A 137,974-nucleotide genomic window follows, 5' to 3' on the forward strand; every position below is an offset into this window, starting at 1 on the left:
TTTTAAGATTTTCTTTATGCATACAAGAACTGGGGTACAGGCCAGAGGTGCGGGGGGTGAGAGATTCACCAGAGACAGAGTGGGGAGCAGAACAGGAGGATTGACTGAAATATATGCTGAGGGGAACGGCGGGCGAGACAGGAGAGGTCTGCTGCGCCATGTGGGTCAGCTCCCTGGCTGGGGATCGAATGTGCTACAGTGGCTGCGAATAGTTTTACAGGTTGCATCTTAACCCCTTGAGCCACCAGGGAGGCCCTAACACTTGTTATTTTCTTTATTATTATAGTCATCCAAAATGGGTGTGCCATCGTAGCCTGTTGTGCTTTTGATTTGTATTTCCTGATTGCTAGTCAGGTCAAACATCTTTACATATGCTCATTGGCTATTTGTCTATCTTTTTGAGAAAAAGATCAACTCAAATCCTTGGCCTTTTTTTAAATTCAGTGGTATTTTTATTTTTTTTTAAAGATTTATTTATTTATGCATCCAAGAACTGGGGTACAGGCCAGAGGTGTGGGGAGAGGGGGTGAGAAGATTCACCAGAGACAGTGAGGAACAGAACAGGCAGACTGACTGAAATACACTGCTGAGGGGAGCAGCAGGCAAGTCAGGAGAGGTCTGCTGTGCCATGTGGGTCAGCTCCCTGGCTAGCCGGGGATCGAACTCATGCTGCGGATTGCTTCATAGTGCAGTGCTTAACCCCTTGCGCCACCAGGGAAACCCTGGTCTTTTTATTAGTGAGTTGTAAGGGCTCTTTATATATTTTAGGTACACATTCTTAGATACATGACTTAAAACTATTTCTCACATTAGTGGGAGGGTCCTTTGAAGTACAAGTCTTTGAGGAACTGGAAAAGAATCCTCTTTGTGCTTTCTGAGCCTGTATTAGAATCACAGTCCATCTCAGAGCCCCAGCTCCTCTCCTCGCTCGCTCCATGCTGAGAAGCAGTTACCATTTAGTCTCTTAAGGGCATGGATGCTGGAACTAGACAGTGGGTACTCAAATCCCAGCTGACTTAGCTGTGACCTTGGGCCAGTTAAACGTTCTGTTCCTCCCTTTTCTCATCCATCAAATGGGGATCATGTCTACAAGTTGCAGGTTATGATATTCAAATATATAAATTCATGTAAAGTGCTCACTACAGCGCCTGGCACTGTGTGAATGGTGGCGTGATCATGGTGCTCACTGTAAGTAATACTGTATGGCCACATGTTGCCATGTACTGTCACGGCTGACACAGTTTAACTGTTTTGACTTTCAAGGGGAGTATCATCCTACCCACCTGCCCTATATAGTGCCTAAGTCCCAAGGAGCATGCCCAGTGAAGGAGTCCACCCCTTCCTGGTACCCCCTGACCTTGCTGCCCGCTTCTTGTCCCTGCAGGTTTGGGGCGCCTGCCCCCCACTAGGCCAAGTGGAAGGGGTGGCCCCGCCCAATGGGCCTGGCCAGGGCCCTGCGCCGCCTTAGTGGCGCCCCGGAATCAGGGAATGGACAGGCTTGCGATGAGGAGGAAGCCGGGCCGGGGCTGTGCGGCAACGGGTGGGCCCCTGCACCCTTGCCAGTGGGGCGGCGGCGCAGGCGCTTTGTCAAGAAGGATGGCCACTGCAACGTGCGCTTCGTGAACCTGGGTGGCCACGGTGCGCGCTACCTGAGTGACCTATTCACCACCTGCGTAGACGTGCGCTGGCGCTGGATGTGCCTGCTCTTCTCCTGCTCCTTCCTCGCCTCCTGGCTCCTCTTCGGCTTGGCCTTCTGGCTCATTGCCTCACTGCACGGCGACCTGGCCGCCCCACCGCCGCCTGCGCCCTGCTTCTCCCAGGTGGCCAGCTTCCTAGCCGCCTTCCTTTTCGCGCTGGAGACACAGACGTCCATCGGCTACGGTGTCCGCAGCGTCACCGAGGAGTGCCCAGCCGCCGTGGCCGCAGTGGTGCTGCAGTGCATTGCGGGATGCGTGCTCGATGCCTTTGTCGTGGGTGCTGTCATGGCCAAGATGGCCAAGCCCAAGAAGCGCAACGAGACACTGGTTTTCAGCGAGAACGCAGTCGTGGCGCTGCGCGACCACCGCCTCTGCCTCATGTGGCGCGTGGGCAACCTACGCCGCAGCCACCTCGTGGAGGCCCACGTCCGGGCCCAGCTGCTGCAGGTGCTGGGCTGATCTGGGGCAGGGCCACGCCCCCTAGAGGGAGGCTGGAGTTAGAACCCTGGGGGATTGTGGGAGATATAGGTCGAAGGGTGGGATGTCCTTGCACCTGGAGGGTCCACAGACTACAGTTTGCAGCAGTCTCCCGGGCACCGGCCCTCCCTCTGCCCCTTTTGGACAGAGCTGTATTTCTGGAGTTGTGGGAGATGTATACCCAAGAGGGAGGTCTGTGACTAGTTCTTACTGGAGGCATGGACTTGAATTGCTGACTATGGCTTGAGGCCAAGCTCCAATGGGATTGCCCGTGATGTAGGCCTGAAGATGGTGTGCTGCTCACACCTGCAGAGCAGTGGAACCCAGTTCTTCATGGCCTCTGAGCCTGGGGTCCCTGTGCATTTGTGGGAGAATTCATTCCCCTCCTCCAGAGGCCAGTCTCTTCCACCAGCCTCCTTTTTTAGAGGAGTACAGGGTGGGGGTTGGGAAACACTCTTCAACTGTACCTACTTAGCAAAAAACTACAACTCTCATTGGTCCCTTGGGTGCCCTGAGAAAGGTGCCTTAGTGTTTCTAGAATCATGGTCAAACTGCCCAAACATCTCCACAGCCACAGAACTTCAGGACATAGCTTCCCTAGCCCAAATGTTGACATTTAACAACCCTGGGCTGAGGCTGGACTTGGGTGAAGAGACCAGTGGTAGTGGAAACTTTAAGTCCAAGGAACATCTAAGGTCTCCCTGAGACAGTTACAAGAAGTCCATCTCCTGCACTGAGACACCAGGATTCATGGTCAGGAGGGACACTGTCTCTCCCAGAAAGCTGTGGGTGCTGCTACAGGCTGGGAGGTGGGGATGGAGTTAGTGGGGGTGATGTAGGAACTATCGATACTTAGCCTAGGGAGGGCATATCACCCCCCATACAAACAAACACATGTACACACAATGGGATGGAGGAGTTTGTAGTTGGTTTGGGGGTGTGGATAACCCAGGGGCTAGCCTGAGACATTGGAGAATGCAGGGTATTGGGCCTAGATTGCCATCGTGGTTTATCTTACTCTAGCAACAGACTGAAAGGCATTTTTCTCTGCCTCTGTTCCTTCTCCAATTGCCTTTTGTCCTTCTGTTGCCTCTTGAATTCTGCCTCTGCCTTACTTTCTGGGGCCCTATGCCATTATTACCTGGTCCCGCTTTCTTCCCCTCTGGTATCTATCCCCAAATCCTATTTGTATCTCTTGGCCTCCATCCCACTCTCCCTAATTGTCTGTCCCCCTCTCTCTGGAGTCACCATCATCCTCTCCCTGGGCCCATGTTTTTGCACCATGCCCATTCTTGCTCGCTTTTGCTGTATTTCCTTCCCTTTTACTCTCTACCTCTGTTTCCATTCATCTCTGTACACTGCTGCCTGTCTTTGGTCCCCCACCTTTTCCTGCAGCCTCGAGTGACCCCAGAGGGTGAGTACATACCGCTGGACCACCAAGACGTAGACGTGGGCTTTGATGGTGGCACCGATCGCATCTTCCTCGTGTCTCCCATCACCATTGTGCATGAAATTGACTCTGCCAGTCCTCTGTATGAACTAGGACGTGCTGAGCTGGCTCAGGCTGACTTTGAGCTAGTGGTCATTCTCGAAGGTATGGTTGAGGCTACGGCTATGACTACCCAGTGTCGCTCCTCCTATCTCCCTGGTGAGCTGCTCTGGGGCCATCGGTTTGAACCAGTCCTCTTCCAACGTGGCTCCCAGTATGAGGTCGATTATCGCCACTTCCATCGCACTTATGAGGTCCCAGGAACACCTGTCTGCAGCGCCAAGGAGCTGGATGAACGGGCAGAACAGGCTTCCCACAGCCCCAAGTCTAGCTTCCCTGGCCCTCTGGCTGCATTTTGTTACGAGAATGAACTTGCTCTGAGCTGCTGCCAGGAGGAAGAGGAGGAAGAAGAGGCCAATGAGGGAGATGAGGCAGAGGCAGAAGATGGCGCTGCCAGCCCCCGAATGCTCACACCAACGCTGGCACTGACTGCCCCCATGATGTGAGGTGGTGCCTGCCATTTGACCCTTTTCCCAGCTGTAGCAAGATGGAGAGACTAGGCTCACTCCTGGGATCCGGGCAGGTGTTTTCTACAACTGACAGCCCTGATGGGTAGGTGATTAGCTGGTGAGGTTCTGCCATTGCCTGATGGACCCACCAGGGAAATACGAAACCGTGATTCCTCTGCGTACTATGCTGTCTCCTGAGATCTCTTTATCACCTCGATTCCTGAGTCTCACCAGAACTGAAGGACCCAGAATTCTGGACCACCCAAGAGGCAGAGACTGTGGTTCTGGATTCTCCTGTATGACTGGTTTGGGTAGTTGAGCAGGGTTGGGAATCGATGATATAGATTACCTCCAAGAGAGGAAGTCAGTAATGCTTGAGCAGCAACAGAGATCAATAGTTTATAGGTGTGGAGCCAAGGGACTAGTGCTACTAGACTCAGCCAATCAAGTAGTAAAATTTTTTTTTGACCACCTAAGAAGAAAAGTTATGAAACGCCCCAAGTATTCAAGACTATCATGGTTGACCAATGACAAGGAACGTTAATTACAAGTGAAGAAAAGAACTTGTGGTTCCAGAAAGCCCAGGAGTTTTGATTCAGTGACTGTAGATAGACCATTGAAGCAAGCACTGGTGATTTTAGAACAGTTTGACCTAGAGAGTCAAACTGTTCAGAAACTAAACTACTTTAGAAACTAAAGAATTACGCTTTCGAATGCACAAAACAATGATCCTGTGGGTCTAGAAGGACCGAAGTAAGAGATTGGGAATTCTTGATATTAGACCATTAGCTGTAGACTACCCAGCCAAGTAGATAATCAATACTTCTAAATGATCCAAGGGTTTTTTTTTTTTTTTCTTTTAAGTGCCATTCCAGAAAATCCAAAGGAATCAAGATTCTGTGGCTCTGTCTGGATTGCATGGAAGGAGTAGCAATTCTAGAGGTCTGAGATTTGCTGATTAAAGTTTACCCAATGGAGTTGAGATGATGTTGTGGTTGTGTAATGCCAAAAGGAATCAAGTCCCCAGGGATCCAGAGTTGTCTGTAATCAAAGTCTTTAAGTTCTAAGAAGTGGATTCAGGACTTGAGAAACAGCATTTCTGGGCTGACCTATAAGGTGAGGGCCCAGGGAAGACTCTGGGTAACAGGGCCAGTTGGTGGGCAAAGACTGGTAAGTCTCCAGTACTCTGGAATCCTATGCCTAGTCATGTGTGTCTATGTGTCTATTTCTTAAAGATATCATATGTGTGTGTGTGTGTATTGTATATATATAAATACAGACATCTATTTATTCCCCTAGTTTCTGCACAAGGGTCCAATGTTAAACTTGAGCTAACTGTCATAGAATCCTTTACAAGGATCCCTGAAGCTTTGCTCTGAATCCCAACTTTCTGCTTGACTTTGGGCAAGTTACTGCATTCTCCTGCCTCGGTTTCCCCATCTGTAAAAATGAGGCATTGGAACTTGAAATTTTCCAAGGACTTTTCCGCCAGGATGATTCCTCCATTCACTGAGGGTGGCCGGAGGGGGGAGGGAGGTGAGGCACCTGGGGATTCCCCATCTCTCCCTGGTGCTGGAACATGTGGCTTTCCATGGACAGCTGGGGTGTGGGAAATGCCCTTGAAGCTCAGAATCTGGCAGGTAAGGGATTGTGTGGGCTGTGGTTAAGGGCCAGAATCACCTCCCCATTCAATTTGGTGGGGGGGTCGTAGGGGAAAGAGGAGGTAGCTTTGAATGCCAAAGGCGAGTACATGTCTGGGGGACACCTCGCCCCAGATTAAATCATTGGGAGCCATGGTGGTGTGTCTGTGAGTGTTTCTGGGGCATGGTCCCTGGGTCTGTCCCCTGCCCATGCTGCTATCTACCTAAGTGCCCAACAGGCTGGGAGCCAGCCGCAGAAAGAGACTGTGCCAGGAGGAGGACACGTTCCCACCATGTCCCAGGACCGAGAGCAGCACTGTCATTGCTCATCAGTCTGCCCCAGTGCTGCATCAACCCAGATCCCCTCTTCTGGCTTTCCCACCTCCCTTTATCCTTCAGAATCCCCTTGTAATACAGGATGGGATTAATTAGCTACTCTCCCTGCCCAGGGTGTCTGGGATAGAGAGGGGGGCAATGGAAGTGCAGATATGGATGTGGGGCAAAGGAACAGGAAAAGTGTTTGGAAGGGAGGAGGCATGACAGCCCAGATTTCTACTGGGGAGAGCAGAGCCTTGGCTGCTCATAAAGGTCAGTGAGGGAATTAGGAAACTCCATGTCTAATACATCAGTTTAACCAGGTCCTGGCCTTGAATCCATCCCCAAACTGCCTAGCCAGGGACAGCCAACGAGGACAAGGACCAGACGCCACTTCAGACCCGATTAGGAACCTACCCATGACAGGGGTGCCCAGGTTCTCAATTCCAGCCAGGCCCTTGCACTAGCTGTGACTAAGAGGAGAGGGAGTGGGGGGAAACAACCTGATATGAGAGGATTCTGAGATGAGGGAGGAATTTAAGAAGAGTATGGGAGGAGGGGACAATATGAAGTGAGGTGAGCTGGAGAAGAGGGGAAAAGCTTTGAGAAGGGAGAAGACTCAGTGGGAGAAAGCTGAGGAAAGGGACGTTGTCTTAGGGGGCAGATGCTAAGCTAAGGGGAGTTTTGGGAAGAGAGAGAGGAGCCTGGGAAGCACAAGGCTCTAGGAAGGCCAAGCCTTGCTCTCACTATATTTGACCTTCCCCGGTCCCATTCCCCATGACAGATAACAAATAGGGAAGTATTTGTGAGGAGTAAGTCTTTTGTTTCACCACTACTTGACTCGGTAGAGGCCGAGGTGTTTGGAGACTTGTGGGGGCATAAGAAAAGGGTCTTGTGATTGAAGGGGCCAGGAAGAAAGGCCCCAGAAAGTTGAACCCAAACCGCTCCCAGTTGCCTGGCAACTGCTACAGTCAAAAGCTCGGAGGTGTGGCTCACAGAAACAACTGGCAGCTGTGGCCCCGCCCCTTGCCAACAAGACGAACAGAGCACCGCCCCCCAGCAACGCCTTACAAGAGGCGGGGCTCAGTTGTAATGGTATCCAAAAGCCCAGAGCCTTTGCGCAGGCGCAGTCCTCTCTACTTCCGCACCGTCCCCACTTACAGGCAACTCCTTGCCGAGGCTTCTCATTGGCGGGCCAGGCAACAAAATGCCCTCTTTTGTTTCGGAGGCGGGGCTCGAATCCCCACCCGCACCCGATTGGCCCTACAGACCGTCTACCTCCCACCGGACAGGGTTACGTTTGCTCCTTGTGCGCCTATTGGCCCTTGAGAGCGAACCTTCGGTGTCGGGGGCGGAGCAAGCGAGAGAGCCTGTCATGGATTGGACGGTGTCAAAACGGGGGGCGGGCCCTACTGGCGGGGCGGTTGGGCGGCGCAGGGAGAGTCTTTTCAGCGCTGAGGACTGGCGCTGAGGAGGCGGCGGTGGCTCCCGGGGCGTTTGAGCGGGCTCATCCGAGCCCGCGGGCCAACGCGGATCCAGGCCCGACCGGCGGGACTGCCCCGGACTCGCCGCGGGCCTTCCTGGCCGCCATGGAGGACGGTGTCTATGGTAGGTCGGCGGGGGCGGGGCTGGCTGGGAGCGGGCGCTTTGGCCCGGAACGTTCCGCGGCGCACGTTCCCCGCGGCGCGCCGCGCGCAGCCTGTCGGGCCCCGTTGTCTCTTAGCTTTTGTGGGGCGCGGGGCCGGCTTCCGGCGGCGCCGGAATCGGGGCGTTCCAGGCCATTGTTTGGGCCGAGTCTGTTTCCGGTGGCGGTGGGAGGGGGCGGGAGGGAGCGATGGAGACGAGGCCGGGACGGAACCATTCCCGCTGGGGGGGCCGGGCGAGCCCAGTGCCTGCTGCTGGCTGCGGGCCGGGGGCTGCTGGGACCGCTGGGGTCGTGGGGAGCAATCTTGGGGCCACGGAAACTCGGCTGAGGCGGGGGCGGAATCCTTCGATGCCCCGCCCCCTTGTCATCAGCTTCCCCTCTTACAGTTCCATTTCATGAACCCGAGAGTCCCGGACACCCAGACCCGTCTTTACTCAGTGCCCACGAGCCCACGCCCCCAGCTACTTCACCGGGAATGGAGGCAGAACAGCAAGATTTCATACCTCGTCCAAGTAATGGACCTAGAAGTTCAGACTCCCAGTCCTTTCTTTCAGGCCTGAGTTCAGGCTCTCAGCTCCTTGCTCCCTTAGTCTCAAGAGTCCAGACTCTGACTCCCCTCTTGCTCAAGATTCAGGAGTCTAGATACTTGGCCCTCCCACGAGTAAGGGATCCCAGCCCAACCCTCATATTCACCTCCCCAATCTAGGGGTCCTGCCCACCCCCAGCCCCGTGCTCCCCCAGATTGCAGGAATTCAGATTCTCAGTCCCCAGAACTGAACTCCAATCTTTGATCCCGGCCCCCAGAGCCCCCAGACCTGACTCCGGAGGAGCGGATGGAGCTGGAGAACATCAGGCGGCGGAAACAGGAGCTGCTGGTGGAGATCCAGCGCCTCCGGGAGGAGCTCAGTGAAGCTATGAGCGAGGTGGAGGGTCTGGAGGCCAATGAGGGCAGGTGAGGGCTGGGGCAGAGAACTTTGGGGTGATGAGGCCAGGCCAGGGCCACAGAGGGCTCAGGCATTGACCATCCATTCCCCGCTCTCTGCCACTGTAGTAAGACCTTGCAACGGAATCGGAAGATGGCAATGGGCAGAAAGAAGTTCAACATGGACCCCAAGAAGGTACTTGAAGCCACAGGGCTGGGTTCAGTCAGGCAGATATCCAGGCAGGGGGTCTTGGCTCTTCCAGGTTCCAGAAGTATGTATGTTGGTTAAAGGCCTACCTTAGGTGGACAAACTTGGTCCTAATCCCAGCATCCAGGTACTGGTTTTTTTGTTCTCTGAACATTAACCAAGATTTCCAGCCTCCTGAACTTTGCTTGTACTGTATGCTTTGTCTTGGAGTTCCTCTTCCTCTTTCTGCTCATACTTCTGGACCCACTTCCCAGTGTCACCTACAGTCCCAGGAGGAGCTTGAGTCTGGTGGAGAACAAAGAAGGGTTTACCGGTGCCAGGATAGAAAGATGGTATCAGGGCCTCGACATTCAGAGGAGGGAGCTTGATGGCATCAGGGTGGATTTCCTTGAGGAGGGAACATTCAGCTGAGGTTTGAAGGATGAGTCTATTCACCAGGTGGAGGGAAGATGTTTGTTCATTCAGATAGTCATTTATACCCATTTCCTCAGGCCTTCTTGGTGCCTGTCCCTGTGCTGGGCAACACTGGGGACCCAGAGAAGAGTTTGGCCCTTGGACAGAACACCACAATCCAGAGTGATCTATAACTGCAGTGAAGGTCCCTACTGCATAGGGAAACCTGAGAAGCCCTAGTCCAGCCTGAGACTTGATCCTCACAGCCCTTGATGGACTGCAGTCTACCAAAGTTATTCACTTTATTCTCACCCAGAGCAGTTGTAGTTTGTTTAGTCATTCAGCAAACATCAGTTCCTGTTCCTTGCTAAACCCTGTTCTTGGTGCTGGAACTATCTAGACAAAGACAGAGGGAATAGTAGGTACAAAGGCTATGAGGAGGGAGGGATGGAAGTTTAGGACCTGGGAGGAGACTGAAAATGCAGGCTGGCCCTCCTCTATTAAGGGTATGGGCCTCCCTGGTAGTGCAAGGGGTTAGGTCTTAGCACTATCAAGGTAGCCACTGCAACATGAGTTTGATCCCCGGGCAGGGAGCTGACCCAATCGCGCAGCAGACCTCCCCTGTCTCACCTTCCGCTCCCCTTAGCATTGTATTTCAGTCAGTCAGCCTGTTCTTTTCCCCACTCCTCACTTTGTCTCTAGTGGATCCTCTCACCCCCCGCATCTCTGGCCTACGCCCCAGTTCTTGTGTGCATAAATAAATTTTTTTTTAAGTGTTTAAAAAAAAGGGTATGGGTGGGTTTGATGCTAAGGTTGCCAGGGAGGTGGGGGGAGTGATTTTCTGGCCCTCGGCACTGACACCTGTCCCTACCCACCAGGGGATCCAGTTCTTGGTGGAGAATGAACTTCTGCAGAACACACCCGAAGAAATTGCTCGCTTCCTGTACAAGGGTGAGGGCCTGAACAAGACAGCCATCGGGGACTATCTGGGGGAAAGGTGAGACCCCTTCTCATGGCCCTGTGTCCACTTCTGCTCTCACACCCCCAGCTCCTCTCCTTTCAAGACAAGACCTTGACAGATCAGTCTCCTGACTGGATTCAGAAGAAAGGATTGACCCAGGGGTCTGGGGGAGTGTGGGGCATCTGGGGATGTGGGGACTATCTGGGAGCATCTGGGAGCCCTGAGGACCTTCTTGTGGCCATTTGGGAAGTATGGGAATTGTCCATTTATGTGTGGAAACAGTGGAGAACATCTGAGTGTTTTGGGATTGTCAGAATCATGTCTGGTCACCTGGCCTGCATGGGAGCTGTGTGGACAGCTTAGAAGTATGGGGACCGTCAGTGGATAACTGGGGAGTATGGGGACCCTGTGAACATTTTGGGGTTTGAGGACCATCAAAAAACTAGGGTACATGACACCTGGACATCAGGAGTGTGTGGGGACCATCAGTGGATGTCAGGGGTCCCAAAGGGTTTATGGACATCTGGGGTGCTTGGAGACCCCCTGTGGATGTCAGGCACGTGGAGGCTGTCTAAACATTAAGGTGATGGGGACCTTCTGTGAAGTCTAGGAAACTAGGGGCCCATCTGAAAGTGTCTGGGGTGTGTAGAAACTGGATGTCTGGGCCACTTTGGGACTTTGTGGCCCTGTGGGGTGTGTGGAACTTTCTGGATATCTGAGGTGCCTGGGGACCATCCGTGGAGATCTGTGATGTATGGGGACTGTCTGTTGATGTCTAAGAACTGTCTCTTCGTTCAGGTATTTGAGGACCATCTGTACATATCTGGGGTATTTGGGGACTGTTAGTGGATATCAAGGGGGTGTGGGGCTTGTGCAGATATCTGGAAACCATCTGTAGACGTCTGGGATTTGTGGGTACTGTCCGTGGGAATCTGGGAGCCATTTTGACATTTGCGGAACCTGGGATCATGTGAGAGAGCTGAGGGTAGGCAGAGGCCACATTTGCTGCATTTTCCCCAACTGTACAAACCAGGGTTCTTGCAGCAGATGGCCCTCCCAAGAGTGAGTCTCAGTGTCCTTGCCTCAATGCCAGGCTTGTGATGGGGACTGGGCCAAAGTTTTACCTGCAGCAGAGGCAGCTGCTGTGCTGACAAAGTGGACAGTCTCCCCAGTACTTTGCCTCCTGCCAACTCCTGCCTCCTCATACTCTTTCCTGTATGTGACTTTGTCCCTGTCCCCCCAGGGAAGAGCTTAACCTGGCAGTGCTTCATGCCTTTGTGGATCTGCATGAGTTCACAGACCTCAACCTGGTGCAGGCCCTCAGGTAAGAAGGGTGAGTGTGGCTGAAAGGGCAGGCAGGAGTGTACCTTCACGTTTGCCTTACAAGTGATGAATCCTACAAAAGAGAAACAAAAATTAGGGAACTGATTGCTTCTGCAACATATAAGTTCACCATAGGGCCTCCTTCAGGCATAGCTATGTCCAGGTGTTCAAATGGTATCAGAAAGTGAACTTTTTCCAGCTCCTGGTTGTGCTTGTTACTGTGCTGGCATCACAGAAGCCCCAATTACCTTTGAGTTTCCTTTGCTTGAAGAAGGAAGCTATTTCCATGTAAATCTACCAAAGTCTCATGGCCAGTGCTCATGGATCAGATTGGATCACATGCCTCTTTCTCAGCCAGCAACTAATGGCCTGTTCATTCCTAACACCGGAACTGAGAGTGGGGAGGGCTCTACCAGCATGGCCATCCTCACTGGCCCCTCTTTAACCCAGGCAGTTCCTCTGGAGTTTCCGCCTCCCGGGAGAGGCGCAAAAGATTGACCGGATGATGGAAGCCTTCGCCCAGCGATATTGCCTGTGCAACCCTGGGGTTTTCCAGTCTACCGGTAGGGGCTTGAAATCCTGGGGTCTGGGCAGGAGGGTGCTGGGGCCCACAGGCTGACACCGTTATCTGACGTCACTGTCTGGTGCAGACACGTGCTATGTGCTGTCCTTCGCTGTGATCATGCTGAATACGAGCCTCCACAACCCCAATGTCCGTGATAAGCCTGGCCTGGAGCGCTTTGTGGCCATGAACCGGGGCATCAACGAGGGTGGAGACCTGCCTGAAGAGCTGCTCAGGGTCAGTCCCCTTCTCTGCACAGCCCCTCATTTGTCCTTCTGCCTGCCTACCCATGGGTGTCCCAGAACCAGAGCCTTCCCCCTGGGATTCTTACCCAAGCACAGAGGGTGTGGCTATGCCAACTTGTGTCAACTGTGTGTCCTCCATCCTGCTGTCTCTCGGGTCCTCTCACTTTGAGTGTCTTGGTGGGTCTGTCTCCTTCTTCACCTGTCTGGCTGTTTCTCTGAAAACTGAACTAGCTTTTCAGCTGTTTGTCCCTGTCTCTTTTCTTTTTTCCCTCCTGTGTCCTCCCTGGGACTCCCTCCCTCTTGTCTTCTGCTTTCCTTTCCTCCCCAGTCTCTTTTTCCGCCCTCCCTCCCTGGTCTCCTTGCTTCCCTGGCTGCTGGAGCATCCTCATCTCCCCTGGCAGCCCTGGGCGGGTCCAAGTGCCTTGAGGTTGCTGATGGTGCCTTTGCCCCTCAGAATCTCTATGATAGCATCCGGAATGAGCCCTTCAAGATTCCAGAAGATGACGGGAATGATCTGACCCACACCTTCTTCAACCCAGACCGGGAAGGCTGGCTCCTTAAGCTGGGTACGTTCCCTCATGACTCCATGGGCTATCTCTGGAGGGAACTTAGTGGGCCCAGGCTCAGTACTTGGCTTCCACATATCTGCTGTGTGACCTTAGGCAAGTGACTGGACTTCTCTGAACCTCAGTTTCCACATCTACAAAATGGGGCTGAGAACATTTTGGACCTAAGCACAGGACCTGGCCCAGAGAAGGGGCTCCATAAACCTTTGTGCGTGAAGGGCCCAGCTAGGGTGCATCCCAGGGATGGGATGGGTGAGTGACGCCAGTGCACCTTGAAACCCATGACACCTGTAAGTTCAGGTCAGTTAGCAGGTTTCCCTTTCATGGGTTTATTTGAAGATGAGAGTGGTCCTCGGCCCTGTCTATGGCACCATCACCTGGAAGCTTTGCAAACCCCACTGGTAAGGCCAGACTCTGGAAGTCAGGATTGGTGGATCAGCATCGGCCATCACCATCAGTCCTGTTAAGAGCTCCCCAGCTGCCTCCCGTGCACAGCCAAGGTCTAAAGCCACTGACTTGGCACCATGCCTGATAATGGCAGATGTGGTAGAAATGTTAGTCTCTTAATGAATGACCACTCCAAGGGGACAGTGGAGGCGGCCAGGGTAGCAGGAGGGAGCTTCCAGCTCCAGGTATGACTTTATTTCCTTCAGGTCTCCCCCCCTTCCATGTAGAATTGGTCTTAAGCGAAGACCTGGTTTCCCTGGCCAAAGATGTCCTGGTATCCTAATCCCCCCAAGCAAGTTATACTTTCTTGCCAATACACTAGGGAGCATGCATTCTGCATCAGCTTCAGAAGGTAGTAGGTTTGGGGTGGGGGTTAGATTTTCTGAGGCCTAACGGTGCCCCTGGCTGTGAGAAGGCAGGAAGAACTTCAAATCCCAACCCTGCCCAGTAGTAGGCATCCTGCACCATGAGAATGTTGGGGCTCAGTAGCAGTCCAGCAGCCACAAGGCAGAGGTGGCCTTGGACCCCGAGCTCTAACCAGAGTGCATCTTTGTACTTGGTGGCAGCCAGAAAAGGTGCCTTGCCTTAAAGGACTAATTCCACAAAGGGAACTGGTGACTGTAATATTGGCAAAGCCATTATTACCATTATTACTGATGTTATTTAATCCTTCTGGAACCAAAAGGAACCCAGAAGAGGTTCTCTTGAAGCAGGAAGCTGTGGTCTCCAGACTGGAGAAACCAGGTCTCCAGACTGGAGCCCAGAAAGGGCAGGAGGTGGTCTTGAGGTCACACAGGCAGATTGTACTGGGCGGAGCTAGATCCCACTCCAAGAACATCAGGGGGGGTTTGTCCTCCCATTTGTGGGGAGAGACCTCTTCACTGTGGCAATGAAGGGCTCTCCTGGCCTAGAGGCCTCTAAGTCCTGGGGCCGGGGCAGGGGCAGTGGACTGAGGGGGGGCCAGAGCCCAGCACTGCCTCGAGGTGTTTGGAGGCCACTGCCGTGGGACTCAGGACCCTGGACCTCCCCAAGAGGGAGAGGGTCTGGCCCTTTCCCCCTCATGTGGATGTAACTGGTTTTCTTCCCTTTCTCTCCCTCCCTCCCTCCCTCCTCCTCCATGTCTCTCTGTCCCACCCCCACTCTTTCCTTCCCTCATCCACCCTATTTCTGTTGCCTGTGGCTCTTGGGGGCACCCCATTCTTCTGCCTTCTCTTCCTCGCCTGGTCCTGCCTGCTTTCTCGCTGTCTGCCCCAGGAGGTAGGTTCACGGCCCATCTTCTCTCCCCAACACTATACCAGAGGAGGGGCCTCTAGGAGGAGGGGGTTGGGGCTGAGACAGGCTTAGAAAGCCTAGGGCGCTGCACTGGGGGTGGACCAGTTCCCGAGCCCAAACACGCCTGTCCCTGCTTGTCTGTCTCTTCCCACGCGTTGCTTTGTCCTGGGTCCCAGAGCCCAGCCTCCCTGCTATTCTACCGCTCACTCCCCTCCCCGCCCCCCCCCAGAGGCCCTGTCCCCCCTGTTGAGCCCAGGCCCCCTCCCACCCCTTCCCTTTCAGGGGGCCGGGTGAAGACCTGGAAGCGGCGCTGGTTTATCCTCACTGACAACTGCCTCTACTATTTTGAGTACACAACGGTGAGGGCTGGGCTGCCTGTGATCTAGAGTGCTGGGAGGAGGGGCTGGGTGTCTGTACTCCTGCATCTGGAGGAGGAGGGAGGCTGGGGGCTAGACTTCTGGGTCTGAGGGAGGAGGGGCTGGGGTGAGCATTTGAAAATTGAGTTCTGTCCTACTTGATCCTCCAGGACAAGGAACCTCGAGGAATCATCCCCCTGGAGAATCTGAGCATCCGAGAGGTGGATGATCCCCGGAAACCGGTAAGACCCTCTGTCCCCCTTTCTGTCGTGGGATGGGCCCTCTGATCCTGGGACTTGGCTCTCACTTGTCATTCTTCCTCTCCCATGTCCTCCAGAACTGCTTTGAGCTTTACATCCCCAACAACAAGGGGCAGCTCATCAAAGCCTGCAAAACGGAGGCTGACGGCCGAGTAGTTGAGGGGAACCACATGGTGTACCGGATCTCCGCCCCCACGCAGGAGGAGAAGGATGAGTGGATCAAGTCTATCCAGTGAGCCTGGGCTCCAGGGGTCCTTGGAAGGAGGGGGTCAAGACTCCTTGGTCCTCACCATTTTGTCCCTCCCCTTCTGCAGGGCAGCTGTGAGTGTGGACCCCTTCTACGAGATGCTGGCAGCAAGGAAGAAGCGAATTTCTGTCAAGAAGAAGCAGGAGCAGCCCTGACCCTCTGCCCCCACCCCATTATTTATTAGGGAGCTGCCCCGCCCGGGTGGCCGGACCCCTGGGCTCTGGGGCTACAGATCCTGGTTTCCCCATTTGGAAAAACCACCACCTTTCGCTCCTCTCTCCTTTGTAATTAACATGCTGTTGGTAATCTTATTAATTATTTAACCACTGGCGGCCTGCGTACCCTCTTATTTTTTGAGGTTGACAGCTGAGGTGCTTGGTAGAGTTGGCCCATCAGCCCTGTCAGTGACCAAGCCAGGGGAGCTGTGGCCTGTTCCTGCCCCCTCTGTTGCTGGATTTCACAAGAAGGAGCAGGTGCTGGCAACCCCCAGAGCCAGCACAGAGGTTAAAGGGAGTTGCTGAAGGCAGCTCCAGGAAGTGACGAGCGTGGAGTTAGAATTGTGCAATGATTTATACAGGTATAGGAGGCCAGGGGTGAGGGCTGTCCCTTGACCACCAGGAGCCAGATGCCCACCCCCTCCATTGCTTTCAGGGGGTTTATAGTCTTTGAGTGGTGACAAATGCTGGGAGCTGTGCTCATTGCTTAGAGGGACAATGGGAGCTAGAAGAGCTCTGGTTGAGGAGAATGAATTGGAAGTGAAGGAAGAAGGCCTGGGGACTGTTGAAATGGTTGGGAAGGTCTTGTTGCTGTGTGAGCCAGGGGGTTGCTAGTGTCTTGAGTGAGCTGGAAGTGGCTTGGGACCAGGTAGCAGTGGCAGTGGTGGGTGTTTGGGGCCAATATGGTAGGTCTGCAGCAGGTGGAGTAATTGAGAGTTTCTCAGCCACCAGAGGGTCATCCTTTGGGGGAGATTTTTCACCAACCGTAAACAACCCTGAGAACTTGCCTTTTTCTAACACCACCTTTGCCAGGAGTCCGACAGCCTCTGAAGTATGAAGACAGCAAACTTTGTGGTGGGGGTGTCTCTATGCCCCAGTCTGGGCCCATTTCTCCCCCCTCCCCCATTTATCCTCCACCTTGTACAGGCAGAGTGTCCCCCAGAGAAGAGCGGTTCCAGGACCCTGGGGTGGCTTGGTAGGTTGGGAGACTCCCGTGTCGCCTGCGCCCAGCTCTGCTGCTGAGGGCTCTGTCAGCAAGGGAAACCACACTTCCGACACGCCAGATTCAGACCCTGCTGAAAGAATGAGCCGGTCGCCCTAGGCTTGCCCGGAGCTGCAGTTGCTCCCACACACTGCGAGCCCTGGGATCGTTGAGTGCACCCGGTGGGAAGCGTCCTGAATGTCCAGCATTGGTCCGGGCCCCATTCTTGGCTGGTGGCGTTCAGTGCGAAGGAGCGGAGATCGCCAAAATACAGCCATCCGCAAAGGTGGCGTGTCCCTCCTTGCAAGAAACCTTTGGACTATAATTCCCAGGAAGCACTGCGGCGCTGACCGTTCCACGTGGGGGGCGGAGATCTAGTTTCGAGGTCTTCTGGGAGTTGTAGTTTATCAAGACTTGACTGTCGGGTTTGCAGTAGCTTGGTCTAGCCCATTGGGAAAGCGATCCTGCTCTCTCTTCAACTCCAGAGGCTGATGGGAAATGGACTTTCCAACTCCTCCCATGGTTCAGGAGAATGGAGTCATCAACCCAAAAAGGTCATGGAAAAGGAGGCCCCTGAATAAATACTAGGGTCCCACGACTAACCTTACCCTGCCCTCCTCCATGGAGTGAACCCATAGGTGAGTCTGGGCTGGATTTTCTGGTCTTAAAGTGACCCAGTTCCCATAGCATCCTTACCCATTACCTTATCTGTTCAAGCCTCCCAAACTTGCCTCCTGGGCAAGGAGTAGGGGCTTAGTTTTTAACTTTATTAAACGATAACCCTGACAATAGGTACTGAGCGACAGCTAGTAGGGGAAACAGTGGCTTGGTGAAGGTGTACGGAAATGCATTGGCTGTGGAGGAAATGGGTGTGTGAAAGGTGGGTGTGGTATGCTGTGTTAGTCACTGGGTACAGCAGGCTGGTGTGTCCCTGTGGCCACGACTGGGGGAGGTAGGGGGATGGGAAATGAAAGGTACTTGAATGGAAGTTGGGGGCGGGACCTCTGGCTGCTTTTTAAGGAGAGTAATTTGGAACTGAGCAGGGGTGGAAGCAGGTGCCCTTCACCTTCACGTCCCTCAAATATGCAAATGAAGTTGGCAGCAGGTAATGGTAGTCATCCTTAGAGGTAAAGACAGAGCCCAAGACCAGATTAGTCAAGAGCTGAGGAGACAGGAAGGCGATAGGGGGAGACAGGGGGGAAAAAAAAAAGAGGGAAGAGAAATAGATAGGAAGAAGGCTGAGAGAAGAGGCTGGCAGGAGAAACTGGGAACACCCAGCCAGGTGGAGTGGGGAAGTGGGTCAAGATGGAGCAGGAACCGAAGGGACAAAAGCAGGGATATGTAGTAATGGAAGAGACCAGAATATCACGGAGGTGGGCCCTGACTTGGGGAAGCAGGTAAAGGGAGGCAGAGCAGCAGGGGCAGCCCCTGGAGGGATAGGCAGGTTGTCCTGAGGTGTGGAGGATGTGGTCAAGAGCCCCTGTACCCAGGCAGGTCATTTCTGGGTGCTCTATCACGAGACCATAACCTGCCACCTTCCCAATCTCTGCTGACTCCATGTAGCCTCTTGGAACTGTCTCTCAAGGACACAGATGAAGCTGGGTTGGCAGTACCAGACCCAGAGATGGATTACAGAGAAGCCGGCCATTTCTGCCACTTTGAGACTTGCTTTCCATCCATCAGACGGGGTGCTGAGGTTGGCAATTCTTTCTGCAAAGCCTCCCCTCTCTGCCCCCCCCCAAACACACTGAGGCCCCAGGTTCCTCCAAAAAGTTGTTTTTGTCTTTTTTAAATAATGTGAAAATGCCACGCGAAGGTTTGAACTGGAGGCCCCTCCAGGGGCTGGGCTGGGCTAGGGAAGGAAAGGGGAGTCGCGAGATGGGGGGTCCAGGTCCCCGAAGCTTGCAGCCCCTGCCTGGGGCCAGAAGTGGGTGAGGAGGGGCCTCCACTGTGCCGAGGGGCTCCAGGCCCGAAAGTTCAGTTCAGTTCCAGGAAAGGAGGCTCTCCAGGAAAGAGTGAGGGGCTTCCTGCCTCATTTGGCACCAAGGGGATCAGGGGGGTCAGGGGAGCCATCCGGGGGGCTGGGGGATGGGGGGCCAGGGCCTCCCATTTGGCACATGGTGGGGGAGGGGGAGGGCCCAGCCTCAGGGGCCTCCCCGGAGGCGGTGTCGGTGGGGGTGGCAGTGGCTCCGTTGTCCACAGAGGATTCTACTCTCAATCCCTCTTCTGGGGGTGCAGGGGGGTAGCGACTTTGGGGAGTCAGTTCTCCACGGGGCCTGAGGACAGAGGGAGTGGAGAAACGGAATTAAAGAACAAACAGGTGCATGGTTTCTGGCCCAGTCAAAATGAAGCAAAGCCCTCCCTCACAAGGCTCTGTGAGAGCTGTTCCCGCTCTGCTTCAGCCATAGGCGCCAAGCACAGTCCTGCCTCAGGGCCTTTGCACTTGCTGTTCCCACAATCTGGTTCACCCTTTCCTATCCCTTCCCATGTAATTCAGGACCCCACTGCCATATCCGTCCACAGTGGCCTTCCTGGGCCATTTCCCAACCCCCTCCAGACTCTCCTTCCCGGCCCCCCCACCCCCCACCCCCATCATTCCATCTAATTGTACTGTTTTCTTTCTCTGGGTCATTGGGGTAGAGCTTGTCCCCCTAGGACGGGACTGTGTGGGCAATAATGCATCCCCAGCATCTAGCACAGGGCCTGGCACAAAGGGCATTGCCCCCCCTGTGGACACATTTCTGTCACAGAGCTTCCCACCAACTATTCCCATGCCGCCTCCTCTCCCAGTGGAAGGAAAACTGCCACCCTTTTCATGGATCCAGAGAACCCAAATGGGGAAGGGGGGGAAGTTTTCGTTGAGGGACACATTTCATATACCCTCACTCCCTGTTCCCAAGACTGTTTCCCTCTTTCAATGGGAAGCAGGATGCTGGTCTCCTTTTCAAAGAAGGGGCCTCTGGGCACCCAGCGAACATTGGGGCAGAGCCATGTCAAGCATGCACAGGGATCTGAGGAAGGGGTGGCCCTCTCCTGGACCTCCACGCCTAGGTCTTTAGAAACCGACGGATTCACCAGTTTCCCCACATAGCTGCTGTGAGGATATCTGCCTGCTGAGTGAAGGGATTTGGGGTTTTGTGTGATTGGATCCTCCTCTGTCCCCAGTGATTAAAGGTGAAGTCATCTGTACTTGCTGGCCCTGCTGGCCTGGGCCTGACTCATCACTTGGCTGGTGTCCTGTCTTGTGCTCAGCAGGGAGTGGTGGGGGCATCGTGGAGGAAATGGCACTTGGGGTGAAACCTGATGTAGCCCAGCCTCTCAGTCTCCTATTGGCTCACCACTTAACCCCAAGGGGTCTCTCTATAATCAGGACTGACAAGGGACCCCTACAGCCTTCTCACAGCTCCCTAGCACTGCCGGTACAAGTCCTTACCCCTCAGTCCATCCTCAAGCTCTAAGGAGTCTGCCTTGCCTGCTCTTGCTTCACCCCCTGCATCCATTCTACTCTCTACCGAACACCTCCAAAGACCTCCACTTCCCTTCTGTTAGGTGAACCAGCCAAACTCTCTCCTGCCTCAGGCACTTCATGCAAGATGTTCCATCTGCACGTCTGCATGCGGTCCTTCTCCTTCACCTACTTCACCAAGTTAGTGGCAACGAACTCTTCCCAATTCTGGGTAAATGACACTTCTGCTGGGGCAACAAAGCACTTTCCCCTGACGGCTGCTTTCCCAGCAACTCCATTTTGGCAGTTATCCATTTACTACCGGTGGGGTCAGTATGTGGGAATGGGCGGGCAGGCCCAGTCTTGCTCCCCACATGCCCTCATCAAACATAGTAGCAAGTAGTCCTCATAGTAGACCAAGTCCTCACTGTGTGCATGGGCTTAAGTCATTTAATCCCCTCAAAATAATATGAGTTATCCTGTTATCCCCATTCTACAGATGAAGACACTGAGGCTCAGAGGAAAAGGTACGTGCCTGAGGTCACACGGCCGAACGTGGCAGCAACAACACCTGGACTCAGGCACGATGTGGTGAGGGGGGGAAGAAATTGAATACTCCCTGAAAAGGTCCAGTTGCATCCTCTATTTTTCAGCTCAGTCTTCCCCAGCACACCTGCAATCTGCAAGTCTCAGGGCAACCCTTAAACGCAGTAGTGTTCTCTGGAGCAGCAGCAGCAGGGGGCAGCAGTGCACCCGAGGAAGCTTTCTCCAGCCCCAGTCCCACAATGTGAGACCTGGCAGGGGCCTCTCCTTGGAGAGGGAGTGGCCTTAGCTTAGGGATTGAGAGGAAACTAAGGGTGACTTGACCTTCTCCCAGAGTTGTAGTGAGGGTTAGCTACAAAGCTGTGTGTGAAACACCAGGAAGGAAGCTGGCAAATACGACTGGAGAAGGCCTGGACTCAGAGGCCAGGCAGCGGGGGTTGAAATGCTAGCTCCTCCTCCCTCTCTGTGCCTCAGTTTTCTCTTTTGCAAAATGGGGGTGACACTAGAACCCACCCCCATGACATTGTAGTGAGGATTAAATGGATTAAGATGCAGCACGCACACTGTGGGGGTCTGGCTATTGTAAGTAATAGTAATGCTCTTGTTATTGCTACAGGCTCAACTCTGTTCCGGCTCATACTAACCAAATGAGCACGCTGGCAGGACTCGGAGGAGACCCTGCCAGAAGGGGAAACTGAAGCTGTGGGAGGGGTTGTGACTACCTGAGTCTCTCTGATGGACACCCTGGTCTGAGTTCATTGCAAAGCTGGATGGGGTCCCAGTGGTGAGCAGGAAGAGCTGACTGAGAGCGAGGGAGGAGTTGGAGGGAGGGGAATGCCAAGAGGGGGAAAAGAAAGGGATACAGGCAAACGGGGAGCGATGGGCAGAAGTGGTGGGGGCAGAGCTGAAGGTCTGAAGCACCATACCTGCGGGCCGGGCGTCGGGGCCCGGGCGGGGGGCCCCGGGGTCTCCAGAGCAGGCGAGACGGAGAAGCGGGAGAAGCACAGGGGGGGGCCTGGCGGGGGGAGGAGGGGGAAATCCTCCGCCCATTCGAAACTGCCTCCTAGTGGGGGGGGGTGAGGGAAGAGGGGTACAATCAGATTCTCACTTTGGCAGGCGCCCCGCCCCTCCTCGTGCCCCGCCCCCGGAGCCCGCCCCCGCTCCGCCCCGCCGCTCACCAAAGCCGCTGTCGTTGCTGGGAAACCCATCTCCGGTGGTGGCGGGGTGGGGAGGCGTCGGGGGCGCTGGGGGCGTTGACGGGTCCGTGTCCCCCTCGGGAGGACCCTGGACGCTCAGCTCGTTGGTTGGCGTCTCCTGTGAAGGCCAATTAGGGGAGACCAGGGGGGCGAACCGTCATAGCTCGCTAACTGCATTCCCAAGGAGCAACACCAATCTGCTCACATTTCTGGGGCTTCAGGCATCCTAATTTCCAATTGCTCTAGCAGGAGTGGTGGCGGGAGCCCTCATCAAGTGTCTCCCTATAGCCTGTCCCCTCTCCGTGACCTCTGTGACCCCCTACCCACCTCCGAGATCTTGGTCGCAGAGGTCCAGGTTCCGGCCCTAGAACTGTCTGCCCCTATGGTCCTCAAAACCCTTACCCCCATCTTACGCACCTCCCGACCTCTGAAGAAGCCCCCTTCAAGCCCCCAAACCCCACTCCTTTGTTGTAGTGACTCCAGGCCCTGCTCATAACCCAGTTCTTACCCGTCTCGGACCTCACGCCCAGCCGCCACCGGCTCTCCCTTTACTCTTCAACCCATCTCTCTAAACGCCCCCAGTTCATGAGCTCTGCTCATCCCCGAACCCACTCCCGATTATGCTAACACTGCAAACCGCATCTCTGCGCTGTCTGCAGCCTCTCCAAGGCCCCGCCCGAGGTCGCTGAGACCTGCTCCACCAAGCGCGCCCCTGAGCCCGCATCACCGGAGCGCGGGGTGCCAAGTCCCAACCCCAGAGCCACAGTCTCCGTCCCGCACCCCAGACCATGCCCCAGTTCTCTCGGCCCTTTCTCCCTTCTCTCCAGACTCCGCCCCCAAATACCAGGTATTACCACCCACCCCCCTTTTCTTCCAGATCTGCTCAGGAAGACCTCGCCCTCGCCCTCCAACTGCCTCCCCCGTCCCGGGCCCCGCCCCTCGCCCGGCCCCGCCCCTCGCCCGGCCCCGCCCCCACCGGGCCCCGCCCCTCGCCGGGCCCCGCACCTGGTCGAAGAGGTAGACGGTCACGTCCCCGTGGAAGGAGACCATCTTGCGTTTCCTCTCCAGTTCGCTGTCCTCGGACTCGTCGGCCCCGCGCGGAGACTTGAGCAGCCCCCGCAACGGGCGGGCCGCGTCCGCGTCGGCGCTGCTCACCACGACGGGCACCGGGGCTGCCCGCGCCCTCCCGGGGCCCCGCGGCCCCGCCGCGCCCGCCGCCTCCTCGTCCTCCTCCTCGTCCTCGTCCTCGTCCTCCCCGTCCTCCTCCGACGGCCCCAGCGATCCCGCCCTGCCGGCCTCCCCGCCAGCCGCCCCGGCGTCCACGCCCTCCCACGGGGGCCGCCGTGGGCCCGGCCCCGGGAACGGCGTGAGCGTGAGAGGCGGCAGCGCCAGCGAGAGCCGCGACAGCTTGGCTGCGGGGGGAGAGACCCGGTGAGCGCCCGGCCCGGGGAGCTGCAGCCGCCCTTGCGCTTAGCTGTGTGTGCTCAGGTAAGCGCCGGCAGTCTGGACTGCAGTTTCCCGCCCTCTGGACAGAAGCGCTGCACTGGGCCGTCCACAAACAGGGTAAAAAGGGTCTTCCTCTCACTCCGGTGCTGAACCCTCCCCGTGGTCCCCCCACGCCCACAGCACACGACCCCAACTTTCCTGGTGTCCCAGGAGGCCCCAGTGCCCTGACTCTGTGGCTTCTCCAGGCTCCATCCCCATCTCTTTCTGGCCTGACTTCCTCGGGGCAAATGGGCTGCCTCTCCATTCCGCTCACCTCTGAGCCTTTGCCTATGCTGTTCCCTTCTGCCTCGAACTTCCGTTTCTAAATCAAGTCCTATCCAATACTCCAGCCCTGGGCTCTTAAGAACTCTGCCAGGAGGTGAGGTCAGGGCACCAGTTCTGCACCCCAGAGCATCAGAGCACTTTTCCTTCCAAGCAGATGGTAGGGTCACACGCTGCATAACCATGTTTTGATCAACAGAGACCTGCGGTGGTCCCTAGATGACAACCTAGGTGTGTAGGAGGGTGTACCATCTAGGTGTGTGTGATTACACTCTATGACCTTCGCACACTGCTGAAGAACACATTTCTTAGAATGCATCCTTGCAGTTAAGCAACATGTGACAGTATTCAACTATGTTTCTGTGGCGATGGGATTGTTTGCCTTGCCACAGAACGGAGACTGAGTCTGTCTACTTCATGGCTGCATCCCCAAGGCCCAAGCTCCTGGAAGTATTCAGTCAGTATTTGTGGGATTCATCAAGGAATGCTCCCTGCTTGGTAATGTTAACCATGGTACTCTGGCCTCTCTATCACCAGGCAAAACCGGGGTGTTTAGCCTTCTCCAGTCCCCTTTCCATGCCCTAAGACTTCTATCTCAGCCTGCTGGGTGGGAAGGACTTCAGGTCTCTGGAGGAGGAAACCTGGCTTTGAATCCCAAGCCTACCCTGTTCTGTTTCCTTACTGGTAAATGGACAGTGGCCACTCAGTTCTCCTAGGGAGTAAGTGAACTGTATGCCAGACCCTGTGGAGGGTGATGGGAGGATGCCCTAAGTGGTGGGTCAGAGCACAGTCACTCTCATTCACTTTTCTCCAGCTTGTCTGGCCTTTTGTTTTTCCCAGAACGTGCCAAGCTGTACATCTCATTTTTCTCTAGCTAGAACATTCTTTTCTCCCAGGTGGCTCACTTCCTTCACTTCTGTTCAAAAGTCACCTCCTCAATGAAGCCTTTCCTGATTACCCATCTCAGGGAGGGTTGAGGGGTAAGTGTGTAGAGGGAACTACCAGAGGCTATGCTTAAAGGAAGGATAAGGAGACTGCCCTTAGAAATCAGTAAAGTTTCCCTGGGGAAGGGGAATTTGAGTGTGGTCTTGACGAACGAGTAGTTAACTGGGTTTAAAAAGAAAAGGCAGGTTAATACCAGTCTCTTCTCATCCAGCAACACCAACCTCAACTGCCTCAGATCCTCTGAGGCCTGTTAGCTGTTCACCCCCTGACATCTTCATGCTGCCCAGGGTCTTTCCTGACTCAGCTGATTGCAAACTCCCCACAACAACCTCAAACAGGTGATAAGTGTTCTAATACCATGGGCTTTGGGAAAGAAAAGTTCTGTGTCAAGGCCCCCTCCCGATGTTTGCCCCCTGAGCCACAGGCTCTTTGGGTAATAGAGTGGGTAGCCCTTCCCTCAAATGTAGCTATGGGATTGCCAGTGGTACTTTCGTACCAGTATTTAAGGTAGTCAAGCCTCTGGGCAATTCCAGTGGAACAACTGTGCCCACATCAAAACAGCGGCCATCAACCTTTTACCCTCCATTTTTCCTCTCTCCAATCATCCTATCTCTGGGACAAGTTTTCAGAGAAGGCATTTCTATAGCTTTCAGGTCACCATGCAAGGGGGGGGTAGGGGCAGGGCCTGAGGCAGCCCTGGATCCCAGCCTTGGTACACAGGAGGGCTCCCACACTGGCTTGGCACCTTAGCTTGTTGGAAAGTTTAAACCAGTGATCATACACTGGCAGCTTGGCCCACAGATCAGCTTTGCTTGAATTGGCTTCCACCCGGAAAACATATGCAACTCTGCTTTTGAAGAGAAAAGTAGAAGCCAGGGCCACCCTAGGGGGCTGAGAAGCCCATTTAGACAAGGCAATTCCTGTCCAACTCTGTCCCGCCCCAGCCTACTTCATTCATTTCCCTATACCATCAGCCCTTGTGCATCTGAGTGATGACCCTGATCTCAGTAACTGCAGTAATACAAGTACCCACCAACGGCTAACAGCTGACAGACTGAGCTAAAGGCTTCAGAAACCCTAATTCATTCAGCCCTAGTAGGTAGGTGCTATCCTTGTCATCCATTTTTGGCAGATGGGGAAACTGAGGCACAGAGTAGGTAGGTCACTTGTCCCAGGTCACAGAACTTGGGAGGGGCGGAGCCAGGAATGGAGCTCAGGTAGGGAGGCTCCAGAATTGACATTTGTCATCACCCGCCTGACCTGCCTGCTACCCTGATCCTCAACTGCCCTAAACCTCCCGGGAGAGGCCAGACCTCAGCTTCCAACCGTACCCCTGCTCCCCATGGCCTCCTCACCTTTGATCTGCTCGCTGTTCCCCTGAGGGGGTCCCAAGTCCAAGAACAGTCGTGGCATCTCGGGGCCCTTCCTCTCGGGCTTGAGGGGGTCCCCTTCTCCGCTGGGTGCCATGTCTCCGCCGGCCCTGCTGTCTGGGGCCCCGGGCTCTCCCTCGGGGGCCACCTCCGGTCTCTGGGGCACTGGCTCCGGCCTCCTCGGCTGTACTTCCGCCGGCGGTGGTGGCGGCGGCTGCGGCCTCGTGCTGTCTACCCATCCTGCCTTTGCGTCCACGCCGCTTCCGAGGCCGCCGCCGGGGGCCATCCCCTTGCCCACTAGGGCTCGGCCCCCACTCCCGAGGTCCAGCCTCCCAGCCCCGGGGGCTTTCAACGCCCCCCCAGTCTCGGGGGCTCTCCTCTCGGTCCCGGGTTCCAGTACTCCGCTCCTGGGAGCTGGGCAAATGGGGCCAGGGGCTGTCTCCCCGCCGTTCCGGGGCAAGGCCACTGCGCCGGGCCCCGGGGCTCTCTCCAGCAAGGTCTCTGGGGCTGGATCCCCGAGTGTGGGGGCTGGACCCCCATTCTCGGGCGTCTTCTCCAAGGGCCCTGGGGCTCTCCAAGGCCCAGTCTCTGGTGGCCTCTCTGTGTTCCTGGGGAGTCTCGGGCCCCCATTCTCTGATACCATCTTCTCGATCTTTGGGGGTGTCAGTCCCCCATTCGCCAGCACTTTCTCTTCTCTCTCTGGGGACCTCAGTTCCCCATTCTCCAGTACTTTCTCCTCCCTCCTTGGGGGTGTCAGCTCCCCATTCTCCAGCACTTTCTCTTCTCTCTCTGGGGATCCCAGGCCCCCATTCTCTGCCATCTTCTCCTCGATGCCCAGGGCTCTCTGTCCCCCGTTCTCCAGCACTGTCACCCCGTTCACAGGGAGGCTCAGGTCCTCGTTCAGAGTTGGGACTTTCTTCCCGCTGCCCAGGACTATGGGGTCCCGGCTCAGACCTGGGGCTTTCTCTCTGTTCCCGGAGCCTCTCCCCGCCTTCCTGGGCCCCGTCTCGCGGGGGTTTGCCCCCTTGTCCCCCAGGAGGTTCCGTGTCACATCCTCCCGCAGGGATATCAGCAGCTGCTCGGTGCTCACTTGAACTACGAAGGTCGGCTTCTCCCGGGCCCCCAGGAGTGGGAGGGGACCCGGGTCTGGGGGTGGCCGGGGCGCTCCTGGGTCGGGGGGCTCGGGGGGAGCCCGCGGTCGAGGGACCCCTTCCTCCTCGGCTGCCCCCCCGCCTGGGAAGACTCCCTCGGGGGAAAAAGGGGTCTCGGTCTCGTAGCCGCTGTCCCCCGGCTTGGGGCCTGGAGACCACAGGCCTGAGCCGGGACTGGCCACAGCCGAGGGGGGGTCGGGTGACACGGCTGGGTCCACGGGGGCCCGGGGAGGTGGCGGCGGGGGGGGGGAGCTGGAGGTGGCCCCCGCCCGGGGTACTGGGGCGCCGCCGCCCCCATGAGGGGGTCCAGAAACTCGGGGGGGCCGGGGCGGGGGGGCCAGGGGCAGGTCGGCCAGGGAGCCCCGCTCTGCCCTCAGGGATGAGTCGTCCTCTGGAGGATGGGGACAGCCAAGAGCAGGGTGGCCACCCCAGCCAGCGACGGCATCCCCCCGCTCCAGGGGCAGACAGGAGCAGGCCCCCTCGCGACTGCACAGGGGACAGGGGAGGGGGCCCCGGCGGCTGGGGCCACCCCCAAGGCTGCTGCTGTCTTCCCCGGGAGAGCTGCCTTCCTCTTCCTCCTCCTCTTCTTCTGCCCATGGGGCGGTCCCTCTTTCCCCCAGCACCTCGGCCGGGTCTCCCGCCAGAGTCTCCCCGGCACCCCGGCCCTCGGGGTCCCAGCCACTCAGGAGGAAGCTGCCTGAAGCCGAGGCCTGGGCCGGGAAGGGCCGGGGTGCTGGGAAGAGGGGGGAGGCCCAGGTCTCGGACACCAGCTGGGGGACCTCGGAGGGGGCCTGGGGCGGCTGGGGAGCAGGCACACCTGGGTCCAGGGGGTCCCAGTCACTGGGGAAGAGGGGCTCGGGTGGGGAGCCATGCTCCTCCAGGCGGATGTAGTACTCGCTGCTGACAGAGGGGCTGCGGGCGCTGATGACCGGCAGCACGCTGGGTGTGGACAGCGCCTCATAGAAAGGGTTGGAAGGGTTAGTGTGGGGGGCCGGGGGCGCCGATGCTGGCTGCCAGGGGGGTGCCCCTCCACCCCGGCCGGCCCCCCGCCGCGCCTTCTCCCACAGGCACTCAAGGTTGAGGCCGCGGCTGCTCTCAGTGACTGTGAGCACGTCGTCGGGGTCGGCCCCAGGGAAGCCATCCAGAAGGGGGAAGGGAGAGGATAGGGTGCCGGGACGGGGCGCGCTGTGCTGCGGGGGCCAGGGCCAGGGGAAGGGACCATCCCTGGGTGGGGGTGGGGGTGGGGGGGGTCTAGGGGGCCGCTCAGAGAGCAAGTAAGTGAGCTGCAGTTGGAGATCAGAGGCCGACGGGCGCTGGGCAGGTGGCCGCCAGCAGGACTGCAGAATGTCATACCTGGGGGAGAGGGAGGAGTCAAGCATGAGGGAGGTAGAGTGGGGTGGGCCACTGGGTCAGAGCAGAGACCCAGAGAGGGTGGGGCAGAGATCCAGACAGAGGAGGGAGACAGAGCTAGAGGGAGCCAGGCTGACATGAGGAGATGATGGTGAAGAGGGTGTGCCTGTTCTGAGTTCTGGAATTCGAGACAAGCAAGCAATGGTCTTTTAGGGTTCAAAAAAAGAGGGTTCAGACACCAGTTCTGCCCCTCCATGCCTCAGTTTCGCCCTGCAAGTGGTACATGCTGGCAGAAGCAGTTAGGAGGTCTCCTTGGTTCTAGAGGTGCCATGGAGCAGTGAGTTATCACTGATTTTTGAAAGGAGGTGGGGGTTTTGGGACCTTCCTGGGAGAGGGGTGGGAGGTCAGGTATCGGGGTCAGACCCCCCCTCACCAGTAGTCTGCATAGGGCAGCTTGAGCCTGGGCCGCGCCAGCTTGACGTGCTGCTGGCGGACAACGAAGGCGAGGACCTCCTCATCTGACAGGTGGCGGTAGGGTTGTGCCCCAAACTCAAACAGCTCCCACAGGGTCACCCCCAGGGACCTGGGGGTCGCAAAGAGGGAATGAGAGGTCAGCGCCCCATCCTAGCCCTCTTGGGGGCCTCCCCACCCACCCACGGGGTCTCAGTAGAACCAGGTGACATCCCGTGACCTCCCACCCTCTGGGCCCCCACGGCCAGGCCCCTCACCAGATGTTGCTCTCCCGACTCTGGTCCACCACCATGAAGGTCCCATGCAGCTCTCCAAGGAGCTCGGGCGCTGCCCAGCGCAGGGGGATCCACAGGCGCTCCGGGGTCAGGTAGTAGTCCTCCTGTGAGGCAGACAGACAGGATCAAGCATCCCCCCTGGCACTACCTACCCCATCCCTGTCCCCAAGGAGGGTAGCCCCACCTTGTAGTTGCTATGAGCGAGCCCATAGTCTCCAATACGCACGGTGAGGTCGGAGGTCAGCAGGCAGTTACGCAGTGCCAGGTCGCTGGGGTGTGCCAGGGTGAGGTGAGACAGGGGCTTTGCAGGCCCAGACTCCACCCGCTTTGCTCTGATTTCTCCTCCTGTCCCCTGATTCCATGGCCTTCTCTGGAAACCTCCTCTTCTGGCCCCTCCCCTTGTAACCCCTTCCCCCTCCCACTGCTCCCCGACCCCTCCCCTCCTGACTCCTCCCTTTCTAATTCTGCCCCCCCCCCACCACTCCTGGCCCCTCCCCCTTTAACAACTCCTCCTCCTCTGGTCCCTCCCTCCCCAGGCCTCTCCCTCTCACCGCCTCCTCTTCTTCCGGACCCTCCCCTTCTTAGTTACCACAACCCATCTCCTGACTCCCCCCACGAGCCCCCACTCCTCTTTCTCCCTGACTCTCATTTTCCCCTTTCGGATCTGCCACTCATACCTCCGCTCCGCCTTTCTTAACTGCCCCGCAGCCTTCCTCCCATCCCCTGAGGCGCGCCTGCTTCCCTAAGTGGTTCTCCGGGTCCTCCCACCTCCCCCATCCCCCCGTGGCTCCTCCCCTGTGGTTCCCTGGGCGCCACCTGTGCACGTAGTTGTGGGAGTGGAGGTGCGCCAGCCCGCGGGCGATCTCCAGGCCCATCCTCTGCAGTGTCCGCAGGTCTCGAGGGGGCAGCTCTGGAGACAGGCCCTCCGGAGGTCGCTGGGCCCGCAAGTAACGCTTCAGGTCCCCCTGTGAGGAAGGACAGGGAAAGGTCAGCACCACCACTTCTCTCCCAGGTCCTCACACATGCAGTCACTCTGAGCGGAGGGCGGGGCAGGCCCTGCACTTGGTGGCAACTCCTCCGAGCCTCAGTTTCCCCTGCTACACACCCTAGTTCAGTGCACTCAATGGGGGCCAGGGCCCATCCATAGTAAGCACTTGAGAAATGGTGGCACCTGTCACCCGGGTCTCTAGGGTGATGACAAAGTAATTGCCAAAGAGTCTTAAGACCCTACCTTGCCTGACACCTACCCCATCCAGGCCCCCACTCTGCCCTCCCCCTGCAAAGCCTCACCAGTTGACAGAACTCCATAATCAGCAGGAAGGGCAGGGTCTCCACACAGACGCCCAGGCACTGGAGGACGTTGGGATGCTGCAGGCTCCTGGTAGGGAGGACAGGGTCAGGAAACAGACCCTCCCATCCCGCCCCAGCCCTGTCCACCCCTACTTCCCAGGGAAACAAACTATTCTTTGGTATCAGTTTCCTCACCTCAGGGTTTCTCCCACCACATACACACTCCTTCCCCACATCCCCATCTCGGTCCCCCAGTTTCCAGGCCAGACCTCTCTGGGTACTTCTCTGCCCCTCCTTCCTCCTCACCCGCCTGCCAGCCTTCCTCCCCGCCCCTGCCCACAGCCCAGATGCAAGCCTCCTCCTCACCTCCTGGACCCTATTCTCAGCCTTCCGGGCCTTCCTGCCTCCAGTCTCTCCCTTTCAGTCTGTCCCTGATCTGCTGCTTGCCTGCTCACAGCCTGGCTTGCTACTCAATCCTCCCGCCCCTCTGGCTGGCCCCGCCACCTTCCACAACATCGCTTCGCACTGGTGTACATCTCCACAAACACAGGAGCCCGAGTGCGTGCCAGCCCTTCGCACTCACTGCTCTCTCTGTGGACAACACCCCCGCCCCTTATTACAGTCCTTCTTATCCCTCAAGCCTCAGCTTTCACATTATCCCCTCAAGAACCTTCATCCACCACCCCTGTCAACAACGGGGGTGCCCTTCCGTATCCTCAGATTGTGGGTAAGAGTCCAGCTAGGGGGATTGAACTGACTCCACCTTTCCCCAATGCGTAACTCCAGAGAAGCAGTCCTCTCTCTGCCTTGGTTTTCCTGCACGATAAGATGTGACAGAAACAGTAATGCCCTCGTGAGGTGGGGGAGAGGGATTTCATGACATCAGAGAGGAGCTAGCAATTGGAGCACAGTCAGAGCTACTACTATTGCTTTGATTTTGCCATTTTAACATTCTGTTGGATGTTAATACCGCCCGCATTTAAACTGCACTTTCCTACCTCACAACCTTTGCACCTGCTGTTCCCTCTCCCTGGAACACACTTCCCACAATGCTTCCCATCAGTCAGCTCCCCCCCGCCATGCCTTCCAAAGCCCCCCTGTTTCTGTCACATACTGCCTGATTCCCTCATGGCTCGTCATTCTCTGGTAGTTTCTTTTTCTTGCTTCATTTATTTAACTCATCCCTAGGTGATGAGTTTGGCTAGGACAAGGCTCTGGGGCTTTTGTTCATGCCTATATCCCCCTACTATATGCCCCTACTATAGCCAGTAGGTGTCCAACAGAGAGGAAAGATTTTACCCTGAACCAAGGGTAGCCACATCCTAGTTTCTTTTCTTTGTAGACTTGTTTATCTTTGAAAGTTTTATTTCTAGATGATTTTCCTAGATACTCCTGGGCCAAAGAGTGAGCCAATGTAAACTTTAATATGCCCGTGGGTCTGGGAGCAGATGAAAGCACCCAGACTTGCAGCCCAGAGCCTGGCTTGGGAAGGTGAGTATTAAGTTATTTCCCTTTGGCAAGAGGCAGGGGTTTGGGGGAGCTGTGGGTGCCAGTGCCCAGACTCCAGTTCTAACCACAGCTCTGCCCCTTGCTCTGGGTGGCCTTTTCCACCTGAAACTGCCTCCTGCTCCCGCTGGGCAGAAGAATCATTAGACAAAGCAGTGACAGAGCACCCAGGGGGCCGGGTACTGGGGCTTGAAAATGGCTGGGACTCCCAAAGTGGGGGACCGAGGGTGGCAGATGTGGAAGGAAGCTTGGCTTCACTGCACACCTACTCAGCCGAGCCAAGGTGGAACTTTTGTTTTCAAATCCTTCCAACGACCCTGCTAGGCAGGAGGATGGTTCCTATTTTGATCCAGAGGATATGGAGGCTCAGAGAGGTAAAGTGACCTCCCCAGGGTCACACAGCTGATGGCAGCTGCCCAGCTGGGATCTGATCTCAGGCCTTTGGCTCTCAGGGCTGATGGCACTAGTACTCAGGTTATAAGGAGGACCCCTCTCCCACAGGATTTTCTAGAAGTTCTATGAAGGGGGGAGCATTCTAGATATAAGCTGGCTAACAGGGGAGCCACCAGCCTGAGGTGGCAGTTGAGCATTTGAAATGTGTTGAGTGTGGCTGAGGAAATGAATTTTTAATTTGATTTCATTGTATTTAACATAAATTTAAATAGCCGTGTGTGGCTAGTAGTTGCCAGCACGGATCTAGGGAGAGACAGGCACATGAACAGACAAACTAGGTTACATGTCAGGAAGAAAAGTCACGAGTTGATGTGCTGGAGCATCCCAGCAGCACCCCTCCTTAGATGGGATGTGTGTGTAAGGGAGGGGAGACCTGGGCTCAGCTCTGAACTGAACAACCGAAGGGTCAGGGTGAGCCAGGGGCAACAGTCTCCGCTGAGGAGCAGCAAGCACAAACACCCTGACTCAGAAAAGAGGTTGATGGGTCAGTGAGGGGGGCCAGTGAAGGTGGTTGGGTTGCAGGGACAGAGGCAGGCAGGGAACAGTATCAGGCCTAGTAAGGCCTGTGGGCTGTAGAGAGGAGTAGGGCTTTGTCATGCAGGCAACAGTGAGCCGCGGGAGGTTTTAGGGTAAGGGCATGGCAAAGTCCAATGTCTGTGTCTCTAGAGGTAAACACTCCTATGACTGTCTACTAAGAGGTCTCTGCACACCCTTCTGTGACAGAGCACTCGCTACCTCACAAGGCATTTGTCTAGCAAATGTTCATCTAGTCTCGGAAGCCCTTAGAGAAGACAGAGACTGAGCAGAGGAGAGACAGTGTCCTCCTTTCCCAGACCTCCCAGTGGGGGCAGGGGTGAAGGGACAGAGCTCCTCAGTGGCTTTTTTGGGTGCCAGTGTGGGGCCCTGGTCTGTCATTCTATTTCCTAACTTCCTCACCCATAAGTAGGGCCTGAAGAGGGAAGCATGACAATTCATGAGGATGCTGGGGCTACCTGCCCTTGATTTCTTGATGAAGATAGATCCTGAGATTCAAATTGAAGAACTGCAGGCCTCCAGCTCAGTTTCTGTGCTTCTCTCCCCTATTGCCTCTCCCTTCCAACCCCTGGCTTTGTCTGAAGAAGAAACCTGAGGCTCAGACGGAAATTCTCTCCACTGGTTGGCACAGCCTGGGAGAAGCAGATTCAGGATTCAAGCCCTGGTTCGACCGCATCCTGTAGTCCTTTCACTCCCAAAGGTTACCTTCATGGAACACACATCTGGATATGTGGACCCCTGGAGCCCACATTCACCCAGAAGTCCCCCGATACCTGTACGGCTGTGCTTCCGCAATGAACTTGCGCTGCTCCAGGGGCCCTGCACTGGCCCGGAGCTCCTTCACCACCACCTGGGCCGGGGTGTAATCGGAGAAAATCTCTCCCAGAATCACCTGGTCAAGGGGGACCGGGAAGTCAGCCTGTGCAGTCATCCCTGTCCCCTGGGTCCACCTCCACCCCACTACACGGACCCCAGCTTTCTCCTCCTTTCCAGCCTCTCCCTTCATATCCCACCACCCTCACCCCCCACCAAGTACAGGGTGAGAGACTCACAGGCCCAGAGTCCGATGGACGTAGGGATGGATGGAAAGATGGACAGACGGACGCGTGGAGAGTCGGGTGGCCAGGCGGAGTGGTCAATGGAGTGAGGAGGGAGGCGCTGACCGACAAATGGGGGGGGATGGCAAGGGTGGGAGCAGGTGAGAGATGGACAGAGGTAAGGGCGATGGGTTGGCTGAATGGGGCAGGGGAGGAGGTGGGCATCAGATGAGCAGTAGATGGACACAGAACAGAAGCCCAGGTCCAGATCCTATGGGTCCCCCCTGCCTCCTACCCCGGCCCCACTCACCTTCCCAAACCAGCCGCTCCCAATCTCTTGTAGGTAGCTGAGGTGCTGGCGGCTCAGACCCAGTGGGGTAGTCATGTCTGGGGCGGGGGGTGGAAAGAAAGGGGGTGGGTGCAAAGAGGGAGGGCCCTGGGCCTTTTTCTCTTCCCAAATACCACCGACACCCCCCAACTCAGTGGGGATTGGGCTAAGAGCATACGCCAATCTCTTTCCATTGGCTGCCCACAAGATCCCACCAACCAACACATCCTTCCCTTTGGTGTCCCAGGATCCTCTGACATAGCGTCAGCCTGCCATTGGATGTCTCTGAGATACAGATCTAGACTGATCTCACCAATAATGACCACACAAGAAACCCCAAATCTGGTTTTACTTTAGGCAGTAGCTTCCACTAAAGACTCTACCCTCCGTAGGCTGCTTGCAAGACGGCGGGCTTCCAGCCTCTGCCTTTCCCCTTGGCTGCCCAGAGACTTAACTTCTTGGCCACTGAGGGGAGATGCTCAAGGCCTTTCGCTCTGTCCCCTGGGACCAGGAGATGACAGTCAGGGTATGGGCGGTACCTGAGTGTGAAGGCTGTGGGGCAGGCATGGGCAGGGAGACCTCGGCCAGTGGGAGAATGTAGACATCAGGCAGCGACTGAGAGGAGGAGGTCTCCTCTGCTGGGGGGGTGTATTCCCCGGAGCAATCCTCCCCTTCAGGGTTCTCAAACTCCTGGGGTCCAGAGCGGTAAGAGATAGAACACATGGTAAAGATATACCATCCTTCTTGTATGTCTCCCCATCTTCCTCAGATCTGTCCCCCACTCCCAGCCTAGCTTCCATTCTAAACCTCCAGATTCCTTCCCCACCAACCACCTGGGCTAGAGGAGGTCTTGCTGGAATCTTCCTCCCCACCTTGAATCTCCACATGCTTCTCACCTTGAAACCCACATCGCCCCGCTTGCAGCACAGACAGGTGAGGAGGAGGAAGATGAAGGCCAGCAGGCCGGAGCAGGAAATGAGAACCACAGCATAGGGAGGAGCCAGAGGGGCCCGACCCAGGGCGAATCCATCTGTGGGTACAGGACTGGGCTGGGGTCCCGGCTTCAAGCCCCTGGCTTCCGGACTCCATGCCCCTCCCAGCCTGCCCAGACAAGGACTACAAGTTCCATGACGCTCCGCAACCTGGAGCCCCTTGGCCGGAGAGTCGGTTGGCCCAAGGCATTGTGGGAGTTGTAGTTTGAGGCCTTCTCAGGTGGTTGGGTTGGGGGTGGGGTCCCTCCTCTCCCCCCAAGCTGGGACCCTCCTCCCCATCACCTCACCCCCGGCTTGGATGAATTCCATTGAGGACCGAGGGAAAGAGGAGTGATAGTGCAGCCTGAAGCTCTCAGAATTTAAAATGCGCTCCCACGAACAGCCTCATTGCCCCCTATTTGGAGAAGAGGATGAACCCCCAACTGCAGGCTGGGAAAGGATTCTTGCCCCGTGCAGGAACCCTCTAGTTAGGGGGGTTGAGACCTGTCTCTCAGGGACGCTCGGGGCATACTGATGTCCTCTATCCCTATCCTAAGCTCCTGAGAAGGGAACTCCGCAAGCCCCAAGTCTCCCCAAAGCTCAACCCAGCCTCCGGTGCTGTGTCCCCCTTAGAAATAGTATTCCGCCCCCAGTTCTCCCAGAGGCCCTGGCCTTCGCCGGCTACCTGCACACACACGCGCGTGTGCACACACACATGTTGCCTGGCCGGACCCCCTCCCCACCCAGCCCCCAGCCTCCCTCCCACAGGCCCTGTGACAGAGGAACGGCCCCCGCCGCTCCCCAGGCCCCGGCGCCGCTGCGGGGAAACGCGCACCCAGGTGCCAGGGCCCGGGCCCCGCACGCCGACCCCCGGGCAGGCCAGACTGGGGGCGGGGGGCCCCTGGACAGCCGGATGGAGGGCCAGGCCGACTCACCGGGGTGGGCCGGGGACGCCAGGCAGCCGGAGGCGGAGACGGCCGCGAGGAGGATGAAGGCGCCGGGGGCAGGCATCTTGTCGAGGATGGGAGGTGGAGGTGGTGGCGGCTGGGGAGGAGGGGGGGGCGGGCCCTCAGCCCCCAGCCATGGGGACCCGCGCGACCCTGGCCTCCCCCCGGCCCAGGAGAGGGGCAGGAGACGCAGGACAGGGGGAGGGAGGGGTGCTTACTGGCTCAGGTAGCCCCCTCCCCCTCTTTGAAGGGACGGACAGATGAAGGGATGGAGAGGCGGACAGAGGAGAGGAGCTGGGGAGCCGGGGTTGCTGGGGTGGGGGGGAGAGGGTAGGATGGGGGGGAGAATGAGGGCCCCGCCCCCGAGGGCAGCGGGGATTGGGGGAGCAGAAAGCCTGTCAGAAGAAGGGTGGGAGGAGGGAGGATGGAGGGAGGATGGAGCGTTGTCATGGTAACTGGCTCCCCAGTAGCATTGGCTGCCAGGAGGGAGGGGCGGGGGAGGGACAGACGGACCGGGAGACCCTTAAGGAGGGGAGCACAGGGCCCACAGTGCCTGGCCCCAGCACTGCTGTGACATGCCACCAGTATGGACACGTGTGCTACACGCCAAGATGCAGATGTCAGGCAGGCACACGCAGCCCACACATGGCTGACACGTCGCAGGGACCCTCACAGACAAGCACATCACATACAAAGGTGGACAGCCATCGGCAGACGGGGACACGTACACGTCACACACAAAGACGCAGGGATGATGGGCTGCACTGGGAAGGCACAGGCAGCCCCTGGCACAGATGCACCAGCCACGCACGAAGGGCCATCATCACAAAGACCTACACATGCCACTGACATGTACGCCACAGAGATCCATGCAGATACCACAGTGACATGCTGAGGTGCACAGACATTCCACAGGCAAATGGGCAACAAAGACCACCCATAAACACTAGCATCACATCATCAGATACACACCACCTCACAAACACATCACTTGCACACAAACACACATGACATACACTAGTACAGACCTATCACATGCATGAATATATGGAGACACTTGCACAGGACATACACAATTACACACCAAACACACAAAACACATATATAAATACGGGTCCATAAAAGATACACATATCATTTACCCAGGCTCATTTTACTCACGTGGACACACATAGACATGCCACATACACAGGTTCACATGGATAGGCACAACTCACACATGGATGCAGGTGCACAACACATTCAACAAATCACATGCATAGAAAGCTACACAAATCACATACAAAAACACAAATATATCACATAACCATATAGACACCATTACATACAAATATACACAATCACAGAGAAACATGGAGGCACGCACAACACACAAAGCTACCCACAGCACATAACTAAACACACAGGGACTCATCACCCACAAGCACATTTCATACAAGGGGACAAAGACACCTTACCCCACCATAGTCAGACATCACCACGAGCACACACAGCACATACCAGGATGCAAAGGTGCCCTATACAAACATAAACGTAGACACATGCCTCACGAATACACACATATCCTAGGAGGTTATGCAAACATTAACCAGCATAGGCACTTGCTTCATACAAGATACTTGATGATAGTTTATTTGATTCATTTATTCTTTTAAGCATTTACTCTGCACTAAGGCATTGTTCTGAAAGCTTTACACATATCATCTGTTAATCTTCACAACAGCCCACTGAGACATGTACTTTTATCATCCCCATAGTACAGATGAGGAAACTGAGGCACAGCGAGGTGCAGTCACCTGCCCCAAGGCACACAGCCTGAATTGGCAGAGTGGGGACTGGAACTCGGTCCGTCAGGGACACAGACAAAACAGACAAGGACGCACACATCACGTGCCCGGCCGCCGCCGTCTAGGGGTAACACCCCACCCCACAACACCCCGAGCTGCAGACACACCGGAAGCACCGACTCCCACCCTGCGAGCGGACGTCTCCGTGGTCCCCAAGCACCTGCGACGCGTCCCTCCCGGGTGAGGCTGGGCGGGAGCAGCGCATCCCAGACGCAGCCTCACAGCACCGGGCGGAGGCGACCCAAACACCCCCGCCCCAGCACAGCCGGCCCCGCCCCGAGCCCGGCAGGGGTCCAACACCCCCTAAGGGTCCAAAACGCGCAGCCGTGGCCTCGTGGCGCAATAGGCGCAGACGGCTCACAACCCCGCAGCTTAGGAGCCCCAGGGGAGGGGAGAAGGGCGCTGTCTCTTGGGGTCTCATTTGGAGAAACTGAGGCACGTTCGTCGCGGAAAAGAGGAGGTAGGGGGTTGCATGGGTCTTGGACTGATAATTACACATGTATACGGAACGGAATTGGAGGAGGGGGCGTGAGAAGAGATGCAATTACCAGCCTGAAGGGCAAAGAACCGGGCAGAAGCAGAGGCACATGGGAGGTGTAGTCCCAGCCCTGAGGCTTGCGGGAAATGTAGTTCTGGTTTATCCAGCGGGGAGGCTCGGGTTAAGGATCTCCCGGAGAGGAAGTGCTTGAGGGTAGCCAGGGCCTGGAGGCTTGCTACCTGGGTCTTTGGAAAGCCCTCTGGAGTCCTGGGGAGCGGCAGAGGGTGGTTGCTGTTCTAACTCTGTCCCCGGCTCGCTGTGTGTTCCCTTATTCATTCAACAAACATTGTTAAATGCCACCTGTGTGTTTAACCAGGCTTTATGCCCGACCTGGGGGTGAAGCAGGGAACATGTCAAACCTGCTCCCTGCCCTTTGGGAGGGGGCTGTCCCAGGGGATGAATGGTTTTTTCAAGCCATTGAACAGTGAGCCCTTACAGGCCTGTGACATCAAGCTGTGGGTCTTGACCAGAAGTTTTTTTTTTGTTTTTGTTTAAGTGAGATGGAATTAACCAGGACATAACATTCATGATTGATGCAGGAGGGTCACCATTAGGAAGTTTTGTTTCTAACAGGTCCTTCATCTGAAATCCTGGAGGCTACATGTGTTTTGGATTTGGAAATTTTCAGATTCTCAAAGGCCATAGAAAGATACACTGTATATTTTTATAACTATAAATTATTTTTTACATTTAATTTTTTATTTAAAAATTTTTAATTGGGCCTCCCCTGGTGGCGCGGCGGTTGAGCGCCGGGTTGCGAGGCTGCCCGCAGCCTCTGCAGCGCCGGTTCGATCCCAGGCCACCGGCGAGGGTCTCCCCACCCCCCCAAAAAAAATAATTAATTAATTAAAGATTTAAATTTTATGATTAACTATTTTTACATTAAATGTGACATATTGTGACATAATTACATGTATAATTATAAATTCTTAAAAATTTTTAATTGAAGCAATGTATTATAACATATACATTACAGGAGTAAATCACTGCATAAGCTGACTATATTCAACAGCCGCTGTGTGGTCTGGGGCCACCTGGCTGGCACTTTAATATTTCTGTGGTGAAACCTATGACTAGCTGTATCCCCTCCATTTTGTAACAGAAAGCCCCCTAAACTACAACCTAGGAAGAAAGGGCATTAAACTCTAACCCACCTTGTGTTCCTCTCTTCCCCTCACCTCCTCTTTGTGATTAATCTTTAACTTGCAAAGAATGAATTTTCTTTAACTGAATTCCCAGAAATTTGGAAAGTTGATTGCTACACACCTAACAAAATTTCTCTGTTTTCCTTCGAGGCTGATAGTAACATCAAAACAAACATGTACACGTGGTTACCAGATGATGGCCTTGTTTGCCAGATGATGGCTTGGAAGAGACAGTTCCTTCTAGAAAGTCAAATACCCTGATTCACAGAAGCCTAGATTGCCCAGCAGGTCCCCAGGACCTGACAATTCAAAGACCCCCATTTCTTTCACATCCTGCACTCCCCACATACACTTTCCTCCTTCCTCTTATACAATCCCAGCACTCCTGCCATTTGGGGAGTCTGTTTCTAGGGTACCAACTCTGCTGGCTCCCTTGATGGCTACCTGGAATAAACTTCTCTGTGAAAAGACTTGCTTGAGGTTCAGAGTTTAGCTTTCTAGGCAGCAAGTGAAAGGACCGATTTGGTATCTTACATGGCCAGTTCCACTAAGGAGGATAAATACTTTTAAGGAAGTATGTCTGTTTAGGTCTAGTTCAACTTCCAAACTTACTGTGAAACTTTCATTTTCTAAAGTTTCAAGATGTAGTCAGGGGACCTGAAAAGTCAACATTATTTTCATACTAACACTGAAAGGTTACCTGCCTTTTTCACTCTTAACACTGTATCCTGGAGGGGACCTCCCTGGTGGCACGGGGGTTAGAGTCAGCGCTGGTAAGCTATCACCAGCCACTGCAGCATGAGTTCGATCCCCAGCCAGGGAGATAACCCACATGGTGCAGGAGATCTCTCTTATCTGGCCCCCTGTTCCCCTCTGTGGATCCACCTGTTCTGCTCCCCACTCTGTCTCTGGTGAATCCTCACACCCACCCCACCTCCCCACCTCTGCCTCCCCACCTCCCCTGCACCTCTGACCTATACCCCAGTTCTTGTAGGTATACATAAACTTAAAAAAAAAAAAAAAAGAATGTATCCTGCAGTTTTCCAGAAGCTACAGAGTCTGCAATGTGTGTAGTAAATAGAGAAGCAGCTACAAGTGTCTGGTCACTTCTTGCTGAGTCAGACATTAAAGAGATTTGCAAAAATGGTAAAAACAATGTCGCTCTTCTCACTACATTTTTTGGCTCGAACAGATTTTTGTTAAAAATGGGTTTATATGTTAATGTGCAGTGGGCTGATTTTTAAATGTACTAAGAAATATTTTTAAAAGTTATCAACATTAATTTCTTTCTTTTTTATTTAAAAAAGATTTATTTATTTATGCATTCAAGAACTGGGGTACAGGCCAGAGGTATGGGAGGTGAGAGGATTCACCAGAGACAGAGTGGGGATCAGAATAGGCAGAGTGACTGAAATACACTGCTGAGGGGAGCAGGGGGCGAGTCAGGAGAGGTCTGCTGCACCATGTGGGTAACTCTCTTGGCGGGCCTCGCTTAACCCCCTGCGCCACCAGGGAGGCCCCAACATTAATTTGTAATATGGTAGGTAGCCATTAGACATAACCCACAGAAATAATTACTCTTGCAGTCCTTAGTATTTTATAAGAATGTAAATACTTGAGAACTGCTACTCATGTACGTCCATGTGTGTCTGCACACACACACACACACACACACACACACACACACGGTCCAATGAGAGGTGGTGATGCCTCCGTGAAGGCTGAGAGGAGCAAATTGACTCAGGGAGCTGTTACATGTCCGCGAAGATGTGGAGAAATCGGAGCCCTCATACACTGCCATAGGAACTCTGCAGCCACTTTAGGAAACCAACAGTTGCTCCAACTGTGCCCAGCAATTCCACTCCCTTGTGTTTCCCAGGAGAGCTGAAAACGTGGGGTCCAAGGACACACTTGGGCAAGAGTGTTCACAACAGTGTTCTTCACAATCACCCCAATGTGGGAGCAACCCAGATGTCCATCCACTGATGATCCATCCACTGGATGGCAATGTCAGAAACAGACAAATCAGACACAAAGTAGATTCATGGATCTGCTGGATCCTGCAGCCAAGCTGGGTAGTGGGAGCTAAGGCATGTCTTACTGGGTTGATGAAAATGTTTTAAAATTGGACCTCCCTGGTGGTGCAAGGGGTTAAGCAACGCACTATGAAGCAATCTGCTGCCTCTGCAGCATGAGATCGATCCCTGGCTGGCCAGGGTGCAACCCACATGGCGAAGCAGACCTCTCCTGTCTCGCCCTCTGCTCCCCTCAGCCCTTAGCAGTGTATTTCGTCATTCTGCCTGTTCTGTTGCCCATTCTGTCTCTGGTGAGTCCTCTTGCCCCCACCCCCATCCCCGCATCTCTGGCCTGTATCCCAGCTCTTGTATGCATAAATAAATAAATCTTTAAAAAAAATTGATTGTGGTGACAGTTACATAATTTGGTAAATATACTAGAACATCATTTCAATGGGCAAACTGTAGGCAGTGTGAAATCTACCTCAGTATGCTGTTGAAACATTACTTCAGGCCATGTTCTGGTAGAAGACCACCAATCTCGATGATAGTTTAGGACCGGGGCTGAAGTAGATGGAGAGACTTGGGCTAACACATTTGCAAAGTACATCTAATATTTCCAGGTTAGTAGGAAGTGCTGGGAAAATGTCAATTATTATTACTATTATTTACTTGCTGCCAGATTAAAACCATGGTGCTTCCTGCAGCCCCTTACATGTCACCCACTTAACACAAGCTACTAGCAGATGCACTCCAACCAACCCCCTGGGGGAGGAGGAAGAACAGAGTGTGTATGGATATAGGATGATATTCCACACTGAGCTGGGCTCACTTGAAGAGAAGCTTCCAGAGAGGGTGACATTTGGATTTGATTGTGATGGGAGCTGAGGTTGGGGTGGGACATAGAGAAGGGAGGGCATTCCAGGTCAGGGGGAGAATGGAGTGTACAGAGGCCCAGAGGCATGAAACAACTGAGGCCATTTAGGAAACTTCCACCTACCCCACCCACTGCCTTCCCAGCTCAGTGGCACAGGGCCCAAAACCTCCCTGTCATGGCTGACTCCTATCTTTTTCTCACACCCCCACATCTGATTTGTCAGATGGTTTTTCTTCCCAGAACCTGACCACCTCTTGCTACCTCTGCTCCTAATATTGTTGTTTGCTTGGACCATTTCAGCAGCCTCTTGGATGGTCTCCTGACTTTGGCCCTGTCAATCCACATCTCACTGTCTATTGCCAGAATAACCTGATTTATATATGTTAGCTCACACACCTCCTCTGCTCCCAACCCTCCCATTGTTCCCATCTCACTCAAAGTAAAAGCCGAATCACTTCTCATGCCCTACAAGACCCCTAATGGTCTGCTTCTCATTATTTTTCTGGCCCCATTTTCAGCCCTCACCCCTTCCTTCACTCATGTAGCTTCTCCCAGTTCCTTGAACACACTGTATAAGCAGGAAAATGGCCCGGGGCTTTTGCAGTGATTGCTTTCTCTTGGGAAAACCCTTCTCCCAGTTTTCCACTTGACTGACTGACATCCTGGCTTCTTCAGTTAGGTTTCATTCATGCGTGGCCTCCCTGGGCCACCAGAGCTGCAATTCCAACCCTTGCTTTCTCCAGGTGCTGGAGGAATGACCTCCAAGTCAATCCAGTGGGGTCACAGTGACTGCCGCCCCTCGCCACAGCTGGTGTGTTCTAGAGCTTCTGGATCTTCAGATAAAGGATGGCTATGATGAACAACCTCTGAGGCAGTGCATGATGTTCCAAGTTGGAAGGTGGGACTTTCCAGATTCCAACCCACCTGACTGAATGGGAGTTGTTGAGAGTGAGGGGAGGAGCGGAGGGGCCGTGAAGGCTTTAAAAGCTGGAGCAGCAGACTCTTGTGTTCTCTTGGAGGGTGGTGTTAGCTTGATCTGTGGTCCCTGCCTTAGGATCTGCCTAAGGATCTGTCTGGTCCTGGTGCTCCTGATCAACCACCAGCTGCATCCATATGTTTGGCCTCTGGGCTCAGGCTTCTGATCAGTGGGCCACCCCCTCTTCTATGTGTGCTGTTGGCTCCAGGTTCTCATTGGGGGACTGGCTGCCATGTTCCAGGTGTGACGGGGCTTCCCTTGCCCTCTCGGCATCTGCTCAGTGTACGAGGCTTCTGGCTTGGACTCTGCAACACAGACATTATCCGAGGTGGGACAGACTGCATCAGCCTTGTGCTGGCCAATAATTCTTCTCTTTCTCTCCCTCTCTTAACTCTCCCTTTTCTTACTCCCTGTTAACGATCTCTATATTATTGTTTCTGCTTGTGTGTCTGTTTTTGAGTCAAGTCTTACAGTTCTAAGCACTTGGGTGAGGACCCATCCCTTTCCCTGGGGTCTCACGGGCACAGAAGGGGCTCAGGAGTTGTGTCTAGTGGCTGGAGGGTGGCAGACTGGTTTGAGCTGGGGGCAGTGGTGAGGTTGCTGGGTTGGGGAGGTCCCCTTGACCAGGGAGACCAGGCTTGGGGGTGCTCAGCCTCCTTCCTCCTTTATAAAATTGAAGGAGCACTGGAGTTCTTCACCAAAATTGCTTGCTAATTAGCACAATAATCAGTTTTAGTAAACTAGAGCAAGAATTTTATTGCTTAACAAGCCAGGGGTGGGAAGGGTAAACTCAGGAGTACAGTGTGTTCCAAAGCACCTTTTCGCTGGAGGCTGGGAGAGGGAGTTCCTTTGAAAGCAACTGGGAGGCAAGGTTTCCTTCAGAGTTGAGCCATGCATGTGCTTTTTTGTTACATATTTGCACTGCTGGCTTGGCTGCTTCTGTAGAGTGACCTTTAAACAGTAGCAGCTCCTGCAAAAGATCCCACCTAGAAAAGAACAGTAACTGGAAGAATATGCACTCAGTGAAATCTTAAAGGTTTCAAAGGAGTTCAGGGAAGCCACAATGCTGCTTCAGTCCTTCATGTGCTGATTCATTCATTCATTCAGAAAGAAGCCTGGCCTCCATCCTAGTCTGCTGGCCCCAAAGAAGGAAGCAGCAAGGATAGCAATATCAACCATGCTCTTTTATTTTGCTTTCAGTTTGGGGTATAATTTACATATGGTCACATGCACAGATCTTACAAGTACAGTCTGATGAGTTTTGACAAATCCATACACCGTTGCAAGCATCACCCCAATTAAGACAGAGAACATTTCCATTCTCCAGAAAACTCCCTTGGGACCCTTCCCAGTCAATCCTCCACCCCCAGGCAACCATCAATCTGCTTTCCTTCACTATATCTTCGTTTTGCCTGTTCTAGAACTTTCTGTGAATGGAATATTGCAGTTTGTATCTTTAGAGTTTTCCATTTGCTCGGAATGACGGTACTGAGGTGCATTAAGTGAGGTGAAGTACTGTAGAATGTATCAGTGCCTTGTTCCTTTTTTATTACTAGGTGTATTCTTGGTGTGGATGGACCACAGTTTGTTCATCCATTTCCTATGTTTTTTGTTTTTACAGACCTGTGTACAGATAACAATATGGATCTAAGTTTTCTTTCTATTTATTTATTTATTTATTTATACAAGCACTGGGTACAGTCAGAAGCGCGGGAGGGTGAGAGAATTCACCAGAGCCAGAGCAGGGAGCAGAGCAGGCGGAAGGACCCCAGGAGAGGTCTGCGCGCCATGTGGGACCCTCCTCTGGTGGCCGGGGAGCAGCCCGGGATTGAACCTGTGCTGCAGAGGCTGCAGGCAGCTTCGCAACCCAGCGCTCAACCGCTGCGCCACCGGAGAGGCCCTGGATCTAAGTTTTCACAACTCTTGGGTAATTACCTAGGACAGGATTGATGGATGTGGTGGGGAGAGTGGGGGTGTGGGGCGGGTAAGTTTAATTTTCTGCTCTACCATCTTATGCATGTGGCTGCCATCATTGAGGTTACCTACTGGTCCAAAATGGCTGCTGCAGTGGCAGATATTACCTGTATATTCTGGGAAGAAAGAAGAAGGAGGTTGTGTTGGGGACATGCCACCTCTCTGTGCCCTTCTTAAGGAAATTTCCTTGATGTTCCACCTTACAACTTCCACCTATATATCTCATTGCTCCCTAGTTACAGGATAAACTGAGTAACTCAGTCAGAAATTAAGGAAGTAGAGAATTAATGTTGGGTAACAATAAAAGGTCTTTGGGCCCTGCCTGGTGGTGCAGGGGTTAAATATAGTGCTCTCAAGCTATGTCGAGCCACCGCACCCTGCCAGCTGTCCCACACGGTGCAGCAGACCTCTCCTGTCTCCCTGCTGCTCCCCTTAGTGTATTTCAATAGATCTGCCTGTTCTGCTCCCCAATCTCTCTGGTGAATCCTCTCACACACACTCCCCACTTCTGGCTTACACCCCAGTTCTTGTATGTATAAATAAATAAATATTTATTAAAAAACAATAAAAGTCTTTGTATTCAAATTAAGTCCTATCATGAAAGATCTTTACTATTCAGTTTCTTGGACTCTATCCTCAGGGCAGTAGGGAGCCATGGGAGGGTATGGAGCAAGGGAGGATATATAGATTCTAGCTCAGCAATCGCTTTTTTTTTTTAAAGATTTATTTATTTATGCATACAAGAACTGGGATACAGGCCAGAGGTGCAGGGGGTGAGAGGATTCACCAGAGACAGTGGGGAACAGAACAGGGAGATTGACTGAAGTACACTGCTGAAGGGAGTAGCGGGCGAGACAGGAGCGGTCTGCTGCGCCATGTAGACAGCTCCATGGCCAGGGATTGAACTCATGCTACAATGGCTGCTGACAACTTCACAGTGCTGTGCTCAACCCCTCGCCCCACTAGGGAGGCCCCAGCAATCACTTTAAAAAAAAAAAATATTTATTTATTTATTTATTTATACAAGTACCAGGGTATAGGCCAGATTCGTGGGAGGGTGAGAGGATTCACCAGAGACAGAGTGGGGAACAGAACAGGCAGACTGTCGAAATACACTGCTGAGGGGAGCAGCGGGTGAGACAGGAGCTCTCTGCCTCGCCATGTGGGACCCTCGCCAGCCAGCCGGGATGGTACTGGCGCTGCAGAGGCTGCGGACAGCTTCACAGGGCTGCGCTCAACCACCTGCGCCACCAGGGGAGGCCCACCCAGCAATCACTTTTAACAGATGCCTTTCTTGACCCCTTTATTATATGTTCTCATAGAAGCTGGTAAGTTTCTTTCAAAGCACTTAGTTTCAGTTTGCCATTCTATTAAGTAGTGTGATTGTCAATCTCTCCTCCTCCACTACACTGTATATATCATGCAGTCAGGGTCTGTGTTAGCTTTGTCTAGTATTGTGTTCCAAGAAGCTAGTTTAATATTCATCGAAAAAATGAATGCCATACACTAGAATCTTTGTGTAAGAGACAACTTATGCTTTCTTTCCCATTTGGGCCCAAAAGAATGGCTCCCACAAAGAAGGGTGATGAGAAGGGTCATTCTGCCAACAACAAATGAACACACAATACACCCATCAACATTCACAAGTGCATCCGTGGAGTAGGTTTCAAAAACATGCACTCAGAGAGATCCAGAAACTTTCCATAAAGGAGATGGGCCTCCAGATGTGCGCATTGACTCCAGATGTGCAATTCACAGCAGGAAACTCCCATACCATATCCATGTACAGTTGTCCAGAAAACGTAATGAGCTTGAAGATTCAACAAACAAGCTGTATATGTTGGTTACCTGTGTACCTGTCATCAATTTCAAATATCTACAAATAGTCAATGTGGATGAGAACTAACAACTAGTTGTCGAAAAAGATACATAACCACACACTCAAAAAAAAGGTAAAAAGAAAACTCCATTTTTTTTTAAGATTTATTTATTTATTTATACAAGCACTGGGTACAGTCAGAAGCGTGGGAGGGTGAGAGAATTCACCAGAGCCAAAGGGGAGAGCAGAGCAGGCAGACTGATGAAGTACACTGCCAAGGGGAGCAGCGGGCGTCAGGAGAGGTCTGCGCGCCATGTGGGACCCTCGCCTGGCAACCGGGGATTGAACTGGCTCTGTGGAAGCTGCGGGCAGTTTTGCAGTCCAGTGCTCAACCGCTGTGCCACCGGGGAGGCCCAAAAACTCCATCTTAACTCATATCTTAACTCGCCTAACTCTCTTGCAGGGGCTCTTGCTCAAGGCTTCCAGGAACTGTCAAAAGGTTTGTCGATAGAATTTATGGGTTCCATGAACTGGGATAAGAAAAAAAATATGTGGGCCTCCCTCATGGTGCAAGAGGTTAAGCACTGCACTATGAATCAATCCACAGCCTCTGCAGCACAAGTTCGATCGCAGGCCGGCCAGGGAGCAACCCACATGGCGCAGTAGACCTCTCCTGTCTCATCCGCTGCTCCCCTCAGCAGTGTGTCTCAGTCAGCCTGTCTGTTCTGTTCCCACTTTGTCTCTGGTAAATTCTCTCACTCTCTGCATCTCGGACCTGTAACCAAGCCGTTGTATGCATAAATAAATAAAACTTTAAATAAGAAAAAAAAGAAATCCTTTGTTTGAATAATCTCCAAATGAAATCTAGCATTTCTTTCCATTTGTGCAATAGAAATTGTGCCGGGGACCAGCCTCTGGCAAAATGTCGTGTCAGGGGTTCCTGGAAGGATGAGACGGTGTCGGTGAAAACGAAAGGGCTGAGGGGAAGGGGATGAGGTAGAATGAGGAGACACTGACACTTGGTGAGGTGCTAGTATCTCCTGCTGAGAGACTCAGCAGGTCTTTATTTATTCATTTTTAGTAAGCAGAAAAAAAAATACATTGTCATGTGTAAAGCAGAAACAATTAGTGTATTTTATTCCCATGGACTACTGACTCCCTATCAGCTAAAGCCTCAGCATCCAAAGACTATTTTATTCACCTGGCCTTCAGCTGGAGACCAGCTGCTGCTCAGCTATCAGAACTTTTTCTACCTACAAACTTCTTAATACAGTCAACTTCATTTAAAAACTTTCCTAAGAAACTTCTAAATAAAAAGGAACTTCTAAAAAAGCAAAAGAAGGATATACTATAATAGTTGTGCTGTTTTGCTTGTCAGATATGTACAATAAATCATCTCCCATTGTCAAGTGGGCCAAATTGTTTAATAACTAATATCTAAACAGGTAATTTTCCGTGCCAATTGCTTGCAGTCTACTGATACATATAATTTATTGCCTAATGTACTTTTCTGATAAATTTTTCTCTTTTTATGACCAAGAACAAAAAATGAAGGAATGTTAGATCTTCAGCCCCATGGTGTGAGGCACAAGGAATCTTCAGCCCCACGGTGTGAGGCCCTTTACTTTCAGTGCTTGCCAGTGTCTTATCTGGCTGGGGCATCAGCCTCCTGCAGCAAAATTGTTTTTCAAAGATGATGCCAATAACAGCTCCCATTTCACCTGCTCTTTCAGGCCTTGCCACTCCCCATTAGGAGATGAAACCCTAGAAACCAGATGATTACCTCGACAATAGAGTTCAATGCTATGTGACCTCTGAGACTAGGTCCTCAAAGTGTCATGCACTTCCACCTTGTTCTCTTGGGACTAACTCATCGAGAACTCAGCCTCCATTCTGTGAGGAAGCCCAAGTGCCCATGGGGAAGCCCACAGAGAAAGGACCTCCTGCCCTAGGCAAGCACTTAGCCAAAGCCAACACCAACTTGTCAGGCATGTGAGTGAGTCATCTGAGGAACTGTCCAGTGTTGCTTCATGAATCAAGGATGAGCTGTTTCCACTGAGCCACACCCATGTTTCAGATTTGAGAAGAAAATAAATGATTGCTATTGTTTTAAGTCACTACGTTTTGTTGTAGTTCATTACATAGCAAAAGTTAACTCATACGATTATGAATGTAGGTTAACAAACCACAGCAGCAATACTTGTGACTGTTTATTCTGGAATTTATTATTCTAGTGATAGAAATCACAGATATTACCTAATCACATCATAGATATTGTTAGAGATACTTGAAATATTGTTTACCCTTCCTGCCATTTTGAAATCAGTTACTAGACCTGTTAGTAGTTCTTGTTATTAATATGTTAATAATAAATTAATAAAGAATTATATAACATCAAAAATGTACCTTTTAGGGCCTCCCTGGTGGTGCAAGGGGTTAAGATGCAACCTATGAAACTATCTGCAGCCACTGCAGCACAAGTTTGATCCCCAGCCAGGGAGCAACCCACATAGCGCAGCAGACCTCTCCTGACTTACTCGCTGCTCCTCTCAGCAGTGTATTTCAGTACATCTGCCTGTTCTGTTCCCTACTCTGTCTCTGGTGAATCCTCTCACCCCCCCACACCTCTGGCCTGTACTCCAGTTCTTTTTTTTAAAGATTTATTTATTTTATTTATACAAGCCCTGGGTATAGTCAGAAGTGCGGGAGGGTGAAAGAATTCACCAGGGCCAGAGAGGGGACCAGAACAGGCAGACTGACGAAATACACTGCTGAGGGGAGCTGCACAGGAGAAGTCCGCGCCATGTGGGACCCTTGCCGGCGGACAGGGATTGAACCGGCGCTGCAGAGGCTGCGGGCAGCTTCACAGCCCATTGCTCAACCGCTGCACCACCAGGGGAGGCCCTGTACCCCAGTTCTTGTATGCATAAATAAATAAATCTTTAAAAAAATGTACCTATTTTGAAAACTGTGTTTTAGTTGGCTCATTTTGTACTACTACAGATTTTCTTTTATGCATCTAAACATTATTTCAGAAGGTATTGTCCAAAATTTCAAAAACACTTAAAAACATGATCCATATAAAAAATAATAAACCCATATAAAAGATTTATGTAACACATTAAAGAGTGGACCAAAAAAAAAGACAGACCTTGTTCAAGGGAAGATATGAGAGACAAATGGATAGATATATAGGTAGTGAAACAGAATTCTAGCACAGAATTGATAGAGTTGGAGACAAAAACAGCGAATAACCTTCAGGACAAAAACAGTCATTTCACTGTACGGCTTTTAAACAAATTAACATCTAACTTTAGAGAGTGGGGGCCCTTAATGAATAAAACAGGAAGTCAAAGTATAAAGTAGTAATTAAACATACCCCTAGTATAAGAGTTGGCAACTTGGGACCTCCCTGGTGGCGCCAGGTGTTAAGTCTCAGCATTGTGACGTTATCAACAGTTCAATCCCCCTAGCCAGGGAGCTGACCCACATGGCACAGCAGACCTCTCCTGCCTCACCAGCTGCTCCCCTCAACAGTGTATTTCAGTAGATCTGCCTGTTCTGCTCCCCACTCTGTCTCTGTGAATTCTCTCACCACCCTTTCCCCGCCCCCACACACACACCTCTGGCCTGCACCCCAGGTCTTGTATGCATATATAAATCTTAAAAAAATAAATAAATCTTAAAATAAATCTTAAAATAAAATAAATTTGGGCCTCCCCGGTGGCGCAGCAGTTGAGCGCTGGGTTGTGAAGCTGCCCGCAGCCTCTGCAGCGACGGTTCGATCCCCAGCTGCTCCCTGGCCACGGGAGGAGGGTCCCACATGGCGCGCAGACCTCTCCTGCCTCGCTCGCTGCTCTCCTCAGCAGTGTACTTCGGTCCTTCTGCCTGCTCTGCTCCCTGCTCTGGCTCTGGTGAATTCTCTCACCCTCCCGCGCTTCTGACTGTACCCAGCACTTGTATGTATAAATAAATAAATAAACAAACAAACAAACAAATAAATAAACCTTAAAAATAAAATAAAATAAATTTATTTTAAATAAATCTTAAAATAAATCTTTAAAAAAAGGAAAAGATTTGGCAAATTATGGCCCACTGGCAGTATCTAGCCCACTGCCTGTTTTGCAAATAAAGTTGTTTTTTTTTAGATTTTTATTTATTTATTTATACAAGCACTGGGTACAGTCAGAAGCGCGGGAGGGTGAGAGAATTCACCAGAGCCAGAGCGGGGAACAGAACAGGCAGACCAACGAAATACACTGCTGAGGGGAGCAGCGAGAGAGGCAGGAGAGGTCTGCGTGCCATGTGGGACTCTTGCCGGTGGCTGGGGATCGAACCGGCGCTGCAGAGGCTGCGGGCAGTTTCTCAGCCCATTGCTCAACCGCTGCACCACCAGGGGAGGCCCGCAAATAAAGTTTTGTTGGCACAAAGTCACGCCCATTTGTTCATATATTGTCTATAGCCCTTTCTGCACACCAGCAGAGGTGAGCCATTATGACAAAGACCATATGACTGCAAAGCTTATATTTATCTGGACCCCCCAGAAAAGAAAATTGCTAACTCACGAGAGTGTTAAGTGACCCTTAGGTGGGCTTATTATTGCTCTTGAGCTGCACCGTCCATATGATGGCCTCCAACTACTTAGCTATTTAAATTTATGTAGAAGGGGGGGCCTCCCCGGTGGCGCAGCGGTTGAGCACTGGGTTGCGACCTCTGCGGCGCCGGTTCGATCCCCGGCTGCTCCCCGGCCACCGGAGGAGGGTCCCACATGGCGCGCAGACCTCCCCTGCCGCCCGCTGCGACCGCACCCAGTGCATGCATAAACAAAACAAATAAATAAATAAATAAAACATGCCTCTTAAAAAAAATAATAAAATATCTTCATCTAAAAATAAATAAATAAATAAATTTATGTAGAAGGAAATGAAATGGAAAAAAAGAATTTCCTGAATTGTACTCTTCATATTTCAAGAGTTCAATAGCCCCATGTGACTACTGGCTTTTGAAGAACTCAGATCAAGAATATTTGGAGGGTGGGGAGGGGAAAGGAGGGATTGGGGTCAAAATCAGAGGGTTGCAATTGTACGGGGAATATAAAAATTAAAAAAAAAATAAGAAGAATATTTGGGACCTCGCCTGGTGGCTCAGCGGTTGAGCGCTGGGCTGTGAAGCTGCCTGCAGCCTCTGAAGCGTGGGTTCGATCCCTGGCTGCCGGCGAGGGTCCCACATGGCACGCAGACCTCTCCTGCTGCGCTCGCTGCTCCCCTGAACAGTATATTTTGTCAGTCTGCCTGTTCTGCTCCCTGCTCTGGCTCTGGTGAATTCTCTCACCCTCCCGCGCTTCTGACTGTACCCAGTGCTTGTATAAATAAATAAATAAATCTTAGGGAAAAAAGAATATTTGCCTCTGGCTTCCCTGGTGGCACGGGGTGAAGGACAGCGCTATCGAGCTGTTGACAGTCACTGTAGCACGAGTTGGATCCTTAGCTGGCCAGGGAGAAACCCACATGACGCAGGAGAGAAACCCACTTGATGCAGTAGACCTCTCCTGTCTCGCCCACTGCTTCCCTCAGGAGTGTATTTTAGTAGATCTGCCTGTTCTGCTCCCCACTCTGGTGAATCTTTTCATCCCTTGCACCTTTGGACTGTACCCCAATTCTTGTATGCATAAATAAATCTTTTTTTTTAAAAAAAGAATATTTGCCTGCTTGCAACAAATTTTATGGGAAAGCACTGATGTATGATATAACAATGAAAACACACACTCTTGCCTCAACTCCCTTTCTTAACCAGCCCACCAAAGAAGTGTGTTTTAGTTACTCATCACTGTGTAACAAACCAATCCAAACTTAACGGGTTAAATAACCTTGATTTACTATGACACTACAGTTACGTGTCCTTTTAACCACATTTGGGTCAGCAGTGAATCACGTATATGACAGTGTTCCTAGACTCTACCATCTAGCCAGCGTGTGTAGCAAGCTCTACCATTTTGGTAAGTTTGTATAATTACACTCCATGATGTTTATACAATGATTAAATTGACTAATGATGCTTTCCATTGTTAAATGATGCCTGACTCTATGTGTTGACTGCAGCTCTCCGAGGCGGTTATTCTACTGGTCTCATTTCACTTTGAGTGGCTCATGTTGGAACCTGGTGGCTGGGACTGGAATGTCCAAGATGGCTTTACTTGCATGTCAGCATCTTGGTGGTGTGACTACAAGACAATGGTCTCTTACCATCTGGTCTCTTTATGTGACTGCTTGGATTCCAAGGGGAGGTGTCCCAAGAGGACAAATTCCAATGTGCTAGGGGCAATGAAAAATGTTCGAAATTTCTGGAAAAGTCCTATGGTCAATTCAGTGACCCCATGGAGGTGACTGACTCTGGCACTGAATTTCCATCTGTTGTGTGAACAAAATTGCTCCCATTGAATCTATATTGCGTTGATCTAGGTAATGTCTTTTTTTTTTTTAAACTTTTTTTTTTTTAATAGAGGCATGTTTTATTTATTTATTTGTTTGTTTGTTTGTTTTGTTTATACAAGCACTGGGTACAGTCAGAAGCGCGGGAGGGTGAGAGAATTCACCAGAGCCAGAGCGGGGAGCAGAACAGGCAGAAGGACCAAAGTACACTGCTGAGGGGAGCAGCGGGCGGCAGGAGAGGTCTGCGCGCCATGTGGGACCCTCCTCTGGTGGCCGGGGAGCAGCCGGGGATCGAACCGGCACTGCAGAGGCTGCGGGCAGCTTCGCAACCCAGCGCTCAACCGCTGTGCCACCAGGGAGGCCCGATCTAGGTAATGTCTTGTGCTTGTGCAGCTGGAGCTGGATGGGTCCTGGGGTGGCTCCCATAAGCTTCCTACCTGGGTGACAGGCCAGCTCCTCACTAGTAAGGTTTTGGAGGGGAGGGATTTACAGATGACTCCCTTGTCATCTGAGGAGTCTCTCCAGATATGAGCTTCTTGCTCCAGCATCACAGGCTCGCCCATTCTTTATGTCCCCGCAGTCTCCCTGGAATCTCTTCTTAGAAATCTATGGTGTATGCCCTGGTCCAGGCTTTAGAAATTCAGAAGTCAAAACTGGACTCCTTCTTTGTCTGCATTCTATCATACATCTATTCCCTGAGTCATCGCTCCAGAAAGCCCTAGTTGTTGCCCAAGTGGGTGGGTAAACAGCAGGGAACATTTGTGTAACAGTCACCCGTGGCTTCATAACAAATCACCCTCAAGTTCCAAACAGTCACCCATTATTATCTCATGATTTTTGGACCCAGGGACTTGGGGGCAATCAGTTGGTTGCACACATCTGGCTCAAGCTCTTTCATGTGGTTGTATTCTGATGTCAGCTGCAGCTGCACTCATCCAAAGATCTGGCTGGAGCTAAATGCTCTGCATCCAAGCTCACTCATTCACATGGTTGTCATGTTGTAGCTGGTAAAGTGATCCTCTCCACAAAAGCTTTTCTGCACAGCTGCTTCAGGGTCCTCCCAACATGGCGCTGGCTTCCCTTATAGCAAGTGCTTCAAGACAGCCCAGGGGAAACCCAGCCTTGGAAGTCATCCACCATTACTTCTGCCATAGTCTTCTGGTCCCATTTGCCAGCTTTGATTCAAGAGGGAGGTTCCTACACAAAGACATGACAACTAGGCAATTGGGGACCGTCTTGGAAGCTGCCTGATGCAATCTGGAATCAATATTAAATGATCATTCAGCCTTGTTTTTCTGTGACACCAGACTTAGCTTTCAAAGCTGTGGTTGAAATGCTCCCCACTGGCTGATGATATACTTGACAGTCCCTGGGACACTTACCAGAAGGGACTAGAAAAAACAGAAAACATCCAAAGAGCTTTACTAAAGTGATTTAACTAGTGAATTTAAAATGTATCTAGGGAAAAATATACAAAATACAGATAATAATTCCTAACACATTCAAGGAAAACCTCATAGCTGAGACAAACTTTCCCAGGGAATGCTAAGGAACAGATATTTCCAAGCTCCAGTATTTATCATGTTATATATCAAGCAAACTCATCCACCTTTGCACAATTTTTAAGGGCAAGATAAAGAAAGATGGCTTGCTAAAGGATAAATACAGGCCCATTTTATTTATTTTTTAAAGATTTATTTTTATTTATTTGTGCCTATAAGAACTGGGGTGTAGGCCAGAGGTGTGGAGGGTGAGAGAATTCACAGGAGACAAAGTGGGGGGCAGAACAGGCAGATTTATTGAAATACATTGCTGAGGGAAGCAGCAGGGAGACAGGAGAGGTCTGTTGTGCCATGTGGGTCAGCTTCCTGGTCGGGGATCGAACTCGTGCTGCAGCTGGCTATAGCTTGATAGCGCTGAGATTTTAACCCCTGCGCCACCTGGGAGGCCCCCCATTTTATTTTTAGATATAGAAAAACATCCTCAACAAATGTTACTTAAGCCAAATCCAGGAAAAAAATGGAACAAAAAATAAAAACTAATGGAAGTTAATGAACATCCCAAGGATGCTGAGGTTAAGGGGTTCAGGGGAGAAGGGGAAGAAGGTCAAGGAGACACGAGGGATATTGGTGGGGAGAAAAATAAAATTAATAAGAAGAGTCTACAGCCCTAGAATGAAGAGAATGAAGAGTGGTGGGTTTTGTTATAGACCTTTAGCATAAAAAGAAAAAAGGAGCATGTTGATGACCATCTGCTGGTTTGCCAGAGGCATCCCATAAGGATACTGTTCAGAGCTGGCAGTGAAAATGTGATTACCAGATAGCAGAAATTATGGTCATGATTACCGCAAAGGAGGGGCAGGCTGAAGGGATGGACTCTTGTTTGTTTTGTTCCTAAATATTAGCACTGGTAATCCACATGTCTATTCAGAATTAATCCATTAAGCTGTAAGGTTCTGAAATGTGTGCTCTTTTACATGTACATTGTAGTCTAATAAAAACTAAAAACATCATGCCAGGGAAGCAAATCATCAAACAGTCACCTAAGTAGCATCTCGGCCTCAGGTTTTTTGGAAGTGGAATTTCCTGATGGTTAAGTACCTGAGTAACTGCATTTGAATCTCAACTGTGCTACCAAGGCTGTGTGGCTTTGGGCAAGTTGCTTAACCTCTCTGATACTCCATGGTACAGCAATGACATGAAGATAACACCTAGCAGGTAACACCTAGCAGGCAAAAATGCTTTCGATGAAGAGAATGAAACGTTTAGTAGATGAATGTCACAGAGCAGACGTTCAGTACATGGTATTACTATTCCTTTTGCCCCAGATGTGACAAATGAGTAAAAAATTAATAAAAAATGGGCAAAAGAGGGCCTCCCCGGTGGCGCAGTGGTTGAGCGCTGGGTTGCAAAGCTGCCCGCAGCCTCTGCAGCACCGGTTCGATCCCCGGCTGCTCCCCGGCCACCGGAGGAGGGTCCCACATGGCGCGCAGACCTCTCCTGCCGCCCGCTGCTCCCCTCAGCAGTGTACTTCGGTCCTTCTGCCTGCTCTGCTCCCCGCTCTGGCTCTGGTGAATTCTCTCACCGTCCCGCGCTTCTGACTGTACCCAGTGCTTGTATAAATAAATAAATAATAAATCTTTAAAAAAAAAAAAATGGGCAAAGGACAGGAACAGATAAGTAACAGGCAGAATGACAGCAGATCACAAACTTGTAGCGAGGCATCTATTCTCATGATTAACTACCTTATTAGTACACATCACTCTTGGAAATAACCTATGGTCTATTGTATTTATTTTTTTGTTTACTGTCCATCTTTCCTTCCCTCCCCACGAGAGCATGTATTTTTTTTTGTAGGTTGCTGCATTTCTAGCACCTTGCACAGTGGTAGTCATGTAGCTGTTACTTAACAAGTTAATAATATATTGATAAAGGACAGGCCTATCATATCTTAGGTGCTCAGTGCATACTATTGACCAGGAAGGAATATATAAATGAAAATGAGATTCAACCTTTCACTTATCCATTAGCCAAGCTCTAAGAAAATGATTACATTCAAGGATCGCAAGGCTGCTGCTGGATTGTGTTTATGGTGAATGAGAAGAAATTGCTTCAATCTTTCTAGAACCTGACTTGGCTTCTAGAATAACTCTTACCCAGTCATTCCATTTTGGGGACTCTTGTACTAAGGAAATAACATACAAGTTGTTCACAAGTCTAAACACAAAGATTTTCTCTATTGCATTGTTGGAATCAAAATTGGATGTAGGGCCTTCCTGGTGGCACAAGGGGTTAAGATGCAACCTATGAAGCTAACCGCAGCCATTGCAGCATGAGTTAGATCCCCTGCTGGCCAGGGAGAAACACACATGGCACAGCAAACCTCTCCTGACTCGTCTGCTGCTCCCCTCAGCAGTATATTTCCGTCGATCTGCCTGTTCTGTTTCCCACTCTGTCTCTGGTGAATCCTCTCACTCCCCACATCACTGGCCTGTACCTCAGTTCTTGTATGCATAAATAAATCTTTTAAAAAATGGATATAATAAATATCTATCATAAACTTTGTATATTTATCATAAGCTTTAGGGGAGAGGCTCTGTCAATTGTGGAATAACAATGTTATGAGATATTATGCAATCACTGCCAAAGAAACTGGAAAATGTTTTCAGGACTTAATAAGCAAAAATAAATAGGAAGCGAAAATGCCGTGTCATATCCTCTCTCAAGAAATGAGGAAAACTCCCTAATTTTTCACTGATTGGAAGGATCTGCAGCAAGCAGAGTTTTCATTTTCCATTTTTGACTTATCTGTAGTTCCAAACTCTCTACACAAACATGGATGTGATTTATTTGGGTGAACACAAGGAAAGAAAATAATTTGCATTGCAAAGAGTTTACTTCCTTGGACAGGTCAGGGGTTGGGTTTTGGAGGAGGTGAAACTCTTCCAAAATGCAGACAGAAAAAAAGAACACAACAACAACAAAACAAAATGCAGACAAGGCGCTAGACACAGCCCCAACTATCCCAGTGGAAATTTGGAAATGAACCAAATGTCCAACCAACCTTGGGGATTAGGAAATCAGTTATAACGCACCTGCAGCATCTCAGGCTGGTGTGAAAAGTTATGTTCCAGAAGAGCTCAAAGCCCTATGGGAAATGTTTATCTCTGTTTAAATCACATGTGAGACAACAAGGTCTAAAATGATGTAGGCAGTATCATCCTCTTTGTTTATATCCCAATGTCAAGGACCCCACGCAAATGAACTCTGGAATCTTCAGACCTTGCCCTGTGTGCCTCTTCATGTGGCTTTTTGTCTCTGTCTTTTGTAATAATATTTGTAATAAACTGATAAGCATAAAAGGATTTCCTTGAGTTCTGTGAGCCATTTAGCAAATACTTGAACCTGAAGAGGGGTCCCAGAGCCCTCTGTCTGTAATTGGACAGTCAGAAATCCAGGTGACAATCTGGGATTTGGAGCTGGTGTCTGAGTGGGGGTCAGTCTAGTGGGACTGAGTTCTTAAACTGAGGTGTTACGTTCAGGCCTTCGGCATTCAAAGGGTATCAGCTTGATTTCTAATAGTGTTGTGCATGGGTCAATGTGTGTGTGGAGAAATCCACACATTTCGTGTCAGAAGCATTGAGCAGGGCAAGTTTTCTTTTAGCTCTTCTTCTTTTTTTTTTTTTTTTTTTTAAGATTTATTTATTTGTGCTATCAAGAGCTGGGGTACAGGCCAGAGATGTGGGAGGTGAGAGGATCCACCAGAGACAGAGTGGGGAACAGAACAGGCAGACTGACGAAATACCCTGCTGAGGGGAGCAGTGGGTGAGATAGGAGAGGTCTCCCTCGCCATATGGGTTTCTCTCTGGCTGGGGGGATCGAACTCGTGCTGCAGAAACTGTGGATTGCTTCATAGTGCGGTGCTTAACCCCTTGCGCCACCCAGGAGGCCCTACCTCTTCTTTTACCCACATTTTAATATAAAATACTTTACACATACAGAAAAATCAAAAGTATTATACAGTGACTATCACATACCCAGCCATCTAGGCTCATGGCTTTATTCTATTTGCTCAAGGGCCTAACTCATCCATCCATTTATTTTAATTGGGATTTAACTGACAGGTAACTTTGCCCTTAAGGAATACAATATGTTGAGTTGATGCATTTATATATTGCAATATGATTAGCATGTGGACACCTCCATCATACCACATGATTACCAGTTATTTTTAGTGGTGGGAACAATTAAGAACTTTAAAGTTTATGATAGAGTATTATTACTTATCATCACTATGCTGTGCATTAGCTGTCTGGAGAACTTATTTATCCAGAGATTGCAAGATTGTATCCATACTACTTTTACAGGTCAGAATTAAGGAGGATTAATGTAGGTACAGTCATACAATTCCATATAACGAAACTGGTTTTCTTAAAGTACAAAGCTCCATTTTTAAATTTAATGAGCTTATTGCCTTTTTTAAAAAAAGACTTTTTTTTAATCTATGCATACAAGAACTGGGGTGTAGGCCAGAGGTGCGAGGCTGGGGGAGCGAGAAGATTCACCAGAGACAGAGTAGGGAGCAGAACAGGTGGAACTACTGAAATACACTGCTGAGGGGAGCAGCAGGTAAGACAGCAGAGGTCTGCTATGCCATGTAGGTAGCTCCCTGGCTGACAGCTTGATAGTGCTGACTTTAACCCCTGTGCCACCAGGGAGGTCCAAGTTTGTGGCCTTTTTTAAAAAAAACTCTTTGTTGGGCCTCCCTGGTGGCGCAAGGGTTTAAGCACAGCACTATGAAGCAATCCACAGCCATTGCAGCACAAGTTCAATTCCCCTGGCCAGGGAGAAACACACATGGCACAACAGGCCTCTCCTGACTCACCCGCTGCTCCTCTCAGCAGTGTACTTCGGTCAATCTGCCTGTTCTGTTCCTTACTCTGTCTCTGGTGAATCCTCTCACCCCCCACACCTCTGGCCTGTGCCCCAGCTATTGTATGCATAAAATAAAATAAATATTAAAAAAAAAAACCTCTTTGTGCTCTTTGTGGAGTCACGACGGACATACCACAAACTGTATATATTTGAAAGTGTACAATATGGTGGATCTTGATATATGTGTAACCTTGCACACTGATCACCACTGTAAAAATTGTGAATCCATACATCACCCCCAAAGTCCCTTGTGCCCTTTTGTCATTCCTTCTCCCTCCCCCTCCCATCCTCAAGCTTCCAGGGACCTACTTTCTGTTGCTGTAGATTAATCTGTATTTTTTTTAGACTTTTATGTAAATGGAATCACATGGGATGTTCTATTTTGTGTCTGGTTTCTTTTACTCAACAGAATAATTTTGAGTTTCATCTGCATTGTCCCATGCACCTATCATTCATTCTTTTTTTTTTTTTTTATCAGTGACTGACACTATCCACCTGGAGAGAGCATCAGACTCCAAAAGTTAAGCACTCAGACCCCAAGACTACAAGGCTTCCTCCCACCCTGTAACTCAGGTGACAGTCGAAAGTCCAAATTGTCACCTGTGCTTCTGACCAGCTATAGATCAGAGATTCCAGTAACTCCCTCCTTGGGCTAAATTAATTTCCTAAGGCTGCTCACAGGACTGAAAAACATTTTACTTATACTAGATAGAATGAGCCAGTTTCCCCAAATTGAGGTTTGAGTCTAAAGGACAAAGAACGTATGTCCACAATTAAAGCTTATAAAGGGCTTTTTCCCAACAGAGCAGTAAGAGGCGCATCCGCCTTGTCGGTGCATCTGCAATGGATGGTTGTTCGGAGCTGGTCCAGCTTCCTCATCAAGAGAAAGGAGTAAACAGCGCAGAACCCAAACATCTTAAGCCCACAGCTCTTTCCAATACCACGGACTGCTTCAGCGCAAGACTGGATGCAGAGCCCCCGCTGACTGCAAAGGTGTTGTGGTCATCATGATGCAGAGATCCAGCCAGCGAGAGCCCACCACCTCCTACGAGCTGACCACTATCAATAAGAACGCTCTGGCCACCGTCAGCAGCATTCAGTGCTCAACCTGCAAGGCCCAGTGCCGCCCCAACCTGCGCATGGTGCTTGGTGCCTGACCAGCTGCTGCAGTCCCTTGGCAGCTAGGCAGGGCATTGGGGGCCAGCTGCGCCTGCCTCACACTCCTTGTCCCCAGGTCACCATCCTCTTAGCAGGGCCAGTGTCTTCCTGAGCAGCCAGAAACCCCATGATGGTGAAAAGGAAGAGGACCTGCCCCACCAAGAGCTCCTGAGTGCACACATACCTCCCACCAAGAAATAAAGGTGTCAGCCCACTCAAAAAAAAATATACATATATATATATACACACACCATAACTTACAGACAAGGGTCCTAGATGCAGTGGCTCAGGTTGAGGCAGGATCTATACCTGCCACATTTTTTTTTTTACGTCATTTTCATTTTTGCACAATGTATGCATTTTCATCTTGGTTATAGTTCCCATACAATTCCCACCCCCTTTGTTTTGATCCTACTCCCCCCACCCCCCATAGTATGTTTCTGGTTTATAGTTGCTTGCTGATTTTGATTTTTCCTTTATTATAATTAGTCTTTTTCCTGCCGCCACTCTTAAGGGCCTCTTAGAACCCTTCTAAGTGACATCTTCTACTCTGTGACTTCGTGTGGAAGATTCATGATGCCAGATGTCAGGGGGGACATGTCATTTGTTCTTGCCCTACTGACATCAGTAAGCTTGTGCGTGGATCACAAAGGTAGGTTAAATTAATGCACATGAAGGAAATAATGGAGATGTTGACTCTCTTCCCGGGGTAGAGCATGGCCCTAACTGATGTTGCAAGATGGAGTCGCTTTGGTTTTCTTATAGCTGATGTGTTACAAAAAGCTGTAGCTCAGGAACAAACAGGTAGAAGAGATGCAAAGTGCAGGGTATGGGGAAGTGACTGGCGCTTCCATGCCCACTCCGGGGACTCTCCTCTCCCCAAAGCCTTCCATTATTATCCTCCCCACAGCTCTCTCACCCACAGCTGTTCCGCCAGTCCAAGACTGAAAGGTAAGCATAGCTTCTTCACCTGTCTCTGTTCCACATGCCTCCTCTGGCTCTCCATCTGGCTCTCTATCCTTCTGCCTTCCTTCCTCCAGTCTCCTCTCAGCTTCCTCTCCTCCTCAACTCTACCCTCCCTTTGCTGGGGCAGGGAACCTGGAACCTCCCCTTTTCCTGGGGACCACTCTGTGGTCCTTGGCAGCCCTGAGGGCTCACTCCGGGTGAGTCTCTCTAACTTGGGGTTTCTGATTCCTCTGGGCCATGAGAGCAGCAAGAGATGCACAGACAGCCCTCCACTGCTGGAGACCGGCTTCGGCGAACGGGGTTGAGAGAGGAATCCAAAAGATCTGAGAAACAAAAAATGACAGACACAAAATTGAGTTTAAGAGAGGCGGGACCCAGGGAACCTAGGCTTCTCAGTCTGAGTTCAAGTGCCCTGAGTGCCTGGTGCAACTCATTTCCATTGAGACAACACCCCCCACCCCAACCTTTAGGTTAGTTACAAGACAATGATTTTTTTCTCTTGGTATTCAGCATAATCTGGCACACATTCACTGCCATTGCTAAGGTTTCTGTGTTATCAGGTTGTTTTGTTCTCATACTTGTTTCTCCTTCAAACTTAGCTTTGCTGATACAAGGAAGGATATCACTGCCTGGACACAGGCCAGTCCTTCAGCCCATGTTGACCAGTCTTCTAGTCATTACCTTGAAACTTTCCTTGCTTCAGCAATTTACGCCTTAGGCAGTCTCCAACACTCCACCATTGCTCAGTGGATTCTTTTCTGTGGGATTTCTCCTGACTTCCTTTTTTGTTTTAAAGATTGATTTATTTATGCGTACAAGAACTGGGGTACAGGCTAGAGGTGTGGGGAGGTAAGAGGATTCACTAGAGACAGACTAGGGAACAGAACAGGCAGTCTGACTGAAACACACCGCTGAGGGGAGCAGTGGGCAAGACAGGAGAGGTCTGCTGCTCCATGTGGGTAACTCCCTGGCCGGGGATGGAACTTGTGCTGCAGTGGCTGGGGACAGCTTCATAGGTTGCGTCTTAACTCCATGCACTACAAGGGAGGCCCCGATTTCATTTTTTGATTCTTTCTTCTGTAGAGGACAGTCCAGGTTATTTGCAGAGGATTTCTCTTAGAAAAGAATGCCAACTGGCATTTGTAGTTAAGATATTGGAAAACCGGACCTCCCTGGTGGTGCAAGGGGTTAGACGCAGCACTATGAAGCTACCCGAAGCCACTGCAGCAAGAGTTTGATTCCAGGTCAGCCAGGGAGCTACCCACATGGTGCAGCAGACCTCTCCTGACTTGCCCGCTGCTCCCCTCAGCAGTGTATTTCAGTACATCTGCCTGTTCTGCTCCCCACTCTGTCTCTGGGGAATCCTCTCACCCCCTGCACCTTTGGCCTGTACCCCAGTTCTTGTATGCATAAATAAATAAATCTTAAAAAAAAAAAGAAAAGAAATTCGAAAACCTTCCCATGTGGGTCCCGGCGTAGCACCTACTGTCCTGTGTGCTGTGGAGATAGGGAAACTACACAGGTCAACCTTCAAGACTGCCGGAGAACAGGGTCGTTAAGGGTGATTGGGGGAATAAAAGGGGTGGTTGAGGGTAGGATAGAGGTGGGGTTGCAAAGTGTGGGGCTGGGGAAGATGGAGAGATGGAGTAAGAGATGGGGTGAAGGATGTGGAGATCTGAGTGAGGGTGATTTGGATGGGAATGAGGGGTGTCTGGGGAAATGGCAAGGGAGGAAAGATGGTGAACTTCAGGACTGGTTTGTAAAAGTTGTCCCAGGGTTTCTTCAGGGCAGCTCCAGTTACTGTTGATTAAGCATTTCATGTAGACCCAGAGGCATGTCAACTTTTTTTTTTTAATTTTAAAGATTTATTTATTTATGCATACAAGAGCTGGGGTGCAGGCCAGAGATGTGGGAGGTGAGAGGATTCTCCAGAGACAGAGTGGGGAACAGAACAGGTGGACTGACTGAAATACACTGTTTTTGGAGACTCAATCCCTTACAGCAAGGGATATAAAAACAAAAATCAATGGTTGGGATGACCTCCAGTTAAAGAGCTTTTACACAGCAAAAGAAAATATAAGTAGATTAAAAAAAAAATCTTAATAAATGGGAGGAAATAGTCACACATTACACAACCCAGAGATTTAATATCCAAGAGATAAAAAAACATATTCAATTTAACAATAAACCAACAAACTACTTAATTAATACATTGACAGCATATCTGAACAGCAATTCACAGAAGGCCAGCAGACCTGTGGAAAAATGTTCGCCATCACATTTAATTAGGGAAATGCCTGTCAAAACCACAATGAGATGTCATCTGACACCTGTGAGAATGGCCCACACTGTATTATAAAGACCCCAGCAACTCCCCTGCCTGCCTGTGACTACACAGGTGTTTCTTTTCACATACCTTTTCCTTTCACAAAGCAGGAGCCGCAGATCGCCTGTCCATCTGTGATGATGCAACTGCCTCTCTTTTTCTTTTTCCTTTTCCTGATAATCCTGTGTGTGTCTCTAACCACAAATGCTGGAGAGGAAGCAGAGAAGGAGAACCCTATTACACTCTTGGTAGGAATGAAAACTGGTGCAGCCATTTCTGATTGCTATCTGGATTTACCTTAAAAGACTAAAAATGCAAATATTATATGACCCAGCAATCCCACTCTTGGTTATCTACCCAAACGACATTAAGCCTCCCTCGTGGCCTGTGGGTTAAGTCTCAGCATTATCATCACTAAGGCCTGAGTTTGATCCCTGGCCAGGGAGCTACCCGCATGGCACAGCAGACCTCTCCTGTCTCCCCGCTGCTCCCCTCAGCAGTGTATTTCAGTAGTTCTGTTCCCTACTCTGTCTCTGGTAAATCCTCTCACCCAACCCTGGTATCTCTTACCTACACCCCAGTTCTTCTACGCCAAAATAAAAACCCCAAAGGACATGAAGCCATCAACCCAAAAAATTATGTGCTTTACAATGTGTGTTGCAGCACTGTTTACAACAGCTCTGACATGACAACAACTTAAGTGCTCATAGACAAAAGATTAGATCAAGGAAATGTAATCTCTCCACACAATGGAATACTATTCAGCCACAAGGGAAAGGTGAATTGTTGTCATTTACAGTAAATGGAAGGAGTTGGAAGGAATGATATATAGTTAAGCAGATCAGAATGGCAAAGACAAACAATGGGTGCTTTCATAGCGGGCAATTTGACAAAGCAAAATACTTATAAAAGCTAGCAGCCACTAATAAAAGAAGCGAGGTATCTGAGGTTAAAGGAGAAGAGACAAAGGGTGAGGTGGGCAAACAGGGTGGTGGTGGGGAAAATAAATAAAAATAAAACAGAGAAAAATAAAATAAAATTGCAATTTAACTTATTGCATCAGGTTTCTAGGCCCCTGGACTGTCTCGGTTTCCTCTGTGGCACTGTATTTACATGTTTAGTGGAAAGATCTTTTTGTGGGGCAACAACCATGTACCACAATTAAGTCTGTTAGATGTTATACTAATATTTTTAAATATTCATTTGAGAAAAAGGGGATCTTTTTGTAATGAATATAATGGCATTGTATTGTTATAGGACAGGGAGAGGGGCAGCCCAAGCCCCGCAAACCTGCCTATTCTAAATGGGTTCTGCCATCCGCCGCATCAACACAAAACATAGGAGACTTTAATGGGAAGGAACTTTAATAAAAACTAGGAAACAATACAGGTGAGGCAAAGAGTCTAGTTTCTAAATGAAGCACCCAAAGTTACCCATCCCCTCGTGGGTAAAAGTCCATCCATATGGGAATGGCGCAGAGCAAAGCCCCAAAGCCTGCCACAAGTCTAAAGCATCTTCCAGTGGGGACCCACAGAGAAGGGTCACAAACAACCGGACAAGCCCAGAAGGAAAAGAGCAAAATCAACATCCAGATAAAAGCTGCCATTGTCACCTCCCCACGGGTCTCACCCACATCTGTGTCACCCAGTCCACGACCAAAAGACAAGCGCAGTTTCTTCACATGTCTCTAGGCTCCATGCGCCTCCTCCAGGTCTCCTGGCTCCATCTTGCTTCCTTCCTCAGTCTCTTCTGCAGCTTCTCCTCTTCCTGCTCAGCTCCACCCTCCCTTGGGTGGGGCAGGGAACCTCCCCCTTTCCTGGGGACCACCCTGTTACAGTATGAACAACTAGCTACCCTATGCACCCTCTGCTCCCATCACTCTGGCCTCCTTTGTGTTCGTTCATTACAGTTGGTTTGTGTCTGCCACAGGGCCTTTGCACTGGCTGTTCTCGGTCTGAAACACTCTCCCGGGATAACCACCCAAAGTGCTTTCCTCACCTCCCTCAAGCCTCTGCAAATGTCACCTCCTGCAAGAGGCCAACTCTGACTTCCCATCTAAAACAGCTGCTGGCTCACATTTCAACCTTTCCCCTGCCTTCAGTTATCTTCCCTGGTTGGTGTCACCTGCCTGCCGTATGACATGTAACGTTTAGCTGTTTGCCCTTTCGCCTTTACTGTGATAGTAGGTTCCATAGCTCCAAATTCAGTGGTTTTAAACAACGCAGATTTATGGGCCTCCCCTGGTGGCGCAGCGGTTGAGCGCTGGGCTGCGAAGCTGCCCACAGCCTCTGCAGCACCGGTTTGATCCCTGGGCCCCCGGCAAGGGTCCCACATGGTGCAGCAGACCTCTCCTGCCACGCCCACTGCTCCCCTCAGCAGTGTATTTCATCAGTCTGCCTGTTCTGTTCCCCCGCTCTGGTTCTGGTGAATTCTTTCACCCTCCCGCGCTGCTGACTGCTTGTACAAATAAATCTTTAAAAAAAAAAAAACAAACCCCAAAAAAACCCCACAGATTTATGACCTTACATTTCTGGAGATCAGAAGTCCAAAATTCTTTACCGGGCTAAAATTATGGTGTCAGCAGGGCTGTTGCTTCTGGAAACTCCAGAGGAGAATTTGCTTCCTTGCTTTTATCAGTTTCTAAAGGCTGCCTCCAAAGCCAGCACCCCCCCCCCCATTTCAAGATCCTTCACTTGATCAAATCTGCAAAGTCCTTTTTGCCACCTGAGGTCACGTAGTCACAGGTTCCAGACTGGGATGTGGACATCTCGAGGGGGCGGAGATCATTGTTCAGTCTACCACAATTACATTTAAGCTTTTTGTCCAGCACTGTATCCAGGGGAGGAGTTACTGAGTGAATGAGACACAGGGAGCAGGAAGAGCAGGATGGGTGTTTGGTGGAGCAGGTTTTAGGGAACTGAGGGCCAAGGAGGAAGCTCTGGCTTCCTCTTGGGGAAGGAAGGAGCCGGGATGAGCAGACAGGCCGGGCAGGCAAGATGAAGACAGGAGGCGGAAAGATGAAGCAGCAATTGGGCATCTTGTTCTCCCGCCTTCCACCCACCTACTCACCACCCTAGGGCTGGGCCCAGGCCTCCCCAGAGTCACTATAGGGAGGGAGAGAATGGGGGGAGGGGGTCACGGGGGATGCCTGACTGGCAAGGCTGGTTTGGCTGGTCCTGGCATCTTGGCAGAGGAGCATGCTGGGGACAGGTGAGGATGTTTCTGGGAGTGCCGGGAGTCGGGGGAGGAGATGTCAGGAAGAGGCAACTCCTTTGTTCATGGGTCTGCCCCAGTGGACCCCAAAACCCCATATTTAACACCTCTACTCTGGAAACCTTACTAGGCTCTGTCTGTCTGTACCTGGATAGGGGATCAGGAACCTAATCTCCTCAGCCACAGCCTGTGGCCCAGGAATCCAGGGCCCCAGCCCCTCCTCCCTAAGACCCAGGAGTCCAGGCCCCCAGCCTCCTCCTTCAGATCCAGGTGTCCAGGCCTCCAAATCTTGGGATCACTCACTACTCACCACTGACTTGACTTCTGGGGTCCCTACTCTTTGTATACCTGTGCCTCCCACCCTCTTCTTTTGTGACCAGGCAGCTGGTAAGGACCCAGGTTCTCAACCCTCCACTCCCATGAGCATCTCCCCAGACTCTACCCACCTCCAAGACCTCAGAGAGAGGGCTCCCTGATTCCACACCCTCAGAGGTGATACTGTGTGGGGGCCATCCCTCCAGGCCTGCAGTCCCACCAGGACCACTTCCAGCAGCAAGGAGGGGAAGGCGGCCAGTGTGAGTGTGTGGGGTGGGGCTGGGGCCACAGTATCGGCCCTGGGGCAGGCCCATCTGTGGGGATGGAGTAATCCGGGTGGGGAGCAGAGAAGAAGGTTTCTGGAACGCTGTATATCCCGAGATGGACCCACTGATTAGAGGGAAAGGCTGGAGGATGGGAACCCTGTGGCTCTGAGGTGTCAGCTGCCTTCCTTCTCCTACCCAGCTTGAGGTCTTCCTTTGCTTCTCAAGGGAAGTTTGGGGACTTGAGCACCACCCCCCAAGCTCATGTGCTCCCTTTCCCCAGTTTCGAATGTCTCCGTGTACCAGTTTCATCTCTGTCTTGTTCACAGACCCCCAACCCCTCCTCCCTCAGACACAGGAATCCAGACCCCAGCCCCTCCTCATTCAGACCCAGGAGTTCAGACCCCCATTTCTTTCCTCAGACCCAGGACTCTAGGCCCCAATCCCTCTTCCTTCAGACCCAGGATTCTAGACCCCAAGTCGGAGGACTCCAGATCCCTAGTCCCTGTATTGTCCCCCCAACCCCTCACCCCCCCACCCATTTAGATTCCTCTTTCCACTCCAGGATTTGTGAGCTCTGCCCCCAGCCTCTGCCCTCCTGGGAATCCAACCTCTAAGCAGCCAGAACTGGCCAGGCTTCAGGTATCCCAGAATTCCTGGCAATTACCAGCTTTTAATGGAAAGGTAGGGCTGTGGAGGTCACCGTTGCCCCAATTCTGAGGAAACATGACCTTTTGACCCAGTGACCTCCCTTTGCCCATGTCTGAGCTATAAGAACAAAATGGCACATCCTGCAGCCTCCTGGGTGGGGGTCTGGGGAGAGGGAATTGATACGGATGGGCACGCTTCAGAACATCTCACATTCAGCCAACCTACAGAAACCACTTCCTGCTCCCCTTCAGTCCCTTGGGGTCCCTCCCCTCACGTTCAGTGGTGCAGATTGGTGACGTTTTGTCTTCCCAGGGGATTACTGGCTTAAAGGACATGTCTTGACAGGCCAGCCGCTTCCTATCTGGACTCCCTGCTACCCTTTAATCTCTGAGGACCTGTTTGAGCTTCCCTGGAAGTCCCCTCAGTCAGCTCCCACCCAGGGTGCAGGGATGTCCCCCTATTCCCAGATGCCTTCTCTTTGTACTGTAGGAAAAACCTCCCACTCTCTCTCTGGGCTCAGCCTCTTCCAAGCCTGTCCACTTGGAATCTTTCTCCACTTCGGTCCCAGCTTATTTACACAGCAAATTGCCCCTACTGGGCACTCTTGCCTTTGACCTCCAAAACCACATTTAAAAAAAAAAAGTCAAGAGAAACAGATATAGTTAATTTCAGGAATGTGTTTTTTGTTTTTTGTTTTTTTTTTAAAGAAAGATTTATTTATTTATTTATAGAAGCACTGGGAAGAGTCAGAAGCGCAGGAGGGTGAGAGAATTCACCAGAGCCAGAGCAGGGAACAGAACAGGCAGACTGACGAAATACACTGCTGAGGGGAGCAGCGGGTGCAGCAGGAGAGGTCTGCTGCACCATGTGGAACCCTCTCCGGAGGCCGGGGATCGAACCGGTGCTGCAGAGGCTGCCGGCAGCTTCACAGCCCAGTGTTCAACCGCTGCGCCGCCCAGGGAGGCACCAAATGTGTTTTTTTTAATCCAGTGTTTCCCAAATATCATCATTTCAACACTTATGAGATATTTTACATGTTTTATCTCAATTCCAATGCTTAATTTTTCAGGGTTAAACTAAACGTAGTCTTACCAAAGCATTAATTTCACATCTCAGAGGAAAATGTTTCGCACTATTTCTGTATTTAAAATTCCATTTAAGTTGATTTACATTAAATAGAACTGAGAAAGCTCACTTCCTTGGTCACTGGCAGTGTGCGGTAGCTACATGTGTTGGACAGCACAGCTTTACAATGAATTAACTTAACTGTCTTGTTTGTGGCAGCAAGGCCAGAGCTGGCCCAGAGGCTATCACTTGGAGGCAAGAATGCATGGATCGCTGGGGGAATGATGGGTAGATGAATGGATGGGTAGATAAATGAATGATAGCGCAGTGGGAAGCTGGATGGATGAAGGGAAGGAGGGAGAGATGAATGGTTGAACGGATAGATAAATGGATGAGTGGTTGATGGACGGGCAGATGGATGGTTGAATAGAGGAAGGACGAATGGCTAGATGGGGTGGATAGAGGGACGAATGGACAGGTAGATGGAGGGTTGGACACCTGAGTGATGGATGAATGGATAGCTACACAGATCTATTCATCGAACGAAGAGCACATCAGACAGGAGGCATGGCATGTGCAAGGGCCCTGAGGTGGAAGCATTTCCTGGCTCTCCTTGTTTGATGGGAGGCACAGTCTCCAGGCCCTCCACCTTCTGACATCCTCCCCCACATTCCCATGGCTTCTTTCTAGTTCCCTAGGGCTGCTCCCACTCAGTTTCTCCCCCGGTCTCCCTCAAGGACCCAGGCACGCTCTCTCTCCCCAGCAGAACAGGAATCCTTTGGCACAGGTGCCCTATCCCTCTTGTTCCCACTGCAGGAAGCCCTGTGTGGGGCCTGGAGTTTTCTGTGGGAGGGACAGGACAGGACAGGGTTGTCACCTCTTCAGAGCCAGGAACAAAGGTTGATTGAAAGCAGAACAAAGGTGAGGAGGCCCAAGCCTAAGGGCTGGGTGGGGTGTCTTAACTCAGCAATGCACCCCTCACTTCAGAGGGGTCCACTAGGCCCCAGACTGGGAGAGCTGGCCCTCTCAGCTTTCCCCTTTCCTGTGGAGGAACCCTTTTCACAGATGACAACGTTGAGGAGAATACCCAAAGTAACCAAGGCAGGACCTCCCTGGTGGTGCAAGGGGTTAAGTCTTAGCACTATGAAGCTATCTGCAGCTACTGCAGCACAAGTTCGATCCCCGGGCAGGGAGCCGAACCACATGGCACAGCAGATCTCTCCTGCCTTACCTGAGGCTCCCCTCAGCAGTGTATTTCAGTAGATATGCCTGTTCTGCTCCCCACTCTGTCTCTGGTGAATCCTCTCACAGCTCTCCCTCCTGCACCTCTGGCCTGCACCCCACCTCTTGTATTCTTGTGTGCATAAATAAATGAAATAAATCTTTATTTAAAAAAGAAAGAAACTGGGCCTCCCCGGTGGCGCAGCGGTTGAGCGCTGGGTTGCGAAGCTGCCCGCAGCCTCTGCAGCGCTGGTTCGATCCCCGGCTGCTCCCCGGCCACCAGAGGAGGGTCCCACATGGCGCGCAGACCTCTCCTGCCGCCTGCTGCTCCCCTCAGCAGTGTCCTTCGGTCCTTCTGCCTGCTCTGCTCCCCGCTCTGGCTCTGGTGAATTCTCTCACCCTCCCGTGCTTCTGACTGTACCCAGTGCTTGTATAAATAAATAAATAAATCTTAAAAAAAAAAAAAAAAAAAGAAAGAAACTGTGGCAGGATTCCAAGTCAGTTATGTTGGGGTAGGTGGGGTAGCATCCTAGAGATGGACCTTTGGGCAGGTGACCTGAGAGAGTGCGATGCCCCAGACATGTATGTGAGGGTAGGCCATGCTGTGTGATGTTGGGCAAGTCATACCACCTCTCTTAGGCCTCCTTCTAAGTCTGTTACTTAAGTCTAAGAGCCCCTGTTGTTGCCCCCACTAGGCTACCAGTGATGGGTCAGTAAATTTTGAAATGGTGACATTCAACCAACATTTCTCTGACACATTCTAGAAAAATTAGGGGAAATTCTAGAAATATTCCCCTGAAATGTAAAGGTACTTACTCCCATGGGTAGGAGAAAGGTCCCAGGGATCCTTATATTCTTTCTGGACTTATCCACTTAGACCGTTACTTTTGAAAATAGGGTCCACACATTCCTTTTTTGTCCTAGAACAGTAAGTCCTTTCTGATGAGACTTCAGGTCTCAGAAGGGCCAGGAGACCAGTAGGCCACAGGACCCGGGGGACACCAGAAGGGAATGCCAGCTTTACTGGGCCTGCTATATGCCAGAAGTTTTGCTTAATCCTTGAGAGGTGCCTCAGCCCCTGCTTCCAGCAGCCTGATGAGACAGGTACCATTTACTGCTGGGGAGATCAAGCTCACAAGAGCCTGCCACTGCTGGGAAGTGCTGGATCTGCGATTCTGACCAGGCTTTGGGGCCTTCAAACCCCCATGTCCAATGTGACCTGTGCATCCCCAGGTCTCTAGCTCTCTCGGCCAGTCTCTGACCCTTGATGTTTCTGTGTCTTTTCCTGAGTCTCTCTGTGACCTGCTGTGTCTCACTCTCTCTGATTCTGTGTCTCTGTCTCTCTATCTCTGACCGGTGTATTTCTGTCTCCACATGTCTCTGCTTCTCTGTGCATCTCTGCCTTTCTTTTGGTGCCGGTGTCCCACTATCTCTGTCGTTGTGTCTCTGTCTCTCCTTTGGTCTCTGTATCTCTCACTATCTCTGTCTCTCCCTCTGAGTCTCTGCCTCTCCCTTCATCTCTGTATCTCTCACTATTCCGTCTCTGCCTCTCCATTAGTGTCCTGGTGTCTCTTGCTGTGTCTGGGTGTCTCTGTCTCGCTGGATCACCCTTCGTCCCTGCTGTCATGGCCCTGGCTGCTCTCTCTGTGTCTCAGTCTGCTCAATAAATATTCTTTGAATGAATAAAGGAATGAATGAATGAACTCCAGATAGGGACTAAGCGCCTTTGTCAGAGGAGCAAGCTGAGGCTTGCAGGAGGAAGCTTCCAGTGTGCCTGACCTCCAGGGGTCAACTTTAGGCTCTTGCACAGAGAGTTGCCAATAAAATCTGGAGTTCAGGACACTGAATGCCCTTACAGATGTCCAGGCCATGATCCCCACGCCTCCTCTCTCCCTGCCCAGGAGGGGGAGGGTGGCTCCCGGCCTCTCCCCCATGGAGGCGTGGGTAGCAGCTGGGAGAACCGGCTGGGTGCTGCCCCTCCCCTTGGGCGCAGAGGTAGGCACTTGGCGGGCTCCCCAGGTGGCAGACGCTGCTGCTGCTCAGACCTGGCACATATCTGGCTCCCTGCGCGTCCTCCCCTCCCCACCCTCGCCCGCCTGCCATGGAGAAGCTTCTCCAAAATCTGTTGGACGACAAAGAGAAAGACGAGGAAATAAGGTGAGACCCAGACCTGGGCACCAGCCAGAAGAAACCCCTGGGGGATGTGGCCAGGCAGAAAACCTCAAGGGCCTCTGCAAACGGGGTGCCTGGTCTGCTGCAGCCTCAGAGTGGGCCTGGACACAGCCTGGCTGGCTGAGCTGAGCTGGCTTGCCCACCCTGGAGTGCAGGTGACTCCTGGAAGGGCGTGGGGAACGAAGGGTTTGCTGGCTCACCATCAGGGATGTCTGGATGTCCCTGTCTCTCTTGGGGCCTCAGTGTCTCTGTCTGACAAAAGGGCCCACAAGCTGTTTGTCTCCCTGATGCAGGACTGGGTGAGAGGAAGGACTTGGCACAGTAGTTGCTCAGGAAGCATAAAGGTCTGTTGTCCCCCCTTTCTCCCTGGACACTGGGGGTGCTCAGAAAGGGCTACCTGCCCTGTTTAGAAGAAGAGGAGCCATCATAGGGCAGAAGGCTTGGGATACAACTGAGTTAGCCTAAAGTGAGAAGGTGTCCTAGGATTCTTGGGGTCCTGGAGGTTGAGCCCCAGATTCCTCAGTCTTTCTGGGAGTGGTCAGGGCAGGGCTGACCTCGTGAGCGTGCCTCCTCTCTTCTGGGGGATGAGTCAGACACTTCTCTAGTACCCGTTTTCCACATGGGGAAACTGAGGCTAAGAGAGAAAGTGCTGTGTGATTACACAGCCAGAAGCAAATCTGAACCTGGTCTGCCTGACCTGAGTCTGTGGTTTCTCCTCTCCTCAACCACTCGGTGGTGATACTGCTCCCCTGTGGCCCCATTTTTCAGATGAGTAAGCAGCTCAGAGAGGGCAGAGAGCCTTTCCAGGATCACACAGCAAACTGCTTAAATGCTGTTACCTCACCCCTCTCCCTGCCAAGAGCTTGCACTCTGGCAGGAGAGGCTCTCCTGGCCTTCTGGGTCCCTCCAGCCCCCCTGGGATGTGCTGTCTGAGCCCTCCTTTGCCCTCCCTCATCCAGGAGTCAGGCATAGAGAAGCTTCCTTGGTGCCCAGAATTCTGTCTGCTGTGTGACTGAAATAAATCTCCCAGTTTCTCTGGGTGTCTCTGGCTGGTCCAAGCTCTGTTGGGAGAAGATCCCAGCATTCTCTTTTCCTGACCTTCTGGGTTTTGCTCTCTCTCCCTTCAGAGGTAAACAGCTCCCCTTCCTGCTTCTAGGAAGTTCTCACTCTTCTCCCACTCTGGCACCTGAAGCCTCCCTCCTCTAGGCTCCTGCACAACCAGTTGGCCATAAAACCCCAACTCTTGTGTAGTGCTTGACCTTCATCCAGGCATTTTCTCCCTCTCAGCTCAGTTTCCTCACTCAGAAAATGGGGGCAATAGCTCTTTTTGTAACACACCTATAGCCCTAAAGGTCAGCGGCCTCCTGCGTGGTCCCCTTGGACCAAACTTTCTTTCCCATAAGTTTCTGGAACCCTCTGGAGCCAGAAGGATACCTCTCATGAGGGCCCTTAACCGCTTCTGGTGCTCCCTCGGACACATAACATCCCCACTAAACCAAGAAGCTCCCCAGAATTGCCCCTCCTCTTGGATGACCCATCTCAGCAACAGTTCATTAGCCACCAGGTTGGACCCTCAGCTGCTATCCTTGCTTTTTCCTTCCCCTCCATCCCACAGGTTGTCACTCCCCACCCCACCCCCCACCAGTCCCCAACTCTGTCCAGTCCCATGGCTCCACCTCTGTCCTCACCGCTTTGGCCCTGCCATCCTGCCCCAGTGTCCGTGTGTGAGTTCTCCTGAGAGCTGTCCATCCCCAAGTCCCCATTCTAAGAAGACTCCAGGTGCTGGCACTCTGGCCTCCCACATCAGTCCTCACCCTTGTCTTCATTCCATCTGACCCATTACTTCACATTCCCTGGCTATGCCTCCCTGTTGTCTACGTAGCCCAGTGCCTTTGCACATCTGGTTCTCCCTCTGCAGGAATTCCCAGAGAAGTCTTCTCTAATCTCCAAATCGCTCCCTGGCTATCCCCAGCTCAAGTCCCTGCTGTGACTCTCCAGCATCTACTGTGATGGTTCCAAAATCTTCTTAAGAAGCAGATTGCTTTGTCCCAGAGAAACCTTACCCCCACGGTAAATCCACAGTCGGAAATCAAGACAAAGCTGCTCTGGTTTCAAACGAGAGAGCGGTTCTGAGGTCTTGCTGTTTGCCCATCCTGCTCCTTCTATGGGAGAAATGCTGCTCCCAAAGCCCTTCCTCGCTGCCCCCTCCAGCCTGGACCTTTGCACTCAAAGATTCTTTATTTGTTTCCCTGAAATGATTTTTTTAAACTTTATTTTTATATTCCCCATACAAATGCAACCCCCTTATTTTGACCCCAATCCCACCTTTCCCTGCCCCCCCCATATGTGTCTCTGGTTCATAGTTGTTTGTTGATTTTGATTTTTTCTTTCTTATAGTTATTCTTTTTCCTGGTCCTTACTTAGGTTTTCTAGATTCCTGCTATGAGTGAGACCATCCGGTATTTTTCTTTTTCTTTCTGGCTTATTTCGCTGAGCATGATCCCTTCTAGCGCCATCCATGTTGCTACAAACTGCATGTGTTTATCTTTTTTGAATGCTGAGTAATATTCCATGGTGTGTATGGACCACATCTTCTTGATCCAGTCATCTATTTTTGGGCATTTGGGTTGTTTCCGAAGCTTAGCTATTGTAAACAGTGCTGCTATAAACATAGGGGTGCAGGTGCTCTTTGGAATTAATGTTTCTGTGTCCTTTGGGTATGCACTAGAAGATTCTTTGGCCTGATATGACCTTCCTCCTTCTTCCTGCAAACTACTCCTCATCCAAACAATTTCCAGTTTTGGGACCACCACAGGGAGGCTCCCATCAAACCCATCCCTGGCACTAAAATATTGACCTATCCCCAGCAAGGGACAGAGTGGGGACCACTTTTGTGGTCCCTGCCTCCCTGGAGGCCTCGGGTTCTCAGCGAATAATGTGAAGGAATGAATGGAGGTGAGATGAGGCAAGCTTTGGGCTGGAGCTTGCTGTATGAGTCAGAGTAGAGACGGGGACGGGGGCAGGCCGCCTAGGAGAATCCATAGGGCAAAAGACAGTGGTGACCAGAAGTCCATGAGCATCAGCCTAGACCAGAAGGGGCCAAAGGACAACAGAAAATCCCCACAGGGTGGGAGGTGAGTGAAATCATGATCACACATTTCTGACCCACACAGCGGGCCCCACAACCTCTTCTTCTTACCATGGAGCAAGATACGCATTTCCCAGGACCCTCTGTGCAGCCTGATCCCATGACTTTTTAAAACCCTCCAACAAGACTGAAACCATGTATTGTTTCTGGAATGCAGTCCTGTCATGAAAACTGTCTCAAGAAAACAAGTGTCATTGAAGGGTTTCATTGGAGATAGCAGTTGGAGGAGGCCAGAGTGGGCAGATTGCTCAGAATGTTCTAGTTCATGGGCATTGTCACACATTTTGTATGCATTCCTTGGAGCTCTGTATGTATTGCATGCACTAAAAAAGGCTAAAAGGGCAAAATAAGCATTTTAAGAGGAAAAGATTAGAAACAGGAGATAGGCAGGACCAGGGACAGCTATGACCAGGGCTCAGGTTATGGGTGGTGGGGGGAGGGTGTGTGTGTGTGTGTGTGTGTGTGTGTGTGTGTGTATGAGAGAGAGAGAGAGAACCCTAGTGGACACTAATCGCCATCATATTTTTAAGTGCTATTGCATTATTCATTGCTCATTTTGTGCCTGCCAGGTCCTACCTCCTTTGACCCTCATGGTGTAACAAGTCCTGTGAGCTAGAACATTCCAAACGAGGACTCAGAGAAGCTGAGTGACTTGTCCAAGGTCACACAGCTCCCAAGTGGGGCGTAGTCAGGATTTGAACTGGGGCGACCAGATGCTCTCATACCCTGCATGGGCTGGGCAGGCGTGAAAGGGATTTGGGAATGAGCAAGAGGAAAGAGTTAGTCCCTGCCCAGATGGGAGGCTTAGTGGCTACTATGTGCTCTGTGGCATTTCCTGAGGTGTTGTTCCTGGTTGTCCTTTTTGGAGGGGGTCAAGGTTTCCAAAGAAGCCAAGCTGGCATTTTGGACCTGTTGTTGGGCCTCCTCGCCTCTTTCCAATGTTGAAGTCCCAGCACAAGTTCTTCTGATCTCAGTCTCCTCATGGTCAACTTTCCAGTCCTGGTTTTATAAACCTAGCCCCTCCTTCCTTGGGGAGGCCCAGCCTCTGGAATGATTTTATAGCCCGGGGATCCCTGCCAGACATAGCACTTTTTGACAATAAACAAATAATAAGACATTGAACTTCATTGTCCATGTGGAATTTGAGCAGGTAGAAAAAGGCAGAAGGGTGGCGCAAGGGGTTAAGTGTCGCACTGTGAAACAATCTGAGGCCTGTGCAGCACAAGTTCGATCCCCAGGGGGGCAGGGAGCTAGCCACATGGTGAAGCAGACCTCTCCTGTCTCGCCCTCTGCTCCCCTCAGCAGTGGGTTTCAGTCAGTCTGCCTGTTCTGTTCCCCACTCTGTCTTTCACGGATCCTCTCACCCCCTGAATCTCTGGCCTGTACTTCAGTTCTTGTGTGCATGGACAAAGAAATCTTAAAAAAAAAAAAAGAAAAAGAAAAAGGAAGAAGGGTTCTAGGCACCCCAAGAGCAAATAAGGATTAGAAAAAGATGTTCACAGTCCCCCTGAACCCTACCATGCCTGGCCTGGAAAGTAATGTTCCCACTTGCCCTCTCGAGACACAAAGGAAATCATCCCTTACACTTCTGGGTTCTCCCAGGCTGGCAAATAATCAAACACGTATCGGACAGAAAAGAGAAAAAAATCAAAAGGAAGTTTAATGAGAGCATGTATACCTCCTGGATGCGGAGGGGAGACCCAACCTGTCTCTAACTTACCCTGGTGCGAGCAGGTGCCATCTTAAATAGCTGAGCTAAGACAGAAGGACTTCAGAGAAGGAGAGGGAAAATCAGGTAGGGAGGTGACTGGGAAGGCGCAGCAGACAAAAGTATGCAGATTACGTTCTGTCTTCTGGGTTGAAAAAAGATAAGGAGATTAGGTTGACTCCTCCTTGCAGGACTTTGCTTGTGCACATCTTTTTCAAAAGCAACCTCCACCCAGTCTTCAGAGCCCCTCCCAGGAAATCAACTTTTGCCAAAAGGACATTTTGGGGAGGCAGGCTTTCATTCCCCTACACTCTAGGGGCTGGGGGCTGGGAGATGGGGCTTCACGGGGACCAGTAAAGCATCCAGTAGCCTAGTTTGCCACCAGGAGAAAGTGGGGAAGGGAGATGGAGCCCAGGGGCATGGATGGTGTGGAAAACTGGAGCAGGAGGGAACTTAGGCCTTGCTGAGAGCGCAGCGTCAAAGACCCCAAGGGAAGTGTGACTGACTCACAAAGGAAGTCAGGCCCAGGCCGGAACCTGGACTGGGCCCTAGCCATGCAGGCAAGGATGCCTCGCTTAGGAAGCCCCCTGGAAAAGCAAATCTGAGTTCAGATGCCACCCTGGTCACTCGGAGTTGGGACCTTCCAGAAAGACAGGGCATCTGTGACACAGGTGTGTGGGTGATCTACTGGGAAGGGCCAGCCTCACGTGCTCTACTGAGTCAGAGTTTGAGGGGGTTTCCTTCCTTTTCCAATTCTTGTGACCCCTCTGTTGCCAGGAAGGGTGGAGACAGGATGAAGAATGACAGTAATTACAACCTTTCTGTGTGTTCGCCATAGGCTGGGCCCGGTGCTGAGGGTTTTGTGTGGATTAGTTCCTTTTATCCTCATCTCATTTCTGTGAGGTAGCCGATGTTATGATTCCTGTGTCACAGATGGAAAAACTGAGACTCAGAGAGCTGTGGGAGAAGAGATGGGATTTGCCCCACAGATCCTGCTCTTAACCTCCTGCTAGAGGCTCAAGAAAGAAACCCCCTAAAACTCTGACTCAGCAGAGCACGTGAGGCTGGCCCTTCCCAGTAGATCACCCACACACCTGTGTCACAGATGCCCTGTCTCTCTGGAAGGTCCCAACTCCGAGTGACCAGGGTGGCATCCGATGCCGCGGACCAGCACAGCAGTGAACGATGAGGCCGTCTCAGGGTTGAGAGACTGCGCAGGGTGGTCAGGGATTTGGCGAATAAATGACAAACAGACACGCTTCAAGAGAGTGAAAATCTGAGTGTAATTTTCTTTGAGTTGGTGACCAGCATATATGTTTTCTAAAAGCATAGGAATGGCGAACATCAGTGAAGAAATCAGCTTGCTTGTAGGTTTAGCTTATTGACAGGGCAGTGATTTACATCTGGACCCAGGCGCATTCCCAAGTAGTTAGGCTATTAATTTTTCTTTTTGTTTTATGTGATTACTTTTTTGTTTTAACTACTCATCACCACTAAATTACTATAAATTAACATGGGTGAGTTTTGCTTTTCACAATGTAATATTCTTATCATTAAGATTAATACTAACAAGGCTAAGCATATAACAGAGAAATTATTAAGCTAACAGTTCTGTTAATACACAGAATTTAGTAACGTTTCATTTGAATTAGCCTAGTTATTAGATTTCGTATGTTCTTTTTTAATCAGCAACCAATGACCTTTTTATTTTTATTTATTTATTTTTTAAAGATTTATTTATTTATGCATACAAGAGCTGGGGTACAGGCCAGAGATGAGGGGGGTGAGAGGATTCACCAGAGACAGAGCTGGGAGCAGAACAGGCAGATTGAAATACACACACAGCTGAAAGGAGCAGTGGGCGAGACAGGAGAGGTCTACTGCGCCATGTGGGTTGCTCCCTGGCCAGCTGGGTATTGAACTCGTGCTGCAGAGGCTGCGGGTCTGCTTCATAGTGCGGTGCTTAACCTTTTGCGCCACCAGGGAGGCCCCAATGACCTTTTTAGACAGAGAAAGAGAAAAGATTTTAGAAAGAGAAAAGATTTTAGAGAGACAGCTGTAGTAGAATAAAGTTTGTGGGCCTTGAGAAGGCGAGATAAGGTTCCTTGTGGTCAGCATTCCTGTAGTGGCTCTTGGGGTCGTTATCTTTCAACAGGCTCCCATCTTATCTATGTCTTCAGGGGGGTTTGCTGTTCTCCCCCTGCGCGATGGTTCCTAGGGACCTTGGAGAAAGCCATTAGCCCTAAAGGTCACTGCAGGGGGAAGTGCAGCAGTCCGACAGTGATCTGAAACTACTGGAAAAGGCAGCGCGCTCTTGGGCCATAACCTTACGGGACAGGAGGACTTGTCATTCCCAGGGATCCATGCTCTTGTTGTAGAGCAACCCCGATACAAAACGGGGTGCCTGACTGTGGGTCCTCACCCGCGCGCTTAAAAGGACTTAGCAATGCTCTACTGCAGGCACACGTGAAAGGTTCATAAAAGGTTTATTGACAAGGGAAGGGGAAATGAGGAAATGTACAGCTCAGGGAGAAAAGTGGGAGACAAAGTTTTAAATGAGTCCTACCCGATCCGCCGATCAGGAACCCCAAAATGGCGCTCTCAGAGTTGGCCGCCAGCCAGGAGCCGTGAAGCCAGGAGGTGAGCGATAGAGAGAGACCCCAAGGCCCACGTGTTTGGTTTTTATATCCAACCTGGCTGCCCAACTCCACCCTCAGGTCCCAGCCACCTTCCCTTTGGTGGTGATGGGATTTGTCTTTCCCAATGTCTTGATGGCTTTAGTCTGGAGTGGGGGTGGGGTCCACAAAGCCTGTATGGGATTAGCTCAGGACATCATTTCCCCCTAACACTCTGAGCTCACAGAGATATAATGAGTTCCTCCTACAGGTAAGCATTTTCAAGGAACCATAGTTTTTGTTTGTTTGTTTTGGGGTTTTTTTTTTTTTTTTTTTTTTTTGCTTTTTAAGTAAAAGAAACAAAATTAAAATTACTGTTGACCCTTGAACAGCCCCTTAAACTGTGTGGGTCCATTTGTGGATTGTCTTGTAAACAGATGGCACAAACTTATGGTACCAATCGGCACAGTTCAGTCCATGTGTTTTCTCTTCCTTATGATTTTCCTGATGACATTTTCTTTTCTTTAGCTGCCTTTATTGTAAAAACGTAGTGTACGATAGATAAAACATTTAAAATGTGTTCATTGGCTGGTTATGTTACCAAGAAGGTTTGCAGTCAATAAAGGCTGTTGTTAAGCTTGTGGGGAAGTTAAACGCTATCTGCAGATTTTCCGGAGTCGGGGGGGTCTGTACCCCAAGCCTCAGAGGTATTCAAGGGTCAACTGCAATTCTGTATTTTATTTAACTTGTTCAAGGGTCAACTGTATTGCTATATTTTATTTAACTGATGAAATTGAAACATCATTTCAACATGCAATCCGTAACCCCCCCAAAAAAATCAATGAGCTGTTCTGCATTGCTCTTTTCCTGCAAAATTCCTGTAATCTAATATTTTTCTCAATCCTATCAGAAAGACTTGCCTTCCAATCCCATCACTGATACAGCTGAAACAGTCAACTTGCAGTGGTTGTTCTCAACCTGCTTTAAAAACCTTCCAATAAATGGATCTGTTACAGAGCAGCCCCGATATAAAACGGGTTGCCTGACTGTGGGTCCTCACCCACGCACTTAAAAGGAACTTATGAATACTCCACTACAGGCACACACAAAAGATTAATAAAAGGTTTATTTACAAGGGAAGGGGAAATGAGGAAATGTACAACTCAGGGAGAAAAGAGGGAGATAAAGACATCCTTTCCCCCCTAACAGATCGAGTATCAATGTTTCCATTGAAACCAACAAAAATAAGATAAATTAAAAAGTTGAGTTTCCCGGTCTCAGCAGACACATCACAAGGGCTCAGTAGCCACACCTGGCCTGTGGCTGCCATTTTGGATGGTGCGGACTGGAATGGTTCCATCATCAAGAAGAGTTGTAATGGACTGCAGGGCTCCTGCCTGGGGGGGGGGGTCCCCCAGATGCAGGAGAGGGACACAATAGGAGCTTAGTAGAGGTATGTTGGAAGGGAGGGGGAAAAAGAGAGGAAACAGTGGAGAAAAAGGAAAGAGAAAAAAGTTGCAAAGAGCCTCCAGGCTACAGGCACAGCACATGCAGAGATTGGTGGTGTGGTCAGGCATGGGATATGCAGTGGACAAGTAGATCTTGACAGCAGGAACAGAACAACCTTGGCCCTGCTGGGATGGGGGATCCAGGGAGCAGGTGGGGGAGTGCAGACAGATAGGAACACTTTACAAAGAATCCTGAGACTCTGAAGAGAGTAATTCATTTGCTTAGCTGGATTTTTTCAGCTATTGATATGGTAGGCTGTGGCCTAGGTTAGCTCAGCCAGGTTGTGGAAGAATCCAGAGAGATTGAGAGGGTAAATGTAAAGTTTATTGAAAATACCTCCCGAAGGCCGAAAGGGCAGAAGTCAGGCACATGCAGAAGTCAGTGGCTGTCTACAGAGGGACGGGAGATGGAGCAGAGCTTTCATACTTCAGTTTCCTTTGCCTTGTTGTTTCTTTTTGGTCACTTAGCAAATGCTGGGTTAGCAAGTGCTGGGTACATTCTGTTCTCTGCACGTGGTTAGGGTGTTGATGGTGCTGATGGAGGCAGCTGTGACCCAGGAAATATTGCCTGTGGTTGGGGGTTAATGAGGGTGGCAGCCCAGGACCTAGTTTAATTTATTTAATTTAGTTTAACTTTATTGGCTACTATCATTGTTATGATGATGATGATCATAAAAGTAATACATCAAAGTAATATCCCAGATTTAACAAATGTCATTTGCAAGTTTGCATAGATTTTTTAAAATTTTTTTAAAGATTTATTTATTTATGCATAAAAGAGCTGGGGTACAGGCCAGAGACGTGAGGGGGTGAGTGGATTCACCAGAGACAGATTGGGGAACAGAATAGGCAGACTGACTGAAACACACTGCTGAGGGGAGCAGTGGGCGAGTCAGGAGAGGTCTGCTGTGACATGTGCATCACCCCCCTGGCTGGGGATCGAACTCATGCTGCAGTGGCTGCAGAGAGCTTCATAGGTTGCATCTTAACCCCTTGTGCCACCAGGGAGGCCCCTTCTCTCCCCTCTTATGATGCTCTTAGCCCTTCCTGGAGAATCTGGGATCACCTCCACATTTCAAGAGCCTCCATTTAATCACCTCTAAAAACTCGTTTTGCCACATGAGGCAGGGGGGATTGAACTCATGCTGCAGAGGCTGCGTTTTGCTTCATAGTGCTTAACCCCTTGCATCACCAGGGAGGCCCAAGCATAGCTTTTTATTTTTTTTTTAAGATTTTTATTTATTTATTTATACAAGAATCGGGAGGGTGAGAGGATTCACCAGAGACAGAGTGGGAAACAGAACAGGCAGACTAACTGAAATACACTGCTGAGGGGAGCAGCGGGCGCGACAGGAGAGGTCTGCCGCGCCATGTGGGACCCTCACCGACAGGCTGGAGTCGAACAGGTGCTGCAGAGGCTGCGACAGCTTCACAGCAGTGTGCTCAAGCACCCACGCCACCAGGGGAGGCCCCCAAGCATAGCTTTTTTACTGTGCAAAAATGGATGAGGGTAGAAGGAAAAGAACGGAAAGGGGGAAATTTACTTTGTCGCAACTTAAAATTGACTGTACAGTTACTCTAATCCAAATATTCTGGCCCTCATGCTAAGACTCAGCAATTCTGATCCTAGCTATTTGCTTAAGAGAAGTGAGAACGTCAATCCACCCAAAGACAAGGACAATCAAAGAAGCTTTATGCATCATAGCCAGGCAGGGAAATAATGATAGCCAGGAGCATGGATAAGCACTCTGCGTATTGTTCACACAGTGGAATTCTACTTGGCTATTAAAAAAAAAAAAAGCAAACCACAATAGACACGCAAACACGGGTGAAAGTCAAGGACATTATGTTGGGCAAATGAAGCGAAACACTGAAAAGTACATTTTGTAAGATGAAACTTGAAATAATTCAAGGCTATCTCGAATTATAATGCAAGAAAGCAGAATGTCATGGCCTCTGGGGTGGCTGGGGACTAGTGGGGCAGGGACACCAGGAAACATTCCAGGGTGATGGACTGTTCTGTACCTCGATAAGGGGTTGGACTGCCTGGGATGGGGGTAGGGTACATGTGTCTGTCAATATTCACTTAAGGTGAGTGTGTTTCTTCAAAAGGAAAATAATGTTGAAAGACTGCAGGTGGGCTATTTTGCAGTGATTTTTATAAAGAATGAGCAGGCTGTGGGTAGACCTGAAAAGCTTGTCAGGAAATAGTAACTGAAAACTGAGCATGATGGAGAGGAAGGTGAAGGTGTGATACTGATATTGTTTCAGAGGAAATAGAGGGAGAAGAGGAAGAGGAGGAGGAGAAAGGGGAGACAGGATTGGAGCAGGGGGAGGAAGAAGAGGGAGGAGGAGGACCTGAGCAGGCGGCAAGTGTTGAGAATGAGTCCGCAGGAGCTTCCTCCAGCTCAGCGAGGTCACCTACTGAACTGGTGGTACTGGTTCCCCTGGAACCCCTGAAGTGTTGGGGGACCACGAACTTAATAATAAAGCCAGATAATAAATATATATGTAACTTATTTTTTTTAAGATTTATTTATTTATGCATATAAGAGCTGGGGTACAGGCCAGAGATGTGGGGAGTGAGAGGACCCACCAGAGACAGAGTGGGGAACAGAACAGGCAGAGTGATTGAAATACACTGCTGAGGGGAGCAGCGGAGAGACAGGAGAGGTCTGCTGCGCCATGTGGGTCAGCTCCCTGGCTGGGGATCGAACTCGTGGTGCAGTGGCTGCAGATAGCCTCATAGGTTGCGTCTTAACCCCTTGCACCACCAGGGAGGCCCTATATGTAACTTATTAATAAACCCAGATGAGCCACAGACAGAGAGACATCTCTTAAGCATTTATTATTTTCCTAACTAGATTTTATAAAAAAGAAAGAGAAAGACAGGATATATGCCAGACTAAGGCAGTCTAGCAGATGTAAGAAGCACTCCCCACTTCAGGGGCTTCACAGGATTGGAGCTCCTTGCTGGCTCACATCCCCGGGGAGGGGGCTCTCCTTGTCACCAGGCTCTGCCAGCTTCTTCCTGAGGCTCCCAAGTCCCCCCAGATGGCCTCACCAGTGGAGGAGACAGTGGTCATGACTCAGAACCAAGACACACAAAAAGGCATGAAGTGGAAAGTTCCAGATTTTCCCAGCTGCAGCTATGGAATTCACCATTTAACAAAATTTCTCTTTGTGTGTAAATCTTGGCTTTATTTTCTTTAAGCGTAATTAAGACACTGCTTTATAGCTGACTCTGCGCCTTGTTTTTTCATCCTTTGTAGTGTGTCTGGCATCTTGCCAAATAAATACAACCTCCCCCTCAAGAAAAGGAAAAGATTATTATGAGATTTTCAGAACATCTAAAAATTTTGGAAGAATTATCCATTGAGCACCCTTAGCCCACCGCCAGTAAAATTTTATATTTGTCTTATCACGTATCTGTGCATCCTTCTACCTGTGCAGCCGTTCTTATTTCTGTTGCGTTTCAAAGCTGCAGATATCAGGGCACCCCACTTTGGACATTTCAGGGTACATATCGTTAAATAGACTTTGATAGTTGTTTGTGGGTTTTTCTCTTAATAGACGAAGCTTATGTATAGTGTGCGACGTACACCTGAAGTTGGCCAGTTTTGAGAAATATACATCTAGCCCAAATCTCTATTGAGTCTATAAACATCTCCCACTGAATGGTGGGGTTCCAGTGTCTGTTGGTGTCCTGCCTTTTTATCTAGTCTGTTGTCATTTGTGATCTCTATTTTATTTTATTTTTATTTTTTTTAAAGTTCAGGATACAAGATTTATTTGTTTATTTATTTTTTTAAAGATTTATTTATTTATTTATACAAGCACTGGGTACAGTCAGAAGCATGGGAGGATGAGAGAATTCTCCAGAGCCAGAGGGGAGAGCAGAAGGCAGAGGACGAAATACACTGCTGAGGGAGCAGTGGGCGGCAGGAGAGGTCTGCGCACCATGTGGGACCCTATCGAACCAGTGCTGCAGAGGCTGCAGGCAGCTTCGCAACCCAGCGCTCACCAGACAGGGAGGGAGTGTGGTTGGGTATATTTCAAGTGAAGTGCTGCCAGATCCAGAGAGAGGACATGGTAGAGAGATTTATTTATTTATGCATACAACAGCTGGGGTACAGGCCAGAGACACCAGAGACAGAGTGAGGAACAGAACAGGTGGAGTCCTGAAATACACTGCTGAGAGAAGCAGTGGGTGAGACAGTAGAGCACCATGTGGGTCCTCCCTGGCTGGGGATTGAACTCATGGTGCAGTGGCTGCAGATAGCTTCATAGTGCGTCTTAACCCTTGCCCACCAAGAAGGCCCTAGTGGGGGGACCACTCAAAGAAAGAGAAACTCCGTGGCCAGGGAAGCAAGCCGGGGCGGCACTGGTTCGAACCAGGGAGGGTCCCCTTGGCGCGCAGAGGCCCGCTGCTCCCTCAGGCAGCTTCGACAGTGCAGCTATGGAATTCACCAGCGCTCAACCGAACTGAAAAATTACAAATTTTCAAACATTAAAATAAGAATAGGGAGCTGACTCGCACGGCCAGTAAAATTCTGTCTTGCAGCAGTTATTTCTGTTGCGTTTCAAAGCTGCAGATATCAGGGCACCCCACTTTGGACATTTCAGGGTACATATCGTTAAATAGACTTTGATAGTTGTTTGTGGGTTTTTCTCTTAATAGACGAAGCTTATGTATAGTTCCAGTTTTGAGAAATATACATCTAGCCCAAATCTCTATTGAGTCTATAAACATCTCCCACTGAATGGTGGGGTTCCAGTGTCTGTTGGTGTCCTGCCTTTTTATCTAGTCTGTTGTCATTTGTGATCTCTATTTTATTTTATTTTATTTTGTTCAGGATACAAGATTTATTTGTTTATTTATTTATTTATTTATTTATTTATTTATACAAGCACTGGGTACAGTCAGAAGCATGGGAGGATGAGAGAATTCTCCAGAGCCAGAGGGGAGAGCAGAGCAGGCAGAAGGACCGAAGTACACTGCTGAGGGGAGCAGCGGGCGGCAGGAGAGGTCTGCGCGCCATGTGGGACCCTCCTCCGGTGGCCGGGAAGCAGCCGGGGATCGAACCGGCGCCGCAGAGGCCGCGGGCAGCTTCGCAACCCAGCGCTCAACCGCTGCGCCACCGGGAGGCCCTGTCTGCATAACTTAAAGGTTGCCAAGAGGTTATTTCAATCACTTTCACACTGAGAAGGAGGCTACTGGCTCTGCACTTAGGCCAAGGTGTGAGTCATTGGGTGGAGGTGGAGGTGCTGAGTGCTCTTGGGGGCACTTGTCCAGATGGGCTCCAGGAATTGAGGAAGGGCATTTGTGTCAGAGACAAGTGTCCAGACAAAGGCGGGGTGACCGGACATGTACAGTGTGTTCTGGGACTCAGGCACAGTAAGGCCTACTCGGATTGAGAAAAGCCTTGGCAACACACCCCAGAGAAAGCCAAGTTGGCCCTCAGCTGAGTCGGCTGAAGGGCTGGCTTAGAAGACACATGTGATCAGAGGCGTGGAGGGGGGACCAGGAGGAAAGCAGAAAGCTCCTGGGGATGGGGAGCTCTTTGGGTATCAGACGGGGAGGTCCCTGCAAAAGAAGCCCCCTGTGACCCCGTTGCTACTGCTCATTCTTCAATGAGACCAGAGGAGACCCACGTCACACAGCAGGCCTGTCCCTGTGTAGGGGCAGGACAGGCCACCGTGCAGGTTTTCTGATCCAGCAGACGGGGTAAAGGAGGAGTCAGAGTCCTCAGTGGCTTTTGCCGGGTTTTATTGGGATTTACCAGGGATTCAGCAGGCAGGGGTGCTGGGGGGCAGGCCTCCCAGCCCCCAGTAAGTCTTCACTCTGGGCTCTGCGGCCTTCTCTCACATTCTCTCTGCTCATCTCATGGCTCTGCTTCTCTCGGCTTCTACTGGCGTCCCCTTGACACCACCCTTAAAAACCCAGTCTCAGCCCAGGTGAATCCCATCTACATACGCCCACACCCTACTCCAGGTGCCCGCCATCACGCATGCGTTCAGGACCGCAAGGATCCGGCATCTATCCTGATGGCAGGAGGGCAGAAAAGCCTGACTTTTTACCTTATCCTACACCCTGGGTAGCCAGAGGGACCTGTGGCAGTGACGCTGGCTGAGGGGCAACAAGCATTTATATGAATGAAACCATCGTGCCAACAAACCGAGTTTGATGTGTGGAAGTAAATATTTCTGTGACTTCACACACGTCTAGCTTTACGCACTCGTCACCACAGCCGGGATACAGGACTGCCTCATCGCCCCCTGGTAAACACCCTCTCCCCCCACCACACTCCCTCTAGTCTAGCCATTGCCTCCCGCCTCAGTGAGTAATCTATTCTCCATTCAGCTCATTTTGTCTGGCAGGGTCAGGAGTCTGAGACTATGGGGTAAAACCCCAAGCATCTTCCCCGCTCCATTGCTCCTGGAGGCCCTTGGATCTCCTTCCTCATTCCTTAAAGGTTGCGTGGGTTGTGCCCTGTTTTAGACAAGAGGTCAGTAAGTCACTCAGAATACATCAACCCCCTGGATGTCTGTGTGAAAGTGACTTTTCCTTTCTCTTGGGTGAACACCCAGAAAGGAGATACTGCTTTAAAATCTGTTTCTATTGCGAGATTTCATTGAAGTAGGTTGATATACAAAATCTGTCCTCCTGGTGTTAACTATTCGTTCTCCGAGAGAGGTGGAGACTGAAACTTGTGAGGTTATCTGAATCACCTGATGTGGGAGCTTGGATTAATCGTCTGTATCAACTATTTTGTGTCTTTGCTTTGATTATTTTTTGTGTTGCTTATTTTGTGTCGCAGTGTGCAGAAATAGGGAAAGGTTGAGATAAGGAATCTCTGAGGGCAAAAAATTCTAGTGTGAGGATCCCTACATGCTGGAAACAGCAAGTGCAGAAAGAGCAACAGGTGTTATGGTTAGAGCAGCAAAAACACTGAGACTTTCCTTGACTTTCTCCTTATTTCCCAGCCTTGGCTGGGGCCAGCTGGTTACGTTTCCCACACACGTGTGCATTCCCCTTTGCCTGCTTGCTTCTTTGATCTTTTTTATTTTCTGTCTGATTCTATATAAAAACAAGATTTTCTTGGAGCTGGGCTGTGCCTTCATGGTGTAGTCCCTCTAGGCTTCTCGTTGCTCTGCACATGGACTCTGAGGAATCCTTTTCATCCCATTACCATAGGTTGTAAAGAGACAACCTGTAATCAAGCTCATGTCTTCCTAACTGCCTCACCCCCCCCCCGCACCCCAACTCCCAGTCCCTGCCCAGAATGAGTCTTTTTTTTTAAAGATTTATTTATACATTCAAGAACTGGGGTACAGGCCAGAGGTGTGGAGGTGAGAGGATTCACCAGAGACAGAGCAGGGAACAGAACAGGCAGATGGACCAAAATCCACTGCTGAGGGAAGCAGCGGGGAGACAGGAAAGGTCTGCTGCACCATGTGGGTTGCTCCCTGGCCGGGGATCGAACTCGTGCTGCAGTGGCTGTGGATAGCTTCATAGGTTGGGTCTTACCCTCTTGTGCCACCAGGGAGACCCCCCAGAATGAGTCTTTGTGGAAGGAACAGGAGGCTCTATCTGCCCCATAAAATGGGGTGGTTGAGGATGCAAACTTTGGGGTTTCAGTGCCTGAGTTCAAACTCCAGCTCTGTCTTCTGCAGCTGTGTGACCTTAGCCAAATTGTTGCAGAAATAAATTCTAGCCTTTTACCCAGGCAAGGGAAGAACAAGCGGTACTTCAGGAATGGTGAGGTCAGGAGAAGCTTTATTACTCATGCATGAGATCTCAGACCTGAGTAGCCCCCTAAGGTCTGAGCACCGGTCTAGAGACACAGCATTTCTTTTATACACAACCATCTTACATTGATAACATCGGTTAGCAAGCGCAACTGTTTGCTGTAAAACTCCTAGAGAAAGGGGGAAAGATGCAGACATTTAGGGATGGCCTTTGGGAGATCAATCAGTCTGGGGGGCTGTCAGACTTTGTTAAAATGTATCCTTGTTTAGATAAGCTTATTAAGGAAGGAAACATTATTTACATTTACTTTGCATTATTTACTGCACCAGGCCTATGACTCTTTAGCAGGAAACAGGAAAAATTTTGTTTAGCAGTTCCCTTTCAAAGTGACTTTGCCATTTTGTGCCTCCATTGTCTTCATTTGTAAAGTAGTGATAGTAATACCACCCTCTTCATGGGGTTGTGGAGGAACCACATGAGCTAAGGCATGTGACTGTGTGAGGGTTATTTTATTTATTTTTTATAAAAGATTTATTTATTTATGCATACAAGAATTGGGGTATAGGCCAGAGGTGCGGGAGGTGAGAGGATTCACCAGAGACAGAATGGGGAGCAGAACAGGCAGATCCACCAAAAACACTGCTGAGGGGAGCAGCTGGCAAGACAGGAGAAGTCTGCTGCGCCATGTGGGCCAGATCCCTGGCCAGGGAGGGATCGAACTCATGCTGCAGTGGCCATGGCCGGGGGGCAGCTTGATAGCACTGTCTTTAACACCTGCACCACCAGGGAGGCCCTGAGGGTTACTTTAATGTCGCTTACAAATATAGACTGAGGGCCTCCTACACGGGAGCCAGGGTTTTCTATATGTTGGCAACTAAGATAGGCGAAAAGAAGACATCCCCAGTTTCATGGAACGTACATGCAACAAGAGTCTTAATATGAGGCAAATCCCGGAGCAGCTGGAAGGTGACAGTATCAAGGGGAACAAAGCAGGGTAGGGGGTACAGTTTGCTCTGATTATCTGGTGAGGGGGAACGTAACAAGCCTGAATGGAAGACAGAGAGAACCAGCGCAAAGGCCCTGAGGTAGAACTCAGCTGAGAGGTTGGAGGAACACTAAGGAGACCAGCGTGACTGCAGCCAAGAGCAAGGAGGAGGGGAAGAAATGGAGACAGAGAGACAGAGATGGTAGGGCATGCAGCGCCCCAGGAGGGTTCTGGACTGGGGTTCTAACCACATCCTTCTGACTGCAGGGTGGGGAGAACAGACCATCGGGGGAAGGTGGACATTCAATAGGGGGGACTGAAATAGCCCACCCTTTAATCCTTACCAGCTTCCCTCCAGGGAGACCTTCCTAGCCTCCTTCCCCAGACAAGGAAGCTGAGACCAGGAGATATCAAGCCTCATGTTCAAGGTCACACAACTAGCTGGTAGCAGAGCCTGGCTTGCAACCCAAGTCTACCCAACTTCAGTTTGTCTTTTTTCTCACTGCCATGAACGGGGCTGCCTGTCCCTGGGGCTCCCAGCGTGTACTAACTAGACCCTCCCCCACCCAAAGAATCTGAACTGGGAGCCTGTTTGTTTATTGCACACCTGCTGCATGCCAGGTATGGGGGCAGAACACTGAGGAGACAGACACCCCATGCCCTAGGGCCCTAGGGTGCAAGGTGGAGACTCATAAACTGGTATTTACTGGGGCCTGCTCTGAAGGGTACTGTGTGACCTGGGGGAATAGATAAAGCTCTCTGAGCCTCCATTTATTCTGGCATAACCTGGTGTTCTCAATACCCACCTCATGGGGTTCAGGGGGAATCTGTGATAAAGCTTGTCCTTGGTAAGTGCCATATGTGGGGATTCCCCTGGCCCCCACTCCCACCCCCTGGGGTCAGAGGAAATACAGACTGAGGTCTCTGAGGTTTGAGGAGGCTGAGGAATGGGCACGCCCAGGCTAAGTAGGCCTTTGAGTTCTGGGCCTAAGTGCTGCTGGAGGAGCGAATGGATGGGAGGGGCTGGTGGGTTGAGGATGCAGGAGTGAGCAGGAGACTTGAGCTGGACCCCCCAGCAGTGGAGAAGGAGAAGGGTGGGAGGCAAGAAGTCGCACACATTGAGACATTCTCAGAGTCTCAGGGCCCCCTGGGCAGACCAGGCCATGAAACTTCTGGGAGGCGAGCAAGTTCTCAGCTAGTCGCCATCACATCAGCTGTAGCTCCATCTGCCCCCCTTCGTCTGCAGTGACTCTGACCCAGCTCTGTTGTCATCCTCATTCCTCTGCTTTAATTGAGCGATCACAGCATGCCCAGCTCTGAAAGTAGCCTGGGAATGGAATGGGCTTGCAGCAGAGGTCACCTGAGGGCCAGATTTGATTTACCAAGTGGGGTGAGAAGGCACAGGGCACCTGCCTCAGGACATGCAGTAAGAATCCAGCCAAGCAGGATCCAGATAATGGTGGTGGGACTGGGAAGTGGAGGGAGGAACAACTTAGCCTCCAAAGCTAAAGCTGGGAGAAAAAGGCAGATGACATTCGTAGCAGGAACAGCAGATACAGCGACCCGTGGCTGGGACTAGTGCTGAGGTCTTTGGAAGCTTCAGATGGAGTCTGGAGCACAGCAGGAAGGAGGGGATGGGATTTCTCAGGGCCCAGGTTCGAATCCCAGCTCTGCTTGGTATTTGGCCAAATTGTCTCCCCTCCTTCCAGCTTCTCATCTGTAGTTTCCTGACAGGCGAGGAGACCCAAGTTCTACTCCACTCTGCCTCCATAAGTGGGTGAGGCTGTGGGCTGGGGATGAACCAGGCTTTGGGAGGCTTTCAAAGGGAAGCGCTCAGGGGAGAACCACATTAGGAGTATTTGACTTTCCTTCTATTCCGGGTGCAACCCCCTTCATTCATTCACACATTCATACATTGACACAGTCATTCATTCAGTCAAATACTGGTTGAGCAGCAATTATGTCCCAGCACTAGGGGTTTCATTCCTGGGATGACTTGGGATGGGACTTGGACTCTGATTTGGGGGTAAGTGCTGAGGGTGTTGAGGGGGGGGACACCCTCACATTTATTCATTCACAGAATATTTCAAGGGCACAGGAAGTTTTCCTTGTTGGCATCTCTGTGTCCCTTTTCTGTGCCATCAGGAGGAAATATCCCCCCTCAAGTAACTGTTGGGAGAGAAGACTGAAATAATGCTGTAAAGAGAGCACCCATTTCCTGGGTCTTCATTTATCTGATCCCTTTTAATCTTCAGGTAGGATTAAAACCCTGAGGTGGAGGCAGCTCTCTGCCCACCTATGACTATGCAGATGGCTCTCTTTTCCTTCTTTAAAAAAAAAAAAAAGATTTATTTAGGGGCCTCCCTGGTGGCGCAAGGGGTTAAGCACCGCACTATGAAGCAATCTGCAACCTCTGCAGCACGTGTTCGATCCCCAGCCAGCCAGGGAGCCACCCACATGGTGCAGCAGACCTCTCCTGACTTGCCCACTGCTCCCCTCAGCGGTGCACTTCAGTCAGTCCGCCTGTTCTGTTCCCCACTCTGTCTCTGGTGGGTCTTCTCACCCCCCGCATCTCTGGCCTCTACCCCAGCTCTTATATGCATAAATAAATAAACCTTTTAAAAAAAGATTTATTTATTCATGCATACAAGAACTGGGGTACAGGCCAGAGGTGTGGGGGTAAGAGGATTCATCAGAGACAGAGTGGGGAGCAGAACAGGCAGATCCACTGAAATACACTGCTGAGGGGAGCAGTGGGGAGACAGAAGAGGTCTGCGGCGCCATGTGGGTAGCCCCCTGGCCGGGGATGGAATTGGTGCTGCAGTGGCTGCGGGTAGCTTCATAGTGCTGAGACTTAGCCCCTTGCACCACCAGGGAGGCCTCCTTCTCCTTTTCCTAATAAACCTGTCCCTTTCACATGTAAAACAGCAACAACAACAAAAAACCCTGAGGTGGAGATGACTGTTACCCTCATGTGACAGAGGAGGAAACTGAGGCTCAGAGAGGAGAGATCCACTGCCCAGGACACAGAGAGGATACAAGTGACCCAAGGAAGCCAGCCTGGTCCCAGGCACCTAAATGCTAATCTGCCTGGTAGCTGATGACCTCAGAGCTCCTGGCTAAATCTGCCTGGCAACCAGGGACATCACAGATTCCACAGCCTGCCGCAGGGAGCTGCTGTCACCCTAAGCTTCTGTGCACCCTCGCTACACCCTGGCAGCCCCCTGCCGTGTCTATTGCTGCGTATAATAACAAGAATAACTTAGTCCAGGTTTCGTGACTGTAGACAATGAGCCGTTTCTGTGCTCTGTCCTTATTTTTAAACCTTTAACAAACATGTGCATGCTGCTTATTGCATGCTAAGCAATTTTCTCACCATGCTCACAACCCTATGAAGGAACTGTTATCATGAGCTTCCATTTGGTGGATAAAAAAACCCGAGGCCGGAAAGGTTGAGTGACTTGCCCCAGGCTGCACAGCTGGTGAAATGTAAAATTCAAACTCATTGCAGCGGTTGATGAGCTTTGCAAAGTGGTCAAGCTGTACACCCAGCCCTCTCTGCCTCCCCCAAACCCCGCACAGCCCCATCCTCTGTTCCCTCTCTCCAGAATCCAGCCCATCTTCTAGCACCACGGGTTACTTTTTCCTGTGCTTGAACTTCGCATAATTGTACGCAGGGGCTCAGGATGCCCTCTTGGTCCCCATCCTTCACTCACCTTTTGGTTGCTCAGTGAGTGGGGTCTTTGGGGTCTCTCTGAGAAGTTTCGGCAGAGTTCCCCTTTCAGTGGCACATGGTGAGTTTACCCAGGAGATGAAGACGTTTGCTTGCACAGCACAGGCAGGTGAACATTACATTTTTTTTTTTAAGATTTATTTATTTATACAAGCACTGGGGTAAAAGCCAGAGGCGCGGGAGGGTGAGAGAATTCACCAGAGACAGAGTGGGGAGCAGAACAGGCAGAAGGACAGAAATACACTGACAAGGGGGGCAGTGGGTGAGACAGGAGAGGTCTGCCATGCCATGTGGGACTCTCCCTGGCCGGGCAGGAATTGAACCAGCACTGCAGAAGCAGCAGACAGCTTCACAGCACTTTGCTCAATCTGTAACAGGGTGGAGAGATCCTCCCCCAGGAAAGGGGGAGGTTCCCTGCCCCACCCAAGGGAGGGTGGAGCTGAGCAGGAAGAGGAGAAACTGCAGAAGAGACTGAGGAAGGAAACAGGGTGGACCCAGGAGACCTGGAGGAGGCGCGTGGAGCCTAGAGACACGTGAAGAAACTGCGCTTGTCTTTTGGTCATGGACTGGGCGACAGTGATGTGGGTGAGACCCGTGGGGAGGTGACCATGGCAGCTTTTATCTTGATGTTGATTTTGCTCTTTTCCTTCCGGGCTTGTCTGGTTGTTTCTGACCCTTTTCTGTGGGTCCCCACTGGAAGATGCTTTAGACTTGGGGCAGGCTTTGGGGCCCTGCTCTGGGCCGATCCCATTTGGATGGAGTTTTACCCACGAGGGGACGGGTCACTTTGGGTGCTTGATTTAGAAACTAGACTCTTTGCCTTTCCTGTATTGTTTCCTAGTTGTATTTAAAGTTCCTTCCCATTAAAGTCTCACATGTTTTGTGTTGATGCGGCGGGTGGCAGAACCCATTTAGAATAGGCAGGTTTGCAGGGTTTGGGCTGCCCCTCTCTCTGTCCTATAACAAATCCACTGCGCCGCCGGGGAAGCCCAGTTACATTTTTATTTTTATTTTATTTTTTTAAAGATTTATTTATTTATTTATTTATTTATTATTTATACAAGCACTGGGTACAGTCAGAAGCACGGGAGGGTGAGAGAATTCACCAGAGCCAGAGCGGGGAGCAGAGCAGGCAGAAGGACCGAGGTACACTGCTGAGGGGAGCAGTGGGTGGCAGGAGAGGTCTGTGCGCAATGTGGGACCCTCCTCCGGGGAGCAGCCGGGGATCGAACCAGCCCCGCAGAAGCTGCGGGCAGCCTCGCAACCCAGAGCTCAACCACTGCGCCACCGGGGAGGCCCCCCAGTTACATTTTTAAAGGGCAGGTTTATTAGGAAAAGGAGAAAGCTTCTTACCAGGGTTCCACTAGGCAGATGGGGTGCCCCTCCTCATCCCCCCTCGCCTGCCTGAGAGATTCCTCTGCCACTTCCCTCCATGCGTCACAGAGGCCTCAGCTGTAAAAGTGGATCCTCTCCCCCAACCATGACTGCAGAAAATGCTCAAAAGCTGGCCCCTGCTGCCCCCAAATTTACAGGGGTGTCCTGGTTCTAGCCTGCACCCCATTCTCATGGTGTTTCCCCACCCTCTTACAGAAACATGTTGCCGAAGGATTACTTCAGCTACAAGGGCATCCTCTTCCCCTCGGGCCTCTACACCCCCGAAAGCATCAGCTTCGCAGAGAACACTGCCAGTGTCCGGGATGACGACATTTTCATCATTACCTACCCCAAGTCAGGTACCTGCTGGGACGGGGGTGGAAAGGGTGGGGAGCAGGATGGGGGCCAGGGCCAAGGAGAATGGGGAGGAGCAGGTGACGAGGGCACCCAGGGTAAACTTGGCCTTTGCACCATTGGGTCCCTCCACAGGGAGCACCTGTTCCCACACCCCCCATATCTTGCTCCCTCCCCTAACCGATCTTCCAGGATCAAACAGCACGCCCATCATGCCCCATGCTGTCTCCATCTTTGCTTCTTAGTATTTATCAATGCCACCTCTGCATGTGCGTGTGCGTGTGCGTGTGTGATATTTGGCCGATTTACTCTCTGGCTTCTCTGCTAGAATGGTGAAAGGATTGGCACGATAAAGAAAAGGAAAGCCAGGCTAAGTTGTTCGACTTTCACACCCTCTTTATCAAAAACCCTCTGGTCACTTTGTCCCAATCTCCTGTTTTAAACCCAGCTACTCTGTTACCAAAACCTGAGTCTCCCCTGTCTGCCCACGTGTGTGCTGGGGTTCTGGAGGAATTGCGGTCCCCTCACCCAGGACTCTCTCACACTACATGCAGATAACGTCCTGTTCGTAGATGGCAGCTCCTGCGTAGATCCTCAAGGGAAGCGCAGGGCTGCCTATGCCGTGGTGACTGAACACCAGGTCATCCGGGCCAGTCCACTTCCTGAAGGGACCTTGTCACAAAAAGCTGAACTTATCACGCTCACCCGAGCACCCACTCTCTCACAGGGAATAAGGGTCACTATATATACTGATTCTAAATATGCTTTCCTAATACTCACAGCCATGTGGCCATCTGGCAGGAACGTGGTTTTCTCTCCACCAAAGGATCTCCTATCATTAACGCAAACTTATTTTCAAACTGCTTGAGGCCTTCCAGCTGCCAGCCAAGGTGGCCATAGTTCATTGTAAGGGACACCGATCAGACTCTCTTTGGAGGTGACATGAGGAGACAACAAAGCAGATGAAACGGATGAAATGGCCAGGGCCCTGACAAGCCCTGGCCAGCCTTCTGTTGCTGTTCTGTTTCTCTCTTTAGCGTCTGTCTCACCAAGATGAAAGGATTGGTGTGGTAAAGAAGAGGAAAGCCAGGCTACGTTTCTCACAGGCAGAAAGTTTATTGCGTCCTTGGGCACGGTTCTCCAACCCCCACAGAGGTCAGAGAAGTCATGCCCCTTGGGGGATGAGGGTAATCTTTTATAGGGCGGGGTCTGGCCTTGGTGGAAGGTGGAGTGATGTTGCTCTTCAAAGTAGTTGTTCTCTCTTGGAACTTAGGGTTCTTTCAGGCACAGTGCTTATCAGGCACAGTGCAGAGCCACTCAGGGAATGCAGGTGGCAGCAGTTTCAAGCCCCTCCCCCGGCCCCCCAATATTGCCCCAGCCTCGACCTTACAAATGGGAGGTCAGTGAGGACAGACATTTTAGCTTGTCTTGATTGCTGCTGTGTTTTTGGAGGCCACAACAGTGCCTGGCACACAATAAATATTGGGCAGTGCTTGGCACACAATAAGTATTGGGTGAATATTTGTTAAGGGAAGGAAGGAAGGAAAAAGGGTGAGGAGAAAAACTGCATTTTCTCCATTCAAGCATTGACATTGAGAGACACAGCTGTGAATAAGAGACATCTCAATTTGTGGAAGAGACGCGTTTTATTTAAATGTGTCACTTCTGATATTATGATATAGAATTGGGGTGGGTCCCCCCACGAGAGTATTGAAGGTAGATAGAAATATTGGTCTGGGAATGAGGGCAGGCCTCCTGGGGAGACGATGTTCATGCAGAAGATGCAAAGGAGATTGAAGGTAAAGTGTGTTCTAGGCAGGGGAATGGCGTGTGCAAAGGCCCCGAGGTAGGGGGCTGAGTTTGAGGGAGCTAGAGAAGGTAGATGAGGCTGAGGAATGAGGCTGGAAGGAACATCCACCCCTCTGGATGAGGGTCTGTGGCAACTTTACTCCAAAGTGCAAAGTGAACCCTGGGGAGGTTTTGGTGAGAGAGCAGATGAACGTCAACTTTTTCTTCTTTAAAATAATGGGGTTCATCTGGTTAACTTCTTTAACTTTTTATACATGGGTTTGAAGTTTTTCACCCTTTTTAAAATTTAGTTCTATGAAAGTGGGTTGTTTTTTTTTAATAGCAGTTTTGATATAATTCACTTAAAATATAATTTACCCATTTTAAAGCATGCAATTCTACAATTGGGGGTATAGCCACAATCATGCACCCATACTGTTGTAGAGCAACCCCGATACAAAACGGGGTGCCTGACTGTGGGTCCTCACCCGCGCGCTTAAAAGGACTTAGCAATGCTCTACTGCAGGCACACGTGAAAGGTTCATAAAAGGTTTATTGACAAGGGAAGGGGAAATGAGGAAATGTACAGCTCTGGGAGAAAAGTGGGAGACAAAGTTTTAAACGAGTCCTACCCAATCCGCCAATCAGGAACCCCAAAATGGCGCTCTCAGAGTTGGCCGCCAGCCAGGAGTCCTGACGCCGGGAGGCGAGCGATAGCCAGAGAGACCCCAAGGCCCACGTGTCTGGTTTTTATATCCAACCTGGCTGCCCAACTCCACCCCCAGGTCCCAGCCACCTTTCCCTTGGTGGTGATGGGATTTGTCTTTCCCAATGTTTTGATGGCTTTAGTCTGGAGTGGGGGTGGGGTCCACAAAGCCTGTATGGGATTATTTTAGGACATTATTTCCCCCTAACAATACCACAAATTTAGAACATTTTCAGCACTCCTACAAGCAGCCCAGTACCCAATAGTCATCACCTCCCAGTCACCACTTCCTCCAATCTTGGGCAACCTTTAATCTACTTTTTATCTCTATGGACCCACCCATTCTGAATATTTCTTACCAGTGGAATCACACAACTCATGACATTTTCTTTCTGGCCTATTTCACTTAGCATCATGTTTTCAAACTTCATCCATGCTGTAGTTTGGATCAGTGCTTCATCCCTCTTAATGGCCAAATACTATTCCTAGTCTGGATGGACCCATTGTGTTTATACATTTGTTAGTTGGTAAACATTTGGGTTGTTTGAACTCTTTGGCTTTTACAAGTCATGTTTCTTAGAATGTTCCCTATGTAGGCAATGTTTTACTTTCTCTCTGAGTTCTATGAGTTTTGGTAGACATATATAGCCATATAACCACAGCCACAATCAAGCTATAGAACAGTTTCATCACCACAGAAAACTCCTCTTACATTCTTTTGTAGTCAGATTCTCCCACACCCCCAACCCCTAGTTCAGGATGTCACATAAATGGAGTCATAACATATAGAGCCTTTGAGACTGACTTCTTTTACTCAACATAATGCACTTCAGATTCATCCAAGGTGTGTGTCTGTGCATGTATATTTAATTGCTGAAGAATAGTCCATTGTACAGATGGACCATCATTGGTTTATCCATTCATCTATTGAAAAAGCTTTGGGTTGTTTCCAGTGTGGGGTGAGTATGAACACAGCTGTTGTGTAGTTTTGTGTATACATCTGTGCATGGAAATGTGCTGTTGTTTATCTTGGATAAAAACTGAGATGTGGGATCGCTGTGTCAGTGGGAAGTGTGTATATTTAACTTTATGAGAAAATGCCAAACTGTTTTTCCAAAGTGGCTTTCCCATTTTGCACTCCCACTAGCAACATAGGTGAGCTCCAGTTGTTCTACTTCCTTGCCACCACTTGATATTGTCAAATGTTTTCTTTAAGCCATACTAACAGGTTAGACTGGTATCTTCTTGTGGTTTGAATTTGCATTTCCCTAATGATTAATGATGTTGGGCATATTTTCAGGTGCTCATGAGCCATCATATGTATCTTCTTCCATAAAGTGACTGTTCAGTTCCCCCCCTTTTGTTTTAGCCAAGTTGTTTTCATATTATTTATTTAGAAATTATTTATTCATTTTTGTTGAGTTTTCAGGGTTTTCTGTATCATTGGAGTATAAACCCTTCATCATTCTATAAACGTTTTCTCTCACAGGCTGTGGCTTGTCTTTTCATTCACTTTTTTTTAAAAGATTTTTTTTAAAGGATTTACTTATTTATTTATGCATAAAAGAACTGGGGTGTAGGCCAGAGGTACAGGAGTGTACGAGGATTCAACAGACACTGAGTGGGGAGCAGAACAGGCAGATCCACTGAAATACACTGCTGAGGGAAGCAGTGGGCAAGACTGGAGGGGTCTGCTGCGCTGTGTGTCACTTCCCTGGCTGGGGATCAAACTCGTGTTGCAATGGCTGGCGATAGCTTGATAGCACTGAAACTTAATCCCTGCATCACCAGGGAGGCCTTCATTCACTTTTTAAGTGTCTTCTCGAAGTGTACATTTTTAATTTTCATGAAATCCAACCTGTCAGTTTGTTCTTTAAAAGATCAAAATTTGATGTCATAGGTAAGAAACCTTTGCCTAATCCAAGGTTACAAATATGCCCTTTGTGTTTTCTCCTAGAAAGTTTCTAGTTTTAGATTTTATATTTAAATCTTGGAGCCATTTTGAGCTACTTTTTATAAATGGCATAGGTAGAGGTGCTTTGCATGGATGTCCAATTACTCTAACTTTTCTTTAAAATTTAAAGTGTATTAATTTCTCGCTTTAAAAGCAATGATTTCATAGTTCAAAATTCAAGAGGTAAAAAGGGCTTATACTGAAAGTTCTACTTTTGCAGCCAGCAATAACTCTGTGTATTCTTGCAGAATTTGCATGTACAAGCAGAAATGTACATAAATATATTTTTAACTTCCTCTCACAAAATTTAGCACTATAGACATACCGTTTTTGCATTTTGATATCATTTATTTTTTGAAAATAAAATTATGTGACACCATCCCATCTTAGCACTGTAAATAGAGTTTCCTTGTTTATTTACAAGGATTTTTTGGTCTTTGCTAGCTCAAAGTTGAAAAATGGAACTTTGATTTTGCTTTCATTTATTCTTGTGTTGTTATTGGTAAAGTTGAGCAAATTTTTAGATTCTTAAAGAACTACTTATCTTTCCTTCCCTATAGTCTGTCTGTTCTTACCCCTGCTTTTTCCTCCCTATTGAATTGCTGGTGGTTTATTGATTCATAGAGCTCTTTACATATTAGTGAACTTAACCCTTTGTGAGTGTGTATGTGTTATGACTTGTAAGTAAGTTTCCCTAGATAATATTATCTTTTTTTACTGACTATGAACACTGTTCATAATAGTTTTCCCAGTCTATTTTTAAAAATTATATCATGAAATGAATATCTGTCTTTTCTAGTTGATGTCTTAATTTAAGATACCTTTTTTTAAAAAGATTTACTTATGCAAACAAAAACTGGGGTACAGGCCAGAGGTGTAGAGTGTGAGAGGATTCACCAGAGACAGAGTGGGGAGCAGAACAGGCAGATTGACTGAAATACACTGCTGAGGGGAGCAGTGGGCAAGTCAGGAGAGATCTGCTGCGCCATGTGGATAGCTTCCTGGTTGGGGATCGAACTATTGCTGCAGTAGCTGCACACAGACTGATTGTGTCTTAACCCCTTGTGCCACCAGGGAGGCCCCTTGAGATATCTCTGGTCAGACCATATCATACTATGATTGTGACTTGAATGGTATGGACTGTAATTGGCCAGAGGTTAGCCACATGACCACACTTTGCTGCAAAGGTGTCTTGGGGTTAGAGTCTCTAGCTGGATGCCAACATGCTTAGCTAAATCTTAAAATTCTGCAACTCTCCTGCCCTCCTGTGACTATGCAGGTGTCTCTCTTTTTCTCTTTTCCCTGATAGCCTGTCCTTTTAAGATGTTAAAAAAAAATCTTAAAATTCTGACTCTGGCATAAAGAAAGAATGAATTGTGAGGATATTCAGTGTCTCTCTCCATGACCTCCTGAGGGGAGTATCAGTCGGATCCAGACAGACAGTGAAACCACACAGTCATTTGAAGAGGAAAAAAAAATGTAATATACAAATTATTTGCACCCATTAAGATAACTAGTGTCAAAAAACCAGAAAACAACAAATGTTGGAGGGGGCGCATTTGTACACTGTTGGTGGGAGTGTATGATTGTGAAGCCACTGTGGAAGACAGTATGGCGTTTCTGGGGAAAAAAAAAATTTAAACCAAGATTTCTATCTGACTCAGAAACTCTGCTTCTGGGTGTAAGTCCAAAAGAATTGAAAGCAAAGTCTCAAAGAGGTCTTTCTATTACCCCTGGCCATAGCAGTTCTATGGCCTCCAGTCCATGAATGGGTTAATGAAGGTGGCATTTGCATCCAAGGCAATATGATTCAGCCTTAAAAAAAGGAAATTCTGATCCATGCCACAACATAAGCGAACCTTAAAGACATTAAGTGAAATAAGCCAGACACAAAAAGGACAAACTCTGTATGAGTCCACTTAACACGAGGGCCCTGGAATAGTCAGATTCATAAAGACGTAGAGTAGAATTGCAGTCACCAGAGGGCTGGAGGAATGGGGATCAGGGAGCAACTTTTTGCTGGGAAGAGCCTTTCAGTTTTACAAGATGAAACAGCTTTGGAGATGAAATGTTGTGAGGTTTGGACAATAGGTGAATGTACCTAATGCCACTGAGCTGCACACCTTAGAAAAGTTAAATTATTGGGGCCTCCTTTGCCGGGGACCAGCCTCCGGCAAATGTCGTGTCAGGGGTTCCTGAAAGGATGAGACGGCATCGGCGAAAACGAAAGGGCTGAGGGGAAGGGGATGAGGTAGAATGAGGAGACACTGACACTTGGTGAGGTGCTGGTATCTTCTGCCGAGAGACTCAGCAGGTCTTTATTTATTCATTTTTAGTAAGCAGAAAAAAAAATACATTGTCATGTGTAAAGCAGAAACAATTAGTGTATTTTATTCCCATGGACTACTGGCTCCTACAGGTCCCAGCTAGACGGTAGCCTTCAAGGTTAATAGATAAAAAACCAAACCTAACACTATTTTATTCATAGCTGCTCAGCTATCAGAACCTTTTCTACCTACAAACTTCTTAATACAGTCAACTTCATTTAAAAACTTTCCTAAGAGGGCCTCCCCTGTGGCGCAGCGGTTGAGCACTGGGTTGCGAAGCTGCCCGTGGCCTCTGTGGCGCCGGTTCGATCCCCGGCTGCTCCCCGGCCACCAGAGGAGGGTCCCACATGGCGCGCAGACCTCTCCTGCCGCCCGCTGCTCCCCTCAGCAGTGTCCTTCGGTCCTTCTGCCTGCTCTGCTCCCCGCTCTGGCTCTGGTGAATTCTCTCACCCTCCCGTGCTTCTGACTCTACCCAGTGCATGTATAAACAAAACAAACAGGGCCTCCCTGGTGGCGCAGCGGTTGAGCGCTGGGTTGCAAAGCTGCCCACAGCCTCTGCAGTGCCGGTTCGATTCCCGGCTGCTCCCCGGCCACCAGAGAAGGGTCCCACATGGCACGCAGACCTCTCCTGCCACCCACTGCTCCCCTCAGCAGTGTACTTCGGTCCTTCTGCCTGCTCTGCTCCCCGCTCTGGCTCTGGTGAATTCTCTCACCCTCCTGCGCTTCTGACTATACCCAGTGCTTGTATAAATAAATAAATAAATAAATAAATGTTAAAAAAAAAAAAAAAAACAAATAAATAAATAAAACATGCCTCTAGAAAAATTAAAAAATTAAAAATTAAAAAACAAAAAAAAACTTTCCTAAGAAACTTCTAAATAAAAAGGAACTTCTAAAAAACAAAAGAAGGATATACTATAATTGCTATGCTGGATTGCTTGTCAGATATATACAATAAATTGTCTCCCATTGTTAATTGGGCCAAATTGTGTAGTAACTAATTTCTAAACAGGTAATTTTCCGTGCCAATTGCTTGCAGTCTGCTGATACATATAATTTATAGCCTAATGTACTTTTTGGGAAATTTTTCTCTTTTTATGACCAAGAACAAAAAGTGAAGGAATGTTAGATCTTTAGCCCCATGGTGTGAGGCACAAGGAATCTTCAGCACCATGGTGTGAGGCCCTTTACCTTCGCTGCTTGCCAGTTTCTTATCTGGCTGGGGCATCAAGGCCTCCTGCAGCACTCCTTGGTGGCCTAGGTGTTAGTCTCAGCACTATCACCACTGCAGCGCGAGTTCAATCCCCAGCCAGGGAGCTGACCCAGATGGTGCCACAGACCTCTCTTGTCTCCCCGCTGGTCCCTTCAGCAGTGTGTTTCAGTAGATCCACCTGTTCTGTTCCCCACTCTGTCTCTGGTGAATCCTCTCACCCTTCTGCACCTCTGGCCTACACCCGTGGCCTGGTATGCATAAATAAATAAAGATCTTATTAAAAAAATCAAACAGGGCAAGGAAGAGTGGATTTGGAGCCAGGAGACAATACACGGAGAAGTGGACAGGGTACTTGTTAGAATCCAAGACATCATCATAATAGACTGTGAACATTATAATTGTCCTCATCTGACTTACCTGTGGTCTCCTGGAATCTGGACCAATGAGCAGGGTGATTGATAAACCTTTCCTACTATGTGATATTCTGTGGCTCCCCAGAAATTAGGGGGTTACTCCCAAAAGGGGGAATGAAAAGAGCTGAAAATTTTTTTTTAAGATTTATTTACTTATGCATACAAGAACTGAGGTACAGGCCAGCGATGCGGGGGGTGAGAGGATTCACCAGAGACAGAGTGGGGAGCAGAACAGGCAGACTGACTGAAATACACTGCTGAGGGGAGCAGCAGGCGAGACAGGAGAGGTCTGCTGTGCCATGTGGGTTGCTCACTGGCCGGCCGAGGATCAAACTCATGCTGCAGAGGCTGTGAATTGCTTCATAGTGCGGTGCTTAACCCCTTCCACCACCAGGGAGGCCCAAAGAGCTGAAATTTTAAGTCCAGGCACCTGGATTCGATTCTAGCGTCCTCTGTGTGTTCACGGTGTGCTGGTACCCTGACTACCCAAGCCCCAGCATCTTTGTAGCTTAATCCACCTAAGTTTATTTCTTCCTCCTGTACACTCCAATCACAGGCGGATGGGTGGAGGAAAGTGGGGGAAACCCACATAGTCTCGGGCACACTGGATCCTTCTATTCTGTGGCTCTGCCATGCTCAGGACAGGACCCTCCACTGGAGGCTGCATCCGGCCTCTCGGGAATGGATGAGGGTGAGGACGTGGTCACATGGAAGTGTTTCTAGGCCAGCCTGGGAGCAGCTGCACAGTGCTCCCACCCAGCACTGTCACGTGACCCACAGGTAGCTCCAGGAGAGGCTAGAAAAATGCATGTTATTGCAGATAGGAAAATGCCCGTCTCCATAACATTCCCCTGCTTTGCTCTGCCATCTTAGTGAGTGACTTTTTCTCTGAGCCTCAGTTTCCTGCTCTGAAATTAAGGGAAATCAACCATACCTTCTCCACTGGTTGTGAGGAGTCTGTGTAATAAAATATAGTCACATGTCACTTAAAGACATTTGGCTCAACATCGGATCTGACATGCTGTACCATCCAACCTTGGTGTGGTATGGGTTGCTCTGCCTAGGTCTGTGAAGTAACATGCACAAGAGCTAGCCTATGATGTGCCCAGGAGATCACCTCACCACATTTCTCAGAACGTGTCTCTGTAGTTAAGAGATACATAACTGTGTGTATGTAGCCCATTATGCCATACACGCAGCCTTTACAAATCTGATGGTAACCCCCTCTTTGCCCCTCCCCACCTCTGATTAACTTGTCCCATTTCTTCCCACAGGCACCAACTGGATGATTGAGATCCTCAGCTTAATCCTAAAGAATGGAGATCCCTCCTGGATCCAGTCTGAGCCCATCTGGAATCGGGCACCCTGGTGTGAGGTCCTGCTGAGTGCCTTCAAAATCCTGGACTCCTCTGGTCCCCGCCTCATGAGTTCCCACCTCCCCATCCAGCTCTTCACCAAGTCTTTCTTCAAATCCAAGGCTAAGGTGCAGGAGGAGGGGGGAGGAGGGCAGGAATGGGGGAGGGAGCATAAAGAATGGATTAATTCAGCACATCTTTATTGAACACCTACTATTTGCCTGGCCCAGATCTATAACCATACTAAGTAAACACACAAAAATACCTGCCCCATGAGCTCATGTTTTAAAGGGGAACAAGGCAGAGAATAGACAGAATACACAAGGAAAAATATTTAATATGTCCAAGTGATAAATTCACACCAGGAAGGAGAGGGTTGGGGACAGAGAGCTAGTGTGACAACAAATAAAATCATCAAGGGAGGATCCCGTGAGAAGGTGCCATTACAAATCTGATTATAGCCCCTGAATCAGTCATCCAAATAAAGACATGGCAGGTGAAGGAAGGAGACTTGGGGGTTTGGGGAAAGAATATTCCAAGCAGCAGGAAGAGCAGGTGCAAAAGCCCTGAGGTACATGGAGGCTTGTGCAGCTGGAACCGAGTGAAAGAGGACAGAGGAGTGGATATGAGGTCAGAGAGGGTCCAAAAGGCGCAGGGCAGCGTCAACTGCTAGGAACTTTGCTTGTATTGTGAGTGAAGCAGGTGGTGGGGCAGGCCAGAGCACACTTAGGTTTTTACCAGCACCCTCTGGCACAAGGTGAGGGACAGATCCCTGGAATCCGCCCTGCCACTATCCAGAGGGGAGAGGGGGAGGTAAACTTGTGGGCCCAGACTGGGTAATGGCCAGGGAGGTGAGGAAGAAGTGCTGGGTTTCAGTGTGCTTTGAAAATGGAATGAGGAGGATTTACTGACAGATTGGATGTGGGTGTGAGAGATGAGTCAAGGTTGCCTTAAGTGACTGGGAGGCTGGGGCTGCCATTAACTGAGATGGCAAAAATTTGGAGGAGCAGGTTGGGTGGGGCCGGGGGACTGTGGTCTCCCCATGTCCAGATGGAGGTCACCAGTGGGCAGTGAGGTAAACAAATCGGGATTTGACAGGAGCGATCTGGGTTGGCCTCATCTGTCAGCGATCTGTTGCTACACAGACGGTCACAAGTCACTGTTTGGGAAAACCTTCTGAGAAATACATCCTTAGGTGATTTCTTTCTTGTGTGAATGTCCTGGAACATAATCACACAAACGTAGCTGATATGACCCACGATACACCTAGGCTGCATAAGGGGCCACCACCATAGGGGTGGCGTTGTGGCTTATGACCGCATGTTACTGTGATCACTAATCAGATAGACTCTTGGTCAGAACAAATCACTCTTACTTTAGTATGTATGGGTAAGAAAGGTGGGGGGTGGGGGCAGGTAAGGAAAGCCAGGAGACTGGCTCACGAAGGAAGTGAGTAGAAACAGCGAAGAAATGGGGACTATAGTCTGAGAGGGCCTCAAGCCTGCCCACAGGCTCAACGATGCACTAGACAGACTAAGAACTCTCAAAACCCAGCAAAGTGGTTGCACTCCTCATTATAGTTTATGACATGAAAACTAGAGATTAAAACCAACCAGGGGAAAAGAACATGGGGCAGAGTCCAGGAGAGACCCAGTGTGGGCCCGGGAGAGTCACCTCTCCCCACGGGCTTGCATGGACAACACTCGCGTAATCCTCCCAGTCAGTGACATCCACCAACACGCACACAGGGTTGCTGGCCGGGGAAGCGTCCCCAAACCTCGCCGTCTGGGATTTTTATTGGAGGTTGGTCATGTAGATGTGGCTGATTGCCCAGGTGACTGAGCTTAGTCTTGAGGAAGGCGAGGGTTGCCAGGAAGGACATATCTGATGAGGCTGGAAGTGGGGTTGGTTGTGGAATGTGAACCAGGAAACAGAACGGTGATGATTAACTGGGGCCGTGAACGCCGGGTCCAGGAGCTGGGACTCCATCCTGAGGCACCGGAGAACCAAGGATGGAATGATCAGCTCTGGGTCTATACCCTTTGGGGACCTGTGCAGGTTGGGCGGCCAGGGAGGAGGCTGCAGCAAAGGTCCAGCAGGAGGAGACAAGGCTGGAACCTCAACTGTGGGACTAGGAAGGAAGGGCTGGTTTCTCTTCTCTCTGCATCAGTAACCTCACCTGATCTCTCCCATCCTGAACCCCATGTCTCTCTTCTGCCATTGATTCCCTAACTGTCCCTCCACCTGGTCCAGAAACACTCCCTCCCTCCTCCTAGAATGTGGTTAGCTGGAGCTCTCTCCATCCTCCGGGATGAGGTGAACTGATCTGCACTTCCATTACGGGGAAGTCCCTTGAGAAGTCTACCCTCAGTCCTTCCTGCTGCAGGATCAGAAAAGAGGGGATTCAAGGGCACATAACCTCAGGAGCTGGGGGTCCTGCCCTTGTCTGATACCTTATTCCCTTCTGCAACATCCACACGCAGGTGATCTACGTGGCCCGGGACCCCCGGGATGTGTTGGTCTCATTTTATCATTATTCCAAGATCTCTGGGCATTTGAAGGACCCTGGCACGCCTGACCAGTTCCTGCAGCGCTTCCTCAAAGGCAAAGGTGAGGAGTGGGGAAGTAAGTGGGGGCGGGGGCTCCTAGAGGACTCAGATGGGACCAGGGATGGGGGGGGGGGCGGATGAGGGGGGGAGGGGCGAGGCAGCTGACAGGGCATTGTCAGGCAATGGAGACAGAGCGATGCAGAGAAGCAGAGAGTGAGAGACCAGGGAAAGGCCAGGACACGGACAGAAATAGACAGTGAGGGATGCAGAAACGGGGAGAGACAGATACGGAGAAGGAACCAGAGTGTGGTGAGAGACACAGAGTAAACGAGGGACAGAGAAAAGGAAACAGAGACAAAAATAGAGTCAGAAAGACACAGTTAAAGACTGAGAAAGAAATGCAGTAAGGCCTCACTTAGCGGCATCGAAAGGCTTTCGAAAACTGTGACTTTAAGTGAAAGGACGTGTAAGGAAACCAGGTCCTGGAGTAACATGGTTTTGTTAAAGGCTGGCAGGCAGGCAGGCGTTTTCTTCTTCTCATCAGTGTTATAAGGAAATGATGTTGGATTCAACGGTGGTATTCTACACCTGCCGTAAAGCGGCAGGCACGGAGAACACAATGCAGAGAGGGACAGACACAGGGAATGAGAAACAGAGAGAGACAGGGAATAGGAGCCATGGAGACAGGGAGACAGAGCATGAAAGGTACTGGCAGGGGTCTCTTTTTAGGCACAGAGACAGAGGGTGAGAGACACAGAGACAGGGAGTCAGAGACACAGAGCCAGAAGAAGAATGACAGAGCTGGAGATACTGAGAATGAGAGCCACAGAGACAGAGAGATACAGGTGGAGAAGCACAAAGAAAGAGAGAGATATAATCAGGGAGAGACAGAGAGAGGCAGAAGGAGACATAAAAAGAGTGAAAGGCATAGAGACAGGATAAGAGACAGAGATACAAAGAATAAGCGGGCACAGAGACAAAGAGAGAATGAGACACAGAGAACGAGAAAGACACAGAAACAGAGAGATGGCATGAGAGAGATACAGGGAGATAGGGGGACACTGGGGGCGTAAGGGGAGGTGTCCCACCAGGGGGGGCCAGGCCTGGGGTGTAGGTGGGGGTAGCTAGCCCTTCTGAGGCCCAGCCCTCACCATGTCTGGCCCTCTGCCCGCAGTGCCATTCGGTTCCTGGTTCGACCACATTAAGGGCTGGATTCAGATGCAGGGCAAAGAGAACTTTCTGTTCATCACTTACGAGGAGCTTAAGCAGGTGACTCCCACTTCACTTCGCCCGCTGTCTCTCCATCACCCTGCCTGCTCACACCCTGCTCTTCCCTCCCCATCTGGCCACCCCGCAACCCAGCAAACCAGGTTCTCAACAGAACAGATGTTGAGGCCTGAGCAGCAGATGGACCAAAGAAGAAACGATAAAAGCAGAGCACAGCTGGTGCAAAAAGTCAACGAGGAAGGGGGAAGAGAAAGGGAGAACAAGGAATGTATGTGGGGGCAAATTTCAGTGGGGTGGTCAGAGAGGAGGCCCCCAGGAGAAAGTAATGCTGAAGCAAAGACCTGAAGGTGAGAGAAAACCACACGGGATGTCTGGCAGAGAGGATCCCCAGTGGCGGGAACAGCCTGTGCAAAGGCCCTGCGGTGAGAACGTATTCATTGTGCTTCAAGGAGAGCCCAGAGCTAGCACCTATGGGTAGAAATGAGAAATGAGGGTAGGGAAGAAGCATGAGCCACAGGGAGTGGCTGGAATTTTCTCTGAGTAGGTGGGAGCCCTGAGTGGGCTCAGAGGCGGGGAGGCGGTAAAATCAATGAGAGCCTGTGAAACAATGAGCGTCCATGACAGTCATGAACAGAAAGGCAGGGGAAGCTGTGGCAGGAAACAGCCTTGGTGGTAGATGGAGACCCAATATGGACCTCACCAGATGTCCCAGGGGAAGGGAGGCATCTTGGAGAGAGACAGCTTCAAGATGGGGCAATCCGGGAAGGCTCCCTGGAAGAAGGGGCCTTGAGAAGGCCTCTGGCTTTAACTGGCTACAAGAGAAGCCCAGGTTTCTAGATGGAAAAATCCACAGGGAACATGCCCAGCTATTCTAGGTTCTTAAGGAAGATCTGTTCCGGGAGGCAGGGAACTCGGCAAACCCCAATACAGTTCCCTTCACAAAGACCTGTGCGCATCTCCCATTTTCTGTATTCCTTTCTGTCAGTCCTCGTGGAAAGAGCCTGGATTTTGGTGTCCAAAGAAAGCAGTTAGCATCCTCTTCAAGTCTGAGTCCCAGATGACAAATCCTAAAATTGGCTTCTAGGGTGGCTGCCAGGCTACCTGGCATTGGCGTGTTGCAACCATCTGACAGTGTGTAAAGTGAGCAATCCACTTTGAAGCCAGGGTCTATCTGGTTAGAATCATGCGTCACTTCACGACGGGGATGTGTCCTGAGAGATGAGTCCTGGGGTGATCTGGTGCGGTGCCAACGTCATGGAGGGGACTTGCTAGGTGGGACTTGGTGGGACCGTCTGCTGCTCACCTTGACTGGATGGAGGCATGTGGGGGCCGCCTCATCTACGTGGTCTGTCCTTGACCCAAACAGCATTAAGCAAGGCATGGCTATAAGGGCAAGAATAACAAAGGTTCCCAGAAGCACGACAAGCCAGGCACCCAAGGGTGCCCACGTATTATCTTACTTAATCCACACAAAGTACCCACGGTGAGCTACACATTAGATTGAACCACAGGAAATGGTTGATATTTGACCAGTTTTGAACTACAAAAAAATGGTAATTTTATATGGTTTGCTCCCCATATTGTTATGGCCCCCATTTTAGAGAGGAAGGAGATGGGAGGTTATAGTCCCAGGAGAGTGAGGACTTGCCTGACGCACAGCGCTTCACTCTCACTCAGGCCCCATAGTGGGCTCCCCCCCACACACACACACTGATAAATTTCTTTAGATGGAAAGATCCAGAAAAGTTTCCGGCCTCCCACCCCCCCCTTCTTTTCAGCCCAGCTTTATCCTCCAAACCCAAAACTGGGCCAGGCAGCCTGACAGAGCTTCTAGGCTGCCCCTGGGTGTGAGGAACTGCTAACATGTTCAAATTTCTGGGACACGTCAGTGGTTCAAAAGAATAAAGGAGTAGAGAGTTATGAAACCAGGATGACCTGGAAAATTGGGACCGTGAGGTTGGGGCAGCTGAAGAGAAGGCTGGTTCTGTCAGGGGAGGCGGGCTTTGGGGATATCAGGGGCTGAGCTCCTTCCTGGCTGTGTGACCCTGGGCAGGTGTCTTCCCCTCTCTGGGCCTCTGTTAACCAATTAGCACAATGCCGTCTCTCCGCAAGCCTTTTAGTAGGGCTGACACGATATATGTGGGAGGGAGGGCTTGGGCCAGAGCTTGGCACACAGTAAGCACTCAATCCACAGTCACATGACCTATCATTGTAATGAGGGAGGTTTGCCAGGTAGAGAAGGGTAATCAAGGCCCGCAGGGAGGGGAGGGCAGGGCATGGGGCCCTAAAGGGGAGAGATTGGGGGGAGGGAGCGAGGGAAGAGAGAGCAGACCATACCAGTTCTTGAAAGCCAGGCCTGGGAGCTGGGACTCCTGCCCTGGGGTACTGGGGAGCCACAGCAGGGATGGGAGATTCCAGACACTGTCAGCTCTGAGTATAGGAGAAGGGCTGCAGGGTGAGACAGATGGGAGGCAGGGAAGCCATGAGGAGGCAGGGGAGGAGGCAGGGGAGGAGGCAGGTGCAAGAGCCCAGGAGGGAGAAGTGCAGGTCGGACCAGCACCAGGGCTATACAGACAAAAGGGGTGGGGGGTCAGGGATAGACAGGCAGGATGATGGACAGGGGTGTGAGGGGCCAGGGAGGGAAGGAAGCCAGGTGGGAATCTGGGTCTGGGACCTGGGAGACGACCTGGCTGATGCTCTTTTGACCCTGCAGGGGGGGTGATTCTACCTATAATGCCTATGGACTGTCCCCTGCTGTGACCTCTGACCTAACCCTGTCCCTTCCCTCCCACCTGCAGAACTCTCCAAAAATCCAAATTGCAAAACCCTCAGAAGTCATAATCTAAGCCTTTGACTTAGAGGTTGGGGAAACTGAGACAAAGGGGCAGTCACCCAGATAGCTCTGGGTTGGGACTCAGACATCCAAACTTTCGGTCTGATGCTCCTTTCTCAAAGGGTCCCCTCCCCCACTGACCACTCTCCCCACTGACCCCTTCCCCCACTGACCCCTCCCCCCACTGACCCCCTCCCCTGCTCCCAGGATCTCCCCGGCTGCTTGAAGCGCATCTGCCAGTTCCTGGACCGGCCGCTGGATGAGGAGGCCCTGGGCTCTGTCATAGCCCATTCGACCTTCGAGGCCATGAAGGCCAACAAGATGTCCAACTACACACTGCTGCCCACGAGCCTGCTGGACCACAGCCAGGGAAAGTTCCTCCGGAAAGGTGCGGGGGTTCTGGGATTCAAAGCTCCACTAGTTCACTGCCTGGCTGTGTGGCTTAGGCAAGTTACTTAACCTCTCTGGGCCTCAGTTTCCCCAGCTGTCACATGGCGGTGCTCTGCATAGAAGCCTTCCCAGGGTCACTGTGGACCCGGGATGGGCCCCACACAAGGGCTGGCTCCCAGCAGCTGCTGGGGTGTCCCTACCCACCCAGCCTTCCCACTCCTGGCCAGAGACCTACACAGACACACCTATGTACCTCTTCGAACCACTAGGAGACTGTTTAGAATCTCTGAGATTCCTTCCTAGCATTCCTGTTCACCGCAGAAATATGTCTGGTGAAACAAAACGCCTTCGTTTCCTGAAACAAAATACCAACTTAGTGGCTTGCAACGGTGCACATTTTATTTTCCTATGGTGCTAGAGGTTGGAAGGCCCACGTCGGCCTCACTGGGCTCAAATCACTGTAGAAGGAGCATGTTCCTTCTGGAGGCTCTAAGGGAGAATCCATCTCCTGCCTTTTGGGTTTGCAGACCCGCCCGCATTCCTTGGCTCAATGCAGGGTGGCCTCTGACTCTGACCCCCGCCCATTCCCAAGCCTGCTCTTATAAGGACAGTTGTGATTGAATTGGGTCCACCAAGATCATTTTCCCACCTTAAGATCCATAATCACAACTGCAAGCACATTCACGGCAAAGTCTTTGCCATGAATGCTCACGTATTCATAGGTCCAAAGGAATTAGGAATGTGCACATCTTGGGGGAGGGGATGTCATTGTTCAACCTCCCACAGGGTGATCTTCCTAAGGGAGTGACGTGTGCCCTTGTGAAAATAAAAAGGATCGGGATCCAAATGATACAGGCCCCAGGATCTCAGGAAAAGGGTGGTGTCCCAGGCTGGTGCCCAAGATGAGATAAGAAACAAGAGGCTGGGGGGTGGGGGGGATGGAAAACTGAAGCTGCAGGCCTGGGCGGAATCCAGGCCAGCCCCCCAGTCCTCCACACGCCCATATGGGGACGAGCAGTGTCGCGCCCCCAGCCTGCCAGCCTGCTCACCTGCTCTGAGGGTTTACGAGCTAGTGATCCCTGGGCAAGCCTTGAGGAAGGCCTGGCACCCGTTCCCAATGTCGGAGCCATGATGGAGGTGGTACAGGGTGCCCAGAGCACAGGGGGTGCTGCCTCAAGAGCTTCGGGACAGGTGGCAGAAGTGGCACTGCGGCTGTCCAGGCTGTGGCTGAATGCTGGGGGGGAGACGGATGGTCTCAGGAGATTTAAGGGGCTAATCCCAGGAAGGTTGAGAAGTCAGCTGAAGGGGCTGGAGCACGCTGGGAACCCAAGAGGCAAGAATGGTGCCCATGGTCTGGCCAGGTGAGTTGTGGGTGAGTCCGTCAATCACTCTAAGAGGTAAAGGAGAGGGGGCAGCGAAGGCCTAAGGGCAGCAGGTGGCAAGAGGGTGTCTAGACGCTGAGGGCAGGAAGACCATGCTGGAAGCTCCTCTCTCACATACGCCAGCCAACCCTGCCGCTCTCCCTTCCCTGCAGGGGTCTGTGGTGACTGGAAGAACCACTTCACGGTGGCGCAGAGCGAAGCCTTCGACCGAGTCTACCGCGAGCAGATGCGGGGGCTGCCGCCCTTCCCCTGGGACGAGGCCTCTGAGGACACCAGCCCGGAACCCGAGGCCAGCCCCAGCCCCAGCCCCAGCCCAGGACAGGCCTTAGAGTCCCCCCAGCCGTGACCCTGATAATAAACGCTTCTCTCCAGCCCACTCCTTGATGCGCCGCGTGGGTGGGGGCGCCGCGGCCAGCTGCAGGGTCGGGAGAGGACGGGCGTGGCGCCCCCGCAGGCGGCGGCGGAGGCCTGGACCGCACCCCTGGCGTCTCGAGGGCGAGGTCGGCTTCCCCATCCGGCTCGCCGAGGGGGTCGGTGACTCAGAAGCCCTGCCCAGAGGCAAAGGTGCTGCTGGGAGGCCAGCACGGGGCACCTGGCTCCCCCATGCCAGGAGGGCTGTGCCCCAACTCCTGGGTTCTTGGGGAGGGTAGCCTGGGGGGTCCTGGACCCCTGAGTGTCCTGTGGCTTTAGGCTGTGGAAAGCAAGTTGCTGGCATGAAGCTGCTTAATTCTGAGCAGAAGTAACAACAGATCACCCAACTGGGCTCTCTGTGGCCCTGAGCACGTCCCCCCACATTTCCAGTCCCTCATTATTCAGCCCTCCCAACATGTTCGGGGTCTCTCTCTGGCCAAGCTCAGTTTACCCACAGCTCCCCAGCATGTGGGTGCAGAAGTCTCCCCTTTTGTCTGAAGGACTCCCCATATATACTCCCAGCAGAGGTCCACTCAGCCAGGTGGGCCAGCAGAAAAGCTTTGAGCAGGCTTGACCAAGATGGGCCCTGCTCCTCGCAGTACCCTGAGGTCTGCAGTGGATTGTCCCAAGTTCTAGGTCAAGTAGGGAAAATCCCTTGTTTCCCCCCACCCTGAGTTCAGAAACCTTGGCCAAGGCACAAGAGCAAGGTAGGGAGCTTCGCACTTGGGTTATCCTGGAATCCTCACTGGGGGGCTGGTCAAGGTTGCCCCCTAGGTCCTGCCCGAGGTGTCCAGTCCAGATGCTGAATGCCCCTGGGTTCTGAGCGCTGGAACACAGCATCTTCCCCAAACCTCCTTCGGGTGGACGGCAGATAGAGGCGGCGGCCGGTAGGTGTCAGGGGGTGCAGGCCGCCCCAGGACAGTGGACGGGAGTCGGCCTCACCCCAGGGGCCCCCTCCAGTGCCCCGTTGCCTCATCAAGGCCTTGGCTGGGGTGTCCTTGGAGCCCCAGGACTTCTTGAGCTGCAGAGGGAAAGAAAGAGAGGTGACTGAGACTCCCAGGGGGCTGGGTCAAGGGGAGAAAGGAGGTGAAGGAGTGAGGCAGGAAACTCTGAGGGAAGGAACCCCCAGAACGACAGAGGGGGTAAGGCGCCATCTTGCTTCTGCAGCTTTGCAGTTGAGGAGAACAAGAAGGAGCCAGAAGGTGTCTGGGGGGAGCAAATATTTGCCAAGGGAAGGGATGATGGAGGAGGGCAGCTGGGGACTGGGCGGAGGTGAGAACCTTGCTCCGGCCCCACCTATCTCCTCTCCCCTGGTGGACTGGGGCTGAGGAAGACAATGCCTGGGACAAATCTCCCTCACCACCCCCTTCCCCCAGAGTGGCCTCCAGCTTCCACATGGTAGATGGGGAAACTGGGGCTAAGTGGGGGCACAGCTTCCAGAGGGCCTGACAGGCTTGCCTGCCTCCCAATAAAACCATCTGTTTCTCTTACCAGCCTCTGTGCTTACACTTTCAATAACCTGCTTCATAGCCGAGGACACAGGCCAGGGAACTGGGCAGGCACTGCTGGCAGAGATCCCCCTGAGCACCCCTAACCACACCACATCCCCAAAACTGGAATACAGGCCATCAACAAGCAGAGTATTTAAAAGCCCCTCCTAGGAGACAGGTCTGAGTGCTAATTCCTGCCCAGTGCCTCCATTTTCCCATCTGTAAAATGGGTGGGTGGAGAGCTGTAGCAACACCCTGGGCTGGGGGCAAAAGTTGGATTTCTGGGGGCCTCGCTGGTGGCACAGGGGTTAAATTCTCAGCACTATCAAGCTATTGCTAGCCACTGCTGCATGAGTTCAATGCCCACCCAGGGAGCTGACCCACATGGCGCAGCAGACATGTCCTGTCTTGCCCACTGCTCCCCTCAGCAGTGTCAATCTGCCTGTTCTGCTCCCCACTCTGTCTCTGGTGAATCCTCTCACCCCCCATATCTCTGGCCTACACCCCAGTTCTTGTATGCATAAATAAATAATTTTTTTTTTTTTTTTAAGTTGGATTTTGCTACCTCTGTAAAAGCACTTCATATAGGGCCTGGCACGTGGCAAGGTGCCTGCAAAAGATCACTGTTCAACCTTGGGCAAGTTACTTAACCTCTCTGAGCCTGGGCCTTCCCATCTGTGCAAAGGAGCGTGGTAAAAGGATTGCCTCACGGACCTGGGGTGCTGGGGATGCAGTGACAAAAAAGAAATTCCATGTGGGAAGGATGTAATCATGGCTTGATCCTGTGTCCTTCCTTCTTACTGATTTTGTTTGCAACAAAACTGGGCACAGGAAAATTACTCAGCCCATGTCCTCATAATAATGCATTAGAGGAGAGTCCCTGGCCCCTGGGCATTCACTGAAGCTATGGTGTGTCAGGATGCACCCCAGAGCCCTGGGAACTCTGCCCCAGCCCCCCACACAGTAGGGGTACAGGAAATGGATGACGCAATTAGCTGCTTCGCTTTCCCCACCCCCAGGGGCTGGGCACACACAGAAAACACTTCCTGCTCTGGGAATCTCGGATTCCAGGCCCTCAGGCCAGCTCCCTGCCCTCTCTGGGCCTTCACAGCCTTCTGCTCTCCTGACCAGCCACCGGGTCTCACCTCATTGTTGTCACCATCACTGGAGCCCGACCCCTGGGACAGGCGGCTCAGGTCCCACAGGGATCGGCTGGGCCGGGCAGGGGGACCGCTGGTGGTCCGGGTACGCTGCACATTCCTCAGGATGTCACTGAGCGCGGGGCATGGGGTGGCCCGAGTCTCCTGCCTGTTCCCCTCCACTCTGCAGGCGGCCAAGCGCTGGGCCAGTGAGGTGTCAGGCAGTGGTGGTGGCGACACAGGGGCCACAGAGCGGCGGTGGACCACGCGGTGTGGGCTGTGGGCCAGCCGCAGCCCCCCAGGGTGCCGACGAAGGGGCCTGGGGTCGGCGCCGGAGGAAGTGGCCGGGAGGCCGCGTACAGTGCCCGGAACTCATGACTGAAAGCGTCAGCGATCTCCCCAGTCAGCAGGGTGACCAGGCCGCGGTGTAGGCGGGAGTCGCTCCAGGTGAAACTGGGGACACAGAGTGAGGGGTCAGGACCTCTGTGCAGCCCCAGGGGCCTGGCCGGGCCCCAACCTGGCCCCAGCACAGGCTGCATGACCTCAGGCAAGTCCTACCTCCTCTCCAACCTCAACATCCCTCTTGTAGACTGGAAAGGAAGACGAACCCACCCCAAGGGTGGCTGCAAGCACACCCCGAGTGAAAATATTTAAATTGTCACCTGGAATCAGACTTGAATTTAAACCTGGGCTTTCTTAAAGATTTTTTTGCACAAAAAGAAAACAAAAACAATCTGGACTCTGCCCCACCCTCAACAGGGAACGCCTCCATGCCTCAGCATCCCCCTCTGGAAAGAGACAGGGTTAGCTTTCTGACACCCATGGGAACTATTTCTAAAATGTAGCTGCAGGCCTCCCCGGTGGCGCAGCAGTTGAGCACTGGATTGCGAAGCTGCCCGCAGCCTCTGCAGCGCCGGTTCGATCCCCGGCTGCCGGGCGAGTGTCCCACATGGCACGCAGACCTCTCCTGCTGCCCGCTGCTCCCCTCAGCAGTGTACTTCAGTCCTTTTGCCTGTTCTGTTCCCCGCTCTGGCTCTGGTGAATTCTGTCACAGTCCAATGCTTCTGACTGTACCCAGTGCTTGTATTAATAAATAAATAAACCTTTAAAAAAAATAAAAATAAAATGTAGCTGCTTCCTATCACAACCTCCATCTATTAAGCACTTGCTGTGTGTCAGACTCTGGGCATGCCTCAGTTTACTTATCTGCAACACCGAGCCAAAGTATAAAGGTAAGAGAACATGTCCAGCACCTGCCTGGTGCCCAGCACATGACCTTCCTGTTCCTATTATCACCACAGGTGTTCCCTAAGTTCTCTGCATACAGCAGGGGGTCAGTACATGCGCCCTATGAATTACCTGGACCTGGGCTCTACTGACAATGAGAGGTAGCCTGGACCCATCACTTTCCCCGTGTGAGCCTCAGTTTGCTCATCTGAAAAATGGGATCACTGAGGCTGTCCACTCCCTTTTGGTGCAGCCCCCCACACCAGCAGAAGGGATACCGAGTTCTCGCACAGGAGGGCGAGGGGAGTATCCTGACCCTGGTGGGGTGGCAGTGCCCTGGCTCCCCCACAGATTGGCGGGCCAGGCTGCCCCTCACTCAGATTGTGACACCCCCTCCCCCCACCTATGACCTCAGCCCTAGAGTGGCCAGTGGGAATCCTGAGGGGGTTCTGTGAGGTCACCCCATTCCACTCCACAGAGACACTCTGGCAGCAGCCGCTGGCTCTTGTTCATCCCCGGGGAAGTGTCTGAGAGCTGAGGACGCCAAAGCTGTGGTCACAACAGAGCTCCTGAAAGGGACACGGAGTGCTGGGAACTGAGGTAGCACTGTCCACCCTAGCTGTACCACTGTCCACCCCAGGAGCTGACTCTGGGAGAGCTGAGGACCGGGGACAAAAGTCTCGACAGTGCAAAGCGCATCATTCGGCAGTCCGGGGAGGCCCAGGAAGCCCACGGCCTGGCTGGGGCATCATCACCGCCGCCAGGCCACCATGGTCCTCGGCTGGCTGCTGCTTCTGGTGATGGCTGTGCCCTGGGGTGCCACAGGAGCCAAGGACTGCCTCTTCTGTGAGTTGACTGACTCCATGAACTGCCCTGGCGTCCGCATGCGCTGCGGCGATGATGAGGAGTGCTTCATCGGCCACGGGGTGGCCCCGGGCGCCGGGACCGTCACCAGCAAGGGCTGTGTGCAGTCCACCAAGTGTGGCCGCGAGGAGCCCGTCCACTACATGGGCGTCACCTACAGCCTCACCAGCACCTGCTGTTACACCCACATGTGTAATGGGGCCGCCAGCCCCACGGGCAGCGGGAGAGCGTGGGGCCACGCCATCCTGGTGCTGGATGCGCTGCTGCTCCGGTATTTGCTGTGACCCACTCAGAGTGCAGGGCCCGGGATCGGGCTCCGCGGCTCCCTTGCGTGCCCCCCGCCTCCACCCCTCCCTCCCTATTAAATGGCCAGAGGCCCCAGACAACCTCTTGTGGCCCTGATGTCATCCATTCTGGGGCTGTCTACCAGAAGCCCGCCCCAGGGCTCGGCCACACTTGCCCAGGCCCAGGGGTGCCACGGCCGGTGGATGCGACGGCCCTACTCTGTTTCATTAGTTCTAAGACGCAACACTTTCTCACTTTGATCAGGACGCTTCTTGTCATCTGTGGCACCTTAGGGTCCATGAAATATGATTTAAAAAAAATTACTAATAAACGAGAACTGATGTTGATGAAGTATTTCTTATATTCCGTGCCAGGCCCCCAGATCCATGAATGCTCAAGCAGAGCTAGGAAGGTAGGTTCTCTCAGAAACATTCTAGTCTCGGCATGCCAAAATGTGGCCCCCAGAGCAGCAGCATAGACATCCCACAAAAACTGGCTGGAAATGCAGCCCCAGCCTGGCTGACGAATGGGGCTTGGGGCCCCTAAGTCTGTGTTAACCAGTCCTCCAGTTTCCTGACATGACTCAGGTTGAAGATCACTAGTCCATACCCAGGGTTGTCAACTGGGAACTCTGGCCCCCAGGGGGCATCTGGCAATGGCAGGAAAATTTTTAGGTGGTTCTAAGTAAGGATGGGGCACGCTCCAGACGGCCCTATGGGGTAGAGGCCATCCAACATCCAGCATTGCAGAGCCCCCCACAATACAGAATGCCCCATCTCTAAATGTGAGCTGTACCACTGTCCAGAAATCTTTTGCCCTAGAGGCACGAACCATATCATCCCATCTGGCAGAGGCCCAGAGAGGTGAAGTTAGTTGTCTAAAATCACACAGCTTATATCTGGCAGAGCTGGGATTAGAATCCAGGCTGTCTGGTCCCAGAATCTGCATGCTACCCCAACCCCCAACCCAGATGTGGGACTCTTTAAGGTGGGTGCTGTCATTCTTTGCACTGAGGGGAAACTGAGGTTTGGGGCGCCAGAGGCACTTCCCAGAGTCACAGAGTGAAAAGTTGACTCTGGGAGAGGGGGGCATCTCACACTGATGAATGATAGACTCTTGGAGAGCTGTGATTGTCACAAAGCAGAGCTGGGTCCTCCTGGATCGAAACTCTCCCACACAAACTGTAGCCCCAGTTTTCCAGATGCGGAAATACACAGTCAAAAAGGTGAGAACTCGGGGCCTCCCCTGTGGTGCAGCGGTTGAGCACTGGGTTGCGAAGCTGCCCACACCCTCTACAGCGCCAGTTCGATCCCCGGCCACCGGGAGAGGGTCCCATATGGCGCGCAGACCTCTCCTGCCACCCGCTGCTCCCCTCAGCAGTGTATTTCATCAGTCTGTCTGTTCTGCTCCCCGCTCTGGCTCTGGTGAATCCTCTCACCCTCCTGCGCTTCTGACTATTCCCAGTGCTTATATAAATAAATAAATAAATCTTTAAAAAAAAAAAAAAAAAAAAAAGGTGAGAACTCACCCCAGACCACTAATGAAGCCCCTTGCAGGGCCAGAGTTGGCATCAGGCTCCCACCCCAACCCCTTATCATCAGAGGAAGCCACCTCTTCTGAGAAGGCTGTGTTGACCCATTTTACAGATGAGGAGAGACAGACCCGGAGCGAGGAGGCCAAGTGCCTGGACACGAGGGAGATGTGGGGATGGGACACGGCAGGGTAAGAGGATGAGGTAGGCCGGGGGTTACCTGTAGGATCCCGAGATGACTCTGTCTCCATCCAGCAGCACAAACTTCTCCCGCACGCTGCCACTCACCTGGCGGCACCGGCGGCTCTGGAAACTGCAGCCCCGCACCACGCGGATATCCAGGTTCTGGGGGGACACGCCCCACCCAGCTCAGGCCCACCCCACAGATCTCTGCTCAGTGCCAGGGGCTCAGCGCTCCAATGGGCTGGTTCTACCTGGACTCCATGGGAGCATGTGTCTCTGCAACCCCCCACTATCAGGTCTCAGGAGTCTCCTGGGGGTGCCCCTAACTCAGAGTGCCTCCAGGGAAGGTCCAAGCCTACTTCCCCCAACATTGTGCATGTCAGATCTCAGGGGGCTCTCTCAGCTGCATTTGCCCCAGTGATTCAGGATCCCAGAGGGTCTGCCTCTGCTACCCCAGTGCCAGGGAAATCAGGGGTCTCTCCACCCAGGCCCTTACCTCAGTGGCCCAGGGGTTCACCCCCAGCTGCTGGGCCAGTGTCAGGAAGGCAGGCAGCTTCAGGCGGTCCAGGAGCAGATAGACGGGCACCCAGCGGCGAGTGGCGGCATCCACCAGGTCCAAAAGCAGGTCTGGGTCAGTGAAGATGTCCATGACCACTGCCACCAGCTGCGCGTGGGGAGAGGGGCCATGGTGGTGCTGGGGCATGGGGGTACCCCCAGGGTGGAGACGTGGGTGAGGGGCTTTGGGGCTTGGAGTTTAAACACCTGGCCTCTGTGGTTTTTCAGAAGGGTTGAGGGGACTCCCCGCCACCAGACACACACTGCTACTCAGCCAGCAGCTCCTGAAGAGACAAGCCCTTCCTGAAAGTCCTGCCTCCGGCTGCTGGGAACGTGTCATCATTTGTCCACAGTGGGGACTGGTGTCCTGAGCTGTGGCCCTGGGTCAGTGGGTGGATGTTCTTGCCCAGCTCTGTGGGTGCCGGGGGTGCCTGGGGTGGGAAGGCTGACCTAGGCCACCAGCCAGAGCTAGGGGGTGCTACGGCAGAAAATGTAGCAGTGGCCAACTCACGGGTCAGACGGGTTTGCTTCAAGTCCCTGCCCAGACACTTACAAGTGAGAGACTTAACCCCCCTCTTCTCATTTCCCCACCTCTAGAGGGCATTCCACGTCCCTGCTTCACTGGGCCCTCATGAGGATGACGTGCATTAACCATTAAAGCACTTGGCAAGGAAGCCGGCAGGCACAAAAATAAAGAGGTTGTCCAGGCAGCCCGAGAAATACAAGCATTCATGGTCTCGCTCACGGGTGGGTTGAAGAGAAAACAAGCCAACGGATGATCAAAATACAACGAAACCTCTGGACTGTGGTGCCAGGGTGGGGGTGGGGGTGTCACTAGGGAAGTGGGAAAGAGAGCGGGTAAACCGGGGGGCGGGGAAGTGTTCTTATAGTAAATGTGACACGTGTCCTAGATTTTCCAATAAAACCCTCAGGAGTCCTAATTTTAAAACTTCACCAAAAAATGGGGTGTCCAAGGGGCTGCAAGGGAAATGTCTAGGCCTGGGTGGGTGGGTGGGGATGGAGATGCTCTCTTGGTGGGTGGGGCCAGGGGGGGATATGCAATGATGACTGAGTCCAGTGGGCATAGGTGCCTGAGGTCTTGGGGAGCGGGTGGAGAGCCCCAGCCTAATAGGATGGGAGGTATGGATGTCAGGGTTCCAGGGATGTGAGTCTGGGGGTCAGATAGGGGTGTGGGTTTGCAAGCCCTTGGAGGGCATGGGTGACAAAGCCCGGGTCCTGGGGTATGGCGGCTGGCACATGGGGCTGTCCCAGTCCAGGGAATGGACACCAAGTGCCCGAGGTCCCCACCTTGTGGGCAGCGTGGATTTCCTGACGCACCAGGTCCTTGAGGGGTGGATGGCCCTCGCCGGGGGGCTGTGTGAACAGCTGTGCTCGGGTGATCCCCTTCCAGGCAGAATCGTCTGGCCAGCCCAGCCGCAGCATGGGCACCGTTTCGTCTGACTGTCCAGGCCAGTAAGTCAGGCTGTCCAAGTCCCCCTCGGTGGAGGTGGTCCTGGCTCCCTCGGCTGCCCTGCTGGGCTCCTGCTTAGTTGTTGCCCAGTCTTCAGCTGCCACTGCCAGGTCATGGAGCTCCTCGCTGCTCAGGAAGGGCCGCAGCCCCTCACGCTGCATGCACGCCTGGAAGGCCTCTGTGCCATCGCTCAGCAGCGCCTCCAGGGCCAGCCGCTGGCCCTCGGAATACAGGCAGCTGGGGCTGCCCTCACTCAGGGGCAGCTCCCTGGTCCTCGACTCCATTCCTTCCAGCGCCGCCAGCTGGGAGGCTGCCATTGGGCAGCTCAGCAGGGAGGACGAGGCTGGGTGTTGAGGTTTTGACTACGGGGCTCTTCTGACAGGCACTCTATGCAGTCCCACAAGACTTCCAGGACAGCCTAAGAAAGCCCTTCACTGTCCTTGACAGCAACCTCAGGGTAAGATTGCCCAAATGACTGTCCGCTTGGGCCAGCAGTCAGCTGGCCTCCAGTCACCCCGGGGTCTCTGTCTGATAGGCCCGGTGTGGGGGTCAGGTAGACCCTCGGACACAGCCCCCCACTATGTGGCCCATTAGCAGTTCATCTTGCCTTCACCATGCTGGCCATCACAAGGCCCCAAGTGAGTTTGGACTGCTTCCCAAGGGGCCAGACTTAGCAGCCCCCTATCCCAGCCAAAGATCCAGCCAACTCCCTGACCAACCCTAGGCCATAGGCGGTCTGCCTATCTCTGCCACCCAAACGTCTGTACTGAAAGGCAGAGTGGGCTGCCCGTCTACCCCTGTCCCATAGGACAGCTGACTGACCCTTCCCTTCGAAAATCTGGCAGAGGGGCTGATTCCCAGTGACACCCTGCGCATCTGACCAGCAGTGAGCACCTGGTGCCCTCCTGGTCACCACTTCTCTGGCTCGCCCACACTTACAGGTAGCCCATGTAGGCACCTACCCTATTGATCTGCTGGCTCAGCTTTCGAAGAATGTCCCCATTTCTCTGAGCCTTGGCATCCCCCGCCACCCCACCAGCCAGGACTCTGTTCCTGGGGCTTCAGAGCTGCTTAAGCTACAGCTGAGGGTAGGGAGCAAAATAGGGGTTTTCATACTGAGAGAACAGACCCATGATTTCAGCAGCCCTGTAGTTTGAGACCCAACTGACTAGCCACTGTCCTTCAGACTGGCTGCCCCTCCTGTCTTCCCTGCCACTGAGTTGTCTCGGGCTATCCCGATGCAGGTCAGGATATCTGCCCCAGTCCCACTAGCTCATGCAAGTTGGCTGTCCAACTCTAACTGGACAAGGACCACACACACCTAGTCCATCTCCCTCCCAAGCTGCCCCTTTTGAGACTCCTGGCCCAGCCTCTGGTCTTTGGACTCCTCAACACTGCAAACCAGCAGCCAGCCCCTCCTCTCCAGCCCCCCACCCTGGGGGCTCCCTGCCTCCAGATCACAGCTCCAAGCCCTGCAGAGAAGGGAGAGGAGTAAAACCAAGGTTCCCTCTTCCTCCCTGGGTCCCAGCTCCCCAATGCATTGGGGTGTCCATACCTGTTCCTGCCTTTTCAGAAGATGGTTAGACCAGGGGGGTCTGTTGACCCTCCTTTGTTTCTGCACCTCTTCTTCCGCCTCTCCTCATTCATCAGGCTTCAGCCTGGGATCCGGGAAACCCAGCCCCTTGTGTAAACAGAGGTAGGCGGTCTGCCCATCTCTGCCACCCAAACGTCCGTACTGAAAGGCAGAATGGGCTGCCCGTCTAACTCCGTCCCATAGCACATCCAGCTGACCTCTCTTCGAGTATCTGGCAGAGGGACTGATTCCCAGTGACACCCTCAGCAGAAGAGGTAGGGCCCTCTTCTGGAGGTCTGGGACTTGGGTCCTGGAAGGTCCCAGCTACAGGAGCACTCACCTCACCGATCTCTCACCCAGGTACGGTGGCCCACCAGACTACCTTCCCGGTTCCAGGTAAGCGCCTCACCCTGTTCCCATGCACCTCCTCCTTGCACCTCTCTTGATCCCTGCCCAGACCCGACTGCGCCTTACCTGGCGCCAGGGAACTTGGGTCCTTTAAGAGGGGCGGGTGTGGCTAACCGCCGAAGCAGGTGCTGAAACACCTGACACGGGTACTTGGGAAGGGGGCGGGACTTTGGGCCTAGGCTACATGGGCCCGACACGCGCCGCGACCGCCAGAGGGCGCTCGCGCGGCAACACCGCCACCCGCCATAAAGGCTTCTCCGCGCAGGGCTCCAGGGAGCTGGTGGCTGCCAAACCCTATTTGGCCTCACCCGCAGGCGCCAACACCTCCCTCACCCAAATAATACACAGGCAGCCAGCATCCAAAATCTTTTTAATATCAAAGCAGGATCCAGGGTTAGTTTTTGTAGCCGCGGCTGGCCCGCCGTCCTCTGGCACGCTCGAACTTCCGGCCTTTGGAGCGCACGTAGGGCCTGTGGGGAGAGGAGACGTGAGTGCCCCGCTAGAAAGCCCGGGCACCGGAGAGACTCAAAACAGCAATGTTCACTGGAACAAACAGCAGCACAGGTGACGGCAGGAGGGGTCCACAAGGGATCCACCAGATCCCACCTGGAGATGCTGCCCCCACCCCATCTAAAGACCCGGATGCAGGATGTACTGAGACCTCAACAACTCCAGCATAGCTTTCAGCTGCCTCTTGAAGAGAAAGGTGAGGAGAGGAGGCGGGGAGTTATAGGGAGGTGCTGGGTTGGAGGGATGTGAAAAAGACCCTGGAGCATGGCGACCCAAGGCCTGCAGGGTGGGGTGCAGGCAGTCAGGGCAGGGGCAGGGCTGGTTATACTTACTTGGTGTGGCTGTGCGGGGTGCCTGGGGCCTTGCCGAAATGCCTGTACACCTCTCGGCCCTTTCGAGGACCTGGGAAAAAAAGGAGGGGATGAGGTGGGGCCCAGAACCTACACCACCTCAGATGTCACCCTCCAGGGTTGCAGTTTGGTAGGGGGAGATCACTGGCCTTCCAGGGAGGGAAGATAAAGGTGTCACTGCTCACACTGGCCAGGCAAGACCCCCTCCCCCAGTCCTCATCTGGGTCCTAGACAGGGAAGCCACTGGGCATTACTCACCAGACAGCAGGACGGTGCCACAGCCCTTGGGGGAGTCCAGGGCCAGCTGGTCAAAGGTGAGGATCTTGCCCCCAGCCTTGAGGATGCGGCTGCGAGCACGGCTTGTCACCCGCAGTGCGCACACCTGAACATGGAACAGGAAGGGGGTGTCAGAAACCCCTGAATAACCCCACAGGAGCTGCTGGGTCTTACAGCCCAATGCGCTAGCCCAGCCCGATGACCCAACAGCACCAATAAAAGGAGAGCCTGCCCAATGGACAACAGCTCTCCCCACTTGACCTCTAGGAGCTCCTAAGAGGGCAACAGCCAAAGTTATTTCGAGTAAGAAAACCGAGGCAAGGAGATATCCAGCACTGAGTCCAGAAGCGATACTGTGGCAGAGAAATCTATACTTGAACTAGGCCAAGCGACAACTGTCAACAGGGCTTCAGAAGGGTACTACCCAGGGGCAGCCCCGTCTCTCATGACAATGGCAGTCCCCCCCCCCCAAATCTCCTGTACCCTGAATCACCAAGACTGACAGCACCACAGCAGACAAGGTTTGAGCCAACCACTGCATTCACCTTCAGTTTGGGCACCTCCTGGATGCGCACATCATCTGTTATAGTTCCTACAACCACGGCTGTCTTGCCTTCCCGGCCAGGAAGCTTCATCTTCCGGATCTTTGGGGGAGGAGAAATGGATGTACTATGAAGAAGCCCTTCCTGGTGTTAAATCCAAAGCCACTGCACCAGCAGTCCTCCTGCCCAAGGACCAGGAGAGTTTGTGCCCGTGCCACACCCCACACTGGCATAAGCACAATCTCAGCTCTAGCCTGGAAGAGCTCCAGATGAGAGGCTACACGCAGACTATCATACACCCTGCCAGGTTATATGGCTCGAAGTCTCAGATATCTCTCATAAAGCCGCTACAGCCACCCCAACTCACAATGAGGAGGCAACATACTCCAAGAGGCCAATGGCAGCTGAAAACCCAGTTATTCCTTTTTAGTGGGCGTATCAGAGCTCTGCGCTCCCCCAGCCCCCGCTGACAGCCAGACTGCCCCCATAGAGCTCTAAGCCTGCCATTCCCCCAGGTCTGCTCAGCTGTGTTCCCAAGCACCAGCCTCACCATACGGGAAAGGGACAAAGGCGGCCGGTTGGTTCGACTCATGAACAATCTCTTCAGCACGACCTGGTTGAAGGTGGAGTTGGTCCGTCTGGCCAGAAACCTGTATAGCTGGAGAAAGGCAAGGAAGAATGAGAGCCTGGGGCAGCCCACACTTTTTTTTCCAACGAAGGAGCAGACAAATTGTTAAGGTATCGGGGTTGCTCTACAACAAAATGACAGTTCAGTCTGGCAGCAGTTTCTATGGTTCTCTTTCCTCCCACTGAGTCCCTGGCAGAGAACTGGCCCAGGTTCCTTTGGGGCAGGGACCCAGAAAACTACTCCCCCCTCATCCTGATCCAGAGACTGAAAACACTGAACCTCCAGAAATTCCTGGATAGAGTCAGAGATGTGAGCCTGCCCTGCAGGCCTCTGGTACCAACACCACAATGGAGGTTTACAAGTTACCATCCCAGGGCAGTCCAGGGATCCCTGTCCAGGGATCTCGGGTCCCAGTCTCACCTTGACCAACAGCCTCAAGTAGATATCCTGGCTCTTGGGCTCCTTGCGTCGAACCTTTCGGTCCTTATTGTGGCGAATGTCGACTCCCTGGGGTGGGGTGGGGGGTGGTGGTGAAGGGAGAGACCATGCACAGAACAGATTTTGGTAGCTCATTCACAATAACACCCTCAATTGTTACTTATCTCTGAGACAAAAGCTATAGGGCCCAGCTCTGGAGAGACAACAAATCCCAGACCCGCCACTGGGAAACCCCTGGGAAACACACTTAAATGCTCTGGGTCTCAAAGAACTCCTCTGTTTAAAAAAGGGGTGGATGCAAAGCCTTCAAAACATGACACACAGCACCCTGAGAGATGTCAACAGTTGTTAACACAAAATCTCTAGTTATTGAAGTCCCCAGAACTTGTTCCCACGCATGGAACGTGATCAAAACCAAAGGCAGGCTCATAATAACAAAATGAACCTTTATTTATAACTTTGTACAGAACCCATCTTAACACGACCTTTCAAGCATTAGCTCCTGAATTCAACGAACTTTTCTGGTAGTTTCTCACCTTAGAGCTAAGAAAACAGAGAGAAGCCCACGACTTCCAGTGCACTCCCCCCTTCTTTTTTGACTACTAAAACTTTTTAAGACTATGTTATTATTATCTGCAAAAAAGCTCCTTAGATATTAAGAGCTCCCATTTATTCAACACTTAATGTATGGCAAGAAATCTGGGGCGAGCACTTATGACTTACGTCTTCCCCAAACTCAATGAGCAGAGTAATTACTGTATCCCCAATGAATAGAAGGAACTGAAGCACAGATCAGGGAAAGTAAGGTCTACCACAGGGTGGCCAGGGAGCTGGGACGTGAATGAAGGCCTTCCTAACTGCTAAAGCGGGCACTGGACGCTCGACATCCTCCAGAACACAGCTTCCCCAAGAGGAGTGACAGGTCTCAAGAAGCAGCGAGAGACGTTAAGAGAAGCTTGGGGCCAGGGTCCGAATCCTGGCTCCACCATTTCCTGATATTGTCAGCCCGATCATGTCATTCAGCCTTCTTGCACCTCAATGTGTTTATCTATTTAATGGAGCTATATAATACAGCGGTGTGTGAAGGATCGGAGGCTGATTATGACTGACCATTCTGCTCTTGGGATTCCTCTAATAGCACACCCTCAAGGAGGGGATCGCCTCCTTCGGACACCCCCCGGAACCCCTGCCTCCCTCTGGCACTCCCCCAGCGCAAGATCGCGGCGGATGGCGGTAGATGATCGAGCTCAGAAGACAGCAAGGCGCGCTCACCATGATGGCGTCTCCTGCTCGGCCAGGTCCGGAAAGAGAGAACAGAGTGAGAGTGGGCGGGGAAAGCCGTCAGTGAGTGGCGCCTGCGTGACGTCACAAGCGCGCGACCCGGCGCTTACGGTGACTGGGATTTTTCTATGATGAATCGGAGGGCTAGAGGGGTGATTCCGGAATTGGGTAGAGGAACAACAAAGGGGAGCAAGTCCTACGTCAAGTCGGAGAGGGCTCGCACGTCGGTGTCTCTCTAGCCCTACACTGGCCCTGTTCTCGATGGTCTTCCGGAAGCAAGGGCTCTGGGAGCGAGAGAGATGTCGCGCGAGGCTAGGAGGACACGTCGCGCTATGACGCTCTAGCCCGACGCCGACGGCCTCTCTGTGGTTCCCGGAGGACCCGACAGGCCAAGAGTTGGAGGTGAGGAGGCGGGGCTGGCGGGGCTAGTCTGGGACCTCTGACCGCTTGGCCCGGGCGTTTCCTTATCGGGCTCTCCTCTGCCTTGTCTCGTACCACGCTGTCTTGGCGCGGCCGTAGCTCCGATAGTCCTACTTGAGGTCTAACCCGAGATCTTACTGCAGCCCAGTCTATAGCATCCTGTATTTCCGCCTTTTAGGTTCCGCTTCTTCACCTGCTCCCAGATTGCCCTTCTCTGACCCTTCCCCAGCCTCTGCCATTTGGGTGTTGCTTTTCCCAGCCTGAGATATGCTAGTGGCCTAGCGGGTTGGGTGTGAGGGATGTGCCCGGTACTGGAGCACAGAGGAGGCAAACTGAGGCCTGGGAAGATGGGGTGAAGAAGACGGGATGGGTAAAAAGCTCCTGAACGAGAGGGGAAGCAAGACTTAAAAGAGAGGTAGGCAGAGATACAGAGGGGAGGAAGAAGGGAGACTCAGGGAGAGTGGACAGAGACCGAAGGCTTGAGGAGAGACCTAGAAAAAGGGGGGAAGATGGAGATCCAGGGAGAAGCAGAGACAAAGACAGATGGTGAGAGGAGGCTTTGCGAGCTGTAGTCACCTTCAGATCTTGGTTCTGCTGCTCACTAACTGTGACCTTGGGCAAGTCAAGTACCTCCCTGTGCCTTACTTTGCTATTATGCAAGAAGAGGATGATAACAGGCCTGGCATATATGATGTTTTCCAGGATTATATAAGTTAGCAGAAATGCTTAGGAGGGAGTTTGGCACATAGTACTTGCTCAATAAAAATTAGCCTCCACTGCTGTTATTAGCCCTTGGTAGAATCAGGGAGAAGCAGAGACAAAAAAAGAATGTGAGATGGGGGTGTTCCAGTTGTAGCCAAATTCAAATACTGGTTCTGCTACTTGCTAACATTGTTACCTTGGGCTAATCAAGTGCTTCACTCTGTGTTTCCTTATTTACAAAAAAAGGGCATAATAATAGGACTGGCACACAGACTGGATTCCAAGATTATATAAATTAGTATAAGTGCTTAGGACAGCGTTTTGCACAGAATAAGAGCTTAATAAAATTAGCCTCCGTTCCAGTCATTAGTCTTTACTCAATAGGACCAGATGGACTGGCTGGGGCAGTAATTTATCTGACCTCTGGCCTCTTTTCTCCTTCCTCAGCCAGGCCCTGCCCCTTGGGTCTCCAGCACATCCCATCTGGCATTCTATCATCTACTCTTTATGTTCCTGACTCTGCTCCACAGAGTCAAAGTCCCGGTCCGGACCGTGAGAACTCCATACCACTCTTCCATAGCCTCCAACCCAGGACTAGGGTCCTCCTGATGAAACACAGCAGAGGACCGGTAGATGAATGGACACCTTGAAGCAGTGGAGCAGCAGGACCAGGTAAGTGTCCATTTGAAAGTAAAGATCACTATACCATAGGACGCTATTTTACCTACTTCCTCCTAGTGCCTGTTGTCTTGTCTCTAGGCAGCTTCTCTGGCTGGTATGTCTGTCTGACTTTCCCTGGCGCCCCATTTCCCTGTTTTAGTTTCTGTTGCCCTCCCCCCAATCATTCTTTGGCCCATTATCTGGTGCTGTTGTTGCACAGGGTTAAATACAAGGTACATTGTTTGGCAATAATGAACTTCTGACATTTATCTTTCTTTTTAGTAAGCTCTGTTACAATATTCTTCTCCACGTCTTTCTACAATATGTGTTTTGTCTGATCTTCTTGCTTTTTTTCAATTTCACCATGTCTTTGACTCTCTGTTGCTTTGTCAGCATCTTTTATTCTGTCTCTTGATCTCAGTTCCTCCCAGCCTCTGGGCTCCTCCATCCTCCCCCTCCCACACCTTGAGACAGACCTGGATTTCTCAGAGACTGTCTTGCTGTGTGACCAGGTCACTCAGTGGGCGGATCGTATGTCATGTGGTCTCCACTCTAGTTTGTCCCCAAGATAAATACTCAGTGAGTTTTGAAACTTTCCTCCCTCCTTTTCATTTCAAAAGTGTCTGTCCCCGGGCCTCCCCGGTGGCGCAGCGGTTGAGCGCTGGGTTGCGAAGCTGCCCGCGGCCTCTGCGGCGACGGTTCGATCCCCGGCTGCTCCCCGGCCACCGGAGGAGTGTCCCACATGGTGCGCAGACCTCTCCTGCCGCCCGCTGCTCCCCTCAGCAGTGTACTTCGATCCTTCTGCCTGCTCTGCTCCCTGCTCTGGCTCTGGTGAATTCTCTCACCCTCCCACGCTTCTGACTGTACCCAGTGCATGTATAAACAAAAACAAACAAATAAAGAAAGAAAGAAAGAAAACATGCCTCTATATAAAAAAAAAAAAAAAAAAAAAAAGTGTCTGTCCCCATCTCTGTGTCCGTCATTTTTAGAGTTTTCTTGCCACCTTACTTTAAACGTTCTCAGTTCCACCATCTTTGCTTTACTGTGTCTCTTTCTCTGTAACTGAAAAAAGATCACAAACTGTCTACAAGTCTCCCACCGCCTCTTGCGCTGCTTCTCTGGTTTTCCTTGACTAACTCCCTATATATTTGTCTGGGGGGTTGTTACCTCTGACGCCCCCATCTCCATCAGTAGCTAAAGACCTTCCCCTTTGCTCCTGATAAACTCAGTGGATAGGACTAGCTCACTTGCCCTCAACAAAAGTGGCGGCAGGGGCGCTGATCGTGGGACTGTGAGGCCCCCTCTGCTGCGCTTCTGCCCTCATCTACCATGGCGGCTGCTCTGGAGCCTCGCGATGCCCCGCCCAGTTCGCCCGCAGTCGGTCCCTGCGCCAAACTCGCCTGCTGGCTGGCCCCGCCCCCCCGCGCCCTCATTGGTGCGACTTTGGCCCGGCGCTCGGCCATTGGCTGGGGACTTGCACACCCTCCCCCCACCCCTAGGTCTGATGGGGGCGGTTGGTGCCGACTTGAGGGGCCGCCTGGAAGAGGATCTGGCCTGTGAGGAGGGTTGGTGGGGGTGGGGGTCGCGGCAGAGACCTGAGTCTGAGGGGCGAAGGACCAAGAGGAATGGAGTCCCGGGACTGGGGTACCAGGGGTGGGGAGTGGTGATGGAGAGCCGGAACCGGGGCTGAGGGGTACAGGAATGGAAACCTTGGCCCTGGGACTGAGCTTTGAAATTGGGGAGAGGATGTAGGTCAGGGATAGGGTGACCCAGAGACTGAGACTCACCTCTGTGGATTCGGACCAATGGATGGAGACCCAGACCCAAGTCTAGTCTGTGGTATCTGAGGGGTGGAGAGAATGGCCACCAGCCAAGAGACTGGGGATAGGGACAGGGTCAGACCCAGGACTGACAGAGATTTAGGGCTCTGTGCCCAAACGTGACCAGCTGCAAAGGGATCAGTGCAAGTTCGGGGGTGGGGCCTGAGGCAGCTTGCCCAGGGCAGCAGCAGAGGTGGCTCCTGAGGGTTGTATCTGGAGCAGGTCTGGGTGAGGCAAGGTAAGGGGCAGAACTCAGGTGGCTGGGTGGGCGGGGCAGTGGGGTACAAAGGTGAACAGAAAGGAGGCAAAGGCTGGGCAGAGGGCAGGGGGAGGGCTTCTGGGAAGGGGACACCTGTCCTAGCTCCCACCCGGTCCCTGGAGAGCAGGAGGCCAGACGTCCAGGTCAGTGTTTGGGGTCCATCTCTTGGCCCCTGTCCCTTGCAGGTGCCTGCATGTGGCTCCCTGGCCCCTGGGGTCCCCTGTGTCACATCCCTTTCTCAGTCTCTGTAGCTGTCCGCCTCCCCTGTCTCCTGCCTCTCTGATCTGCTCCTTCTCTCCCTTCTCTTTGTCTTCCTGACCCTCAAAGAACCTGACACCCTTAACCTGTTCCTGGCCTCTCTTTCTTCATCCTAGGTTTTATCTCACTGAAACTCTCTTTTCTCTATAAATGTGTTTTTCTTTGTCTTTATTTCTCCCCTGCTCTCTCCATCTGGAGAAGATTCCTACTGTGTGTGTGTGTGTGTGTGTGTGTTTTCTCTTTTGTTACATATTTATTTTGCACATATCTCCACCATCCCAGTCCCTCTCCTCTACCTTATTTTTCCCTAGAGCCTGTCCCATCATCCAGCACATTACATATTTTACTTCTTTATTTTGCAACTCCACACTGGTGGGGAAATTTGTCTGGTTTGTTCCCTGCTTTGTTTGCTGGGCCTAATGCCGTGATCAGCATATAGAGGGCACCGAATGACATTTGGGGAACAGATGAATGACTGCGTGCCTGGGTGTAGACACTCTAGAATGCCTGCCCTACTCTCCCACTGAACTCTGCTCTGCCTCCTCAGGCTCTCCCCACACTTGTCTGAGCCTGTCTCTGGTGTTCCCATCTCACCTGTCACTGCACCTTCTTGTCTCCTCCTGTCCCTAGGCCCTGTCCCTGCCTCCCTCCACCTGCCACCGGGGTCCTAGACTCTGACTCCTGCCCCTCCTCCCTCCCCACAGAGGCCGGACCAGGAGGTGACCTGGAGCTGGGGCCACTGGCCTAGGAGCGCCCTGGATAGGGCCGAGGCCATGGCCCCACCGCTGCCACTGCCGCTGCCACTGGCCGCCAGCACCCCACTCCTGCATGGCGAGTTTGGCTCATACCCAGCCCGAGGCTCACGCTTCGCCCTCACTCTCACACCACAGGCCCTGCACATACAGCGGCTGCGCCCAAAGCCTGAAGCCCGGCCCCGGGGCGGCCTGGTCCTGTTGGCTGAGGTCTCAGGCTGCTGCACCCTGCGGAGCCGCAGCCCCTCGGACTCAGCCGCCTACCTCTGCATCTACACCTACCCTCGGGGCCGGCGTGGGGCCCGGCGCAGAGCCATACGCACCTTCCAGGCTGATGGGGCGGCCACCTATGAGGAGAACCGTGCTGAGGCCCAGCGTTGGGCCACTGCCCTCACGTGTCTGCTCCGTGGACTGCCACTTCCTGGGGATGGGGGTGAGGCACTGGGCATCTCCTTTGTCCTAGGGCCACCTTCGTGTCTCTGGATCTCCCTCTGTGGGCATCGTTATCTCTGCTGTTCTGTGTGACTCTTTGTGTGACCTGTCTGTGTCTGTCTTGGAAGAGTGTGACATAGACAGGGCAAAGGGGCAAAATCACAGGCAGAGAAAAGTGTTTTGTCTGCTGTTCTCTTCCCCTTTCTGTGGGCCTTGACCACAGATGACTGACTCAGAGGCTTACTCTGGGTGAGAGCAACAGACTGAAACATGAGCAGTCACCACCCAGGGTGCTGGGCACTCACACAAGTGTCTCAGGGCTTCCCAGGTGCCCAGAGGTGGCATCTAATCCAGTCTGCGGGAGGGTGGGGAAGAGGGGGGAAAGCCAGAGAGGGCTTTTTCAGGCAGAGGCCCCCACCCAGGATCCCCATCTGGTGGGGCTTCCTTGGTCCTCCAGGGTCCTGCTGGCTACTTGGGGTCCCTAAGGGCTGGTGACGGTGAGTGCCTCATACAGTGGAGTAACCTGATCCCGGGTTCCAGGTGTATGGGGTGAGCACTGTGGAAACCACACTTGACCTTCGTCCTACACCTGGATCTAAAGGGCACTGGGATTAGCGCCTCAAGCCCTGTCTTTGTCTTTGCACCTGGGGCGGGGGTGGGGGGGGTTGCCCACCTGGGTTTGGGAGAAAAAACAGAACTCCCAGGAAGCTCCAGGTACCAGCCCTCCCCAAATTTCATCGAGGGCTGCTGGCAGTTAACTATTCCTGAGACAAGGTGCCTGGGTGTCTGGCCTCTGTAGACACCTTCTCCTCTCTCTGCAGAAATTAGCCCTGAGCTCCTGCCCAAGCCACCCCGATTGCTCCTATTGGTCAATCCCTTTGGGGGGCGAGGCTTGGCCTGGCAGTGGTGTAAGAACCATGTGCTGCCCATGATCGCCGAGGCTGGGCTGTCCTTCAACCTCATCCGTACAGGTGAGGATGGTGTTGGGCCAGAGCTGGGCCTTGGAGACTGGGACTCCTGCCATTGCCGGGAAGGCGGGCGGCGTCAACCAGCCTGCTCCATGTCCTGATTCCTCACATTAGAACGACAGAACCACGCCCGGGAGCTGGTCCAGGGACTGTGTCTGAGCGAGTGGGATGGCATCGTAACAGTCTCTGGAGATGGGCTGATGTACGAGGTAGGGTAGGAGTGCCCCACCCCCGAGCTCAGGGCCCAGGGTGACTGGAGGCTGGCTGCAGGCATTTGGTCTTTCACACTACAGGTGCTGAATGGACTCCTCGATCGCCCTGACTGGGAGGAGGCCGTGAAGACACCTGTGGGCATCCTCCCCTGTGGCTCAGGCAATGCATTGGCTGGCGCCGTGAACCAGCACGGGGGGTAGGTTGGCACTCCTGCATCAGGCGCGCCTAAGGATGCACTAGGGGAGGGAGGGGTGAGCTCTCCTGGCATAAGCGAGACCTGGCACAACTCCCTCCACATCTTCCCCTAGCCAGTCCTCTGTCAGCCACATGGGTGCTCCCTGCTGCCTGGACATTTTGTCTGTCTTATGCCCCCACCGTATCCCTAGTGCCTAGAACTGGCTGGCATGCGGGGGGCATTCTCTGAATGCCTGTGGCAGGAAAAAAGTGACAAGGAACATGGCCCAGTAAGGAGAGTCCATCTGAGGGCAGCCAGAATGTTACAGGGCCAGGGACGTGGCCTGCCCAATTTCCGAGCAGCCTAAACCTGTCCTCTCCCCTACAAGGTCTGTCTCTCACCAACTCCATTTGCTCTTTCCCACCATCCGCTCCTCTCTGGCTCTGAAGCTTTGAGCAGGCCCTGGGCCTTGACCTGCTGCTCAACTGTTCACTGCTGCTCTGCCGGGGCAACCACCACCCACTGGACCTGCTCTCTGTGACACTGGCCTCGGGGGCCCGCTGTTTCTCCTTCCTGTCTGTGGCCTGGGGGTTCGTGTCAGACGTGGACATCCAGAGCGAACGCTTCAGGGCCCTGGGCAGTGCCCGGTTCACACTGGGCACGGTGCTGGGCCTGGCCACACTGCACACCTACCGAGGACGCCTCTCCTACCTCCCTGCCACTGTGGAATCAGCCTCACCCACCCCTGCCCACGGCCTGCCCCGTGCCAAGTCAGAGCTGACCCTTGCCCCAGCCCCAGCCCCACCAGTGGCCCATTCCCCCTTGCATCGCTCAGTGTCTGACCTGCCCCTGCCCCTGCCCCAGCCTTCCCTGACTTCCCCTGGGTCACCTGAGCCCCTGCCCATCCTGTCACTCAATGGTGGGGGCCCAGAGCTGGTAGGTGACTGGGGTGGGGCTGGGGATGCCCCACTGTCCCCTGATCCACTGCTGCTCTCACCCCCTGGCTCCCCCAAGGCAGCTCTACTCTCACCCATCACCGAGGGGACCCCAGAAATGACAGCATCTGGGCCCCCACCTCCTACCCCTGATGTCCCTATAGCTGACTCTACCTGTGGTCTAGCAGAC

The 137,974-nt window shown here is 51.8% G+C and overlaps 9 protein-coding genes across 21 annotated transcripts in view; 6 read left to right on the forward strand and 3 right to left on the reverse strand.

Annotated features, from left to right (window-relative positions):
- The first annotated feature begins 1,205 nt into the window (after positions 1 to 1,205).
- On the forward strand, positions 1,206 to 5,421 carry KCNJ14 (potassium inwardly rectifying channel subfamily J member 14). Its single transcript, XM_037518197.2, has 2 exons — positions 1,206 to 2,144; positions 3,570 to 5,421. The coding sequence occupies exons 1-2, from the start codon at positions 1,437 to 1,439 to the stop codon at positions 4,167 to 4,169; spliced, it is 1,308 nt and encodes a 435-aa protein (XP_037374094.1). The 5' UTR covers positions 1,206 to 1,436; the 3' UTR covers positions 4,170 to 5,421.
- A 2,157-nt stretch (positions 5,422 to 7,578) lies between these two features.
- Positions 7,579 to 17,671, forward strand: CYTH2 (cytohesin 2). 3 transcript variants are annotated; one of them, XM_037516901.2, is made up of 12 exons: positions 7,579 to 7,735; positions 8,577 to 8,724; positions 8,824 to 8,890; positions 10,174 to 10,292; positions 11,500 to 11,580; positions 12,030 to 12,142; positions 12,230 to 12,378; positions 12,841 to 12,952; positions 14,954 to 15,030; positions 15,198 to 15,269; positions 15,365 to 15,519; positions 15,602 to 17,671. In XM_037516901.2, exons 1-12 carry the CDS (start codon positions 7,717 to 7,719, stop codon positions 15,687 to 15,689), a joined length of 1,200 nt encoding a protein of 399 aa, XP_037372798.1. In that variant the 5' UTR covers positions 7,579 to 7,716; the 3' UTR covers positions 15,690 to 17,671. The 3 variants fall into 3 exon arrangements, with proteins under 3 accessions (XP_037372798.1, XP_037372797.1, XP_054553251.1); XM_037516900.2 differs by lacking the exon at positions 7,579 to 7,735 and adding an exon at positions 8,089 to 8,284; XM_054697276.1 differs by lacking the exon at positions 7,579 to 7,735 and adding an exon at positions 8,089 to 8,278 and having other exon boundaries at positions 12,841 to 12,953; positions 14,952 to 15,030.
- A 780-nt stretch (positions 17,672 to 18,451) lies between these two features.
- LMTK3 (lemur tyrosine kinase 3) lies at positions 18,452 to 36,374 on the reverse strand. The gene is given in 17 exon segments (XM_037516902.2): positions 18,452 to 19,007; positions 21,646 to 21,782; positions 21,898 to 22,033; positions 22,921 to 23,327; positions 25,983 to 27,398; positions 27,401 to 27,477; positions 27,479 to 28,501; positions 28,932 to 29,081; positions 29,227 to 29,348; positions 29,429 to 29,513; positions 30,061 to 30,209; positions 30,535 to 30,622; positions 33,801 to 33,919; positions 34,375 to 34,451; positions 34,932 to 35,082; positions 35,289 to 35,422; positions 36,299 to 36,374. Coding segments are annotated over 17 exon segments (4,479 nt in total). The 3' UTR covers positions 18,452 to 18,875.
- Positions 36,375 to 61,126: 24,752 nt separating this feature from the next.
- On the forward strand, positions 61,127 to 61,520 carry LOC119248670 (60S ribosomal protein L28-like). The gene is given in 2 exon segments (XM_037515544.1): positions 61,127 to 61,281; positions 61,283 to 61,520. Coding segments are annotated over 2 exon segments (393 nt in total).
- Positions 61,521 to 73,523: 12,003 nt separating this feature from the next.
- On the forward strand, positions 73,524 to 115,394 carry SULT2B1 (sulfotransferase family 2B member 1). 3 transcript variants are annotated; one of them, XM_037516904.2, is made up of 7 exons: positions 73,524 to 73,698; positions 96,754 to 96,896; positions 106,567 to 106,775; positions 109,131 to 109,257; positions 110,371 to 110,465; positions 113,464 to 113,644; positions 115,181 to 115,394. In XM_037516904.2, the coding sequence occupies exons 1-7, from the start codon at positions 73,643 to 73,645 to the stop codon at positions 115,372 to 115,374; spliced, it is 1,005 nt and encodes a 334-aa protein (XP_037372801.1). In that variant the 5' UTR covers positions 73,524 to 73,642; the 3' UTR covers positions 115,375 to 115,394. The 3 variants fall into 3 exon arrangements, with proteins under 3 accessions (XP_037372801.1, XP_037372802.1, XP_037372803.2); XM_037516905.2 differs by lacking the exon at positions 73,524 to 73,698 and adding an exon at positions 95,624 to 95,748; XM_037516906.2 differs by lacking the exon at positions 73,524 to 73,698 and adding an exon at positions 95,624 to 95,744.
- Positions 115,395 to 115,522: 128 nt separating this feature from the next.
- FAM83E (family with sequence similarity 83 member E) lies at positions 115,523 to 124,501 on the reverse strand. Its single transcript, XM_037516903.2, is given in 6 exon segments — positions 115,523 to 116,460; positions 118,075 to 118,371; positions 118,374 to 118,521; positions 122,196 to 122,320; positions 122,655 to 122,822; positions 124,022 to 124,501. Coding segments are annotated over 6 exon segments (1,482 nt in total). The 3' UTR covers positions 115,523 to 116,196.
- On the forward strand, positions 119,748 to 120,787 carry SPACA4 (sperm acrosome associated 4). The gene has a single exon (XM_037516908.2). The coding sequence runs from the start codon at positions 120,066 to 120,068 to the stop codon at positions 120,441 to 120,443; it is 378 nt and encodes a 125-aa protein (XP_037372805.1). The 5' UTR covers positions 119,748 to 120,065; the 3' UTR covers positions 120,444 to 120,787.
- Positions 124,502 to 126,518: 2,017 nt separating the features above from the next.
- RPL18 (ribosomal protein L18) lies at positions 126,519 to 130,241 on the reverse strand. The gene is made up of 7 exons (XM_037516916.2): positions 130,182 to 130,241; positions 128,892 to 128,978; positions 128,394 to 128,501; positions 127,847 to 127,945; positions 127,284 to 127,407; positions 127,008 to 127,077; positions 126,519 to 126,635 (listed from the first exon to the last, which is right to left on the reverse strand). Exons 1-7 carry the CDS (start codon positions 130,182 to 130,184, stop codon positions 126,560 to 126,562), a joined length of 567 nt encoding a protein of 188 aa, XP_037372813.1. The 5' UTR covers positions 130,185 to 130,241; the 3' UTR covers positions 126,519 to 126,559.
- Positions 130,242 to 130,322: 81 nt separating this feature from the next.
- Positions 130,323 to 137,974, forward strand: part of SPHK2 (sphingosine kinase 2) — an 8,860-nt gene continuing 1,208 nt past the window's right edge. Inside the window, exons 1-7 of one of the 9 annotated variants that reach the window (XM_037516909.2) lie at positions 130,323 to 130,592; positions 131,760 to 131,984; positions 135,014 to 135,494; positions 136,315 to 136,464; positions 136,576 to 136,670; positions 136,755 to 136,870; positions 137,299 to 137,974. The exon at positions 137,299 to 137,974 is cut by the window's right edge and continues 1,208 nt beyond it. In XM_037516909.2, the coding sequence (XP_037372806.1) occupies positions 131,946 to 131,984; positions 135,014 to 135,494; positions 136,315 to 136,464; positions 136,576 to 136,670; positions 136,755 to 136,870; positions 137,299 to 137,974 (1,557 nt within the window). In that variant the 5' untranslated portion in view covers positions 130,323 to 130,592; positions 131,760 to 131,945. The other 8 variants (XM_037516911.2, XM_037516912.2, XM_037516913.2 and 5 more) reach the window with 8 other exon arrangements.

The sequence above is a fragment of the Talpa occidentalis genome, unplaced genomic scaffold (genome assembly GCF_014898055.3).
Source record: "Talpa occidentalis isolate TD23 unplaced genomic scaffold, MPIMG_talOcc4v2.1 talOcc4.17, whole genome shotgun sequence".
Lineage (NCBI taxonomy): Eukaryota > Metazoa > Chordata > Mammalia > Eulipotyphla > Talpidae > Talpa > Talpa occidentalis.

What these genes read in the sequence shown, in the direction of transcription:
- KCNJ14 (XM_037518197.2), top strand. Translation starts at nt 1,437, where the DNA reads ATGGGCCTGGCCAGGGCCCTGCGCCGCCTTAGTGGCGCCCCGGAATCA. An exon ending in TCCGGGCCCAGCTGCTGCAG is followed by an intron (nt 2,145 to 3,569) that starts GTGCTGGGCTGA and finishes CTTTTCCTGCAG; the next exon opens with CCTCGAGTGACCCCAGAGGG.
- CYTH2 (XM_037516900.2), top strand. Translation starts at nt 8,248, where the DNA reads ATGGAGGCAGAACAGCAAGATTTCATACCTCGTCCAA. An exon ending in AGGCTGGCTCCTTAAGCTGG is followed by an intron (nt 12,953 to 14,953) that starts GTACGTTCCCTC and finishes CTTCCCTTTCAG; the next exon opens with GGGGCCGGGTGAAGACCTGG. An exon ending in TGGATGATCCCCGGAAACCG is followed by an intron (nt 15,270 to 15,364) that starts GTAAGACCCTCT and finishes CATGTCCTCCAG; the next exon opens with AACTGCTTTGAGCTTTACAT.
- SULT2B1 (XM_037516904.2), top strand. Translation starts at nt 73,643, where the DNA reads ATGGAGAAGCTTCTCCAAAATCTGTTGGACGACAAAGAGAAAGACGAG. An exon ending in GAGAAAGACGAGGAAATAAG is followed by an intron (nt 73,699 to 96,753) that starts GTGAGACCCAGA and finishes ACCCTCTTACAG; the next exon opens with AAACATGTTGCCGAAGGATT. An exon ending in CATTACCTACCCCAAGTCAG is followed by an intron (nt 96,897 to 106,566) that starts GTACCTGCTGGG and finishes TTCTTCCCACAG; the next exon opens with GCACCAACTGGATGATTGAG.
- SPACA4 (XM_037516908.2), top strand. Translation starts at nt 120,066, where the DNA reads ATGGTCCTCGGCTGGCTGCTGCTTCTGGTGATGGCTGTGCCCTGGGGT.
- RPL18 (XM_037516916.2), bottom strand. An exon ending in ACTTGAGGCTGTTGGTCAAG is followed by an intron (nt 128,502 to 128,891) that starts GTGAGACTGGGA and finishes GCCTTTCTCCAG; the next exon opens with CTATACAGGTTTCTGGCCAG. An exon ending in ACCCCGCACAGCCACACCAA is followed by an intron (nt 126,636 to 127,007) that starts GTAAGTATAACC and finishes CTCTCCCCACAG; the next exon opens with GCCCTACGTGCGCTCCAAAG.